The sequence below is a fragment of the Fundulus heteroclitus genome, unplaced genomic scaffold, assembly GCF_011125445.2.
Source record: "Fundulus heteroclitus isolate FHET01 unplaced genomic scaffold, MU-UCD_Fhet_4.1 scaffold_105, whole genome shotgun sequence".
Lineage (NCBI taxonomy): Eukaryota > Metazoa > Chordata > Actinopteri > Cyprinodontiformes > Fundulidae > Fundulus > Fundulus heteroclitus.
In genome coordinates, this window is record NW_023396518.1 from 490063 (window position 1) to 612914 (window position 122852).

Sequence of the window (122852 nt, forward strand, 5' to 3'; positions counted from 1 at the left end):
AGCTGGACTCTCAACGCAACTGATCAAATTTTCCCAATGAGAAAACTGGGCGAAGGAGAGCCCTTGTCCCCCGGTGGAACATTTGCAGCTGGACACGCGGTGGACTCCTGGAAGGAAGATTTTGTGTCTGTCCCTTATGTCAGTCGAGGATGTTGAAAAATCGTTCAAAATTGAATTTATGATGTAACAAGATTTCTTTTCCTATGTAAGTTTTCCCTCTGTGATGATTTTCTGTCCATGTAAAGCACTTTGAATTGTCTTGTTACTGAAACGTGCTATATAAAATAAAATGCATTATTATTATTATCCATCCATCCGTTTTTTGACTCACTTGTCCCTCATGGGGTCGCCAGGGGTGCTGGTGCCTATCTCCAGGCGTTCAATGGGCAAGAGGTGGGGCACACCCTGGACAGGTCGCTAGTCTGTCGAAGGGCAACACATTATTATTATTATTATTATTATTATTATTATTATTATTATTATTATTATTATTATTATTATGTGAAGTTTGTACCGAATATGATAAATCTGGTTAACGATATCTTACATTATGAAGTTATTTTATTTAATGCTTAACACTATAGTTGGTAATCCTGTTCAGATACACTTTTTGTGAAGTGGTGCTTCCATCCTGACAGTAGTCAGTACATTATGTATTCAGAAAAAGGAGGTTATAAAATTTGGTCTCTGTGAGAGCTGCAGGACTGTAAAAACTCTGACCAATCCCTTCCATTCTTGGTCAGAGGATTGGTCACTTTTGTCGTAATCCACTCCCTCCAGTTACCCATTATTCTGGGAGCTTCATGGCTAAAGAAGCACTGCCCCAGGATTATCCCCTTTTGAAGCTTATCTTGTGTATCTACCATCCCTCATCCCATCTTCTTTTCCAGATGCAGTTGTCCACCCTGTCAAGGCCCACATCAAAGTGTGCCGTTGCATTTGGTATCAGACCAAAGCTGCCTTAAACTGCACGTCTGCAAAAAAATAAAAAATAAAAAATTGCAGACCTCAAATTGCAGACCTCAAATGCATTTGATTTTCCTGGTGACTTTCCCCTGAAAGGGTTCTCCCGAAAAATATCACCCGGGTTTTTAGGTCCCTTTACTATACTATTGGTCACACCACGATTCGCTTGAAACTTCCTTCCCACCTTTGGGTCCAATCCATTTTCCATGTGTCCCAAGTTAAACCAGTCTCTTCCAGTCCTTTGTGCCCTCCATCCAGACCCACTCCACCTGCCCGAAACATTGGCGGCCATCCCGCCTTCGCTTTGTGCCGCATAGTGAATGTCTGTCCCCAGGGTCGGAGTCATCAATATCTAGTGGACTCGCAGTTTGGTTGCCTCCAAGTCGGTACTCCGTGCTGTCCTCCTGGGTCCATCCTCGAATGCTCATCTGCCTTTCCACCCTCCGACACTAGTTCTGGATCAGACAAGAGATAAACTGTTCCTCCCAAGCCTCTCACTCCCACTCAGTCAAACTAAATTCCTGTGGAGTCATCTACCTCTTCCCTGTCTGCTTGCAACCTTGCAACTCAAACCATCAAGACCTCGATCCTCCTGGTAACATTTTACCTCATCTCTCTTCCTGTGCAATTCCAGTCCAAGCCTCCTCCCGTTTCCAACCCCACGCCGACCTGATCTTTCACGTCCTTAAGGTAAAATAAAACTCCAAACTCAACTCTGTCTGCTTTGTAATAATGTCTGCATCAGAGTCAGTCCTTGCAGTATGACAAAGAGTGTTTGATTGTTCTACATCAAGGAGCTTCAAATTTGTTTCTGCTGCGGCCATTTAGCTAATACCGTCATAATCAAGAGTTGAATGCAAGATATTGATTAATATTTGGCAAACATTTTTCTATTTGCTCCCCAATCCCTTCCTGCTAAACAATGTAATAAATCATTTTTATTTTGACTTTACTTTATCAATATGATGTTTCCATGTGAGCTTCTCATCAAAATGCATGCCCAAAAATCTAATCATTTTTGAACAGTTTAAGATTTTTACCATACAGTTTTAAGTATATAGATTTTTGTTTTCTTAGAAAAATACATATTATGAGATTTTGTATCTGAGAATTTAAAAACCCCATTAATTGACCCTAGATTCAACATCATGAATTTCCTTCTGCATTTTATTTTTAATGAATTCCATATTCTAACCTCAAATCCATAAGGCTCCATCATCAGCATAAAATAACCTGCCAATTTCAAGTTCTTCTTTATCAAAGATATTATTAAACAGATACCCTCCAAAATCCTTTCAGATAGAGTACCACAGTTCATCTCTAGAGTTTGGCATGACCTTTGCACCTCTCTTGGGGCTAAGGTTCAGTTCTCTTCTGGCTTTCACCTGTACACCAATGGCCAGTGTGAGCAGATGAACCAGGAGCTTGAGAACACCCTTTGTTGTCTCTGCACTGAAAATCAAACTTAGAGTCAACAATTAGCTTGGATGGGATATGCCCATAATAGCCACATCTCCATCACCACCGACTTCTCTTTGTTTGAGGCATCCTTGAGTTACCAACCATTTTTTCCATCAGTCAAGAGTCACTTAAAGGTATACTATGCAACCGGGGTTGATTTTCCCGCGAGGCTCCCCCCAGAGGGCGAAAGTAAAAGTGCACTGTCGTAAAGATGCTCAGCTGTTCTGGTTTCTCCGTCAAGCTAGGCGCGGTTGTTTTGAGCTTAGCAGACAGGCAAACGCAACGAAAAGTGGAAAAAACGGCAGTACAAGCAATGACTAACACAGTGAAGGTATGAACATCAAGCTTCCCGCAGCCGCCGCCGCCTCGCCAGTTTTATTATTATTATTATTTTTTTTTTATGTTGGCGAGAAGCTACCGCCTCGCCAAGCCGCGGCCGCCGCCGCCGCGGTGGTAGCGTCTGGCCAACATAAAATAAAAAAAAATAATAATAAAACTCAATATGCTTGCATGTTTATTTGACGTTAACACGCGGTTCTTTGTTGTTGCTTTCGCGCGTGCATATAGTGGATGGCAGGGCAAAAACACATGGAGTTCTCGCCGTAAAGCGAGACTTCTGTGTGTGCGGGCCGTGAGCTCTTGCAATTGCAAGTGCGGTATTTCCCCCACAGACCCTCATCATCAGTAGTCACTTAAGAAATTGCAAAAGGATCTGGGAACAGACCAAGACAGTGCCTCAACAAACTTCTACTTATAACAAGAAGTACGCTGACAAGGGGAGAATTCCAGCGCCATCGGATCAACCAGGCCAGGAGATGTAGCCATCTACAAAAATCTTTCCACTCAAGCCATACACCAAGAAGTTAGCACCCAGGTTTCTTGGTCCTTTCAAACTAGACTCTATCATCAAACCTTCTTCTGTTCGTCTGGAATTTCCTGACCATCTTTGAGTCCACCTTGTATTCCTCGTATTCCAGATAAAGCATGTCCTGTCTAGTTCCTTGTCCTGTCTACTTACTTGTATAGTTATGTATTCATGGTCTTTTGCAATATTAATTATATTATAGCATATGTGGGCACATATGGTTTGCGGATCTGAAATGAAATGTTTAAAATGTTGTCCTTTAGAGATAAGACATATAGAATACCATTGAAAAATTCTTATGACCATGCAGAGATATCAACTTCTGACTGTATTGGTGTTCCTCCTTTACCTATTATACCTCCAACGCCTACCCATCCAAGATCTTTCACATCAAGATATTTATCTGATGCCCTGACTATTATTTAGATTTTTTTTTTCCATTTTCTTTACAGTCTGAGCTAAACAGTTAATTACTTTAACCATAAATAGCATAAAATGGATATTATTTACTATGAATGAGTCCTCGGCTAGGGCTGCACAGTGTCGGATTTCACCAACCCATCACCATTTGATTGTGCTTCATTAAAAATATCTTCCACTGAGCTGTGTTTTTCTGCTTCCTATTCTTTGATGATATTACACTCCAGTCATCTTCCTCTCCAGTATCGTCATCTTCATTCTCACCAAAACCCTTTCCTGTGTTGTCATTACCCTCGCCGATTCAGCCTCTCAGCAACAACAAAAGCAGTAACACAACAATACAAGCCGCAAGACGACAAAAACAAAACAACCCCTCCCAGAGTGGAAGAAAGGACTGAGCGCATTAGAGTTTTTGCAAGTTTGAGAGGAGAAAAAAATCAGGCACATTTTTGAAGAGGTATTTTAAAGGAGTGAAGTCAGATAAGGTTTAGTTTCTGAAAGCTGATATAATAGCACTCTATGGTCCCTATGTCATCAACTAAACGCCACAGTTTGGTGATGTCATCACCCAAACGCCACAGTTTGGTGATGCCATCACCCAAACGCCACAGTTTGGTGATGCCATCACCCAAACGCCACAGTTTAGTGATATCATCACCCAAATACCACAGCTTCAGTGATGACATCACTCTGCACAGTGAAAAACATTTGTTACTTAACAACAGCACATGTAGATATTTCTAAATATTATCTAACATATTTCATTTAGCTACCTGAAAATTCACCCGGACATGTGATACATGCAAGTAGTGTGCGTCTGTGAACAAAGCACTTTTTAAGGAAAAATATAAATGTACTTTTTTGTTTGTTTGTTTCAAAATACTTTCATAGAGAAACATACTACAGGCAATGACATTTTCTACAAAAACGTATTTACTCAAACAGTGGCTGCATAATGGTTGTGATCAGACTTGCTTTGATAATTACTTATACACAAGACATTCACAAGCTGTTGATGTTTGTCAAATTCTTACTTGAATGTAACCATGTACTGCTGAAAGATGAAACATCCCTTTGTAGAGAGACCCAGTAAAAAACAGGAAAATAAAAACATGTAAAGTCTGTCCCCATTAACCATGTCTGTTCTTTGCAAAAATAGACAGTTCAGAAGAGTACATTCATTCTTCTGAAGGCCAAAGGCTGCTGGGCTCTTTGGTTGTCTCTTTCCATCTCTAAGTGGACATCGGAAAGAAAAAGAAAAAAAAAACACTCAAAGTAGAGCACTCTACCAAGGCCAAATAACCTAGCAAGGCCCACTACATTCAGCATCACGCAATCAAGATTTATCTCCAGCCAACTGTACTGCCACATTTAGATTTTCAAAACAGCTTTCTACCAAATGATAAATAAGAGAAGTAAAACATGTATTCAGGTTACTCAATATTTCCAGTAAATGCAGAGAAATACCATATTGTGAAAAATAAATTACTGGTGCACTAGTTACCCACAGGTTGAACAGATTTTTTTTAACTTAATGAGCCTGTTGTGCAATTACACGTGTCTTTAAGTTATTTAATGTTTATCAGATAACTTTGCAATTCTTTTTTATCTCTCTCTCTCTCTGCAAGTAGAAGCAGACTCGAGGATGTTATCTTGTACAGTGGTTTTCCTCTATTCTTGTCACCTTTTTACCCTTTTAGCATTTTGTCTAATATTTTTCTCTTCTTTTTGTTTCTTTTTACCCCTCTGTTGATGTGTCCATTGAACATGAAATAATCCCAAAGAAATATCTAATAATGTTTTTTGCATATATCAAGCGGAAAACTATGGCGAAAACAGTAATGTTCCACTTGTGAAAGTAAAACTGTTGGACTCTCTTTGGCATTAGGACAACAAATTGAAATGCTATACTGCCAGACAGGATTTGTTAAAAAAAAGAAGACAAAAAAAAAAAAAATAATACAAAAAAATAAATAAATATAATCAATATAAATAGTACTGGGTTCAAGTCCTACCCCTTGCTCTGGGTCTTTCTCCATGGACTTTGCATGTTCTCCCTGTGCATACGTGGGGTCTCTCCGGGTACTCCGGCTTCCTCCCACAGTCCAAAAACATGACTGTTAGGGTAATTGGCCTCTCTAAATTCTCCTTAGGTGTGAGTGCTTGCTTGAGTGGTTGTTTGTCTTGTTTGTCTCTGTGTTGCCCTGCGATAGCCTGGCAACGTGTCCAGGGTGTACTCCGCCTCTCGCCCATTGACACCTGGAGATAGGCACCAGCACCCCTCGCGAGCCCAATAGAGATAAGCGTGCTATAAAATGGATGGATGAATACAAATACACACTAAAGTTTTTAAAAATAAATTAATTAAAAAGTATTTTGTCTACTTCACAAGTTTAGGCATGTGAGCAAATTCCTTCACATATGCCATGTGGTGCAGGACAAAACACCAATGGAGCGCAAACTTTACTCAAACAATACAGTTTTAGATTTTTTTTTCTCCTAGATTCATCATGTTGAACCTCAAAAAATGTTCATGTTGTTATGGTTAGGGTTTTTTCAGATGAGAAAAATAAGTATTGTAAGGTTACACACTTTAAAGGCATGTCAACATTTATAAAGTCTACCTCCCACATGAAGACTGATGTGAAGAATATTTTGAAGAGAAAAAAATGCAGAATAGTCTAAAACAACTAAGTTACTTTTCCATGAAAAACCTTGTAGTAATAACAAAATTAACTCAAAAGTGCAACCTTTGCCTTATGGAAAAAAAGAGTGTTATTTAGAGTTGTAGAAAATTGAGATGTGCCACTTTTCATGTGCAAAAGGACACAATTATACCTTCACTGTAAGCCAACAAAGGACTGTCATCAAGCCATTATGTTACACATGAATAGAGCGGCATAATTGCAATAGAGATTTGACTTTAACAATGACGCCTCCTCACTTAAGACTGCTGCTTAATTAAAATGCAGTGTTGCCCACAATTGGTCTCATTTATCACTGTGCTCACATGTTATTAGTATATTCCATGAGTGGAAGTCATTTTAAAATCGCACTTCATTACCATTAACTTTGCAGACACGAGGAAATGCTTGTTTTCCTGCTATGCCCTTGATTAATTTTTCAAGTGAGTAATAGGATGCTCTTACACAAAGTTTAATTAGCAAGCCTTGCCAATATGATACAGTAACTTTTCATATTTAGAAAGATTGTATACTTCACTGTGTTTTGCAAATAATTTACCAGGACTAATAAACACTAAATAACTTGCAAAAGTTCACTTAAGAAAAAAAAAATCTTTATTTTTAATAAATCAGTCAAATTGTAATAACATCGTGAATTGAAACAATGACTGGCCAAAAAAAAGAGGATAAAAAAGAGCTGGATATAACTATACTATATAACTTTACAATTAAAAATGATACAACCTTCCTGAAATGGTATTTAAAGATAAAGGTGAAGTACTCACCTTTTTGTACTGCGTCTCAGTGAGTAGTCATCTTGCAATCGTAAGATTTTCGGTTTGATTACAGCTTCTTTCGCCATGTGCCGATGTGCCCATTGGCAAGGCACTTAACCCCAAGTTGTGTGTCAATCTGTGTATTGGTGGATGAATGTGTGTGCGTCAGTGAATGCGATTGGAGCAATGTAGTGTAAAGGACCATGAGTCGTCAGTATGATTAGAAAACCGCTAAATAAATTCAGTCTATTTACCAATTTACCAGCATAGCTAAAGTTCATTAACCATACCCTCGCCAGATGGATTTTCTTCCACTTAACTCCACACATCCATCGGGGATTGCTCCATTGTAGATGTATTTTAAAAAATAGGGACTTTAACAAAAAATCTTTATGTGTCAAATTTTGATTGATTGACACCCACTTAACTCCTGACTTTAACTCCTGACTTTTGACATTCATTAACCCCTGACCCCATCACCTGTCTTTCATTGGCCCTCTGACCCCAACTGTCTGTCATTCATCTGACCTGTCCCCACCGTTAGTCATCCATAAATCCCCTGACCCCACTATCTGTCTTTCATCGATTAATCCCCTGACCCCCATGTAGTGTAAAGGACCATGAGTCGTCAGTATGATTAAAAAACCGCTATTAGACAAAATTGTTGTGTCTAAAACGCTGGTCAATATTGCATACATGTTAATTATTTATGTGTCAAATTTTGATTGATTGACACCCACTTAACTCCTGACTTTAACTCCTGACTTTTGACATTCATTAACCCCTGACCCCATCACCTGTCTTTCATTGGCCCTCTGACCCCAACTGTCTGTCATTCATCTGACCTGTCCCCACCGTTAGTCATCCATAAATCCCCTGACCCCACTATCTGTCTTTCATCGATTAATCCCCTGACCCCCATGTAGTGTAAAGGACCATGAGTCGTCAGTATGATTAGAAAACCGCTAAATAAATTCAGTCTATTTACCAATTTACCAGCATAGCTAAAGTTCATTAACCATACCCTCGCCAGATGGATTTTCTTCCACTTAACTCCACACATCCATCGGGGATTGCTCCATTGTAGATGTATTTTAAAAAATAGGGACTTTAACAAAAAATCTTGCATATGAAGGGATAAACCACTTGCCCACTTGACTTTTGATTATAATTTAAAATTTGTATTCATTATTAAACAATCAGAATTGTACAACAGTAGTCCACACAAACCAGAGGCCACAAGGATATTAAAAGTCTACTGTCCGAAAACTAAATTATGTCAATCATATTAGGAGGCTTTGAGTATAATCACTGAAGGTAAATATTTTGTTGGTGCCAATTTTTTTGTTCATGATGTTTTGCTGTCAGATATGAGGGGAATACAAAAGAAAACCTGAAGAGAGTGGCGTGAATTTTTATGGGGTTATGCCTGATTTGATTGAATATCACATGTACAGAACAAGGTAACTCTCATTGGAACAAGTGAATTTAGCTTAGTTTAAGGAGCTTAGTATGAGTAATAGTTTGCCTAACAAAGCAAGCGATAAGAACTTAATGCTGTGCTGCTCATATCATCACTAATCAGATGAGCTGTATTTCACAGGCAGTGTGCAAATTACCAGTGGGATTGTGGTATTAATCTTAATGTTTGTGTTGTCAAACAGTACTTAGTTTAATGCTGGATAGTTTTAGGTTCTCTCAAGCTTGAAATGATGATATGAAAAGGCAGTCAAACAAGAACAGCTTGTGCAAATCTTAGGTGAATGCTAGCATGATTCTGATGGGTAAAATAAATTCTTTATTTATACAGGATTGGAGTAGTATGAAACTACTTACTTGTCATTGCTGTTATTCACTGTATTTGAACAACACCATAATATGTCCAGCTGTGTCTGATAGTTATTGGATGGAAGGACATTTAGAAAATACAAACTCAAATACAAAATTGTTGTGTCTAAAACGCTGGTCAATATTGCATACATGTTAATTATTTATGTGTCAAATTTTGATTGATTGACACCCACTTAACTCCTGACTTTAACTCCTGACTTTTGACATTCATTAACCCCTGACCCCATCACCTGTCTTTCATTGGCCCTCTGACCCCAACTGTCTGTCATTCATCTGACCTGTCCCCACCGTTAGTCATCCATAAATCCCCTGACCCCACTATCTGTCTTTCATCGATTAATCCCCTGACCCCCATCACCTATTACTCATCCAATAACCCTGACCCTCACAATTTGTCACTAATCCATTAACCCCTAGACCAAAACATTCAACCCCAACACCCTCAGTAACTATATATATATATATATATATATATATATATATATATATATATCTCATGATATTTGTCTAGGATGAACCCGGACACAGGAGGCGTGTGGAGTGACTGACCGGGAGGAACTCTGGAGCCGAAGACTAGCGACCAGGACAGAGCATCTGAGCTGAGGTCGTGGAGAGCAGAACCTCTGAGGCGTGGACTTGAAGGCAGAACCTCTGAGCCGTGGACTTGAGCGCAGAACCTCTGAGCCGTGGACTTGAGCGCAAAACCTCTGAGCCGTGGACTTGAGCGCAAAACCTCTGAGCCGAGCACTGGAGAGCAGAACATCTGAGCCGAGCAGTGGAGAGCAGAACATCTGAGCCGAGCACTGGAGAGCAGAACATCTGAGCCGAGCACTGGAGAGCAGAACATCTGAGCCGTGCACTGGAGAGCAGAACCTCTGAGGCGTGGACTTGAGAGCAGAACCCCTGAGCCGAGCACTTGAGAGCAGAACCTCTGAGGCGTGGACTTGAGCGCAGAACCTCTGAGCCGTGGACTTGAGCGCAGAACCTCTGAGCCGTGGACTTGAGCGCAGAACCTCTGAGCCGTGGACTTGAGCGCAGAACCTCTGAGCCGTGGACTTGAGCGCAGAACCTCTGAGCCGAGCACTGGAGAGCAGAACATCTGAGCCGAGCACTGGAGAGCAGAACATCTGAGCCGTGCACTGGAGAGCAGATCATCTGAGCCGTGCACTGGAGAGCAGATCATCTGAGCCGTGCACTGGAGAGCAGATCATCTGAGCCGTGCACTGGAGAGCAGAACAGCTCACCAGGAGATGAGAACAGGAGTGTGAACAGAGCTGAGCTGGATCTAGGCTGAGACTGGAACAAAACAAAGCTGAAGGAAAGTCTATTGGCTGACTGTAACAAAAAAAAAAAAAACAAGTTGAAGGGAGTCTTCAGGCTGACTGTAACAAAAAACTGAGCTGACAAGGATTCTGGCAGAGACTGAGCGGGAGTGAACGCTATGGACCGGCGACGAGAACAGAATGAGGTGAGTCTTATAAAGAGGTGAACACAGGTGGCAAGAGATCAGGGGTAATTGCAGCCTAACAGGTGACGGGAATGAAGAGTCAAAGAACAGAACACAGGGGAACCAAAAGCCTAGGAGAAACACTGGGGAACCAACAAAACTAGAGAAAACGGGAAACCAAAAGGTCACGAACACGGAGGACCAAAGGCTAGAGAACACAAGGAACCAAAGGGGCTAGAGAACACTAGGGAACCAAAGGGGCTAGAGACCACAGGGAAACCAGGGGTCAAAAGCACGGAGGAACCAAAGAGGCTAGAAAACTCTGGGGAACCGAAAGTCCAGAGAACTCTGGGAAACAGGCGAAAGGAAACACCAGGGAGACAAGACAGGCGTGCACAAACGCCAGGGGGGAAGAACAGGTGTATGGAAATGCCAGAGGGAAAGACGGGCGTACGGAAACGCCAGAGGGAAGGACGGGCGTACGGAAACGCCAGAGGGAAGGACGGGCGTAAGGAAACGCCAGAGGGAAGAACAGGCGCACGACAGCGCCAAAGGGAAGGTACGGGCGTACTTAACGCCAAAGGGAAGGAACGGGCGTACTTAACACCAAAGGGAAGGAACGGGCGTACTTAACGCCAGAGGGAAGGACGGGCGTACTTAACGCCAGAGGGAAGAACAGGCGTACGGAAACGCCAGAGGGAAGGACGGGCGTAAGGAAACGCCAAAGGGAAGGACAGGTGCACGACAGCGCGAAAGGGAACGTACGGGCGTACTTAATGCCAATGGGAAGGAACGGGCGTACTTAACGCCAAAGGAAAGGAACGGGCGTACTTAACGCCAAAGGGAAGGAACGGGCGTACTTAACGCCAGAGGGAAGGACAGGCGTACGACAACGCCAGAGGGAAGAACAGTCGTACGACAACGCCAGAGGGAAGAACAGGCGTACGAAAACACCAAGGCCCAACAACACATGCTGGAACACGACTGGTGTACAGAAACGCCAGGGGAAACCCGCCGAGGCGTGAGGGAAACACCGGGGCTTGGGGAAGAGAACGCCGGGGCGTGGGGAGAACGCCGGGGCGCGAGGAAAGAGAACACCGGGACGCGAGGAAAACGCCGGGGCACGAGGAAGGAGATCACCGGGGCGCAAGGGGAACGCCGGGGCACAAGGGAAACAGGAACTTCTAAAACGCCAGGGAACAATAAATCTAAACGCCAGGAATCTAAACACCAGGAAACCAAGACCTAAACACCAGGGAACTGAGGACGTTCTAACATGCCGGAGAACCGAGAACAGAGGGCGTCTAAACACGCCGGGGATCCGAGAACAGAGGACGTCTAAACACGCCGGGGAACCAAGAAAAATGCAAACACCAAGAACTAGAGGGTGAGCTAGGCAGCAACAGGCCAGGCGCGCTAGAGGGCACAGACAGCGACTTCTAAGCACCGGAGGGCTCTGGCGGCGACCTGCTTGTGCAGGGCAGCGACAGTCTGGCGCACCAGAGGGCTCAGCCGGCGACATGGGAGCGCCGGAGGGCTCTGGCGGCGACTTGCATGCGCTGGGCAGCGACAGGCCGGGCGCGCCAGAGGGCTCAGCCGGCGACTTAGGAACGCTGGAGGGCTCTGGCGGCGGCTAAACAGGAAAACAACAAGAACTAAGAGGGCTAGGTGAACAGAGACACTAGGGGAAATCAGAACAAAATAAAAACTACTGAAGGCTAGAGGGAACAATACTAACCTAAACAGGGCAAAAATAAAACAAAGAAAAACAGGTAAAGTAAAGCGTAGGGACCTCGAAAGCGCAGGGACCTTAGAGAGCGCAGGGACCTTTAAGAGCGCAGGGACCCAGACGGCGCAAAAACCCAGACACATAGATACTAAGGGGGAAAAATAAAGACAAACAAAACTTAATAAAAAAAACAAATACAGAACAAGACTAGAACTACATGGCTAGGACAGAAACTACAGGGGCTAGACAGGGACTACAGGGCTGACGAAACTACAGGGCTAAAACTAGAACTAGGACAGGAACTACAGGGTCTAAAGCCGGATCTACGGGTCTAAAACTGAAAAATCAAAACAAGACTGGTAAACTAGGAAAGGAACCAAACGCTAAAGCAAAACTATGAAACAAAGCAGAACCGGGAGATGAGGGCAAGTACAGCTAAACTGATGAAAAATTAGATAACTAGAGCTAGAAATAACACAAACCAAAACAGGAAATCTAAGGTAAAAACTGGAACTCAAAAACAAAACTCAGAAAACTAACCTAAAAAACAGAACCGAGCTGAATAAACAAAAGCTAAATAAAACTCAAATACTCAAAAGCAACATAAATCCCAAAAAATCCTAAGTAAACCAAAAACTAAGGTTGAGCCAAAACAAAAGAACAGAAGGTGGAAATAATTCTTCTAAAACAGTAAAATATAAGCAGAACTAGATCACAACAAACCAAACCTAAAAAACTCTAAGAAATAAAAAAAAAAACACTGAAGAACTAAGGAACGTTTAGTAACTCAAAACACAAGGACCCAAAAAATAACTCAAAACAAAAACAGAAACCAGAAGGCGCTGGGCAGCAGAGTCTTAATATGCTGGGCAGCAGCAAAAGTTAATGCTGGGCAGCGACGACGAGGAGCGCCATCTTTTAATTGCTGCGCAGCGTGGGAGACGGACTTCGCGGAAGGCGATCCAGGAAACAGAGTCAGAGGCGGGGCGTCGCGGATGCGACCCCGGCAGATGAACCGGAAGCGTGACGTCGCAACTCTGCGACCATGGCAAGACGAAAACAGAGGCGAGGCGTCGCCGTACGGCGACCCAGGCTAGATGAACCGGAGGCGAGGCAGATCCTACCAGCTTCTGCACCAGGCTCTGTGCGTGATCGGGTTCATCCCTTGGCCGGTCCATAATGTCATGATATTTGTCTAGGATGAACCCGGACACAGCACGCACACACAGAGCTAGTTCTTAAGAGTGAGTTTATTGAAAAGTGTGGAAGATGGATGATGATGGGATCAGAGTCATTTAACAGATGGAGGTGTAGGGTGCAGAAGCTGGCCGGCAGGAGGCGTGTGGAGTGACTGACCGGGAGGAACTCTGGAGGCGAAGACTAGCGACCAGGACAGAGCATCTGAGCTGAGGTCGTGGAGAGCAGAACCTCTGAGGCGTGGACTTGAAAGCAGAACGTCTGAGCCGTGGACTTGAGCGCAGAACCTCTGAGCTGTGGACTTGAGCGCAGAACCTCTGAGCCGAGCACTGGAGAGCAAAACCTCTGAGCCGTGGACTTGAGCGCAAAACCTCTGAGCCGAGCACTGGAGAGCAGAACATCTGAGCCGAGCAGTGGAGAGCAGAACATCTGAGCCGAGCACTGGAGAGCAGAACATCTGAGCCGTGCACTGGAGAGCAGAACATCTGAGCCGTGCACTGGAGAGCAGAACATCTGAGCCGTGCACTGGAGGGCAGAACATCTGAGCCGTGCACTGGAGAGCAGAACATCTGAGCCGTGCACTGGAGGGCAGAACATCTGAGCCGTGCACTGGAGAGCAGAACATCTGAGCCGTGCACTGGAGAGCAGAACATCTGAGCCGTGCACTGGAGAGCAGAACATCTGAGCCGTGCACTGGAGAGCAGATCATCTGAGCCGTGCACTGGAGAGCAGAACAGCTCACCAGGAGATGAAAACAGGAGTGTGAACAGAGCTGAGCTGGATCTAGGCTGAGACTGGAACAAAACAAAGCTGAAGGAAAGTCTATTGGCTGACTTTAACAAAAAAACAAGTTGAAGGGAGTCTTCAGGCTGACTGTAACAAAAAACTGAGCTGACAAGGATTCTGGCAGAGACTGAGCGGGAGTGAACGGTATGGACCGGCGACGAGAACAGAATGAGGTGAGTCTTATAAAGAGGTGAACACAGGTGGCAAGAGATCAGGGGTAATTGCAGCCTGACAGGTGACGGGAATGAAAACTAATTAGTGTCCAGAGGAGTGACTAAAGCTGAGCAAGGGAGAGCTAAGTGAACTACAAAATAACAAAGAAGCCAGACAAAACTTAAACCATGACAATATATATATATATATATATATATATATATATATATATATATAATATTGTGATGTATTGTTCAGATCAGACCCACCACTAGGGGGCGAACAAGTGTTGCATTGCACAGCAAGCCAGAGATGAATCTCAGGTAGTGTTCATGCATGGGATGTGTTGAAAAAAAGACTAGCACCATTGAGCTAGGACATAGAGATGGACTCTCTTTTGTAGGAAGAATCCACACTTAAACATGGTAACAGTGCATGTGGAGTTTTTTCCCCAGGCAAGGCTTGTGTGGTTTGCTGTGGACCCATCTAAGATGGCTGGGAATGTTCAGCAAAGATTAGCATTAAAGTTAACACTGACAGCATGGATGGACTGAGAACTCCATAGACATTGTGTCTGCAGTATAATAACATGTCGAAAACACGAAAATCATGGAGAGAAAAGTTTGTACTGTAAATCTGATTAACCGTGGCTGAGAATGATGAGAAGAAGAAAGTCAGGCTCCTCAGTTATTTACGAGAGTGGCAGAGAGCTACTGGATATACTAATGGAAGACTCAGTGACGCAGTAGGTAGTGCTGTTGACTTGCAGCAAGACGTTCTGAATTCAAATCCAACCCTGGGTCTTTCTGCATGGAGTTTGCATGTTCTCCCTCTGCATGCGTGGGTTATCTCTGGGTACTCCAGCTTCCTCCCACAGTCCAAAAACAGGCCATTCTCTAAATTCTTCTTAGGTGTGAGTGTGTGCGTGAATGGTTGTTTGTCCTGTTTGTCTCTGTGTTGGCATGCGATAGACTGGCGACCTGTCCAGGGTGCACCCCGCCTCTCACCCAGTGAATGCTGGAAATAGATAGGCACCCGCGACCCCATGAGGGATTAAGTGGGTCACAAGATGGATGGATAGTTACTGCAGCCCTACAGTGAATGAGACAGTGGAGCAATAAAAGTCCTTCACAAGAAATCAGGGTACCAGTGAATCCATTGATGGCTATGTTCGGAGCTCAAGCTACTAGTGAAAATGTGGAATTCTGAGAGACTCGCTCAATTATGACAGAATTGTATGTGGGATCATATGAGAGAGGTTGTTGCTGGAGAGTCATGGCATTGGACACTTGCATTCAACTTTGCACAGCTGTTGAGCGGTTGTGGGAAAACTGCAAGGTAGTGGAAGAAGTACCTGCAGTTCAAGGAGCTGTGTGCCTTAAGCAGAAGGATAACAATGTGTTTTGCAAATTCTGCGACAAAACACACAAGAGGAGTAAACAAAAATGTCCAGGATTTGGAACAAAAATGCAAAAAGTCCGGTAAAGAAAATCCCTTTGCAGGTAAGGGTAGAGCCCACACTGTACCAAAGAAAAAACCTGTGCACAATATTATTGAATGCAAAAGTGAAAATAAGGACATACTTATTGTTGGAGGTTAAACAGAGGGAAAATGTAAATGCTGTTGACTCTGACAAAGGTGAAGACACTTAACTGTTTGCAGGCATGCTCCAAGGGAAAGCTTTTATAAAGTTTCAGATGGATTGTGGGGCCTCATGCAATGTTTTGCCAATTAACATGCTAAATGCAGATGTTGAGCGTGAGGACACAAGGACTGTGTTAGTTATGTATAATGGAGCCAAAGTGAAGTCACTGAGTAAATGTAAAGTGAAACTACAAAACCAATTGTACCAGTTAGAGTTGAAAATGGTAGACAGAGATTGCACAGTACCACTGGTTAGTAAGGGAAAAAAAACACTATAGGTATTGACTATATTGTAACAACAGAGAGTGACAAAAAAGGACAATGAACACTAGAACAAACTGCAGATGATGTGCTCATTACAGGACAGGGTGAGGCGGAAAATGAAGAAGGAGAGGAAGAAGAAGAAGAAGAAGAAGAAGAAGAAGAAGAAGAGGAAGACTGTAATAAAAAGCTTAAACTGTTTCTAGAATGATGCAGACAAAACTGAGACAATAAACTGAGCCCAGACAAGTTCAAACTGAGACAGAGTGAGTTCACGCATATAGGACATCGTCTGCCACATCGTTCACCTTCCAGAAAATAAAACAAGGCTTGTGTCATCAAACATATGCCAAGACCCACAGATGTGAAAGCAGTGCAGAGCCTGTTAGGTATGGGGAACTATTTATTTTGCCAACACCTGTGTTGTGACAGTTGACACCAAAAGACGTAGACTGGGACTGGATAGAGCAGCATGATAGAGCTTTTAGGACACTAAAAAAGTATATTGCAGATTATCCTGTCCTGAAGTACTACTGCTCAGAGGAGGACATGGTTGTGCAGTGTGATGAGTCTGACACAGGTTTGGGAGCAACAATCACGCAGAAGGGTAAGTCTATTGCTTATGTGGGTAGAGCACTCACACAGACTGAGTGGGGTTATGCCCAGAGTTTTTAGCTAAGCTGTTTAGTGTGGAGAAAAGCAAACAGGTTTAAATCGGAGGCAACCAGACTTTCGCTCAGTTCTTTCTGAAAACGTTTCGACACCTATCCAGGAGTCTTTGTCAATTCTGGTGGCTTGCACTTGAGCAACATGCAGTTAGTGCACTGCCTTTTTTTAAAGGACATGGTGGCCCATCGTCCTAGGCAAATTCTAAGTCAAATGTGAATCAATTACCCTCCCGTTGCTGTCCTGGGTCATACAAGTTATTGCTTGGTGTGAGTGGAGGAATAGGTCACCTGAATGAGGACGAGACTGCTGATGTAACCTCTTTGGAATGTGTTGGAGGACCGGGCTGTAAACACTGGGGAGTTGGAAACACAATCCTCCCTCTCTGATTAGTGATGGCTTTTCTCTTTTGATTAACTTTGCTTCTTTTACCCCTTTTTTCAAACCATCTGTTTTAAAAAAAAAATCTGGACATTATTATCATCAAACTAGTGCCCTTTGTTCTTGAGGTGCAAGTGGACTACTGAATCTGGCCCTCCTGTGCATTGGACCACATACACAACACCACTCAGCTGTGGTTTGGGTGTGCTGTCTTTGGGGTGAACCAGTTTTTGTCTGAGAGTGTAATTAGCTTTGAAATTTACTGGAATGTTCTGTTTGCAGAAAATTTCTCAGAAACTCCTGACACATATGGAATCACAATGTGTTTGCATCTCTCTATCTTCTCCTCTGTTTGATGCTTTTGTTTTTGGGTAACCACAAGCTTGCAGTGATATCCTGATATGCTTGTGTTCTTTTTTTTCTACTCTGTGGCAGAGCTAATATTGTCAACCTGAAAACTCAGAGTTCTGATGACAGAGAGTTTGTGCTCCAGCGGGTGATGATAGGCTTAGATAGGCTTTATTGATCTCACATTGGAGAAATTCACATTCAAATACAGATATTGGTTTGTGTATGTGGGCTTCTGGTTTTGGGACTCCCATCTTCCTCAATGTGTACCACACAGTCCAAAAAAGGCAACGTGTTGTTCTTTGCATCCTCTCTGATAAACCTTATATTGGTGTCCACTCAGTTGATGTGTTTGGTTAAAGCCTCAACTTCTTTGGTTTGGATTTTGACCCAAGTGTCATGTGTCATCCATATATCTAAACCACTGAGTTGGTGGTGTTCCCTTGTAAACACTCAGTGCTCTGCTCACAACTTCCTCCATGTACAAATTGGCCACAATGGGTGACACCGGGGAGCTCATGGCACACTCATGTTTCTGTTGGTAAAGGTTTTCTTTGTACTCAAAGTATGTGGTTGAGACACAGATGTCCAACAAGTCACAAATCTGGTTTGGTGTTAAATTGGTTCTGTCTTATAGTGATGCATCACAGTTCTTGAGGAAGCATGGGTTGTAGTGTATGTGTTTGCTGCGGAATTCTACATATATTCTTTATGTCAGTTGTGAAGAGTGAAATCTATTTTGCCATCATCTTTTGAGAAGGCAGCATTAGAACCAGTGACGTACAAAAGCTCTACAAGCTAATAAAAAGGGTAGCTTTGTTCTGGGGAATCCTCCAGACATCTGGAAGATGATTTGACAAAGAAGGATTCTTCATAAAATGAGTATCCTCTTCATCAGAGTATCATACAACAACAAAGTCTTCAGTCAGCAGCTTCTTAGATCCACCATAGGACAGGCCATTAAAGTTGATCCTTCTAGCCCATTGCCATCAGCATCTACATCAACTCTTTGGTGAAACTTACATAATACGAGCTACCTTTATAAAGTATTTTTGAATTTAATTTAGAGTTAACCCAAACATGCATTTTTAAGATAATGTACATATTTTTGCACAGTGGGAGGAAGCTTGAGTACCCAGTCAGGACCGATGCATGCAGGAGAGAATACAAACTCCACATAGAAAAGAACCGGCCGTGCTTCTTTCTCACCCCACATTTACTTTAGTATTCTGACAGTCACTCAATTAACCCCAAAATCTGTTGAACTTCAGCAATGTGATCCTAAGTTGACACACAACTTGGGGTTGGTACATTAAAGTAATGTAAACTTTATATAGCACCCTTCACAGGATAAAAGCACAACGTGCTTAACAATAAAAACAACCATAAAACAACACAAAATAAAAAGATAAAACAGAATAAATGAAACATCATAGCACACAACTAGTTAAAACTAGTTAAAAGTAAGTCGGAACAAGTGGGTCTTCAACTGCTTCTTAAAAGAATGAAAAGAGTAAAGACAGCGTAAAGATAAAGGCAACCACAGTCTGAGGGCCACAGCTTAAAACATACCAGTCAACAACGCAACCTTGTACTAAGTTTGTTTAAGATTTTAGCAACAACTCTGTCAGGATCAACTTTTTATGTGCCCAGTAAAAAAAAAAAAAAGTTAGAGTGTAACTCACCCCCATGTAAAAGCACATTTCCACCCCTGACAAATTTTAAAAACTCCATCAATGTGGGCGGGATACACAGAAACGGGATGGGAGAGGACTGTGTTCAGCATGGCGGGGTAGCAGCCGCAAGCTTGATTTGCCATACTGAATCATGGAGAGTGATCAGAATTATGCTTATAGTTACGCTATGGTAATGGAGGACAAGGATCGGTCCAGTTATATATTATATTTGTAATCCAGGCAGGATCACCGGCAGTTTTTTACATCATGATTCCTTTGTAATGTGACACAAAGCGTGGTTGACTTCCTGACTGCAGCAGGCAGGTTTCAATACAAGGGAAGGCAGAGAGGGAAGTACACAAAAACCGTGGTGAAGTTATTTATAGGTTGGACAGTGGACATTCCAGCTTTGCGGCTTCAGTGGCGTCTGCCTCCTGTTCGAGCCGATACAGGGAAGCTGATCTGGGGCTGCCACTCTCTGTCTTCTGGCTGACTGTAGGATCCGAGTGTGAATATCCAACCTAAAACCAACTTCACCATAGTCTCACAACAGCCCCTTCCTGGCTGACTCAAGACAGTAACGGCAGACCAATTGGTTGTTTTCACGTAAATTTGCCAATAACCCATACAAAGTTGGTCGATTTGTTTCTAGTCACTTTGTTGAAGAAAAAAAAAGTCGCAAGAGGGTTTGAAAAGTGCAACAGTGCTTGCTACGAAGGCCCATGATGGAGCTGTGTTTTTTTTTTTTTAGACAGATCTGCTTTTATACCCCACAGCGGCAGAGATACCTACGTCACTTGATACAAATTACGTCACATTAACTGAAAGCAATGTTAATTCAAAAAATTCAATGCAAGACCACCATTTAACACTAGGAGGGCACCACACTGACAGTTTTAGCCGGATTTGAACAAATATGCACTAATTTTCAAAATATTGTCCAGGATATGTAGATAATACCGTGTTGACAGTTTATTGGCAAAAAAGCTGATTTGGGGCTGAGTTACCCTTTAAGTAAAAATCTGCCTGGATTAACATTTTGGTTTCCTACATTTTGTGTTGTATGGTGTTTCGTATACGTGTGAGTGAGTGTGTTGTTTATTTTTTTGTTAGGCAACCGTGCCCTCCTAAGAAAGATGGCCTGTGTGGAGAATCCAATATGCTGGTTATAATGAAAGCTCTCGAGGGGATCACAACACCGCTTAGTAGGCTTTGTGCAGTCCATTCAATCAAAGACTTCCAACATGCAGGGATTTAGAAGCTGCTACCCTCAGCAGTGACTTTCTGAGAGGAAGAGATAACATTGGTGAAACTATGAAAACAACAGAAACAAGTTATAGAGTTTTGCAGCTGTTTTTCTACACCATTAAACTGCTATGATTGCATCAATTAATGTGTTTTGCCAGAAATTGACCACATGCTGAAAAGTGACAACATTAGCTGTTAATATGTCAACCAGATGAATCACTGCTGGATGAAGCTCCACAGCTCAGGTTCAGTGACAGCTCATATACTTCCATTGTCATGAAAAATAATTTCCTCCTTAAAGATTTCTTCTTTTTTTTCTTTCCTAAAAAACAAAAAATAATGAAAAGTGGTAAACCTTCCCAGGTTGGCCTACCAGGTTGATACAGGAGCACATCGGTGATTCTTTCTGGAAATACCACACACATACAAACAAACAAACAAACAAACAAACCTGTAACAATATCTAAAGATGTGCAGGCCACAGTGTTTCAGTTTTTCAGCAGCAAATGTCCAAGTCTGGACTTAGATCCAATTGAAATATTGCAGCATAACTAACCTTAAATGGATGTTTTCTGTTTGAAAACCCACCAATGTGGCTGAATTAAAAATAATTCAGCATATATGAGAGAGCCAAAATTCATCTGCAGAAATGTAAAAAGAGTGCCAGTAAAAAAAAAAAAAAAAAAAGTAGAAACTCTTGATGGCAGTGGCAATTAAAATTATATGCAATTACCTTTTCACATAGGGTGAGACAGGTTTCGTTAGCTTTTTCCCCTCACTAAATGAAATCTCCATTTGAAAACTGCATTTTGTATCTATACAAATTATATTTACCTTATGTTAAAACTAGTTTGGTGATTTAACACGTTCAATTTTGGAAAAAAAAGTAAAAGCAGTAGAAGGGGGATCAATCCATTTTTCCAGCAGTGCAAGATAAAATCTGTTGCAATCAAAATATTGGACTCTTATTGGGAAAGGCTTCTTAGGCCAACAAGCAAGGCATCAGTTTTAATACCTTATCAGTTCCTAAGTTTTATATGTCAACGCATTTACATAAACCTATTTTTAAATGACTTTACAATGAATGATCAGACAGTAAAACACAGTTGTGAAAAATTGTATTCTGTCAAACTGAGCTCTCACTTCTACTTGCTGAGGGGCATCAATCGATTCACATAAAGACATCTGAGATAATTTATACTCAGCTGCTCTGATCATTGCTCATATCAGATGAAAATCAGTACACTTTGTCAGGGGACCTGTCATGTGAAATTGAGAGGACAGGCAATGACAGATTGTTTCAATCACACTCTATTACCATCTTAAGGCAGGTGATCTGACTTTTCATAGGGCGAAGGCTCCGAGATGCTAATCTTGTTATTGGATTTCTGATGATAATGCCATAAAATGTCATCAGCTCAAAAGGAGAAGCATCTATCATTCAGAAATAAGTGTCAGAGTGGTGACACTTTTTATTGCTGGACTCACGTGAGTTTATGACAAGCGCACAAGTTTGTTAACATGTTTGTGAGACGAAGAGAAAACTACTTTAAATGTCTGGCGGGATGTATGGCAGCTTCATAAGGCTAGAATGAAGATAACATCCTGTGACTACAGGAAACACCACACTCCAACTTGTCTGGGTAAAACCCTTGAGTATGAACTGACATTTTAAGGGAGGCGATGTATAGGGTACTCAAAACTACAGGGCTGAATTGGTAATATTACACAGACATAAGAACAGTTAGGAAGTGCCCCCAAGTCATTAACTGACCTGAATTAAATAAACAAGATCACAATTAGTAAGGCCCCAAGGTGAGATATTATATTGTTATATTGTTGCAGTTTATAATTAGAGGAAAAGAAGCTAACCCTATATATATAAAAAAAAAACAGAAACAAAAAGTAATAGTAATAAAAGTCACAGTTAAATGCTCATACAGATGGCAATAGTAACCTCTTGTGATAAATAATGCTTGTTTTCCTAATCATGCAAAGATTTGTAATTTGTCTATTTTGCATGAATGTAGCAAAACAAGGACTAACACAAACTTCTAGGACAAAGAAATTCCCATAAAAATTACAGGGCCTTGTAAAATATTCAAAACCCTTGAACCTTTCTAGTTTTGTCATATTACAACCACAGTTTTCAATACAAAGTAATGCATAAAGTTTTCTGTTTTTATTACAAATATGAAGTTGAAAAGTGAAACGGGTATTTGCTTTTGCCATCCGCAAAATGTATATTTTATAGAACCACCTTTCACTGCAGCTACAACTGCAAGTGTTTCAGGATTTGTCATTTTGGCCAGTTCTTCCTTGCAGAATAGTCATATTTAATGGAAAGTATCTGTGAATACCAATTTTCCAATCTTACCATAGATACTTTGATTGAGCCATTCTAACACACATGCTTTGATACAAATCATTATATTGTAGCTCTGGCTGCATGTTTAGTGTTTTATTTTCTGGAAGGTGAATGATGTGGCAGTCTCTGGTGTTTTTGCAATTTTCAACGGGTTTAACTATGACTGGTCAGTATTTAGCTTCATCCACTTTACCATCAACTCTGACCAGCTACCTTGTCCTTATGAAAGAAAGCACCTCCACAGCATGATGCTACTACCACCATGTTTTATGTTGGGGATGGAGTGTTTAGGGCAGGGGTTTTTAACCCTGGTTTTTAACCCCCTGTCCTGCATGTTTTAGATGGGTCTCTGTTCGACCACACCTGAATCAAATGATGGTATGACATCCTCAACAGCCTTAAAGGGCTGCAGAGGCTTGTTATTCACCCTTTATTTAGGTCAAGTTTGTGGAGACAGGGAAACTCTTAGTTTAGGGAGTCGGTTTTCCACTACACATGGCTTCTGCACACAGCTCTTCCTCAGCTGACGAGAACGTCTTTTACATGTTTGCTCTGGTCCCCACATGACTTGTGGCAAGCAGATTAAGCTACTTAAGATTTCAACAATGTTGCAAACCTATTATAATGGCAGCAAATGGGCTTAAATCAGAGGAAACCTGACTTTCATTCAGTTCTTTCTGAAAATGTTTTGCCACATATCCAGGAGTCTTTGTCAATTCTGGTGGCTCACACTTGAGCAGTCTGCAGATGGTGCACTGCTGTTGTTAAAGGACATGGATGCCCATCCTCCTAAGCGCATTCTAGATCAGATGCAAATCAATGACCTACCCGTCACTGACTTGGGTCGTTAGAAGCTATTGCTTGTTATGAGTGAAGTACTTGGTCACCTGAATCATGAAGAGGCTGCTGGTGTAACCTCTTTAGAATGTGTTGCAGGACCGAGCTGTAAACACTGGGGAGTTGGAAGTGCAAACTGACCCCTCTGTTTAGTGATAGCTTTTCTGTTTGAGCAAGATGGCTTCTTTCACTCCTCTTTCAAACCATCTGTTCTCCCTGTCCAAAATCTGGACATTATTGTCGTCAAAAGACTGCCCTTTGTTCTTGAGGTGCAAGTGGACTGCTGAGTCTTGCCCCAAGCTGCTGGCCTTCCTGTGCTGGGCCATGCGTTTATGTAGCTGCTGTTTAGTTTCTCCAATGTAGGAGTCTGAGCAGTCCTCACTGCACTGGACCATAAACACAACACCACTCAGCTGTGGTTTGGGTGTTCTGTCTTTGGGATGAACCAGTTTTTGTCTGAGTGTTATTAGGTTTGAGATTTACTGGAATTTTGTGTTTGGAGAAAATTATTTTCTCAGAAACTCCTGATACATGGAATGAAAATGTTTTTACGTCTCTCTGTTCTCTACTCTGTGTTTGACGCTGAGTAGTTTTTTTTCTGGCAGCTTTATTGGCTGATTTGACAAAGGCCCATTTTGGGTAACCACAAGCTTGCAGTGATTTTGTGATGTGCTTGAGTTATTTTTGTTTCTCCTCTGTGGCTGAGGGAATGTTGTCAGTCCAGTTACTCAGAGCTCTGATAACAGTGTTTGTGCTCCAGTGGTTGATTTGGATCAAAATGTAGGTATTGGTTTCTGTATGTGGGCTTCTAGTAAACCTCAGTGTCACCCATCCAGGACAGTTTGTACATGGAGGAGGTGGAGAGCAGGGCACCCTTAAATTTATATGACCATTTTACCTTCCTTCCACTTCACATTTCTTTGTTACTTTATGTTGGTCTATAACATTAAATCCCTCAAAAATACAAAATTAGCATTCTGCTTGTAATATGAGAAAATGTAGGAAAGTCAATGGAATATGAAGGCATTTATAAATTAATAAATATTAAATATAATTAATATTTCCTCCATTGGGTCAATGCTAAAGAACATATCAGAACATACCAAAAAGTGTATACATTCAAAAGTTGGGTCATTACTGTTGATCCTCAAATTCAAGGATTCCATTTCCATTATACAATTGCGGACACTGTGACCAGTAGAATAGTCCTTTGAACTACATATTTTTTTATTTGTTTGGTGCAGTGTACTTTCACATTGTACTTTTTGCAAATTAACTATAACTTTATAACCTGTAACAGAGCCTCATGTGCGACAGTTGTTGCTCCCATTAGACTGAAATGACAGGGGCAGGACGTAGCACATACCCAGAAAAATGGAAAAAAAAAAATATTACAGAAATTTTGCGTGCAGCACCTATGTTTTGCATATTTGTACTGTTAATGCAGCTACTAAATCATTGTGAGTATCAAGAGAAACACAGGTTGAGATATTTTATTTCTAATTTCGGATCGGCGTCAGAGAATATATCCTGCAAGCAAAATTAGTCCTATAACATGCTGGAAGCAGTGTTGCTAAGCAACATTTATGATTTCAGTAATTGTTCGGTCTGCTTTGGTGACTTAAGGCCAAAGAGACATATGTTTACTGAAGTTGGTTTGAATCAAGGCCGTTTTGTATTCACATTATAAGCGCACCGCACCAGTAACTGTTTGGAAGCAGACTCAGACAACTTAAAAAAGTGGGTCTGGATCTGGTTGTTTGGTCCAGACCAGGGTTTGCTTGAGTGCGTTCACACCTGCACCGAAGGTCCGGACCAAGGGGGGAAACAAACTCTGTTCCATTTAAATTGGACCAAATATGGCAACCTTTAAGAGGAAAACCCAAAAAATGAACACTATGTTTAAATATTGACTGATCTTTATTCATATTGAATTAAAAATATACTTTTGACAGAATCATGTAACAAAACACAGGGAATATGTATTTAAATGTTCTAGCTGGGGAGCATAGGTCAATTAAAAGTATTACACAAAATGTTAAGATGACAAAGTACACCCTATAAAACTTAGCTCTCCATCAACCTAATGAGTAAATACAAAGGATTTATGACTAATGATAGAAAGTTATTCCTTACAAAGCTAATCATTGAACAGATTAAGCAAGATCTTTAGATCTCAAGGAGCTTTCTCACCCCTGCATACACAGGTAAACACTGAAAAATTATATAGTTGCCACCAAAATCACCGCGTGCAAATACTGTGTGCTTTCTAATCCTACCTGTACAAAAAGCTTGAAGCATTTGACAGGAATGATTTAAATATGAAAAATAACATGATAAATATTAACAGAAACAAACATTTACAAAGTCTGATATCCTGACCTCTAACAGAAAATAAAATATCAATATTTAATATTCATAAATCAAAAAATGTGACCAGAAAAACACCACAAACTGCGTAAATAAAACAAATTGTATTTAAGTGGATTCTAGTTCATACTTGTAATATCATTACATTTATTTTCTATTCCAGACATAAATATCTGCTCTGCAATCAATTTATATCACAAACTTAACAGACCACATAGTATCTTGTAAAAAAAAAAAAAAAAAAAAAAAAAAAAAGGAAGTGGTATAAGACTTCACTTCTAACACGTGATTGTTGAAAACAAAATGCACTTGCTACAATGTTCCAATGAAAATAGTCTGTCATGATGATTTTGGTGGCAGTTTTCCATTCAGATAATAGACATGGTTGAATATGGACCCCAAATACGCCGAAAATACAATTTCCATATAAAAGAGGGAGTTCAGAAAAAGAGAAAAGTTCTGATGAAGTCAAAATTGTACTTCAAGGAACAATCAGCCATGCAAAAAATTTTTCCTCATTGTTTTCAGTTTCAGTAATAAACCACTCATAGGGCCACAGTTTGATATTGCTACACCATTCAATCAGTATTGCCCTCTTAGTTAAGAATAAGAAAAACAAATGACAAAGGTAAGTAAACATGGAAAGTACTTGAGAAGATACTTAACTATGTTTTAGGTCCTCAACATTTATAATGTAAAGTGACACTGGTGGATTAATAACATTTGTTACAAATACCATATATGAATATCCCTAGCCTTGTAACAGTATTATGTGTACAAAATAAATTCAAAAAAAAAAAAAAAAAAAAAAGATCTCCATAGGTTAAGTTACTGGGGAAAGAAGTCCACTTAGTTGTGCTGAAAACACAATCACATAATCACAGGGGCATTGATGGCTGGTGGGTGACAAGCTGACCCTTAGTAGCTTCAGAGTTTACTCTTAAAATTGCATTTACAGAATATATATATATATATTTACTGTATGTATATATAGCTATGTACATACAAAATTAAATGAAGGTTAGAACAAATCAGTGAAACTAAAAATGCAATGGTGCAAGGAAAATAAGTTATCTAGTGAAAAGTATGAGTAAAGCAATGCTATATTTACAGATACACCTGATCATCCTTTTCTCTCTTAGAAAAATACTTTCTTTTTAGTAACAGTTTTTTTTTATTAAAATCTTTATGCAACCCTTTTTTCAGAAAGACAATTGTTATTTCCAATATTAAAATTGTTTCAACAGCAGATTATGATTAGACTGCATACTGTGCTTACCTAACCACTCACTTTTATTCCAGTTATCATGGCACTTGGCAACCTACAGATGTAGTTAAGCACTGCCATAACCACACCATGAACTATAATTGCAGAGTTTATCAGCTGCTTTATCTTGAAATAACATTTTTCAATGCAGACAACAATAATGTTTCTGTTCATTTGACTGTGTTATTTGTAATAATGTGTGTCAGCCACCACTAAAAATAAGTATGTATAAAGGTATTTATGATATCACAACCAAATAATGCAAATATGTAGAGGAACGTAGAACTCACTGTATAAATACCAGAGTCCTAAAGGTCAGATGAAGGGTGCCCCAAATGAAACAAATTGTGACACAAACGAGCAAGACAACATTTGTGCTGGGTAACAGAGCAAGCCCAACATCATATGGGGGACCTAGGGTGGACTGGTATTTGGGGACCCTTTCAATAATGCTGAACACAGCTTCACTATTGTTTAGACTTAGACAGCTTTATTTGTCATTTTGTATGTTTCCATTATACTGTCAAGATTTGAATGTTTGTGTATTATGCGTCTAAAATGATGAACATTGTAATTATAAAAAAAGGTAACTAAAGAAAAAACTTAGATTGCACAACTGTATCCATCCATCCATCCACTGACTAGACTCACTCAGGGTCACAATCTAGTATCTAGAGGTCAACAAGCTACACCCGGGATAGGTTGCCAGTCCATCACAGGGAAAACGCCAATGTACACACATTCACAGGGGTAATTTAACGTTACCAATTACTCTAATTGTCATGTTTTTCATGATGGGAGGAAGCCAAAGAAACCAGAGAACATGCACAACGTTTTGAACCCAGAACCTTCTTGCTGTAAGGTAACAGTGTTACCAACTGTGCCAACAAGCAGCCCAAAACTGAACCGTTGTTGTGTAAACCTTAAGTTATTTGAATGTAACGTACAGTGGCTTTTATATAGCATGTTATTTGAACATGCTTAAAGAATAAATTAAAATACATGTTTGTGTTGCTATTTGCAGAGAAATTTGGCTTTGGCTTTAACCATTGACAAGTTAACACTGGTGAAGCCAAGGATGAAAATTATAAACAGAATGGTCATTTTGTTTAACTGACACTGATCTGACGTCTTGGGTAATTCTATGAGCTCTTGGGATCCCCATGCTGGTGTTGAGGCCCAAAGTAGGTGCTTATTTTGCTTGTGTACTTGTCTGGGTGTAACAATACATCCAATACATGGATCCATATCGATATATCAATTCACCATTTAACGATCCAATTAAATCAATGCTAAATGAAAGTATCAATCGATATTGTTTTTAAGATACCCCTTTATTTTGAAATGCAGGCTTGAGACTATAGTGTACAGTTGATGTATTATTGTTATTTTAAAATTAGAGGATTTTTTTAATTTAAATGTCTGATACCTGTAAGAGCTTAGAAATAAAATGGTCAAATCATATTTGTTTGTTTATTTGAGTTAACATCAATGCGAGGGGAAGATAATATTGCATCAAATTGATCGTATCAACTGGAAATTGTAACAGACTTTGTTATATCGGGAAATATCGTGTCGTCATCCAAACAAGTCAACATAACGTTAACATATCGTGACAGATCTGGTGATTTACACCCATAGTGGATATTTTAACAACTTTATCATTCCGAGTCCCTAATATAGTCAGCTGTGGCACAATCACTTTTAAACCTAAATGATTACAAAAACTGTACACATCAACTACAGCAAAGAAAAAATTACTGCCAGGTTTGAAAGGTTGCCAATATGAGAAGTAGCATTAAGATCTAATCAACTATGCTATGCATAAATGCTCTGATAAAATTAAAATACATTGGCTGAGAAAAGTTAAGTTATTTGAAATTTTAAACAGGCCCAGTTAACTCTGGTTTATATGCGTGCCAGGTGTCAAACCTGTGCACACAAGAAAATTGGAAACAAAACTATGGAATTTGGATGATTTGGATGTTGTGAAGACCTTTTTTTCTTTTGTCTAAAGGCAACCTTTTGGCAATATAAAGTTAAATGTTTCTGAGGCACACCTAAACACATCTACTACAATGTTTGTTAGTTTTAATTCAGGAATGACCTCAAAGTTATGTGAGGACTTGAGCTACCATGAACAACAAAACATGTTAACTACACAGCTAGTATTTCCAACAAAAAATTATACACAAACAGGACTAACAGAACAGACGAACACACACACACACACACCAATAAATTTAATAAAATGTTCACCATACACTTAATGTGCGCAATGAGAAGTCAGTATTATTAGCCACTTACAGATGTAGAAGTGGCCTTTTAATCAATTTGTCTACTGCACCTATGCACCAATTTATCTCACGTTCATTTCTGCTTTACAGTAGTTTCTGTATCTGCTGCTGCTGCTGCTGCTGCTCAGTATCTGCTACATACATTTCAACAGTTACTTCTGAAGAGACATAAACAGTGGCATTTTAACTCAGCCAGTTAGAGTGCAGTCACACCGCCTACCCTCCTGGCTTTTGTAACATTGATGCATTGGTTGGATAACATTTCTTGAATGCCAATGCCATAGTTTTAACCTCGCTGCAAGATTACAACCAATTGCCTGTTGTGCAGGGCTTCTCAGCTTGTGCGCTGAGCGAGTTGTTGGGTAACATGATTTCCCCATAGAACAACAAGGAGAAGGTAGATGAATTAGTATTCAAAAAGCTAAAAGCCCCTGTGATGGCTGCCAGCTGAGAGCGCCAGCCGCTTTTCGCTTTCACAGATTGGCTTTATTTTCCCCCAGAGATCCATTTCAATCCCTAATGGTGAGTCTTTACTGCTCTTATTGCTCTTAGATGCATGGTAATACAGTGGTCCACAAGCACCCTGACTAATGATAAGCTTAAAACATAAAATCTTCAACACAGAGAGGATATTCCTTCACTACACATTTACACAAATAATTTGGGCAAAAGTGTGTGATTATTCATACAAAACTCAGCAGAAGAATCCCAATCTTACAAAAATATCAATAGATTTAGAACAGATCAAGGCATTAGTAACAGTGAAGAGGGGTGATACTGTAATTAACACTTAGAAATTCACTATGAAACTCACATTCTCATTGCTTTGTGCAACTCAACAGAAATGTGTTCATCTACTGTGGTATTATGGCACCAATCTATCTTCCAATGTACTTTTATTTTATTAGGTTTAATATCCCTTTATGATCTGGCAACGCAAGCCTCAGCTGGAGTTCAAATGGATGATTATTATTCCCCATAAAACCTGAGAGGCAAAGAAAACACTCTGCCAGGGCAACATCTGTGCTTGGTACAGTAGTAACTCATCATTGTTGCTTATCTGAATCTTCAATATAGAGGCACAAGATTGTGTAACAGTGCTTGTACATTGGTGTATAGCAATAAAAAGTCCATCAGGCTAATCTGGATGGTTACACATATCTTCTCTCTAAATGGAGCAAACAATTCAGCAAACTATACTCACTCTTCCAAAACCCCCGATGGAAACTTGTCAACTTGCAGCAGCCATTTCAAAATCTCAGGGTTTGATGGTTTTAATGTAATGTAAGTACACCCAGTGAGCAGCAAAAACATCAGTGTTGGCAAACTATATCCTTAACATTTCGCCCCTTCATAGTCCCATTTACACCCTGAAAATTTGTCCCTTACTACTTCAGTTTCATTGTTGAGTTACACACCATAACGTATTGGTTTATTTTTTCTTGTAGGTGTTTTCATCAGTCATTGAGAAAAAAGTATAAAATATTGAAATGTTGAAATGTATATATATATATATATATATATATATATATGTGTGTGTGTGTGTGTGTGTGTGTGTGTTTGTGTCGAAGCAGGTGCAAAACCTGCCCTTGGCTGGTACAAATTGCCGCATGGCCAGTATAAAACTTATATTGGAAGGAAAAAGTGGATCACCATTTCATACTCAAAAAGTCAAGTACAAAATTATCAAAGTTGCCATGGTCCAAAATGTCAAAAGGCCAAAATGTCTAGCAATGACACTCCACAATTAGCTTAGAAACAAGCAAACAAAAAAAACTCCAATACAATTATTTACTATTTTTTTTATTCAAACTGTTCAATGAACATAAATCTATTTGTCTCACAAAAGTGGTCACATTCATGGATTCAGCAATATATATTTACAATTTAGACTAGTTTTCTCCTGGGATGCCCTGATCTGGAAGGAACCCCTTGTATTGGCTCTGATCCAAATCACAGCGTTTTATATTAATTATTATTGGGTGACCTGCAAACAAACTCAAACTGTTGGTGGTCTGTATTTGATTACAACCGCTGCACCCTCAGCAAGATTCACAGCCATGTTTTTGAGACCACTTTTCATTTTTGAATGATGGACTTTGTGCATCTGCACAGCTTTCAAAATTGTAAGAGATTTATTTAGTACAGTATATCATTTTGTTGATCATTTCTGCTCTTTCCACATAGAATTCAATCCTTTTTATCCTTTCCAACAACGTCCACTGTGAAAAAAAAAAAAAGGTGCTGTAGGGGCTTGTCTTGGGCCTGCCTTTCTGTGTCATGCAACCTGCCCTTCACGCTGTGCTCATATATCCATAGACAACTCTTGTGTAGGAGAGAAAAATACTGGTCATGAACTTTTTACGACTTCAAAATATATTATTTTAATTTTTTTTGAAGCACAAGAATAACGTTTTATGTACATTTTGTTCCCAATGAACTGGGACCAGACAAACGTATGTAACAAGCCAGATTATCAAGTCAAAACAGAGAGAAACGTGTTAAAGTTGGCCTGGAACAAGGAAACGGCACTGCATGAACACAGCAAGAGCAAGACAAATCAAATGAAAACTGTAGATATGTCATGTTAGATTTATGTTAAGAAAAGAATGATAAAGCCATGCTCAATTTAGTTGATGTATTGTCAGAACATTTCAGTATCTTTTTTAACCAAGTTTGTCACCATTGCAAAGCAACAGTATTGAAGCTCAAGTGCAGAATTCCGAGAAAAAAACAAACAAACGTCAATGACAAGAAAAGGAATAAGAATGGGAGACACTAAAACATTCAGAGTCCATGATTTGTGAGTGGCTTAAGAGTAATACTAATGAATTATTCCCTGATTCCTATTAATATGTCATAATACTTAAACTCTCCTAAATAATTATTTATGACTGAATGATGAAATATTATATGGGGCAACTAAAGAACAATAATTTTGCTTAGGCTCTTAATAAAATGTCAATTTGCTAATGTCTCTTAGGCGTCATGATTGTGAGGTCTTTGAGTTGTTTCTTTTTTTTTTCTATTTGTTTGGATTTCTTCCTCTGCGATAGACTGGCGACCTGTGTACCCCGCCTCTCGCCCAGTGGTAGCTTGAGATAGGCACCAGCACCTCTCGCAACCCCACAAGGGATAGACGAGTTAGAAAATGGATGGATGGATGAAAGGACGTTTTCCTTGCCGTTTATTGTGCTTGTTAAGTCTTGACTTCTTTAGTTCACCTTTCAGTGTTCATTATTTGTTTGGAGTTTTTTTTTTTATTAAGCTAAATCAGTTAATTTCCTGTCAACTCATTATCACTCATGCCACTCATCTGTGTCCTTCTTGCCACGCCTGTCCAAGTCTATGTCTGTTTTCGGGTTTTTTTTGGTTTTTTTTGCCCATTCCTCATTCTCCTCATCTTTGCATTGTAAGTTTTTCTTTTATTTTTCTTTATTTGGATTACAATTTTCCATTCACCCTGCTGCTTCTGCCTGTTTCTCTGCATTGAAGGTCCAACTCTGGAATCAAAACCTGACATTAGATGTCAAGTTGGGGGTAGGAATGTGCTGTTAATATCCTCATACCAAAGTGGATTAAGAAGTAAGCAAATCAAAGATAAAATAAAGCTGAAATACTACATAATAAAATATATTTAATGAAGAACTATTCTTTTGAGAGAATGGGCTTCTGTTCTGGTAGGGTGGACTTATACTACCTACATAGATCTAAGGAATCTCAGCCTTTGATACTTTCACCCATATTACAAAAACTGCAGTGTTAGAAAAGAAATAACTTATTTGATCCAGTGAATTAAATTATTATTCAAGACGTTTTCCTGAAATTGAAATTGTGTCACTTAGCTTCATATAATATTATCAGACCTCTAAAGGGATGAGTGATGATTTATAAAATGAAATCAAAATAATAGTTATACAAGGTTAAACTTGCATCATGTGAAAAAGATACAGTATGCATGAATTGTGTTTAGAGCGAAATTATCAGCAGTTATTTAGCTGTCCAAAAACATTAAGTGTAATTTAATTATCAACTGTGCTTGTGTAAGCCTTCATTGTCTATTTGATGATAGATGGTAGTGGTCTTTATGAGGGTTTATGTGGCATCCTGCAGTATTGTCAGTTTACAGAAAGACTGTCATAAGTAAAAAAAAAAAAAAAAAAAGTGATAAACTGAAATCTTTAACCAATAATGTAAAAATAAAAATGAAAAGAAATTATGTTTTTACTTGATATTTAATACTTAAATAAAGAAATTGTCTCTTTTGGACAGGCTCCCCAGACAGTGATGCCAAGATAGTTTTGTATTTCTGAAAACAAGGTATTGCAAAAATCTTTTTGGTTGCCTTTGATGTACTTTTGCTTCTTCTTAGACACTGATTGGTCCATACAGTCTTTTTTCCTGCAACTGTGTCTGGTAATGACATATAATTGGCTCATTATTACTCCTATTATGGACCATATTCAGAATCTGTTTTTGGTGGTTGCCTGTGCAGTTTTCCCCCGACCATGGTCATTTAAACACAAAAAAAGTGGTTTAACAAAGAAACCCTCTGTAAAACTTTTACAGATAAAAAACTTACCCCAAAATCAGTTTCTTGTGCAGTTTTAAAAATAATAATCTGTACTTTGGCACAAAATCCACTGAAATGTTAAACATTGATCTGGCTTTCTTCAAGCTCTATTTGCTAGATTTATGTGTCTAGTAGAGTGGAAATGTAATTCAAAATAAAAGTTTGAATTCATGGGTATTTTCTACAACAGATCCCTGCTAAGCAATTATGGACACATCAAGATATGTGACAGATATGTTTTTCAAAGTTTTTTTTAACAAAATTCATGTCCAGGCAATCTGTGAGATTCCAGTCAATTTTACTGATATTTGCTGCCCATATTTGAATCCATAAGCCTCATTTTGTCTCTCACAATAAACACGACAATGTATGAGTTTTCTTTCTTTTTTTTTGTCACTGTGTCTCGCTGCAGCTTCTTATGCAATACAGTGTGACGTCAGTGCTAACGCCCTGTTACATCTTGTGCTTTTTCTAACACTCAATACTCCTTTCTCCTTGCTATTAACTTCATGAGCTTACATTAAAATTTGAATTGAATCAAAATCAGGACAAATTAAGACAGATTTGAGGGGGAAAAACAACATAAAAAACAGCTCCACTATGTTGTAGAGAAATAAAAAAACTTTAGACATTCCTACTTTGGAAAGTGTTCATGAAGAATTCTAAAATAAATATCCGTGTTAGTGTGGATGGTAGTAAAACCACAGAACTGTGCTACTGGCCATTTTAAAAAAAAATCTTCTCTTCTTCTCTGCACAACCTTCTACATCTTCTAGGAAAATAAAAAAAACTGTGTTTCCGTGTCAGAACATACTCAAAGTGCTAGAATGTATGTATGTATGAATTAGTGTGTTGTTACTGTGGGTGTGTGGAGCCTTTAGTTTGTTTTGAGAACGTCAAAGAAGTGCGTGAGCAGGAATGGAAACTACTCTAGGCATTCTCAGCATGACGTCAGTTTTGTTGGTAAATGAAGATTCTAATCGAATGCACATTTCACATTATAGGCTGAACCCATGGAAAATAAATATTTTCAAATAAAACAGCTGGTTTCCACAGACACAGCTAGTTTGATTAGAAAAATGCATAAAACAAAGAATAATAATTCATGGGTTCATTAACTTAATCTTACAGTGTCAATGAAAATAATCATTGTTCTTCTTTTTGAATAACACTTTTTTGTTCTTCTTCGATTGTTTTTGTTCTGTTGTTACAGATGCAAAAACCCTTTTCTCCAAGCCAGACCCGACCCCTCTGTGAAGGAGATGCTTCTAGTTTGGGAGCCATGTTAAAAAAGATTGCTTAAGTCTTAGATGAAGCTGTCTGCGACAGTTATTGTAGGTCTATTATCGAAAGGCAGATTCAAACAATGAGAATAGAAGACCTCCAATCAGACATGATTATGAGAAGTTTTCAGAAAAGGTGCAAGGAGGACCCAGGAGGCCAAGTACGGCATTGAAAAGACATGATTTCTCATCTCCAGATGCTACAGGTGGGTCACTACACCACAGTGTTCCTCTGCCTGTATGGAGGGGGTGGCAATACATTGCCAGCCTTCATAGCAGCCTCAGACAAGTATTCCTGGTTTTCCGCCACAGCAGGGCGAATGCGTCCATTCTGCCGGTAGAAGAACCGTGTGCTGCAGTCCTGCAGGTACTCGGGGTTGTGCAATGTGGACTTTGGAGGGAGACTGTGCTGCCAATACTCAGGATTGTCAAAAGTTGCTTTCTTGGCTTTCTTATCAAACGCCATTGTGCTACTGCTGATGCCTGAGTGCAGAGCGTGTCCTGTATGCCCTGGATGCAAGGTATGTGATGGATACGTTGGGTGGGGGAGTAGGCCAGGAGTTACCACATATCCAGTGGAGGAAACAATGTGGCTTGACGTGGATGGGTTTGCTGTCTGCAGAACTGATTGTGCAGTGAAGGGCGTGGAACCAGAGATGGAAATTGCACCAGCTAATCCATTCTTGTCCCCAGGATTAAGGAATGTATTCAGGTAGAGTGGCTCATTGATATATTCATCATCACCATGGGCAGACTGGTTTTTCGGTGCTTCTGTAGCCCCAGCTATATGCAAGGTGTGGCAACTTGCTCCATCTATAACTACGTGGGCATCGCCATTTCTACGACGTGTGACAAATGGGTTTTCCTCAACAGGATGGAGATGATCTGGAAATAAAACATACTTTATTTGGATTGCTCAGTGCTAAAATTGCATAAAGCTATTTACATAAATTATTAGATTAATTCAGTAATATAATTTGATCCATAAAACATTTTGTGATTAAATGATGCATTAGATTTCTTTTAAAGCTGTTGTTTTAACCTGCAGAGTTCTTGTTTCTCATGGAGACCATGTAGCTGTCCTTGTCTTCCTTTTCTCCTCGTTCACTTAAAAGACCAGTGGGATCTGCACTGTAGCGCTGTCCGCCACTGTCCTCTACTCCGCCTTGGGAAGCAAACAAGAGAAAAAGGGCAAGATATTTATATTACAGCCAAGACAGTATCGCCGATAGGGAGGAGGATTATTGTTGTATATTAGTAACAGTTTCATATAATTTACTTGTCAACAAAAACAACAAAAATCTTTTTAAACAAGGTGCATTGTGGTACATGGCAGTTTTTTTAAAACTCTTTTTCTAGCTTTACTGGCAAGGTACCCAATTGTATTACTTTATTTCACATTGTAAAATTAGGAATGTAACATAGCTGAACTTACATCATGAATTAAAGATCAGGGATATTGGCAAATTGAGCTAATTGAGCAAATATATTCACAATATTCAAATGATTTTAGCAAGGGTTAGATTTATTTTTTTTACATATCCCTTTTCTAAGTTTGTTGAAATCATGAATGATCTTGCAGCTATATGAATATAAGAAAACTGATTACATTAATGACTATTTTATATTTACAGCTATCAAAAACAAAGAAATTTAAATGTTATACTGTATCAACTTTGAGGTGGTTTACTTGATTTCATGATCTGGAAAAGCTAATCCATGCATTTATTTTTAGTCAAATTGATTACTGCAATGGTGTTTTCACAGGTCTGCCTAAAAAGTGGATCAGACAGCTGCAGCTGATCCAGAATGCTGCTGCCCGCGTCCTCACTAAGACCAAGAAAGTAGAGCACATCACCCCAGTTCTAAAGTCCTTCCACTGGCTCCCTGTATCTCAGAGGATAGACTTTAAAATCCTTCTGTTAGTCTAGAAATCACTGAATGGGTTAGCACCTAAATACATCACAGACTTGTTATCAGTGTATCAACTCTCCAGACCACTCAGGTCTTCTGGCTAAAGTCTACTCTGCATACCTAGAACCAGAACTAAACATGGAGAAGCAGCATTTAGTTCCTATGCCCCACTAATCTGGAACAAACTTCCAGAAAACTGTAAAAATGCTGAAAGCCTAAGTTCCTTTAAATCAAGACTAAAAACACATTTGTTTAGGACTGGATTCGACTGCGCTAGTTAAACAGTCAAATGCATTTTTTTAATATATAAAGTCCAACTGCTTTTTCCTACTTGGTTTGTTTCTGCTTTATTTCCTGTATTTTAATCATGTAAAGCACTTTGCATTGTCTGTGTACTGAATTGTGCTATATAAATAAATTTGCCTTGCCTTGGTGCGCACAAGGAAGTTTATTTCCCCCTGCAATGTCCCTTTGGGGGCTCAGTTGGTTCCTTTAATCATGTTGCATTGCTAAGTTTTTAGAATAAGTCCAAATTTCCAAACAAAATACTGGAACATGGATACGTTTTCCAGATTTTTTTTGGCATTGCTGTTTATGAAAAGTGACTGTTGTTGAACTGGCTACTCTATGAGCAGCTAGATAAATTACCCACTAAACATTTAAGTTACCCAAACAAGTATCTAATAGCAATATGCCTGTACTCATTTCTGTACAAAGTGCTCAAAGGAGCAATAAGCGATATTTCACCACTAGGTGGACCTTTGAGCACCGTCTGTAGACCAAAATAAGATGTGTAACAAGCCACACCTCTCTCTACCTTTGCTCCAGCTTCAAACCGGCACCCCTTCCACCTCCCCTTCTCACCCATCACCTCGTATAAAAACACAGCGGTATATCATCATCCTTTCATATCAACATGTCTAGTGAAGAAGTAAAGCCGGGCGTACACTGTACGAGTTTTTCAGTCGTGGTACTTATATACATCTCAAACTGTGCGACGGAACCGCGGGGTTTAAAAAGTTCACCGCTCACGATCTGTGCGGTGCGACGCTCGGACGAGACCGGACTGCTCACACTGTACGTCGTGTCCCCTCTGGGACCGCTCGCTGTGGTGGCAGAGGCAGGCGAGCGACGGTAGGTGACAGGGACCCAGAGCAGGGGTTCGAGCCCAGCTCTGGCGAGGCCCGCAGGAGGCACCGGGCGTCGGGGGAATGGAGGGAAGAGAGAGGAGAGACGAGACGCATCGGCGGCCGCACGGCACGGCAGGTCGCCTGGCCCGCAACCACCACCACCCCCCCCCCCCCAGCAAGCGGAGGAGTGCCGAAACAGGCGGCCAGCGTGTTTTTTCGCGGAACGCGGAGGAGTGCCGAAACGCGCGGACCGCGGAGGAGTGCCGAAACAGGCGGCCAGCGCGTTGCGCGGACCTGACGGCTCGCCCTCCCCAACACCGGCCGGAGGTTGCTTCAGGGACGCCCGCTTCCCTCCCTCCGCTGGCGGGGACGGAGAGGAGGGGAGGGCGCCCCCTCGTAGCTCTGCTTGAACAGCAGGATGCACTCACGAAAACCTCACGACAGCCGACTGAATTTCAAACATGTTTGATTTTCACGATCGTCCGATTCCTGATCGGGAGGTAGTCGTGAGAAGCCAGTCCCCCCTCCTCCCCCCCTCTACGATCAAGCTGAAATTCGGCCCGATTCAAAAAATGCTCACACGACTGAAGAATCGGCCCGAAAAGGGGAAAAACTCGTACAGTGTACGCCCGGCTTAAGTAACTCATTCCTTTATAATGCTGTTAGCAAGAGAACAATTTGATCTGCTGTGCATGTTGTCCATCATTTTGTGCCTGGTGGTGGTATTTTACGGGCAGGGATGAGCTAAGCCCTGAGTGGCAGCTGTTCACATGCACGTACATGCACGCCCATAAACAGGCTTGCCCGGCTGAAACAAGAGACTGAATAGCAACATGGAGAGATGGTGTGTGATGTCATACCATTATCCATCTACAAAGATACATTCAGTTCTTCACAAAACTATGTTTTAGATCTTTCTATTTGAAATAATGAATTTTTACTTATTGCTCCTTTAAGTCACTAATTAAAAAAAGTTCTAAACATTGTGCTGTTTGGAAATAATGGTATGGCAGCTGCTTTTCTCTCAGCTTTACCTTGTCCTGCAGTGTGAGCTGAACCAAGGTTGCTTGACCTTGGGGAGGCCTGCTTCCTCAGTGTGCCATTGCAGCGAGGGTCATCCTGGTTGCCACGGCCAAATCCACCACTAATCTGGGCCCCTGCAGCGAGTTCCTGTGAAGGGAGGCTGCCTCCAGACATGGTTTTACCCACTCTGGGTAGAGTCGCCAGCATGTCACCCATGGTGAAAGTTGGATCCTGGTAAACAAATTGATTCTGAATAGAGATCAATTTGAAACAATTTTTTGTTGGGATACTGGTAAAGCAATGTGGAAAAGAAATATACAAATATCACTTTCAAAGGAACCAAGGTTTGTGAGATAAATGCCCTTACACCTTACACCTGACTGTATTATTAAAGGTTTTACATATTCCCAACTGGTATAAAAATGTTAAAGTAGTTTTTTTACAAATGCAAATAAATTAAAGATAAAATATATAAAATATAACTTTAAGATTGAGTCTGAATAAAAAAGGGTATTCCACCAAGGGTTCTTTTTCATATTTAATATTTAAACATGAGAGGCACAGGAGAAAAATACCTGTGCATAACAATGATATGGAAGCCTGACTACCATGGAAAATTTAATTAAAAAGAATTTTAATTAAAAAGCTTAAAGTAGCCATATCAGCTAAGCCCTGCTGTGTGCATTTGTAGCTGTGCTTATAACAAAAAGGTTATTTTCAAAACCTTTACTAAAGCTTCACATATATTTATCGCTTTTCCTTCATTTTCATCGAATGTAGTATTTGTTCAGTTTTACTTTCATCCTTATTTTTTAAAGCAATTTGTGTATGAGGTTATAATCACAAGGAAATATGTGAAGTTATTTGCACACACAGACTAGAAAACAGTGGCAAAATTGGATTTTCAATTCAGGAATATATTCAACTAATTAGGGTGTTGAAATTTATTCAACTGATCAACATTTCTTAGCTAGTTCGCTAAGGTAAGTAAGCATATTATAGCATTTGCCACGTAAAATATTATTCATTGATGGCTCCTTTTTTTAGGGGGTTCAAAGTTGCAAAATTTAAGACAATTTTACTGTTCATACTGACCATTCATAGAGACCGCTATGACAGTAAGAACTTTGGTCACTTCAAACATGCTTAAAGTGTGCCATTATCTGTTTTATGTAATTCACATATATCTCTACTCTTTCTTTTATCAGGACTTTCAATTTTCCACATAACATTTAAAGCAATTTCTCTTCGTGATTTGCTATTGTGTCATACACGCTCAAAAGATTATTTCAAATTAAAGATCAAAACGTGAACATCAGCTTCTTCCAAATTATGCATACATACATACAAACATACTGTACATATGTTCAGTAAATACATGTAAATAAATACATACAATACATCAGAATCAATATTTCTTAAGGACTTACAACAACAACAATGAATAACAAAGAACATTGCAGTCATACTCTTTGTTTATGGAGACTGAAATACAAATCTGAAATTAATCATATGCATCTAAACAAAATCTCACTAAACAGGCAAATTATGAAAGTAATATGCAAATAAACAACATTTCAACTCCACTAGCAAGAGTTAAATTTGGAAGACACAAATTCAGAAGAAACATACCATCTTGCAAAAGCATTTATACCATTTCCTTTTTATCACTTGAACTTCCATTTTATCACTTCACCACCACAAAGCCTGATAAAGATCACGCAACATCGCATCAGCTTGGGGTTAAATTTGTGAGGCGGTTTTAAGCAGGGTAGAATTATGAAACATTATCCAAGTTTCAAACATCTCACAGAGCAGATTTTCGTCCATTTTCTGAAAATTAGTATAGTATCACTCCAAGCCTACAAAGACATAGCTGTCTATCTAAACGGACAGGCTGGACTAGGAGAGCGTTGATCACCAAGCAGCCATAAGGCCCATGGTATCACTGGAGTTTCACATCTTGGGTGGGAGAATCTCTTGACAGAACAACCATGCACTATGTGACTGTGCACTTTTTATGTGTCCGTCACTATGCAGGAGTAATAGGAAGAAAGCCATTATTGAAAGAAGTATAAAAGAAGTGCTGTTTGCAGATTGCTGCAATCCATGTAAAACACACAGCAAACATATTGAAGGTGGTGTTCTGGTTCAAATGAGACTTGAACTGAAATTTCCAGCCTACAAGAAATACTCTATGTGTGTTTAAAAAGTAACAATGTGCATCACCCTTAACACATCACCCCCACTGTAGTAGCAGAATGATGCTGTGGTTGCCTGCCCTGAGAAGAGGCATGGAAGCTGGATGTTGATGGGAAGATGGATTGAGTTAAATAAAAGGCTATCCTGTTAGAGACATATGAAACACCAATGGAGCCATCATGGAAACTAGATAAAAGAGCAATAAGAGTGATTAACAATGCTGGCTACTGAAAATACAAATATACTATTTTACAGGCAAAATGCCTGGCAGTTTGCTGAGCTAGGCAAATACAAAACTGCACAAATGGTGTACAAAGTCCTGCCTATAAATATAAAGACAATGTTTTCAGATGGAGATGGAGGCAATGATTTCAGAAGAAAACCTAAACTTCAGATTGTTAGATAACAACATGTTATGTTTCTCCCATCGAAACCATTTGGCGAAAGGAAGGACATTCAGCAGAAATCTCCGAGTTGATTAGGCGAAGTGACACCTTGTGCCTGCCTACCACAGGTTGGTTTTAGCCTATCACTGTCTGTATCAAATGAAAATGAGTATCACCTTACAATAAGGCTCCCTTTATAGAGGCTTATTCATATTTATAGATCTGTTATTAATTAATCTGTAAACAATCATTATTAGAATGATTCATAAAGTGAACATATAATTATGTTATGGTACAGAATTATGTTCACAGATGCTCATTGAGCTTACAAGGTTGTACTTTATACAAAAAATATTTAGTATAACAACACTAGATGAAATATATAGACATTGTGTTCAAATTAACCACAAAACTAAATAAAGAAAATTGTAACATGTGAAACTGGAAAAGCTCAAGAGTATGAGTACTTTTGAGACATTCTGTGTTTGTATTTTGGCACAATCACACAAGAGAGTATGACTGAATTAATGTGATCAGTCGGAAATTTTAGAAAAGATAAAAATTTTAATTGTAAAAAAAAAAAAAAAAAAAAAAAAATCTAAACAACTATAGGAAATCCAACACAGGCAGTGGAAATGTAAAGCCTATAAATGCCTTTCAATAGAGTAATTGTCTTGTTCTAAAGAAACCATTTTGATAATGTTTCATGAAATGCGCAGAGCCTTTTTACATGGAGGAATAATTTACCTTGTTGGAGTCCATGCGTGTGCGTGGAGTGTATGCCAGTGGAGGAATGTTAAAGGAGTGAGGAACCAAGTACTCCTCAGCATCCATCAGGTCCTCCAGCTCGTCCTCTTCTAGCAGGCTCTGGAAAAACTTGCTATCATTGGGGCTGGGCAGCTTCATGCGGTCATCTCCCTGATGAAATGTGAGGGTTGATGTGTGTGTTTCTCAGGTTAATCAGAACCTTATGTTACAACCACTGGGTATATAAGACAAAATGAATATGGTGAATAATAATATGATGCGTTACTTAACCAGCAAAGTTTCTTATTTATGCAGTTCTCTTCCCATAAGAGTTCACTAGACTACTAAATTACAAGGTAATATTTCACATGCCCTTACTTCCTGATGAAATACAAATTTTAAGCATATAAAATGCACGAATAAGCCAAACAGTGCATGGTCAAGCTTTTACTATGAATATTTCTTTCAATTGTTTTACTGAGATTTTTCTGAGAATACCTACCTGGATGACCAGGTATCGCTGGGGATCACGAGCCATCCGAGTGAACTCTGCAGCTAGCTCCTTGAACTTGGGTCGACTGTCTGCATCAATCATCCAGCCTGAAAACAATGTGTGTGTATTACGTACTGACACACTGGAATTATATATACATATACAATGAAGATATTCATATTTAATCTTTAGTAGCATAATATATCCTTTAGCCCCTGACTTCTGGTTTGACCCCAGTACTTGGTGTGCTTATTCCATGTCTTTTTCAGTGGCACCTTGCAAAACACATGAAGATTAATTCATTATAAGTCCAACTAGTAAAACAGTTCATATGTTCTGCTGTATTTAATATGAACAGCAGATTTCCTGTTACAGTGCTGTACAAATGTTTTAGTACCCCTCTAAGCATTTTAACCGTTTGTCCAGTTTTGACCAAAGTCAGTGTATTAGGATTTTATGTGCTGGACCAGCATATAGTTGTGCATTATTGAAAGGTGGGAGGAAGATATAGAAAGGAAGATATATTTTTCATGTTTTACAAATGAAAATCCAAAAAGTGCATTTCTATTAGTGAACAGAGTCCACCAGTTTATAATTTGTACGCGCAGTTTCTCTTTAAAGGCCTCTGAGGTTAGTTGGAAAAGCACTGGTGAATAACATGAAGACCAGAAAACACACTAGACAGGTCAGGGATAAAGATTTTGAGAACTTTAAAGTTGGGTTAGGTGATAAATAACTCTGAGGGAGTTGCAGAGATCTGCATCTCAGGTGGGAGAATCTGTCAAAAGAACAACCATCAGTCATGCACTCCATGTATTTGGCCTTTATGGCAGAGCTGCAAAAAATGTTGCCATTGTTTAGAAAAAAAATTACAATTCAAAATTCTGTATAATACATAGCATAAGCTATGTATTGAAATATGTCTTTCCAATACCAATCTGAATTGGGCCATTGTCTAAAACCGTATGTGGTGGAAAACTATTGCTGATTGCCACTTTAAACACACCTTTCCCATTTTAAAACATTGTAGTTAGAGAATCATCATGCAGGGATGCTTTTCTTTAGCTGGTTTGGGTTTAAAATGAGCTAAAAAAAGGGGGGGGGATTCAGGTGAGAGGCTGCAAAAGAGACTGACAAAATGTGGAAATGTTGAAGAAAAATGGATACTTTTGAAAAGCATTTTAACTATAATTTTACTTTATTTTTTACCTAGAATGCAATGATTTATTAAATTGATAGAATTTGTCTATGTATAGCTTCACTGTTTATACAGTGCTCATTTCACTTGCTTAAGTAACAGACAAGAAGAGAGTATTTTAACCATTTTCCTTTAAATGCAATATTCTGAGTTGTGTGAAAAAAACACTAACATGTTTCCTGCTTAAAGGTGTTTTTAGTAAAATTTTCAGCCTAAATATAAATACTGTTTCATCACTAGAATGGCCATATGGAGAAATGCGCTCTTCTGCCAGTTTTATTGGTGGACACATGGATACAACACCAAAGCAATTGTGTGATCCGACCTCTTCTGTGCACCAAGGGAAATAAAGACGAAATGAGGACAGAGGTAATACAGATTGGGCAGGAAGTGGTTAAAACTAACTAGATAGAAAGGAAACATCTCATTACTTCTATTTTGGTTCAAGTAACATTATTAACATCTATAAATTTTGCACATAATGTTGGGTAAAAAGAAAGCAAGCAACATTGCAGTGGCATGCATTTTTTTCTTTCCTCTCTACTGCTTGCCAGGTTGGCGCAGGATCAGGGTGGCAGAAAAAGTCAAGGTGGCAATGACAGCCAGAGGCTTCATGTCACTGAGCTGTGGGCAAGGCCAGTCTGTAACTGGCAGCAAGTCTTTTTTCCTGGCAACAGGAACCAGATGTTATAGTGCTGCCTGATGGCACTCCACAAGAGGCTGACAAATAATGCCAACAAGCCACTGGTACAGTTCATTGTTGGTGTGAAATTGCTCCTCCCTAAGTGTCAATAAACTTTACTTTTTTATGTGTTTTTCTTAATAGCAATAAATGAACGAAAACTGTAAAAATAAGAGGTTATTGATTCAAAATAACAAAGACCTTCATGTAATGTGTGTCCTTCCCGTTAATGGGTGGTTTTTCTTCCCACTGTCGCTTCATGCTTGCTCAGTATGAGGGATTGCAGCAAAGCCATGTACAATGCAGATGACTCTTCCTGTGGCTCTACGCTTCCCCAGGAGTGAATGCTGCTTGTCGGGACTTTGATGCAATCAACTGGTTTCCTTATATAGGACATTTTTGACCAATCTGTATAATCTGACCCAATCTGTATAATATGATTGAACTTGACTTTGTAAAGTGCCTTGAGATGACATGTTTCATGATTTGGCGCTATATAAATAAAATTGAATTGAATTGAATTGAATTAATAAAGTAAAGGAACCTGTATGAATTTAAATACACCAATTAAAATACCTGCTGGCAAATTATTTAAAACATTCAAAGTTGTAGTACTTGCTCTATTGCTTGTACACATAAGGTGACAGAAAATACAAACAGTACATGAAAAAAAATTCAGGATTTGTGCAACCTTGTTAGAGTCCTACTTCCTGAGGAATAGGCTCAGAGATTTTAAGTATGGTGCAATAGTATCAGATTTACAAAATATACTTTATAATCTGAGGCACTAGTTTGTGTTGTTTCATGTACAGTAAAGTTGAGTTTCTGTTGCTTTGCTTGCACATACATTTGACCATGACCATATAGACATCGATGGTACAGATGGGTGGCTGAGGAAGACGTTCTCCTTTCTCCAGCAGATCTGGAATATCTCTGGTAGGAATTCCATCATATGGTTTCCCTCCAAAAGTCATAAGTTCCCATATGGTTACACCTTTTAAGACAACAATGGGTGGAAAAGAAATGTTAGAGTGTCTTGATCAGCACAAAGGTTATACACATGATGTCATTGTCAATGTACTGGAGGTAACCACCAAGTCGGTAAAATAATCCTCACAATGACTGCAGACCGTAAAGGTGGCTCACCATAACTCCAAACGTCACTCTGGTGGGTAAACTTTCTGTAATGAATACACTCCAGGGCCATCCATTTGATTGGCATCTGCAATGTAGAAGGATATGGCATTAATGTGTGCATTTACACATTACCAATGAAATCTGTTACCAAAAAATAAACCTTATGTATGCAAGAAAACATTTTTGCGATGTAGATGTGAGTCGTGTTGCATTTGACTTTTTCAGCCACGTTGCGGAGTAAAAAGTGATAACAGATTAAAGGGAAACACGGTTTGGGAAGACCAACATCAAAATGTTCCCTTACACAATAGCCACCCAACTACCCACAGACTGAGACAGACAAGCGCACACACTAAGTGTATAAGATGCACTGAAATAGGACAAGACATAAAGAAGGGCGGTTTGGGATCAAGCTTAACACGGTGATTAGATTTGAAGGCCAATTCCATTGATTGCAGTGATAGAGGTTTAGAGGAGAGGGGATGTCGAAGGTTAGTGTGCCTTTCTTTAACCGCTATGGGGATAACACCGCAGCACTCAGCGCTGACAGAAACCACAGTGGAGGTAAAGAGGATGAGGAGCGAGAGAGCAGAAATATGCTTGCTTGTGAAAAGATGGTTTCAAAACAAATCATAAGTCAAGCAAAGGATAAACAGAGATTAGAAAAGGTCAGAGACCTGTGCTCACACAGCCCCAAGGACAGATTTATTCACTACGTTTATGGGGTTTTGAGATCTCTTCTCCCGGAAGGTAAATAAAACGGTTCAGTAGAGCAGAAGAGTATTTTACTTTGAGAAAAAGCATCCTTTGTGATTGGTAATGCTCCTCCCTGAGGCTATGAAACCCTCATTAATGTTAATGCCTATTGTTTCATTTCATAACTTGTCAATGCTACAGTCTGAATAAATACTTTAATATTGTCTCTCCAAAAGCAAACACATATAACTACAAATAATAAAATGTGATAACACGCTCTGATTGCAGAACATAGATGGATTCTAATGTATGATGTTAAATCATACCCTTCTTTGATATTCAGTACAAGGAATCAGTGGCAGCCGTGAAGAACCTCACACAGATCCAAAGCTTTGGTAGAACACTTACAGCTTTTAGAGTCATGACCACCTGAGAAAACCTTTGTATTCTCTTTACACAAATAAATAAATAAAAATAATGTATTGATCGAAGAAAAAATAACAAAAGAAGGTGTTGCATTTGTAACAGCCTAAAAGTTAATTGCAACAATTAAAAATACTTAATAACAGCAAACATTATGGTTTCATTACTTGTTGAATTAATTGTGATGTAGTGCAAATGTTGTTTAAGAAGATGATGAACTTTACCTTTCCTCCATCAGCATTATATTCTTTTTCATTGACATCCAGCAGCCGAGACAAGCCAAAGTCTGTGATCTTGATGTGGTTCGGCGATTTGACGAGGACGTTCCGAGCCGCTAGATCTCTGTGGACCAGTCTACGCTCCTCCAGATACATCATTCCCTGGAAAGCAGACATTCAAGCAAAGAGTGCATATCTAAATAATATTTTTCTATAGAATGTAATCGCTTAAAAGACAACGTATCAGCACTCTGAAGGTATAAAATTTGCTTGCTATGGTCTAAACCCCAATCCTCCTGCACTCCTAAAACGTTTAGATGCATCTCTTGTCCAATACAGCCACACCAAAGGAATGAATAGCCTCTTCAGTATGCAGTCTAATTTTACAGAGTCATGGTAAGGATTTAAATATTTGATTAAGTTGTGTTGAAAGTAAAGGTTGCCAGACACGGGCACAGAGATTTAATATTGTCATCTGTAGTCTTAATCGCTGTATTCTAACTTTGGCTGTAATATTAGGGTTTACCCCTCTGGAAGGGGTCAACGTTCGCAATGGTCTCAAGTTTAATGCAGCCTGTTAGAGTTTTGTTAGTGTTTTATTTATCTTGTTTTAGAATTGCCCCATATTTAGCTCGAAAACAAATCCTTATCCTTTGACTACCTTGTCTTGTGGTGGGGATGGTGTGTTGTGAAGAGTTTGAGTTTGTATGTTGGTCAAAATGTTGCTTTCGTCTTCGTCTCATCTGAGCACAGCACCTTCTTTCATATGTTTGCTGCATGGTTTGTTGAAAACTACTTCTGATGGATTTCTTGTAACAATGACATTATTTTAACATTGCCTCCATAAAAACTGGCTAACAGATTATCCCTTCCGAGCTACTGATTTCTGTAGCTCCTCCAGAGTTATAATTTTAGCTGCTTCTCTGATTTATGCTCTCCTTGTCCAGGCTGTCAGTTTAAGTAGACAAACATTAAAAAAAAACATTAAAAAAAGTTTTGATACTTAATGTCATTATCCTTACAGCCATATTGTTATTTTACGGTGATAAATCTCAGCAACAACTGCAATAAAACACCTTCAAACTGCCAAAGGCCTGGCTATATGATAAGCTATCATCCACAAGCATCAAGAGATCCATGAAGAGTTAAAAGTGTTTGCACTCTTAACAAAAGTAGGTCTACAGTAAATAGCAACATACTCGTTCGTGCCAAGTGAATAGAAGTGTTAACATGGCAAGCCAGATTGATGATGTGTTCTGCATGTCATCAACCTGGGACTGCTCCTGTCGAATGTGTTTGGAAAAAGGAGAGACATTCAGCAGAACTTTCCGAGCTGATTGGGCAAAATGACAGTGCACACCTATCAAATGTTGGTTTTAGCCAACCACAGTATCACATCAAAATGTAAGCAGTAGGCACCATGAGAAACCACAACATGTTACGCTGGTCAAGGCACTTCTTGCTGTTCTTCTTTCAAAGAAGGAATTATGGATTCTGACAAATCAGATGTGATAACAGCAGCTACGCCTGCATCCTCCTGCTCTGCCATGTTTATGTTGATTCAGCTGTGGGCTCGGTAGCTCTTGCTTTCCAGCCTTAAACCATAGTACTGCAACACGATTGGTCCAAACCGGTTTTGGTTAGGGCCCAAACGATTGAGGCGGGAGCAAGACAAGATGGATTCTCAACTTCCAGTCTCTTTATAGTTCTTCCCTCACCCCTTGGTATTTCGTTTTTCCTGATGTTTCCATCACTTGGAATGGCCAAATTCATCACAACGGCTGTCCTCTGCTGCTTCTCAATGATCAGTTCTGCATATTATATTATATTATATATATATATATATATATATATATATATATATATATATATATATATATATATATATATATATATATATATATATATATATATATATATTAGGGCTGGGCAAGTTAACGCGTTAATTTCGCGTTAATTCATTAGACTATTAAAGCCGATATTTATTTTATCGCGCATTAACGCATGTTGCTCACATGCTTTCAGTCAGTGTCAGTCAGCACGCGCGCTGACTGCAGCGCGCTGTCATGGCAGCACTCTCCCGCTCCCCCTCCCCTCTCGTACATGGCTCAGCGGCGCCAGCCAATCAGCACGCAGGCTCAGCCTGGCCCGCCCACTCAGCTCTCACACAAACTCATCACACAAACAGCTGAGAGAGACCGCAGCAGCGAAAAAACATGAACAGGGGAAGTAGCACCGTTTGGCTTTATTTTAATACCGTAAATGAAATCAAGCTGTATGTTTTGTAAAAAGCCGGTTCATTTCAGTGGAAACACAACAAATTTATCTAAGCACGTGAAAAAACATGAAAACGTCGAGCCACAGAAACGGAGAGAGGAGACGAAACTTCTGTCATTGACCCGACAGACCCACAGACGTCACTGACTGAGGCGTTTCAGTCCTCCATGGAACATCCAGGTAGATCAGTGTTCATCTTCAGCAGCAGTTCATGTTAACTTTGAAAGTAGATATTATCTATCATATGTTACTGGAGCCCACACACAACATGTAATTAAGACCTTGAAAGAACCCAGTACATACATTAAAAAGTGTTATTTAAGATAAGATAACATTAGCTAATCCTTTTTTTATCCCACGACAGGGAAATTTATAGGTTTAAAGCAACAGGCAGGTGCACACAACACAGACAAAATTACATAAGGATTGAAATATATAAGAGGTGGATTAGTGAAAAAAACACTGAACATAACATTATTGTTATTATTATTATTTAATTGTAATAATAAAATAAAAACCACAAAACCCAAAAGGTCAACAGTTTCATGATACATCAAGCTTAGGGACTGGCTAATATACAGCAGGTCAAAAAAGGCCATATTTTGGCTGCAGTGCTTGCTGTTCTCTTATGAAGAAAAGATCAACTAGTGCACTAAATTCAATAGATGGGTTGAAAATATCCAGTATAAAATAAGTGCTACAAATGTTACAACACTTTTGTTCATATGGCAGCAGAACATTAAAATAAAAGTGCTCTTTACACTACTTTTGAATTCATTCTTGGAGTTTGCGCATACAATGCGATTAATCATGATTAATCGGGCAAATTATGCGATTAATCGTGATTAAAAATTTTAATCGTTGCCCAGCCCTAATATATATATATATATATATATATATATATATATATATATATATATATATATATATATATTACATCAGTAAAATAAATTAGCTTTGCATATTCATATACCATGAATCTAGCTTGAGTTGACACAAATCCCGTCTGCTGAAAGCTGCTGGGTTTTCTGCCACAACAAAGAAAGAAAACATGCTGGAAATGCAACAGAAGGCAGAATTCGTCTAGCGAAGTATGCCTGATGGTTTTGCATATATATTTTTCAATCAAATGCTATCAGAATGTTGTTTCAAATCATGTTGCCTTCTTAGCTTCAGAATACTAATGCAATGACTGTGTAGAATTATAGCTTCTGCATGTGAAGCATGCAGTGTACATTTAGGGATTGCTGTCCTACTCAGTTGCACTAAAGGTTGAAATGAGGGACAGCAGGGCAACAGGTTGGGTATGAGCACAGCCCACATCATATGACAGAAGCCAACAATGATTGTCTTATTTCAGTGAAATTAACAAGATGTGGTCACACACATACACGTGTTTTTTTTTTTTTTATTATTCTTATTTAACTATTATGTTTATGGAGACCGGTCTCGAGGCCACAACCGGTCTCAAGCCATCCATCCCTGCTATATAAACATCATTACTGTACATTCCTTAAAAAGTTTGAATTTTGCAGTACATCTTGTGCCACACATTTTAAGTATTTACTGCCAATTGTAGATCACTGCAAGAGTGGACCTGAAGAAAATGAGAGATGGGTGGTTTATGGGAGAGGTGGAAACAATTTCAAATTGGACAAGCTATAACAGGAGGTACTTTGGTTGAAGTGGCAAAGAGACTGAAAACCTAGGCCTTATTTGGAACCATAACAAATTGCATTTAGCAAGAATGGGATGAAATGAAAAGAGGAGTGGATGGGGAGGTAGAGAGTAGCTGAGCTGTCAAAGGTGGGGTTGAGCTAGAGCCCTCTAAAATGTGAGATTACATTGGTGGGGCTGTAATCACCCTGCCTCATTTGGCTCCCTCTCGAAGAGGAGTGGGTAGTTGTGGCACACACCTGCACATTTACATACAAACTGAAATGCAATGACAGATCTGTCTCACACAGTGATGCCCCACATGTTGCAGGTGCCTGGCAATTTATCATTAGATTGATGTAAGAGATCACCAACATATTAAGTCTGTGCAACCATACAAAAGCAATGAATGTGTAATTTCAAGTTACTGGGTCATAGAAATGTATGTGACTCAGTTTTTACAACATACATTACGACTCATTGGTTTGATCCTAGGACTTGCTATAGGTGAGCTTTAAAGCCCTATATTTTGTCACTGATTTAGGCAGATAACACACCAGTGTGTTTGTATCAATTTATTTCAGCCTTTTGCTTACCAGTTACCAGTGTATTGCCTAAAGTTCTGCAGTAGTATAAACACAGAATAGGATGGTGTATGTTTAAAGGTATCAATGCAGGTCATTACCTACAGTTCCTAAATCATCAACACTGTAGCTGTTTCTTTTGCCATAGAGTATGCTGCCAGATTTTTTGACAGATTCTTATTTATACATAAATCGCACCCTGTAATCCCCTCAATTTTCAAGACAATTAAGCAGTGGAGGGAGAATGGATTGCTTGGCAACCCATGGATTTTAATTTACCAGCACAATGAGACTGAGAAACGGGAGTTGATGGTGTGTGCAGACTGAAAAGTAGCTGTAGACGTGCATTAGAAACATACTTTTTTTTTTGCTTGGTTGCTTTAATTTACAACCCTCCCATGTGGGGGTGATGGGAACAACTCAATACACAAAGTTTGAACTTGCAGTAAACCTGGATGTATCACCCACACTGGTGCCAGCAGGAGCACACGTATTTCAGGTGAGCCTGACACCAAGATGAAATTCCTGGGTTTCAGGTAGACTTTGTTATAATCACATCTTCAGAAAAGTGCTAGCTACCAATTCACAGGGATCCCGCTTATGCCCCAAACCCAGCACACCTTCATTTTTTGACTCGAAGAAAGCAAAGGAAGAACAGCAAACAGGCAGAAATTCTAAGCCACTGCATTTAACGGCAGCAAAATTTCTTCTTAGAAAAATCCAAGTACAGTTTAGTTTGATACATAAGGTAAGGCATCAAACACTAAAAAAAAAACAAAACATATATTTAGTTGTTAAAGCAATCCCTTTCCTGTGGCAAACAATATGTCCTTATTTTACAGAATTTGCTCCAAGTACAGAAGCCTAGGGAACTTCTGAACTAACTCTGGTGTGGGAGGAAGATGTGAGCTGCCCTCAAGTGGTAAACAGTTTGGTAAAACCCTGGTCGGATTAAAAGATATTGCATCTATAAAACAAGGGGTTATCTAATAATAAATGGAAACTTATTGGCCCTCCAAAACTATGATAATACAGGGTCCAGACCTGGAGGCATATTTGTAATCTTTCACACCTCTCTGCTGCTCCCTTGCTGCTACCACTTTCCTAAAAACAAATACACAGTGCTTGACCTCGCAAAAAAAAAAAAAAAAAAAAAAATCAAACAAAACAAATCCACAGCAATAACTCATTAAAATGTTGTGAAATGACACTAATACTAAAACAAATTAACATGGATTGTTATCTCAGAGGGCTCCACAGTGCCGTAGATGGTAGCCCTTTCCCTTGCAGCAAGAAGGTCCTGGGTGTGAATCCTGGCCTAGCGTCTTTCTGCACAGATTTTCCATGTTCTCCCACGACCGCGTATGCGGTTTCACACTATAAACTTCTCGGTGGCAAGAAGTCTTTACATAAAACTGTTTTATATGTGACAAGGAGCTTGGTACACTGAGCAGCTCCAAGCAGGCGGTCGCAAGGACCAGCAAGGCCCGTGACCGGAGTATGCACTAGCAACAATAAACCTATTAAGTTAATTCAATATAAAAGTTACATTTATTTTCACCTTATATCAGAAACAGGGCAGTGTAGTCTAACTACTCTGTCTTCACGACAGAGACGGATAGCTCTCTCTCTCAGGATAGAGCTTTGTACATGATGGGGCGGGGTGATATTACACACTTGGGAAGAATATGTAATTCGCCTTATAATCCGGTATGCCATATCTGTGGAAAAAGACAAAGTTAGGCTAATTCACTGTGCGCTTTGTAATCTGATGCGCGTTATGGTCCAAAAAATATGGTAAACTGTCCATGGCGTACCCTGACTCTCACCCAATGAGCAGGTATAGACATGTGTTGTGTTGATAACCAATGATCATGTTGACTTATTTTAGAATGTATGACCACTAGAAAATATTTATCATATTATTGTTATTGAATTATCTTAAAGCTCAGACAGAAAAGGGGAATTGAAAGGGGTATTGGAGCCATCTACAACTCCAATTCACTGATCTATTGTGTTATTAATAAAGTGAGTCTTATGTGAACAATTATTCAGCATGGCAAATACTACAGCAACATCCCCCACCACTCACAATTTCCATAAATCTTGAAGAATAAGCTATATATAATTAGATTATATTTCTGGTATTTCAGTATAAACAAATCAGCCCTGAATTATTGTCATGGTCTCTCAGAATAATGTCATGGCATCAATGGATCAGCGTAATTCTCCTTTTTTCATACAAGTGTGGCAATTGAGAACTATTTCTCTCAGCTGCTGGCTTGATCCAGGCCACCACACAGACTGCCTTGCTTGTTCTTTCATTTCACCACTTTCTGGTGTCCTTCATGCAGGTTCATGAGCACATCATCTCTCATAGTTAAAGGGATAATAAGTCTATTTCCTTTGAACTAAGGTCCATCATTTTCTGTAACAACGGCTATTTTCAGACAGGTACAGTGTGTATTGGTTCACTGTTGTAGTGTGAGGGCCATACGTCCCGACTCAACTGTGTAAAAGTTCAAGAAGTTCCTGCTGAAAAGGAATGTCGTTTTCTGATGTCTATGTCTTCTTCAAAACACAGATATTACAAGAAGAAGAAGATTTAAAAAAGAAGTGCTTGCAAGTAAGTTTTACATTATGGAATCCACATACATGTTAGTGTCCTCCAACATCTCCTTGTCCAACAGTTTTTTTGTTTGTTTTTACAAATTGTTTGTGTGACGGGGCATCTGCTGTCCACAGATGCTTCCTTGGCACATATCAGGTGGAATTGGAGTATCTCAAATTCTGAATCAGTGAACAAGTAAGTGGTAAAAATGGACTGAACTTATAAAGCGCTTTTCCAATCATGCTGACCACCCAACGCACTGTACACTATAGCCATATTCACTCAGTCGCTCTCACTAATGCACACACATTTATACACCGAGATGCAGCTTGGTAGGCAACTTGGAGTTACGTGCCTTGCCCAGGGGCACATTGACATGTGGCAAGGGGTAGGTGGAATTGAACCCACACTGTTTGTAGCAGCTCTCTATTATTTATTCAACATTTAGTCAGTCGTACAGGCGCTACGTTTCAGTGTTCGTCAGACCGGATGTTTCAGCTCTGTTTATTTGCCCAAAATACCGCCTAGAACAGCGTTATTGTCATTGCCATTGTTTTACCAACATTGCGAGCATTCATGTTTTTTCCTACTGTCCGACGGAGGAAAACTGGAATGCAAAAAAGCGGAGATTATGTAATCTGCGACTCATGGGTGCCCACCTCTGAGGCAAACGGAGTGCACCATAGAACTTTGGTTGACTTAGTCACAACTTGCTTGAAATTACATGCACTAGTAACCATGATCAGTGCCCTACAGCCACTCCCAACTGTGAGAGGTTTCAAATGTGGGACATGCATTTGCAGCCACAAGACGTCAACCTCCACTTACATTGAGTCTTAAATTACCTCTCTCATTTTGACATGTATGTGTTGTAAATAAATAGCAACTCATCCACCATACAAATTTCTATCCCTTCTAAATAAATTGTAACCCTGGATATAACTCTGAACCTTCAAAAGTGGAAACAAGATGGGTCTAATATTGGTAAAATATCTATATTCACCAATAACCTGAAAAATAATGTTTATCCATATTTTTGAAAAGCTGCGGTAATCTGCGAGCTAAATGCCGTCATCGTTTCAAAAATGTGAGGTCACATGACCTCTGTGGTGTTGATGAATGGCCAGCTAACTGGTCTCTACTGTTGGCCGAGCCATGTGGCCTGCTAGGTGCCATTGAGCCCAGACACACAGATGGACAAATACACATTTATGTGTCACTTTTGCTTTGATTTTTCTCAGTTTGCCTATTATTTTATCCTTATGAACTGTTAACTGTTTAGTTAAGAAATTCCCACATATGTAAAGAACAGGTATGCTTATTTTGTGAAAGGTGACTTCTATCTGAAGGCTCATGTTCATATCATCCTTTTTTGGTTATTATACAGTTACGTCTATGATGATTTTTAGTCAATCATTATCAACTATTAATTAGGATTATTATTTGCCTGTGCAAATTCTCAGGATTATCAGGATTATCATTCACGATCAACCAATCCTTATTGCACAACACCTGTCTCTGTAAAATCTATTTGAACATGGTGTATGGCAGGACTGTGACATCAGCACTAGTGTCAGTCTTAAATAAAATGCCCTTATTTATTTCAATGACCATGCTGTACGGCTCTCCTTCAATGTTATGCTGCTTAAGAAAAGAGCATATTCATTTTTCTCCACTTCATGCACAGTTTTGAGCATTTTATACACTTTCTTGTAGTATTCCTTTCCCCTCACACAAATTACATTTTTCCTCCATTAGCAGGGCAATCACATTTGGGATGGGATGGAGATCTACAACATTTTTTGGCACCGAGAACTCTTTCCTGTATAGTGTTGTGTACTTGGCTTGGTGTTTGTTTTTTACTATGATTAATACAGATTTTATACGCCCTGTCAACGGATTTATCATTTTTTGTCTCTGGTCTGATGTCATCAGACAGAGAGGATTGCTGACGTTTCAACTGTTCACAGTCTTGCCATCATGGCTTTTTTGGCAGTGTTAAATTTGGGTCAACCTGCATGCATTCAAATAGTCTTCTATCTTACAGACCTACCATCAGTCTGTCACGAATCAGTTCATCAGATCATAGTGACATTATTCTGTTAGTTCACAAAGGAGATTAAAAAAGCATCTATTGATTTATGTCCTTCTCTGTGCATGGTGAACTTAGAACACACATAAATTACGTTTTTCTTGACAATGAAAAAGGCTTGGAAATCATTACATACGCCATGGTGTTTCTTTCCTCTTTTGGTTATTTTAGCCTATACACCACGTCAGCTGTTTCAATCCCAGTGCAATTAATTAGTGTTAAATTGGCTAAGTTCACACTGCAAGCAAATGTGACCCAAATCCAAACTTTTTGCCCATATGCAAGACATATCTGTCTTTTTCATGGCAGTGTAAACAGCCCAATTCTGATCTTTTCAAACCACCCTGCCCAAAAAAAAAGAAACAAAAATCTGATTTGGGCCAGTTCCATACGTGGTACTAAATGACCATTGTTTATGCTCTTTTGTGGTCTGTGCTGTCTTCTTTTTCTCTTCTTTTGGTTATGTTGTGGCCTTAATATTGCCAGCTCCCATTACTCAACAACTTCATACTAACACAGAGATGCCGGTGTCCGCTATTACGTCTCTTTTTCCCCTCCAAAGCTTTATTGAACACTTCAGTAACAATTACATCTGCCATTACTTGCGTAAACAGGATGCTGCTGTTTGATGTCTTCTTCTGTTATCAGCACATGCGGGTTGCTTTGGGGTATTGAACCGTTCAGACAGAAGTCTGATGGCGGACACAACAATAATAAGAAGAATTCCTTTATTGTCCCGCAATGGGGAAATTCAGGTGTGACAGCAGCAAACACACAGACCGTTACACACAATTATAGCAATGAGGGAAAAAAAAGAAAAGAAAAAAGAGCAAAAATTAGTAGTATGAAAGACTACAAAAAACAACTCTGGTTTCAGCAAAAAAAAAAAAATCTGAATTGAGCATCAAGACCTGCTGTGTGAACATAGTCCTTTATTCTCTTCTAGCAATAATTACAATTATTTTGCCGAACAAAAACCTACAAATCTTTGTATCCACTTGGCCCACTCTTGCGGCTTAGAGAGTTTGCAAGACTCTCATGGCTGGATGCTATACATTGCACTTGGCCCCAAGCGTTTTCATCAAACATGTCCTCTCTCTCCTTCTCTTGTTAGCCAGAGAGCCAAGAGTTGGAGCCTATCATAGTTCACTCCAATGTTCAAAATGACCTTGCACTACTGACATCATGTTGTTATTAATAAAGAGTGCATGAGTTGAATGAGTCTTAAGTTACCATTTATACAGCATGGAGATCACTTCAGTGAACATAGGCCAATTGCTTGATGCCCCCTGATGAATATTAAAAACTATAGAATCACCATACAGAGAAGAGAAAATGTCTTTTGAGAAGAATTCGATTTTTATTATTTCAGTGTGTTAAAAAAGTAAAGCTTCTGGACTTGCTTAACCAGATTTATTTAAATCTGCTGCCTTCATGAACTCAGCATGTGAAATCAGAAATTCTCAAACATTATTTCGTAGCAAGTCTTGCCTTAAACAAGAGTTAAATGAGGGCTTATGGTTATGCACTGTAGCTGTTCAAGTCAGTAAAAGGATACCATATCATATCTAAATGTCTTTGACATCTAGGGGACATCGTTTTAGGTATTTTAAAATGATACACTAATTTCCACAATGTGGAAATTTTCAGGCAAATAAACATTTGCACCGGCAATGTTGATAGCCAGAAAAGGAAAATGAAAGAAAAAGAAGAATCCCGTTCCACTAAGGCAATGTTGAAGTATAAGGGCTGTGACAGAGACAGAATCTCTAGGCAGACAATCCAACAGACTAATACGTGCGTCCATGGTTGAATACCAAGTAGGAGGCCGCTTCTGCAAGTCAGGCAAACAAAGACCTGCTTGGCCTTGACAAAATCTCTTTATGGGCAAATAAAAAAAAAAAAACAACAACTACTGGTCCTCTATTTTTGTTGAAAGATTTAAAAAATACATACATGAAATCTTTTGCAGCTCTGATCATTGATCGTAGCTGATCATATATTTTATTTGGTGGACATAAAGAAACACATTCAATCTCAGGAATTCCATACCCATGTACAAGCATAGTGGAAAGAACACAATTATTTGGGGGTGTTTTTCAGACAGTGGGACACAACATAATCAAAGTAACTGACACCATAAAACAACAAAGGCTACATCAAGAATCTAAGCAACATTTGGCAGTCATCAGGGAAACTTCTTTTTAACTCTAAACTAGATATTTGACTTGAAAGTTTCCTTACAGATTCACCAAAAACAGATTTTCTGATTAAGTATTATCTCCTGAGAATTATGAAGGGAAATAAATATTAGAGCGATAGTGGAGATGCCACTTAGCCTCATTTCTAAAAATTAATATTAAAATACCATTCCTGACATGTGAGAAGCTTGTAAACAGCTCTTAGAAGCTTTTCAGTTACTGTTACAGCAAAAGAGGCATTTTCCTTTGCTTATTGTGAAAGATAGAAAATATTATTTGTCCACAATGACATGCCATATAATATATATATATATATATATATATATATATATATATATATATATATATATATATATATATATATATATTAGGGCTGGGCAAGTTAACGCGTTAATTCATTAGACTATTAACTGTGATATTTACTTTAACGCGCATTAACGCATGTTGCTCACATGCTTTTATTTTGTGAAGGTCTGTTGCTGTGGTGTAGGGGTTTGAATCAGAACAGTAGGTGGCGATAATGCGCCAATAACCTCGCTGTCAGCCCAGCCTCGGATTCAAAGAGAAAGAAAGGTGCTGGCCGGAAAAAAACAAAGCCGACATGGGGATGGCGGTGTTTCCCGCAGGAATTTGCTTAGGCGAGGCGGTGAGTTGGCGAACGGAACAAGTTTTGTGCGGAGCAGAGCGGGGTCTGCATCGACGCCGTCGGTGAAGTCGCTTCGCGTTTCAAAGTATCCATGTGTTTATGCCTGTTTTTCCCCTGCCATTCACTATATGCACGCGAGAAAGCAACAACAAAAAAACGCGTGTTAACGTCAAATAAACATGCACGCATATCGAGTTAGCAAGCATTTCAGTTTAAAGTTCTTCCAGCAACGAATATGACAGAAACAAGTTAGTTGTAACCACTGCCAAGTTAAACTTTGGTATTGAACATAAAATGGTAATGCTGCTCCCTGCGGTTACCTCAGAAATTGCCTGTTTTTGGTAGATTTTTTTAAGTTGAGCTTTACACTAAATATGTGTTACTGATAAGTGCTACAAATGTTATAACACTTTTGTTCATATGGCAGCAGAACATTAAAATAAAAGTGCTCTTTACACTACTTTTGAATTCATTCTTGGAGTTTGTAAATACAATGCAATTAATCATGATTAATCAGGCAAATTATGCGATTAATCGTGATTAAATATTTTAATCGTTGCCCAGCCCTAATATATATATATATATATATATATATATATATATATATATATATATATATATATATATTTTAACCTAGAATATGAGACTACAGTAAGGAATCTGTGAAAATACTCCTTTTTGCACTTAGGGTTGCATGAAGGTCTAACAGTGATGGCATTATTCTAAAGACCTTCTGCCTCCTACCACCTGCTGCACTGGGTCAAGGGTACATCCTAGTACACTACTGGCCTACCTGATAAGCTTCTCTAAATGCTTCCTCTCAGCTGCATAGAAACACAAAGTGCAAGATGTCTGATGCCACCACAAAGTCAAAAAAGGTCCTCAGTAGAGTTCCCTACATTCCAAAAGACCACACACTCCTTACCAGGTACAGTCTGCTCTGACCTTTCCTGTAAAGACTGCCAGTGTTTTGACTCCAGTCCAGTTTGTTGTTCAGTGAACACCCAGGTACTTAAAAAGTACCATTATCTCAATCTCAATACCCTGATTGTTCAGAGGTGTGAATAGAGTTGGTCTGCCCCTGCAAAAATCAACCACCAGCTTCTTGGTTTTCTCTCCATTGAACAGGAGATGGTTCAGTTGACACTAGTCCGCAATCTCCTGAGTACATTGTCTGCACTCAGTCATCCATACATGTGATGATGCTGATTATGGTATAGTAATCTGAGAATTTCTGAAGATGGCTTGCTAGGGAGTTGATGGAGAAGCCTGCAGTGTGGAGGGTACCAGCACAGTTCCCCACAGGGTCCCTTACTGCAGACCAGCCTGTGAGAGACATAGCAGGCACACATACTGCAGGCGGCCAGTCAGATATTACAGTATCCACAGGGACAGGTAGTGGTCTGCTCCAGACAGCTCTATCGTGTCCCTGAGAAGTCCCGGCTGAATGATATTAAAAGCACTGTAGATATGAAAGAATGTGATCCTCACAATGCATCCATGCTACTACAGGTAGGTCAAAGCTCAGTGCAGGAGGTAGATGATGGCCTCATCCAAGCAAATAGCATCCTGGTAAGTGAAGTGCAGTCGAGCCAATTAAAACATCAATAGAGTATGGAGATGGTTGAACAGAAACTTCTTGGGGGTCTTCATCAGATGAGAGGTCAGTACAACCGTCCCCCCTTGGAACTGCTGAAGTCCTTAGGATGTGTGGTATTCAGCACTGGCACCATACAGGATGTCTTTAAGAATTGTGGAACCTTCTCCAGCCTCAGCTTTCATGTTCCCCAACATGTTCCCCATGTTGGCAAACAGTTGATCTTTGTAGCACTTCAGGACTCTGGAAATGATGCTATCTGGACCTGCAGCCTTCCACACCTAGATGTTTTGCAGCTTGTTCCTCAACTGAAGTGTTAAAAAGGACTTGATGGTGGTGGGAATGGGGCTCTGTTTTTTTAAGCAGAGGGTGAGGGTGATGGGTGAGTGCTGACAGGTGTGAAGTTCTAGAAAAAAAAAAAAAAAAAAAAAAAAAGGGGTCCACAAAGGTCAAGGAGGTTGCATCGAGGGAACTGGGCTGAGGAAGGGGAGGATGTCTGATTAAAACTACTAAAGAATAGGGCACCCTTAAACAATCCATGACATCCCTCATCATCGTGATTGTAAACACACTACACACTTGTGCTGAAAAGTCTAATAAATGGGCTGGTGGTGTTTTTGATTGCTAGGAGAGGTGTTTATGTGTGTATGTGGGCTTCAGTGTTCCTTGTCCACTTATCGTCACCTTCTTAAAAAAATGGTTTTGTCCATAATTATTGTTTTGCCTAAATCAATTAATTATTGACGTAATGTTTTTTGTGTTTTCTGAAAAACCTGAAAAAAATTACTAAGGGCCATTATTTTAGGAAGGTGCCGATTATATAAGTGACTTTGGACCTGTTTTTTTCTAAAGTCGCATGCAACTTTTGTCAGTTGCGGGTTGCAGTGTTTTGGGCTTGTTCTTGAATGTGAAGTTGCCTTCTTCGGCTTTGCCTTTTTCCAACACAACCACTTTTTTGGTTATTGCGCTGCACAACAAGAGCTCGTTGGCCTAATATCAACCCTTCACGTTTGATCTATTGTTTTACCTTTTTATCAATATTGCTTTCTTTCTACTCACTTTGAGGTATTACATTTCAACCAATGTGTAAGCGGTTCTATGCCGTGTTTCGCGAGTGCAGCATGTAGAAATGAAGCTCCCGGGACATTGTCATCTTCCAGAATGATTGGTATTGCAGATGTTGCAATTCAAGTTTGTAGTCTGCTTGTCTGAACTTCCAGGCAACTCGCGCTGTCTCCAGGCAAATGTGACGTCATTCATGGAAACCACCCTAAATCTCAGACAGCCTCGGAATTTAGTTTGTGACCTGAAATTGTTTAAATGCTCTTCCAAACCCAATCCAAACAATGTAAAATCCCAGGGAATGTAATGTGGCTTCATGTTAACTGCTCAATGTCCTTACTACAGAGCATTCCCTTGATTGTCCAGATTTACACCATCTATCCCGTGCGAACACGGGCAGACCCCCTCCTTTCATTTTACCACTCTCCTTGGTTCTGTCGGCATGGGATAAGTGAAAACCACCTGTGTAATTGTGTCAAAAATTAGCATGGTTAGTCACATCTCGGTTAACAAAGCCAAGCAGGTAGCCTCTCTGTAGCCAAGTTTGCTTCACCAATGTATTCACTTTTTTGGGAAAAGATCTCAGATTTTCGATCATGATTGATGGGATAACAGTCTGAACCTTCTCTTCCGGTTGCGATGTCCAATGGTGGCACATGACCCCCATCTCCTCCTAATATTCCTCAGCTCGTGGAGAAAATCTGGTTGCTTGGTGGGAGGCAACATGAGGAGCATCTGAGAGCTAAAGGGTTTTCACTGGTGTAAACAATTAGAGAGTGGCTGCTCGTGCGGTTTCCGAACACCAATGCCATAAAAATAGAAAATAAAAACAAGTAGTCCACAAAACAACTTAGTCATACAAGAAAGGACAGAGCAGACTTTACCTCCTGGGGAGGCTGAGATATTTTGTAGTGCAGGGGGCGCTGCAGAAGACCTTTGACTCTGGTGGCATCAGCCATCTTCTGTGGTGTTGTCTGTCAGAGCAGCAGCCTATCTCAAGCTGAGAGAAAGCAGCTGGATAAGCTCAACAGGAGGTCCAGCTCTGTCCTGGGATGCCCCCTGGACCCAGTGCAGGTGGTGGGAGACAGAAGGACTTCACATAAGGAAAATCACATCACTGAGGGACAATGTCTTCCAACCCATGCATAGTGCTGTTGCAGAGCTTGAGAGCTCTTTTAGTGACAGAGTGCTGCATACTAGATGCTCTAGGGAGCGCTTCCCCAAGTCGTTTCTCTCAACTGCAGTCAGACTTTATTATCTCTGCGGCTACAACAGACTCAATAACTGTTTACATCATGCTAATGGTTGCACAAGTTTTGATCCAAACATTAACCATTCACACTGTCCCCAGATGCTGAGGTAACTTGCACAGGCTTTAGCTACTTCATGATGCTGCTGCACTATCATGCACATTTCAAATAGTGATATTGTGTTATATAAATAGGCTGGAGTCTTTTTCACAGTTAAAATTTTTTTTGTTTCACTATGCAATATTTATCTACTATGGAATTTACTTTTTATATTCTACTCTTAGTGTTTCTTTAGAGCTTACTTTAGATTAGACTAGTTTGTTATTTTTTCTTCTTTCATTGCTAATAATTGTCAGAATCAGAAATACTTTAATAATCCCAAAGGGAAATTACTTTTGTTACATGCTCCAGATATACACACACACACACACATATATATATATATATATATATATATATATATATATATATATATATATATATATATATATATATAAATCCAAGTAAAGTGATAGTGAATTGTGTGTCACTGTCTGTGTGTTTGCCCCACTGTGAGACAATAAAGGAATTCTTATCTTTTCTTAAAACAGTAACCTCCATAGTGTGTAAACTCATAAATGTGCAGCACATTTAAAAATATATTTAAAGAAGAAAAAACTCTGAATAGGCAGCTGCTGAAACAGGCTACCTGCTCACATGACACCAGAAGTTGTACTTAAGCTGCACATCGGACTTACCTAAAAACATCCTTAAAGTATGTTTTTAAAACCAAGAACAGCAGGTGGTATTGCACAACAACCACCTTCTTTGATATGCATTGATGCTTTTTTACTTGTTCAGTGTATTTTCACTGGCAAAAACTTCTCTTGCACTGAAATACTGGTGCTTACTTAGAGAAAAGAGCCACATTTATTGGGAACTAGAGATTGGCCCATGATTACCACTCCTGAGTTTAGTTTTGTTTTTGATCTGTCAAATTTAGAACCGAAAACTTTAAAGACACTAGGCTCAAACAATAATGAATTATTGGATTATCACCCTAAGAACATTCTCTCATCTTTCCTGAAGTTCATTTAGAAATCAACCATAACCAAGTTTAAGTTGCTTTACACACCACATACAGCTGTGCTCACAGCTGAATATTTTTCCAATTAATTCACAAGCATTGGTATCAGGGGCACTCAGGTTACACGTATTTACCCAACAGTCATGTTTAGGACCAAGGAAGAAAGTCAGAGAACCTTAAGAATCTAGGTATGCACAGGGAAGACATATTTAAGCAAATTTAATACAGAAATATCCCATGCCAAGATTTGAACCGAGGACCTACTTTCTGTAGTACTGCTTACATTTGTTAATTTTCTGATGAAGTCATAATCATGAGCTGAAGGTGAATAAGACGTGTGCAACAAGTATTATGCACAGTTTAGAAATTACTTGTGGTGTAAAAATAATTTAACATCCAGAAAACATATAAACCCCACATTGCTTATTTATGCCTAACCACAGCATCAATTCTTTAGCAAGTAAGTAGACTTGTCTTCAAATCTGTTTTGTGAAGACAAATTTGGCAGCAAGTTACAAAGGATGGGAGATAAAAAAATCAATAAGAAGTGTGAGAAGAAGGGGTGGCCATTGCTCACTGACACACACTTCTCTGAGTTGTTTATTATCACAACACACTGAGATGCTCACATAGGAAGCTGTCAGCATGCAAACATATTGCATAAAGAAACATCTTGAATCAAGTGAATCATTCTGAATATTTCCCGTTTTTTGAAAATGTATTATGAGAGTTGTTCATCCAGGACATCCTGTGCCCATTTCTTGTAATTCCTCTAATCTGCCAAATAATTGTGATGATATATTTAAGCTGGGGACACATTACACAGCTTTCACAGTCTTCAAATATTCTAAAAGGAGTAGGATGTCAGACTAACAGACTGGTTTCATCAGATTTTATTATTATGACTGAAACACTGGAGATCACCCTTAACAACTGTGCCTGCTGAGGGTTCACACACTAAAGAACAGAAGAACATGTCAAAGCTATCCTCATAAACTTAAAGCAATGGAGTTTAAAGTGGTTAAAGACTCATGTTGATAGTTTGGGATATTTCTTTTGTTTTTACATCAGGTTGTTAGTGGGTGTTGAAATGACTTTCAGTGTTGGCCTTATTCTCGAATATATATATATATATATATATATATATATATATATATATATATTTAAAAAAGCAAAAACAACAATATAATGTTTAAACTGGACTTAGTACTTAGTTTGAATGAGACATAACTGGAAATAATTTGCTTTATGTTCAACTTATTAAGTCTAAATGGAAAATATTTTATCTAGAAATGTTAATTCTTTAGATCAATCCCCAATTACAACATTTAATTTACATTACTAAGATGTTTGAATATCACATCCGTTTCTCTAAATTTTTAAAGTGCTCCTGAACATGTTTCAAAATGTTTTTTGCAGTTTTTGATTGTTGTGTATTATGTTTGAATCAAGAGTCTGTTTTACTAACGTTTATTTCAGTCCTTATGCTAAAACATTTGCAGAGGAAATACGTCTTAAAAAAACTGCGGTGCGTTCGTGGCGTAGCGGGTAGCGCGACCCATGTTTGGAGGCCTTTAGTCCTCGACGTGGACAACCCGGGTTTGAGTCTGACCTGCGTTCCTTTGCCGCATGTCTCTCCCTTTCTTCCGGCCCTTTCCTGTCAGTCTACTGTCAATAAAAAGCAAGCCACTAGTAGCAGAAAAAAACCCCTCAAAAACTGAATAGACAAACCGGTGTGAACAGAATTTAATGAGAGAAAGGTCATTATTTTAGGTACTTTAAAGAACACCTGGCTATTTCTGGTTTGCATTCTACACAGTGACACAAGAAGTGTGAGAACATAGTACTCACATCTTGTTTTAAAGAATACCAGAAAAAAATGGAAACCATGCAGTTATATTAAGAAATGCATTATTTTTTAATGCTGAAAAATAAGCAGCATGGAAGAATGACACATCAGCGTTGCCTTTCTTCCAGTTCATATATTTCTTCTTTGGCTGATTTCACATAAAGTATTTGGTGTGTCTATATTTTGTGTAGAGTTCTTTTGACAAGGGCACTTTTTAATTTCTTTTCATAAGCTCTGTTTTGTGCCAGCTAAATGCAATTTATATTTAATGTATATTGATGGATATTAGTAGAGCCTTGTAAGCAAAGCAGTAGATGAATCACTGTTTAAAGAATGAGGTGAGACAAATCAAAGGAATCTGAAAGAAAACCTGAGGGAAAGGAAGGATGTGATATGTTTTTATGTCATATTGAGCTCAAGGAATTTCCTAAGAACCAGCCTGAATTGTTATCCTTTGTCCGTGGTATTTGTAATCAGATAACATTTTGTGAGGGAAAACTTTGTGTATCCACATTTATTCATATGGAACATAAGTTTAGTTGGATTTATTTGGATTTATATACATCTAGCTTGAAATGTCAGTCAGAAGTTTAACATTCATTTATTAACTTACTACACAATATCTTGTTTATTTTATTTAATGTGTACATTACTCTGAAAATCCTTACTAATTGTAGCAAACTGTCCAGGGTGTACCCTACCTTTCACCCAGTGAGCGCTGGAGATAGGTATGAGCCCCCTTGCGACCCTGCATGGATAAGCAGGTATAGATAATGGGTAGATGGATGGTTTTCCAATAATATTAAAAATTCTACAACTCGGCGTGAGGAAAAAAAAAACTAGCCAAGCCACATTTAGTGCAAGAAGTGGAACATATGAAGACAGGAATAAAAATTACTCAGTCATTATGAAGAAAAAACAGATACTTTAATGAAATCAGAAATGTAATATCTAATGGGAGCATATCTTACATTTTATCCATTTTAAAAATAATATAAACCTTTGGCAGATTTTTGAATGGTAAATTAATTGCTAAATTCAGAAAAGATAACGGTTGATAAATTTCAAAACATTGAAAGATAATTATCTAGTATTGAGGTGGTAATTTAGGCCAAAGGACAAAGTAAAATTTTCAAATCCTAACCTACTGCTCTGCAGGGTTAAAGGTTCACTAGATGTTGTGGATTGGATGAGAAAATGTTTATTTCAGTCGTTAGAGACCGAAGACTTGACTCTGAATTTGGGCAAAAGGTGAAACGGGGGAATAAATGGGTTAGTTCTACAGTTTTAAGAAAAGAAGAATGGTCAAACATTGTGTCAGAATCATGGAGATGGTTACAATGTGTAAGTTCTCTGCAATTCAATTTAAAACATTAGTGGGGCTGTATGTTTCTTTTTCTTAACTTGCAGACATCATGTTCAACCAGTGTGGGTTAGATAAAGTCCAATAAATTCAAACTTGTGCAATACTATTTTTAAAATGATTATAAAATTAATATAATGCATGTTTTCACGACCAACTGTTTAAATATGATAAAATCCCAAAGAAATAGCAAAGATAGTCATGACAAGAGTATGCAAACTTTTAATCAGCATTGTTGCCAACAACCATTCATATCACAAATAAATGACAAATTGACGATTAAACAAAGGATTTAGGATGTTTATCATATTTAAAAAAGCTAGTTCTTACATAAAAGATTAGAATTACATTATAGATCATACCTAATTTTCTAAACCAAATATTTGACCAATACACAATCTATTCACTGTCACATACACATTTTCAGTGTTTCTCAGTGCAGTCAGATATTACTTATTAAACATTCTGTATGCAAATATGATGTGGAGGCACAGAGAGCAGAGCATTTCACTTCCAGCTTTCAGCTGTTATGGTTGTAGAATTATTGGACATAATCAAGTGCGGTGGTACGCCTAGACAATCTTCAATTTTGCATTATGTAATCACTGATGCCTCAGAGCAAGAAGATGGCCCGATTTTGTTTTTCTTTTTGAGGTGTTTAGTGGAATTAAGTTTTCCATCTCTCTCTATTGTTGCTTTCTCAGCTTCAGCATTAATAAAAGGGGTAGGAGAAGCCGTTCAAATGCCAGCTTAGGTGAAGTAAAGCACTTTACTCTCCAGGTCGCCTATTATATCTATTTTTTGACCCATACTTTAACTGAGGCAGAGAAAGATTGCCATGATAATACATAATAAAGGGTTCAAGAGTTAAATCCATTGCAAACAGGTCTTGTATTAATAATTAAAACTTGGATGCAATAATTGTGACACTTGTGATTCTGGACATTTCTTCTCAATGAATGAATGTACTAAAATTAAACCTTTTTATCATATTCAGAGTAAGAGCATGCTACTAAACAAAAGCTCTTCACCTTGTTCAAAATTGTGGAGAGTGCTGTAACCATATAAATTATATAAATATATAAATTACTGAAGATTCTGTTTTAGTTGTGAAGGGTTCTCCAAATGACTATAGATAGATACAGAGTAACTGTAAAGTCAAGCCTTCACATGATTACAAGCATTATGCGATAGCCTCTTTATCCAACAGACCACCATTATTAGCTGAAATACTAATTATCTTTCACCTCTTGAAATATTGTGTCGGAAATACATTCAACTTGGTGATATCAGTACACAGAACGTTTTCCTTTTGCCCACGCATGATTCACTAGCACCGTCAACTTAGCTTGTGCTTACCAACCAAGGAGATTGAGGTTTAGTTATCTGATAGAAACACAAGATTAGCTTTATTGGCAGCATTGCAGGCAGCAATGACAATTTGGAGGCACAATAACGTTGTGATTTTAGATGCATAAGTGACAAATCTTTAGTTCTGAGGGAGAAATGGAGGATACTTGTTGCTGTGAAGCTTTCTAGCAGTAATCACTCCAAATAAGATTCAACCTCTTTTCAGCTGAGCAGGCAATGACCTTACTTGTGCATGCTGGTGGATTTATTTTGTGCCAACAACCCCACTGTCATGGAAATAATTACAGCCTTGGAGCAATGGGAGCTCATGAATGTTATTAAATGGTTTAGAATTTGACAAATATAAATTGCTTGTTATAACAGTTTTCCATAACAATTTTGGTGACCTCTTGATCCCACTGTGAGTAGGAAGAGAATGGCAAGGTTACATGTCATTGTTTTTTTAAGGTGGAATGAATAGATAGTTGCCTTCATCTGTTTGATCAGAAGTTTGATTTCTTGCCCCATGCCTAAGTTCCCACAGTTGAAACAGTGTTTTCTCCATTGTTACCAAAGTACTTCCTGGTGTATTAACTTAAATCATGTTTACAAAAAGTTTGTACAATATAATTTAACATCTTTAGTCTAAATTTCTGTTTTTTTAAACACACTAATCAGAATTTCTAATTTTGGTGAACAGAATGAATGCACACATAAACATCAGTTTGCAGTTATTTATCAATAAAACAATGCAAGAGCAAGAGCTCTGTTAATGAGAAAATTGCAAAAGCTTAACTGATACTTTTGAAGTCCTTCATGCAGCACGTTCTTATGACTGAATGTATGAAGGGTATATCTTGACCTTACCACCCACTGAGGGAGTGGCAGACAATAATGCTCAGGCAGTGAAAGATGAATAAAAATTATTGGTGTGATCATGCAAGCAGAGTACTAATTTTAAGCTTTTGGAAAATGGTGCGTATGAGAAAGATAAATATTCTGGCTTACATTTGATCAATTAATGAAAAAGCTATTGCAACAATTCATTTTAGAATCACCTCGCGTCCCCAACAGGGATACGCATGACTGAAAATGGATGGATGGATGGATGGATGGATGGATGGATGGATGGATGGATGGATGGATGGATGGATGGATGGATGGATGGATGGATGGATGGATGGATGGATGGATGGATGGATGGATGGATGGATGGATGGATGGATGGATGGATGGAATTTTAGAATCAAAGTACTTCTGATATTAACAATAAAAACAAACTATTAGAATTTCCATGTATTGAGTCAATCTTTATAGCAATATTTATCAACTCATCAGTAAGGTATCTTTAGATCAAAAGGTTTTGATGTCTACTCTTATACAGCTATTAAATTATGACCTTGTATAAACTTTATATAAAGTTGTACTACTTGCGTAGCAATAGGGAAGGGCATTTCAAGATCATAACTTCCAAAATTTCTTAGACTGAACATGTATATCAATAAATAAATGTCTTGCTCTAAAAGGAACAAAAACGACAACCTGATTCCAGGTTAAAATCTACTTAGGCAAAAATAGGCCATGTAAAAACACGTAGGTTGTGATCCTCATAAGGTTTGCATGTATTAAAACATTTACAAATTAATTAACATGTGCAAAGCTGATCTTCATACCATGTGCAAAGCTATTTGCATGTGTAAAATGAGCGGAGCAGTGGGCACAAACTATTTTTGGATGTGTGCCTACATGAATATGCAAAAACTAATTGCAGGCACAGTTTTTGCATCTGTATTTTGCAAGTTTAAAAGTCATGTGAAGACTTGCATGCAAACATTTATGTAGTCTTAAGGCCCTTTTTCATTAGACCTCTCTTTTGAAAAGCTTCCCGCTTTCAAAAGCCTACCTAACGTTTCCACTTGTGGGATTTCACTTTCCCTGGGCTTCTCTTTTGAGGGAGAAAGAGAAAGGGGTAAAACCTGGTAAAAAGCAAGGGACTTTCCTTCCACAACAGGGGCTAAATGGGGGTGGGGTTGTGGGGGTGCATGCATCAAGAAAAACTGTCTACCACAGGGGGCGAGCAAGGACCCGCTGGACTTGAGTGATACTGCAGTTTTTTTCCTAACAATGTCCCATACGTCATAGGGGCTGTTTTATATAAATGGCCCCTAAGTTAGTTGTGTGGAAGCACAACTAACCTAAAAGCCCCAGCCATTGGTTTATCCTGGGAAACCAAAGCCTGGGGCTTGTAATGGAATAGGGGCTATTGTGGCCACATAGGAGGCATTGGTAAGGCAAGGCAAGTTTATTTATAAAGCACTTTTCAGTAGCAAGACAATTCAAAGCACTGTATGTGACAAAAAAGTAAAAAACCAAAAATAAATACAACATTGGTACAGTGTTGTTATTATGGAGCTACCTTGGTTTGGAATATTTTGGGTAGGTAAGGCATTGTTGGAGGTAAAACAGGCTGATTAGAGATTAATCTCGCTATAGGTCTGACCGTACGGCTCCCTCTCCATTACTAAACCGGCAGTTTAGATTGTTATTTAATATTTTAAATGTAACATTAATTTCTATCTTTTACATTTTTATCTTTTTACTTTGTGTACAGTCCTTAAATGTGCTATAAATAATATTCATGATTATTACTGATGTTAGTTATGTAAAAAAAAAAAATGTTAGTAGCACACACAATTTACTAATTTAAATGGGGCAGACCAATTGGTTTTGCAAGTCTTATCCATTGTGGACCCATTCTTTGTAGATCGCATGCAACACGTCCACTGATTGCATGCACGTTATTATTTTTTTTTTTGCCCATCTAATTTAGCTCACCTTATTTTGAATCTTGGAAGATCAGGTCCATACAGCATTATAGATTAGGCACATTGGCACATACACAAAATCTTACACACAAAAAATCTAATACACAAAAACATAAGTTGGTCTCAGGTGCATTAAAATGTAAACCAAAACCAGAAAGATGTGAAAGAAAACAGACAACTGCTAATGTACTGAAAAATTGGCACAATAGGAAAGAGTACCTGTGAGTACTATAAAAATCAGGGGAGGCCTATGTGAATACAAGCTTTAGGCAACAAGACTCTGCAAAGGACCGTTTCAGAACATCAGCTGAAAAGGTTCCATTTTGCTAAACACACTGACTTACATAAAGAAGAATGGTGCAAAATGTTGTGCATTGATGAAAGCAAGCTTAGTCTTTTGAGATATTGGGGCTGCCAACTTTTTTTAGATGACCCCTAAATGCTCAGTTGAAGCCCTAATACAAAGTGAAGGCAATGAAACTTGGAGGTTGAGACGTCATCATATAGAGATGATTCTCATGGCATATTAAGGGATCATGGATCAATTTGGGTACATAAAAAACTGACAGGTCACAATTATCTATGTGAAAGACAAAATCACCAAAACAACCGCCCTAAACATAAAGATAAAATAATATAGTGGTTCCAGACCAACAACATTAACATTACAGACCTCAATCCAATAGAATACATTTTGGGTGTGAAGCAACTCTTGGTGGATAAAAACTAAATATCAGTTCAGTGTAAAATTGCTAAGTCTATAATGTGAATGTCTGAATTACTGCAGAGCAGACACTATGTTTTTCCTTCATTTCTATAAAATTATGGTTATTTTTTTCCTCACGTTTTGCTTTTCAATGGAGTTCAGAGTGTTCTTAAAGCATTAGCATGCATGGCAATAAAAGCCATTAAAATAAATTTGAACTTCACTCTTTTTAAAAGCACTGCTATTATTTCAAACACAACTGTAGATTAATTAGTTTTCTTACCATCTATCTCAGTTTTTTTGTTTGGTTAAGTCATTCCCTGTATGCATAATGGGCCAAATACAACTAGTTAAAAAGATTTGAAAATGGTGCGTATGGAAAATGGTCTGTCTGATTTAAAATTCTGCATTGAAAGTTTCTGATGCATATTAGAAGGAGATATTATATTTTTCTGTTTTGGCTATCTATAAAATTACAAATACAATTTAAAATAGGCTTTTAATTTAAATTAGGCTTTTAAGTGAAGGTGCAACTACCACTTATTTAGAATTATTCAAGTGAATGTAATTGTTTTACAATTTAGTGGACAGTAATTTGTTTGTGACCCTTAATTAACTAAAATTTTATGTAAGGTTGTATATTTTCCCAGACGTCTTTCCTAATGGAAGGTAATATTCTTTCAAAATTATTGGGTATCTTTTGTTGAAAATGTGAGCTTATTTGATCAATTGTATCTCTTCAAGCAGATTTAGAAATGAATGGAGCTTTTTCTGCAGACTGCTTTTCATCTTCCACTTTTCGACTACATTTTTGTTGAGATGGCATGCAAAAACCCACCTTTTTTGAGTCTTTTCAACAAAATTTTGCTTGGGGAGATAGGTTGGCAGAGTGATGAAACTTTATCATCAGCATCAATGAGCATGCTTTAGGCGTTAAATAGAACTGAGGAAAATAGAGTGCAGAGTTACACCAGTAAAAGCCAAGAGACCAAAAATACATATCTATATAAGAGGGGACACTTAGTGGAACTATGTTATGCTGAGCTTTGTTGTGACTCAGAATGTAAAGGTGATAGTTTCACTTACTTCTACACTATTTATTATTTAATGCTTGATTTGTACTTTCAATATGAATTTACAACAGACAGAATGGACTGGAGGGAAAGAAGAATAAACTGAAACTAATTAGACTCGGAATTTCACCCGTTGTTTTCTGGTGCATTTGTTTTTGTGTTTTGTAAGCATTGCAGTATGTAAACGTAATTTTCTAATAGTCACCCAAAATATGACACTTTCTCTTTCTGTCTCCATCTGTGATACGTAAGGTACACACCGGAGTCACTTGGATCCACATATAATGTGACAATGAGAGTGCAGGGACTATCATTGCTTGAAGCAAACCCATTTTAAAATAACATTGCATGTCTCATGTTTTACCATTAAAAGTTGATTTCATAGTGATGAAGCAAGACAAGAACAAACAGGAAGACCAGTTACACTGACAAAAGAAGAGGGGGAAATGAAAGGTGTTACTTTGTGTGTTTGACCCAGATTGCACCATCCACTATTTCATCCTGGTGGTTTACCTTCACAGAATCACTACTGCCACCCTGCCAGCATGTTGTGTGTGCCAGGTCCCTACAGGCATCTTTGGGATCAGGTGGCAGATTCATAACATACGCCAACAACATGACCTTGTCCTGGCTGCACCCACTGAAGACCAGCAATAGGGGCAACAGGGGCCAACGGGGTGAGTGAGAATAAGAGAAGAATGAGACACCAGATGGATATGTTAATGTATTTGGCATGCTTTAATCTGCTTCTGTCTGTTTCTGTCATGCTTCTCCTCTTTGTCAATGAGGGCAAACAGAAGGAAATGTCGTTCTCAAAGCTCTACAAGAGGCTGGTCAGGTTTTATTGGGAAACACAGAGCTGCTGCAGCTCAAAATAGTCATGTTTGTTGCAAAGAACAGCTTAATTTGTGTCCTCTTATTAAAACAGGCTTTCTTTGCAGAAATAGTCAATTTAAAAAAAGATGAGGTTAGCAGAAATCCAATCAAACGTCTGGCAGTGCTATCATAATAACTTCTATAATGTAATAATTAAAGGCAATACACGTTTTGCTCTGAATCAATGTGTGAACACAAATCCCAACATTTGAATAATTAAGAACTGTTCATGTTACTAAATCCTCTTACAAGCAGAAGTGAAGTGTGTGCTTTTCCAGGTGTCCTGCATCTGTGACTTATAAGCATGACTACTTATACTGGTCCTTTTGCTTCATGCATAAACCAGCTGATTTTCACATCCTACCGTTTCTGCTCTCGTACTGTTTGTTTGTCGCCCTGACAGTTTCATTACCTGCTGACACTTCCAGAATAGGGGCTCTGTTTCTGTGGTAACATCAGATCTATGAAACATTACATGTTGCACAACAATCTGACCACTGATAAGTGAAGTGACTAACACAGATCATCATATTAGCTATTAGAGAGTTGCATAGATATTAACAAACAAGTGAACACTCTTCTTCAAGTTGATGTGTTAGAAGCAGGAAAAAATTGGCAAATGTAAGGGTTTGAGTGAGTTTGGCAGGACCAAATTGTGATGCCATATAACGGTTTCAGAGGGGTTCCAAAACTACAGCTATTGTGGGGTGTTTCCAAAATATATTAATCTTTCATTCATTATCCTGAGATTCATTATGTCAAGCATAAACTGAACCATGTGGATCAATGCAACAGTAAAGCATATTACTGAAACGGTAAAGCTGGGTCTGAGAAACATGCGTCCAAAATACACAGTGCTGCGCAGATGCAAATCGATTGGGGTGCGTATTCTGAAAATGGGTTCACCGTTTGTTTCCTTCCACAACAGATCCATGGGTGGCTGTGTGGGCATCTGGGACTGGTTAAACACTTGGTATAAGGATGCACCATAGTAAGAAGGCTAGAGGCAGTGTCATACAAGGGGCAACGCTCTGTGGGAAAACCTTGGGTCTTGCTATCTGTGTAAATGTTTTTTTTCACATGTATCACTCATATAATCATCATCTACCTAATCATAGAAGATCATGTACATCATTATGGAAAGAGTATGGCCTGACAGCTATTGCCTACTTTCTGTCACCATAAAAATGCATCAGGAATGATTTGAGGAGCGCAACATTAGCCTGGCCAGCCAGACTGATTTACACCATATACATGGCGTATCAGTCATGCAAACTCTGCAGTGAACAATTGTTTTGCCGCTTTTGGCTAACGAAACCCCAGAGGATACATGGTATACTCACACGCACTTTCTTAATCTTCCAAGGCACAAAGCAACAAAACTTCTCGTATGTTTCTTGACTGCTATGGTAGCAGAAAAGCGCTGCTGCCTTATGGGTAATTCTGCCACATCGTAAAGTCCTTCCTCCCGCGCTGTGATTGGGCTGGAGGGAATGGAGCCTTGCCAGACTGATTTACACTCCGTGTAATTCAGTCTGGCTGGCCAGGCTAGGACAACATGGGCTTTAATTGTTGAGTTATCCTTGTAATTCCTCAGATCTTAAACCAATCAATCATCTGTGAAATGTGCTGGACAGACAAGTATGACCTACTTTGCAACTGAGTTGGTCAACTGAGCAGAAATGCCTTTTCTAGTTTTTTTGATGGGTACAGTTTGTAATTTGGCTTATTTACTTTAAATAAGATAGCACATTTTTAAAAACTTTAACTTTGTTTGTCTAACCTGCAGCAATGTACCTCCTGTGTAGTACTTTAAACAGAGAACAACATTTGCAAATACTTCCCTGATAAAACTTAAACAATATATTCATGGCTGCTTGAGGTTTGAGGAAGATAGATATGTCTTTGGCTCCTCAAGATAGCCCATTACAAGGAAACCTAGACCTTAACTGGGTAATAGCTTGAGGCATTTTTACAAAACAAGTAACAAAAAATGTAAAATTTTTGAACATTTTAGAAGTTACAGACGTGGATGCGGGCATCTAAATCTTCAATTAAAAACCATTAAAATACTTTACTGGAAACAATATGTTATTCCATAGTCAACATAGAAGTCATAATCGTGAATTAAAGTAAGTAATATAATTAATCCTGATGGTACATGATGTGGCGGTGGAACGGGCACCCCGTGTCTTGAGGCAATCAGTCATTCATGTAGTCATCTGGGGTTTGCTTGTTTATTGCAACTAGATTAGGAATGGGGGGGAACAAGTTTATGCATGCATTTTTTTTTTCCGTAAAGCATGTTTTTGAAAAACAAACTATCAAGAATTAAAAACTTAAAAAAAAAAACACTTCCCTTTAGCAATGTGGTCTAGTATACCTGATTTGCTTGCCTCGATAAAATTTGGACATTTCTGGTGACTGAAACCTTAATGTGGTGCTGCTTTTACTCCTCAATCACACAGACGCAAAGGATTTTTAATAAATGTAAGTGAGAGAGCAGCTTTTTTGCACCTATATTTACTGTAAATTCCTCATTTGATCACACACAGGAGAAACTTCTTCTCATCTAGTGAGTCTGTGTTTAACTATAAGTGACCCGGTATGTTTGTGCTTTTCATTGAGGGAGCACATTTAGACTGTAGCCTCAGGTTGTTTGCAAAGAGATGAGAGTATTGAACCACACTGGTGAACCACCTCATGTGTATTTTATGTAAATGCCACCAGTGCCTAATTTGAACACCACTGCTGACTACAGAAAATGCTCTCTCTAAAACTGACAATACAAAAAGAAATTTACTAAATGATTTATATTTGACAATTACACCACTGAACGTTTAGCTTCATGCGGGTTAAAGCTGGGGTAGTTTTTTTTATATATTAAAAGATGCATAAATAATTGATTTCCTAAGTTAACTGACTCCATCTAAGTTGAGTGTTTGCTGTAACATTGTGTTCTTATATACAGTAAGCACATAAGATTAGTTGATATCATTATCCCTGAATTTTTCAGCAAGATAATAAAAAAACATGCCTTAGCATTGCTTTCTTTCATTGTGGTAGGTCTTAAAGGCTTCACAAATAATACATGTTTCTATTCTAGTAAATATCAGGAAAAACAAAATTCTATTAGTCCGATAGGAGTGAGGTATTCCTTTCACTCTCTGTTCTTCATTAAGTTCTAAAGCAGTTTAAACCCCAATCGACCAAGCTTGCTCATATCTGGTCAAGCTGCCTGTGAGCCTATTCAACACCAAAACAACTTTAGAGAGAGGAGAAAACAGACTGTTACTACACTCCTGCCAGTCAATAAATAGAATAACTGACACTTCTTCCATTATACCATCCCTTTCCGGCTCTGAAGTAATGAACTGTAATAGAGAAATGATAATAATGATGATAGTCATAATTAGTGGGATAATAACAGGGCAATCACAGTGTGCCGTAACGGGAGACATTAACTGTGATCTATGATTGATCTGTTGCAAGGGTTGTAGCTTGGTAATCGAGCAGGAAATCCCTGCAATGGGGGGGGATGCAAAAAACGTTCAAGGGTTCAAGGATTTGTTGATTATTAAATAGTTCATAATATTTTTCTTGCATTAATACTAATGCATCCAATGTTTAATACATTACAACTTCTGTAGGAAAATAAATCCTATTTTATTAGTCATGTCTTTTAATGTCCAGTTGTTTTCTGCAAATTTTCTACACCCCATGTATTTCTAGCTTAAGATAAGGTAAATCAAAACTTTAACCCTGGTGGTTGTAAACACATTATTCAAATAAAAACTAACTCAAAAAACATTACCATTACAAATATACATTTACACATGCATTCAAAATTTGTCAACCGATTTTACTTGTGTTTCTCAATTAAAATTCCATTCATAATGAAGAAGTGCAGGAATGGTACCCCACGCTCATCTGCCTAACTCTAAGGCCACCTCTACATCAAGACAAGTTTTTTTGTAAAGCACATTTCAGTAACAAGACAATTCAAAGTGTTGTACATGAACAGTAGAAAATAAAACATCCATCCATCCATCCATCCATTTCCAAACCGCTTATTCCCTCATGGGGTCGTGGGGGTTGCTGGTGCCTATCTCCAGCGTTCACTGGGCGAGAGGCAGGGTACACCCTGGACAGGTCGCCAGTCTGTCGCAGGGCAACACAGAGAGACAAACAGGACAAACAACCATTCACACACACACTCACACCTAAGGACAATTTTGGAGAAGCCAATTAACCTAACAGTCATGTTTTTGGACTGTGGGAGGAAGCCGGAGTACCCGGAGATAATCCACGCATGCACAGGGAGAACATGCAAACTCCATGCAGAAAGACCCAGGGGTGTACTTGAACCCAGGACCTTCTTGCTGCAAGGCAACAGCGCTACCCACTGCGCCACTGTGCACTGTGTAGTGTGAAAATAAAACACTACAGAGGAAAACATATTGCAGTGGAATAGTAGCAGCAGGTTAAGATATAAGACAAATTGGACAACAAACTTCTCTTTAACATTCAAAGGCAACTCTAAAAAATAGGTTATTAACCTTGATTTAAAGTGGGGTTTTTTTTGCACTTTTACAGTCTTTTGGGAGTTTGTTCCAGATAAGAGGAGCTTAAGAACTAAATGCTGCTTCTCTGTGTTTGGTTCTTGGAATGCAGAGTAGATTCAAGCCCTGAGACCTGATTTGTCTGGAGGGATAGACTGATAGCAAATCTGTGAACGATTTTGGTGCCAAGCCATTCAGTGATTTATAGACTAAAATAATTAATTTAAAATATATTTTCTGATATTCAGGAAGCCAGTGTAAGAACTTTAGAACTGGGCTGATGTACTCTACTTTCTTAATTTTAGTGAAGACACAGGTAGTAGCACTCTGGATCAAGTTGTCTGATCGACTTGGCAGACCTGTGAAGACACCGTTGAAGTAATCAATTCCATGAAAGATAAATGCATGGAATGGTTTTGTGAGATCCTGCTGAGACATTATCTTCAGGTGATAGGAGGCATAATTTGTAACAGTCTTAAGATGCCTCTGAAGGTTCAGGTCTGAGTCCATCACTACACCCAGATTTCTGGCCTGATCACTGGTTACAAGCAGAAACAGCTGAAGCTGTGTGGTAACTCTTGATCACACCTCTATTGTTCCAAATCATATTACTTGAGTTTGTTTTTTATTCAACTAGAACATGTTTGGCACATCCATGCATTGATTCCTTCTAAGCATTTACTCAGCGCCTGAATGGGTTCATATTCACCTGGTGACATGGTGATGTGTGTCGTCTGCATAGCTAAGGTAACTTATTTTGTTGTTTTTGATTATCTGAGCTAGAGGGAGCATGTAGATATTGAATAGGAGGGGACCCAATATGGACCCTTGGGGAATCCCGCATGGGATTTTTGGGGTCTCTGGTGTAAGTTACCTACTGACACAAAAAAGTCCCTGTCCTTTAAGTAACATTTAAACTGTGTGCTGTACCAGAGAGGCTGACCTAGTTTCCCAGGCAGTCTGACAGAATGGAGTGATCATCTGTGTCAAATGTTGTATCAATGTCCAATAATACCAGCATTGTGGTTCCTCTAATTGCTGCATTTACATATGTGTCATTAACAACACTGATGAGGGCAGTCTCTGTACAGTGGTGAGCATGACAACCTGACTAGAAAACATCAAAGAAGTTGGCAAATTCTAACTTAAACATCCACTTAAGATCACCCTATGGTGTCCATGACCTATTTGAGCATGCCTGAGTGGCAGGAAGTGTGGTATACTTCCTCAGTATTAGGGCAATGATGAGGATGTTATGTTCTTGTTTAGTTTTTCTCCTGGTATCCTACCACAGTACCATGTCTGCACTATGGGGTTTCCTCACAATCCCTAGAAGGTTTTGCACCTCCATTACCTTTGGAAGAGGAAACACCACTGGTATTTTACACTGCTTATCAGCTGCATTAAATAATTCAGATGAAAAAACCTTTCTGTATAGAGCACTGTACAGCATTGAACATGCCATTCCTGTTCAATATGTTTTACCATTGCAAGGTTTATTGCAAATATACCAAGATTGGGTACATTCCAAATGTACGTATAATCCAAAATGTTTGTTTTTAATTGATTACTGTGAGACATATATAAGGTTCTAAAGCCTGAAGTTTTTTTTTTTTATTAGCCACTCTATAAAAAACCAAACTACCAGAGTTTGGAGGAATTTGCTTTTCTCACTAGCTGGGAGCCCTACACCAGTGTGAATCCCAGTGCACAGGGATTTCAGAATCAGATTCATATCAGTACACATAGGAATTTGACTCTGGATTGTACAATGTTCACAAAGTGCTTACTTACATTATTACAATAATACAATAATGCCTACCTACATTTCTGGAAAAATCGTCCAATATTAACTCAAACAAGCTCTCCATTCAATGGGTTCGATATTCCGTAGTCTGCTAGTATAACCCTGAACAGAGTTCTCAGACAATTTATTTGAGCTGATGCCAAGGAATATTCGTCTAGCTTCTCACAGTCTATTTCCTTGTGTCACATCCGGGTTGTAAAATAGTCACAGATTAGCCTAAGCAGCAACTATCCTTCACAACCTATACTCATTAACAGCTGCTATTCCTCTGTTTTATAACGTGCACTTGGTATCTGAGCTAGAAACGTTTTCAGAAAATAATAATACAATCTCAATTGTGTTGTTTTAAAATATTTGGGCCATGACAACAAATTTAAATGTTCTGAGGTTTTGGGGGTATAATATGATCTGTTGTGCATTGATGAGGATGTGTGAATGTCAAAAGTGAATACCAAAGGACCTACTCAGAGGCAGTTAGATTTGCTGCTTTACTCAACAACAGCCAGATCAGAAAATGGGTTATCTTGCTATGTAGGTTGTCTTTCTACGTAATTCATATTCTACAATCAGAGCATACTATCAAGCAAACAGCCTTACCGCCTCCCCTTTCCCATATTTTGGGACATTTTTTGTGGTTTGTTGTTGGTCTGATCCAAAGTCAGATCAAATTGCAGCTTCCATGCCTGCCCTGTGTGCTCTCATGTCTGTCAAACTGGTCCTGGATCCGCGCCAAACGTTTAGTAGAAGAAAAGCCTTCCCATGGAACTTGCAGCTCCTTTATCGTGCAATTTGATTTGTCGGATTACAAACTGTGCATTACTTCGGCCGCTGGCCAGGCACTAGCTACAAGCCACTGAGCAGGGTGAACAAAATGGATCACCTTATTATACCTACCTGCTCCACCATAACCTGACAATTAGTCAAAAGAACAAGAAGGCTGAAACATTTGTGCACACACGGCACTGCAGCTTCGCAACTATGCCCGGTCGTGCACAGGCTGGGATGTACTGCCAGTCCAGGACTGTCAGCCTGCCTCGTTCATTACTCGAAGTGGGCTACAATAAAGGGATGCAGCTCATTTCAGAACAGCTGCAGAGTCAAGTGGGGAGCCTGGTGGATGTGTGTGCACATAGCAAGAGGTGGCATAACTCTGGCTGAAGTTAGCAGTAAAACCTGAAAGCTGACAGAGAATGGACGGATTCTAAGTCACAGCTAATAACTTCTAAAATCTTAAACATGACATTGTGGTTACATAATGACAATAGAAACTCTTGATTCTTATATTCACCCAGCTGAGTTGGAGGTTTACTCTAATAAGCATCAGCTAGGTCTTCTGAGGAACGGAGAGCAGAGGGACTTTCACCTGCTATACAGGTAGACCTTAAAAGCTCTGCCGATGATTAAACCCCCCCCCCCCAAAAAAAAAACAATATAATCCCTCTTTGTGAGCTTCTAGATATATTTGCATTAAGATATGAAAATAATATGGTGCACGGTTCATTAAAAATCAAAGTATTTATTCCTGGAGTAGCTAAAAACATGAAAAGTCTTTTAGATCACCACCTTACTTTTCATTCCTGAAGCTGGTCCAATTCTCTGCTGAGAGAAAAAGGTTTTGCACAATAGACTGAGAAAATATAACATATCTGCACATACTGCAGTAAGTTCAAAAGTGAGCCTCCCTCTTCTCTGCTATATTATTGGTGCCAATCCAATCAGGTTGTTTTAAAGGAATTGAACCATAGCAAATGATCACTAGTGCAAAGAACTATTACAAATTAATTATTAATAAAAAAATTTGGAACAATACGTGCACAATTATATAAACTAATTAACCAAAAATTTGATTTATTCAAAATAAAACATACTATACTATGTATATGGTATTAGTAACTGAAATATTAATACTGATAAGACAAAAGATGGGTGTCCAAAGAAGGTCCAGGATGATGCAATATTATCCTCTCTAATAGACCAGTTCATTGTTATTGTTTTGATGCGGGTTTTTCGCGCATGCGCGCCGGACTGGTTGGCAAAAGACGAACACAATGGCGGACGCAAACAGCGAAACTGACGAGTTCTCCACGTATTTTTCTTCTTTAGATAACGTATCACAAGATCATTTTAAGAATAAGTTGATAGTTGATGGTATCAGATTGCCAGATCCACACAGCAAAAGCCTGAAGGGACGGAGCGAGTCTGTGAAAAGCTGGCCAAGGGTTCCGTACCGCGACACAGCTGCTTTATAAACACGCAGGCCAGTACAGACGAGAGAGCACGAAAGCCCCTGAAACCACTGGACGGCTACAGTTATTGTATATCGGGGGAAAAAGGCTTCAGCAACGCCCGCGATTCCATGAGGGATTAAGCGGTCAGAAAATGGATGGATGGATGGATGTTGTTCACACGTTTGTGCAAAAGCACAAAGCGAAGTCGAACACAGGCCGCATCTCAGCAGAGGAAGACCCGCCCGGTAGGATAAAAAAAACATTGTTCACTACGGATTATTTTGGTGTTTTTGTCTTGTTAAAATGGGTGGGGGTGTCGGCGACGTTGCAGCGTAAACACAGAAGTACTAGCGCCCGTGAACGGGGGCGTAATGGAGCAGCAGCAGCCGCCGCCGTTGTCTGCTGCTTCAGACAGCGGCGGCTGCTGTAGCGATTGCTACACAGGCCACTTCTCCTGCCCGTGTAGCGATCGCTACCTCCCCTCCGCCGCTATTTAAGTAGAACAATGACTAGAGCAGAATTAAGTTGTATTTACCGGAGATGAAGTGTACACTGCAAATTCTGTCGTAGTATGATGGCTCCCCAGTCCATTGGGAGTGTCTGCCTGCGCTCTTTTCATTGAAAATATCCATTTCTTTCTTCGTCCTTCCTCCTTCGGTAAACGACAGAAACGTACATCCAACAATTTGGATTGCCTCTGTGTGCAACCGGGAGCACAACAAGTCGTAGGCATTGTTTAGATTCCAAAAATAAACTAAAAGTACACTCTAAATCACCCGTTTTGTCATGCAGTAGACGAGAGCAGCTCTGTTTTTTGCCAACCACCGTGCCCGGATGTAGCGCTGACGTCACGCGTGAACTACCCTATAAAGAGGTTTTCTGTAGTTTACTTCAACTCAGTTTGAGCTTCTTGTTTGATTATTGTTGAATCATTAAAAACAGGTTAAAGCCTTTGGTCAGCTTGGCCTCACCTATCTGACATTTGGCCTGACAAAACAACAAGCTGATGTTATTATTTATGACATTATTTGGAGGGTTTACGTATGCAGCAATATAAACTATATGAAATCTTGCATACAGTGATGTTGTGCACCTTTAAAAACCTAATGATACATGAACTAAACACTAAGACAGTTTTGCTACCATCAAATAACTCAAGGATGAAAATTACTCTAATAATGTCCATACATTATTTAGAATTGTATATGCTTATTTAATTAGTAATGCTTCAGCAGTGTTAACAGCATGAATTCAGCAGTAAAAAAAATAATAAAATCATTAAATGCAAATTAATTGAATCAACTTAACTCTCCCTGATGATGATACTAAGGGACTCTAAATGGAGGCCTTATGGAGATAAACTTCCATAACCCATATGGATTGGCTCTTATGACAGATGACTTTGTAGACTTCTTGGATAGTGCATCACAGTTGGCCTCTCATGTCTATCAAACTAATAATGGAGGGTAGGATGATTAGCTAGTACTGATTAGTCAGTTTTTGCTGCAATGCCTTGGATTGGTCAGATTTCATTGCATTACATTGTTTGGATCTTCCGGGGACTGACAGCCCTGCTTATCTCGGTCAGAGTTCAATTCCCCATTGGTTCAGCTGGGATCATATCTGGGACATAGTTCACTGGGAGACCTACCTTTAGCTCTCCTGTCTAAATACCTTCTTGGAAACTATTCATTTTGGAGAAAACAGCACTATATTTCTCATAATTTTCTCTCTGAACTGCATTTCTGCTATTATTGAAAAATGATTTCATATTTAAGAAAAAAATGTCCATTTGGCCTTGGTTTCACAACAAAGTATTCCGTCTGTGTGGAGCCTTAGACAAAGGGTCACTCTTAGGCATGCTTTTGGGCATAGTGCCTCCACTTTCAATGGAGTCATCACCCTTATCTAATCTTAAACTTGTCTGTTTATATCACAACTTGATCCTACTGCAGAGTGGATCTTATACATCACGGGTGATGTATAAACTCACTACAGAGATTGTCAATATTACAGACATGCAAAATTGTTACAGATAAATGAAAATAATTTCATATTCCTAATCAATGCTTTTTGTAAATATGAATGGTTTACTTCTGCAATAGAAGAATAATTAATGCAGCAGAGTCACACAGACTTTTATTCAAGACTAACTTCAGATGAGTGAGAAATAAATTAATTTAGTGGTTAGCACAGGCTTTTATCTCAGGCATTCAAATGAATTTGGTTCTGGGCCTTAGATGATCTTACTGTAACTATCATTCTCTAATCCTTCATTTACTTTGACATGGATACATGGAATGATCTCACCTCTCTCAGGTCACTCACCAGAAGTTATAAAAAAAATCAATTAGTCTGCAGTATAGAGAACACATGAACACACTATAAACAAGTGGACTGATTGAGACAACATTGCAATGGTGCAATGAGCAGAGTGTAAAGATGTAGTAGTAAATATTATTACTATTATGTTTATGTCAAAGGTGGAAGTGATTTATAAGTCCACATACTACATGTACAGACACATGTCCACAGTGTGATGACTGAAGAGAATGAAAATTCTGGAATAAATTAGTATTATATGCGGTGTTATGTACACAAGGTAGGTGGATTTAGTATATTGTATTTACAATATGACAATATGAACAGAACGAATAGAACTCAGGGAATAATGAATACACATTTGGTAAGTGGTAGCCACTAAACAGGTGGATAGAGGCAGAATTACTGGGTTATTGCACAGCAGGTTTCTTTTACACTGTGAGTCAGATTTAGCGGTTTATCAGACTGATGGCTTGTGGGAAGAAACTGTTCCTAAGTCTTTTGGTTCTGGCATACAGTGCTCTGTATCGCCTACCAGTGGAGAGAAGTTGGAACATGTTTTGACCAGCGTGAGATGGATCAGCAGTGATGTTTCTTGGCCGTTTCCTGATTTTGGAAAAGAACAGGTCCTGAGTGTATGGAGGGTTGGGGGTGACAGTGCAGCAGGAGATACAGAGTTTGTCCTGTATTGTCGACTTGTCAGTTCAAACCCCTGCATTGACCACCTCAGTTCTGCTTTGCCTGCTGCAAGTGGTCAACAGTTGCATTAATTGTATGGTAGCCTTGCTTCTTTCAGTCTTCCCCAGGGCAGCTGTGGCACAGTGACAGTGTCTCAGTCATGTCCTTCTTTATAATGGTGAAAATGTTGGGCTTCCACTGTAGGTTATGGTATATCTGTAGGCCTAAATACCTCATGTTTCCTGGATATAGCGGTTCTTCGAAACAAGAAAGTTTCCACAGTATACAAAGAGCTGTTGAGTATGATGATGGGAGCAGTGTGTGTGTGTTTGTGTGTCGGTAGGTGGGGGTGGGGCTCCACTTGAAGTCCATGATTATCTCCAAAGTTTTGAGCATGTTAAGCTTCATTCATGAAGTGCTTTGCAATGGCCATTTATGGTTGAATCTGGGCGTGTAAAAGGCAGAAGCTAAGGAAGAATCTGGTATTCAAACATTCAGGTACAGCTGTGATCTATAAAGAGAAATTGCATACTGGTATACTTCATGTACGTATGGTTTTATAAATCGGAATAATTTTTAGGTACACTGTTTTCTTTTTTTGGCGTTACGTACACATTTGGTATGGATTTCACACAGTGTTTTATAAATGAGACCCCTGGTTGATCCTGCTGCACCAGAGATCCAGCAGATCAACCTCTCATTTCAGTGACCTACAGAAGATCAGGCAAGATGGTCACACACCGTCGTGCCCAGGAACCTTCCTAATCTTTTCCCTTTGGAAGAGCTGACACATATCCTCTTCACACATTGCTTGTGGGTGCATGTGGGTGGCCGGAAAGGTGAGGGGGGGGGGGGGGGGGGGGGTGAAAGCGTAGCAGTCAGGGGAGGTGACTGAAGATGATGTTGGAACAATGGGGAGGTGTGAAAATGGGCTTTTCAAACCTACAAAAAAAAAACCATTCAGCTTGTCAGCCAGTCATTACATACCAGCAGAGTTGGGGGATGGTCTCCTGTAGTTAGTAAGTGTGTGCAGGCCTCTCCACATTATCACAGGGTTGCTGGCTGATTTTCCTAGCTTTTCAACATAGCACCTCTTTGTGACTTTGATCTCTGTAATCAGCGTGTGCCTGGCCTTGTTGTACAGGAAGGCCAGACCAAAGCTAGACCGGAAGAACGGAATACTTGAAAAGTAGCGCTTAGCGTCAGACACGCTTACTAGCAGGCAGCAGAAGCTAAGTCCAACAAAAGTGGTTAAACTAACTTCCAAGTAGCTTTATGAAAAAAAACAGAGCTAACCAGCAGCAGCTAGCTAGCCTGATTCACAGAGGTGTTCTTAGCAAGGTGAAGAACTAAGTAATGACAGTGATGACAGACGGATATATGGTGTGGGCGGAGCCTGCCAGTCTTTGTCATCACATCTTTTGCCTGGGAGGCATGATTAGTAGTGTCTTCAGCCAGTACACGCAGGGCGTGATATCCCATACTCGTGTTGTACCGATTGAATCGACTGAAAGGGGACAGACAATTCATGTGAACCGCTTTGGTTGAGGACTGTGAGTGTTGCAACCTCTAACGTTAGTCTTCCATATAGAAGTAAATTTGAAATATCTAAATAGCATGTATACTGTGTAAAGATTTGTACATCCAAAAGAATATTTGTGTATATATTTATCCTTCTGAAAGGAAGAGTGAAATGTTCTGAGAACAGTAGCAGTGTGACCATCCATCCAATCTATATACCTGCTTATCTGTGGGTCACGGCAGGGCTGATGCCTATTTCCAGCTGTCACTGGGGGAGAGGCAGGGTACACCCTGGACAGGTCAAGTCAGAACATTATAATTAATTTTTTTTTTTTTTCAATATCTTCGTTTACTTTTTGTAAGGCCTCGGCCAACTTGTGTAAAGTTATGCATTTAATATGTTTAATAAAATTTTAAGCCATGCACTACTGTGATGGTTGCATTTTCAGGTTTTGATACCTCTACAAGGGTTACTTTACCAGTGTGAAAGTGTGTGTGTCTAGCAGTCACTCATTAGTGTCGACCTGTCTCCCTGAACCGCCAGTCTCATCCATTGTGTGAGCTGCCTGCAGTCATCCACCCCCCCCCCCCCCCACTCCCCATCAGCCTACTTGGCCACATCCATCTCTGCTCCATCAGACACTTCTCAAACTGTGTCACTTCTGTAGGTGTGTGTGTGTGTGTGTGTGTGTGTGTGTGTGTGTGTGTGTGTGTGTGTGTGTGTGTGTGTGTGTGTGTGTGAGTGTGAGAGAGAGAGAGAGAGAGAGAGAGAGAGAGAGAGAGAGAGAGAGAGGGAGAGAGGAAGACTAGATGTGTTGTAGTAAAAGACAAAGACAGAAAAATAGGAAAGGAAAAGGGAGTGTCTTCCTTTTGGCTTGATAGGAGGCTTTATAGACAAAACGGCAAACGGCAAGTAAGTGTAGGTCAAATCCTCTTTCTCTATCTGACTGTCTTGACTGCTTTTCATTTGACTGCTGCCAGAGGGATTGTGCTTTTGCATTAAGAGGCCATTCTAGTTGACCAAGTTTCATTCCAAGCATTGTTTATATGTTTTGCAGATTAAGGCAAAAACAATCCTTGTATGCCTCAAAGACAACATGGCAATCCATCTGTATATTTCCCATCTGTACTCGTTATCTCCATTGGGCCTTGCTGACAGCTGACTGAGCAAGGTGGCCCATATTTTGTTCATCCTCCTTTTTATTCAAGTCCTTTAAATTCCAAATATTTACCAAGCCAGGTTGGGTATTTGAACAAATTGTGTGTTATGGGCTCACTTTCTCTATCCAGTTGAACTTTTCAAATAACGTTTACAAAGCAAGAGTTACCATGAAATGCTGGTGTATCCTCGTAAATCAGAAAACCATTGAAAAGTTATTCTGCTTCAATAACTCATTTAAAAAAAGTGAAACTCCTGAAAGGATTTACAACACACATATTTCTACTTTTAAAAATGTATTTTGTATTTTGTATGTCATTTTTATAACTATGATTTGCATCTATTGATAATTAGAATATTCCATGAAACCAACAACCAAGGGTTTTTAATAAAGACATGTTAGCCAAGTAAAAAGTACGTCCTTTTGGGATCAGGCAATAAGCATGTGGCATTGCTGAGTAGGTAGGGTATCCCATTGTTGGGTCCGGTGTCTCTCATCTTTCTCTGCATAATGCCCCCTAGAATCTCTATCTGTTGGGGCAAGGCAAAGGCCGGTTAATGGTTTCACGTTATACTGCAATATAAAAAATTCACGATTTCCAAACCGCTAAAAATCTCAGTCATAACCTTCCTGCAGTATAAGCATTTTCTATGTTTCGTCAGAGTGAAAGTAGAGGTCATATCCCTTAGGTCGTGTGCAACCACATAATCACAACCCCTCTCACACTGCACGTTTGTTTAGCGGCTCAGGTTCTATGATAGCTGAAAAAGGTGAGCATCCCAAACTTTTTTCCCTGTCTAAAAGGATACTTTGGCTGCTCTGACAACAACTCCTTGGCAGGGATGAAAGTAGTAGTAGTGCGGCACGTTACAGTGCAAAGTTGTGAAATTCTGTGAAAAATGGATGCAACACAGGAGCGGTGTGTCACAAAGTGATGATAATCAAGGCCACAGAGGCAATTCTAGCGATGCAAAACATGTAATTTTGGCGATAAAAGTCAAGCCAGAGTGACACGTGACCTGCAAGGGATGCAAAGCAACAGTTGGTGGAGATGAAAAACCTGAACTTGTGTGTCTTGTCGCGCCACAATTGCTGTCTGAGGTAGAGTGGATGAACACAAAAAAATCCTGGAAAAATGAACCGGGACGTAATACATGTCTGTGGACAGGTGAACTAACTAAGGTGATTGAACTAATACCAACCATTAGCCAGAACATCATCAATGAACCATCTATCCTTGAATCTATGATATGTTGGGGTAATAAGCATTATTAAAACTCAAAAACACAGACAGCTTTGTAGTGTCATGTTCCAACTGATCATAGTTATCAAACAGCAGATAAGCTTAGCTGTGTTTCAAACAAACCATTACATTTTGTTTAATAGGAGAGTGTAAAATCCGTATCAATGTAAAGGAGAGGAGAAGTAATTTCTTAAAGGGAAACCCACTTAGCTATCTAAATGACACTGGGTCTTAGTCATAGGAATTGCTAAGTCATTATATAATTCACTGAAAAAAAAAAATTATATAACTAAACTGTAGGGAGAGTAAAATATTTAATAAACTGTATGATACTTTTAGATAAGTATGACTTCTTTTGTCATTACTGATTCCCCTGCAATATCCACAATATTCTGGCATATAAAACTACAGTGTGGTTCCAGAGCTCGATACATAAGAAAAATACATTTATTTAATCAACCAATTCAACTAATCAGCTATTGGAATTCCTGCATAAAACCACTCCTACATTAAACTAAATATTTAACCAAAGGGAATGAAGCATTCTGGTCGCTAACACAGAATATACTTATACTTACTAATGCTGTCATGAAAGACCCCGACAGAAATGTTTCAGAATTAATTAGTACAGACATGAAAGAAAGGCAGACAGCAAGAGCCAGAGATGGAATGAGGAGAAGGAAGATAGGCGGACACTTGTTGACATTACTGAGGGTTGGTATAATCAAAGGCTTGATTCCTGTGATCTGCTTCATGCTCAGTGTCTTAATATCCAGTCTCAGAGCAGGGATGTTATCTGCCATGGATGGTTGGAATCAAACATATGAAAGCTATTTAGATGTTTTCTCTAAGAGTCTATAAAAATGGAAATATTGGCACAAGCTTGAAAAATATGTTGACATTGTTTGGTAATATTTATAATATTAGAATAAGGACAGATATATTAGCAAACACTTCACACTTTGGGGTCTGTATCTGAGGACACATGCAAGTACATCTTAATCATTATGATAAGTGGTGTATCTATTTTTTTTTATTTTGTCATTGTCTTAAGCTTTAGCTGCCCTTGTAGTTTGTGTGACTCTCGGATCATCAAAAAAGGAAGCAATTGAACAAAAAAAAAAAATACGAGAAAGTTTATATTTTACATTTTTAGTTCAACAAAAAGTAAATACACCAATGGGGCTGGCTACATACATCTTGAGGGAAACACAACTTTAATAAAGTTATAAAGACAAACAAAAAAACTGTACATATATAGCATCACTCATATGTCATAATCAACAGTGTCGATATATTTGCTATACTTAAACTTCAACTTCTTCACGTTTTGCCATGTGAGAACCATAAATCTCAATTTATTTCACAGGATTTTAGTCAAAGACCAACACAAGGCAAGGCATAACTTAGAAGTGGAACAAAAAACAGTACAAGGTTTTCAAAAGTTGTTGATTTTGATGCGTTTATGTGCATTTTAAAATGTGGCATTTGGCTCTCTATACTTAATATTGAGTGCAACCAACTCTTGGAGCAGTTTCAATTGCAAAAGTCAAGTGCAGGTCCAGAATATGTCCTTTGGAGTGAGTTAGGAATTCAACATGATGTTGAAGCCCAAAGCAGTCTAAACAAGATAGAAAACTATCTGAAACAGTATGCTTTATATTGTCAACATGTTTATATAAATCATGTGAGAAAAGTGGAAAGGTCATTAAAAATTCTTATTAGGTTTAAATAGTGGCTTAAAGAGTTTGAATACTATCCAAATTTAGTCAACGAGTCACCGCTTCAAATGATGAAACCACTGGTACTGGTACCAGTACAGAACAGTCCAGATTAGCAAAAACCTCACAAACAGTTTGTATAGCCACATGATAGCAGTTCAAATACAAAGAGGACAACATTAAATGGCGGCAACAAAACAGCAGCAGCAGAACATGTCAGCGGTAACTCTGAAAAGCCAGAAACACTTAGCTAGAGTGTGGCTTTACCTGAGTTTAAACGACAATCTTGCCATTTAAATCACATCTAGTTGTTTCTCGAAAACTACGTTCAAACGTTTTGGAGGATGTACAAAAAAAACTGTTCTGCTGACAAGTAAACTTCCACCCAGTCTCAAGTCCTTTGAAGGCTCTGACAGACTTTCTTTTGTTGTTCTTTTGTTTGGTTACACCTTATTCTTCATGTTTACTGTATCCCTTAAATGGCCTGTGGTCAGATCCATCTCTATAGCTTTATATCAAATGGCTGTGTCTTTTGCCAGTCCTCTGTGAAGGCCATATTTGTGGAGTGTATAATTAACAGTTGTTCTTGGAAGAAATTTCCCACTTGACTCGTGGCTATCTGCCACAAGACTACCTCCTTTTACTTCACAAGAATGCACTACTCCGAGTTGGTCAGATAAATAAAATCCTAACAAAATACACAAAAGTTTGTCATTATAATTTGACCAAATGAGAAAAAAGTTCCATAGGTAAAAACACCCTTGCACAACGCTGTGGGTGTGCAGACACTCCTGCAGTGATATGGATTTTTTAGGGCAATCGCATAGTCAATACAAGCTCTTGACCTCCCGTTACCAGAATGTGCATTTGGAAAACTGAATCATGACTTATGAAGATGTAAAATAATTAAAAATTACTTCCCAAAATATGCTATTCTTTTCATGACTGGTAACCAAAACTAAATATTGTCTGCTTTTAGACAAATTGGGAAAACTCCTCACAAAAATTAAATAAATAATATGTACCGCTGACCTTTCCCAGCATTATTATGCAAGCACTAGTTTAGACTGCCCACAGAAACACGTAATAGAAAGGGAAAAAAACAACAACAGTTGGTCAGTGGGTAGATTAACTGAAATATTTATGTACACGAAAATGAAATCAGCTCTGAAAGCAGCATGGTGATAGTACAGCATGTACATAAACAAAGGAACAAGACATAAAAATAAGTGTCATTGTGAGGCTATGGTGTATTCCTCGTGCTTTAATGTTCACAGAAGTGGAAAAAATACAGGATTCACAAGATAAAATAAAAATAAAAATAGAGCAGAGACGAAAGTGGAAACAGAGACTGAGTGGAATGGGAATTGACGTGGAGTGAGTTTTCATGGGAACCCTAGGGATGTCTGTAATGAGCTGGAGGGAGGCATGTTTGCCTTGCTTGGTTTACAGAGAGATATGACCCTGTGATATACACAGTAGGGCTTTTAACCACTCCCACACACACCCACATAATACTGGACTCAAAGGAAACTGAAGGCAGTCATCTTGATGAAGACAGAGTAACCACAAATGAGATTTTGCAACAGTATGATGGAGGTTGCTTAAATGTATGGCATTGAAACCAAACAATTCAGGAATGCCACCATGAATTTAATCCCATAGGTAGCAGTACACCAGCTTACCCTTCAAAGACACAATAAAAAGGGTTCTGCGTCTATTTAACAGCCGTGTAATGTCACTCCTATCATTCTGTGTCTTTTGATGTATGTGTGTAATTCACCCAAAGTATCCTGTTATAGTTTTGGTTGCAGTTCCATTTTAACTTTAAAGTGAAAATCATAACCTGTTCAAATCAACATTAGAAAACAAAAGAATGGGATTTTGTTTCAGACTTTCTTCTTATTCTGTAAGTAATATTTTGTATATACTTTAATCTCAATGATTTGTGTTAAATCGTTGTGATATCCTTTCAAATCTTCCCATGACAGTTGTTGTTACTGCGGCTAATTCTTCCTTAACTGGTATAACTGAGTCACGTTTGTAGGCTGCTTAGCCTTTGACACACAAGGTTTGTGTGATTTTTTTGTTTTTGGTTAAACATAAAACTTCAGAGCACAGAAGATGCTTCTAAAAATGATGGTCTAATTCCCTATGTGCATTTACAACCTGTGATCTAGCACTTTATATCTGAAATATATAAACATGACCCACTTATATGTGAATAATGACATTTTCTTACCAGGTTCAGCCATTATCTTCAGAAGGTCTTTCTATTTTGTTAGGTAGTTGATTAAAACATTTTGCAGCAAGGTAATACTATTTCAAATCCTTAATGGTCTAATGGCTGGAAATTTCCACGCAATTTATACTTGCACATAATTGTTTAAATAAATGATTTGGCAGCTTATGGTATATGGACATTATATATATAATATATATATATAATAAATTATATTATAATTAATAATATAATAATTAATAATATAATTATTATTAATAATAATAAATTATATAATAATTAATAAAAAATGTTAATGTTTTCACAGTAAAATACAACAAATTAAGCTGTGTTTATGCAAGGACATACATTTACCAGTCTCCCTTTCCAGTAACATGGAACAAATTTCAGTGCAAAGAACAACTTGTGTTTGGTTTTCACATCAAGTAAAAATATTTTCAACCCATTAATCTCTGATGGATATTTTCATCACCAGGGGTTGCCACAAATCAATTAGGATGGTAAACAATATATGTGTAGTGTATAATGTTCATAGAGGGATTTAAGTAACCAGGTCCATAAAATTTACATCTTTCCTCAATTCAGCGTTGAAAGTTGTCCAGCATGGCAAGTCTGATTGCCAGATGGGATTGCCTTTGGTAACAATAAAAAAATAACATTATGTGTAGGATGATAAGTGTGTCCCATATTTAGATGATGATTTCATATTTCCCGTGGAATCTCACTGGAGAACAGCCAGCTTCTGTTTTAGCAAAAAATGTCAACATCAGTATTTGTATAAGATATTAAATCTGAGGTTGCCTCTGTTCCTAAGTAATTCTCTTTCTCCATTCTCATTCTTTCATTCTCATTACAATATTCTCTCTTTAAGACAGTGTATACAGTGAATCATAAAATGCACCATGCTTTAGTATGTTGAATAATTATAACAGTATATGTAGTGGGTTATACAAACTTCTATTCAATACAAATGCAATGATTTTTATTTTTTGTAAAATGGTGCGGAATAAAAATAATGTTGTGATGTTAAGAATTATTATTGGATATTTTAGTAGTCCTTGGTTTGGTTAAATGCTTTCTGTAATTTGTATTGCCTGTGAGTTTGCAGGACAGAGAGCTAACAATCCTGGAAGCATCTTTCACAAATCACTTCAAATAGCAACACTATATCTAATTATAATGACTTCCTGCATTCGCAGTCCCCAGACCGACATTCACTCTACTGGAGCCAAGCAGGGCTATGAATTATTAAACTCAGTTCTTAAGAGGTATTGGGAACCAAAAAGAAACAGCCTAATAAACTCTAAGCCTAATAATCTATAGCCTTTAAGCTGACTTACAATTTGTCAGTCTCAAAAACATGTACTATTTTACTTGATCTCTATTAGTACAAACAGAGTAACACAGTTCAGAATTCATCTGACCTATTATCCAAAGCAAACACTTGTAGTTAACCAAATTATACTTACATAGTTTTTTCAAGTACCAAATTATATGTCCATCAGGACATCCAACTACAAATCAATCAAACAGCAGCGCAGCCACTTGACCAAAATGTATGTATTTCTTCTTACCTTGGCAATCTGGACACACCAGTTGAGCAGCAGCTGTGATCCAATGTTGTCCTTGTGCTCGTGGACATAGTCAAGCAGGCAGCCATGAGGCATCAGTTGGGTCACCAGCTGGATAGTGGGACTCAGGCAGACACCCAGCAGCCGGACAAGGTGAGGGTGCTCCATGCTGGCCATTATCAAAGCCTCCTGAAAAAACACAGATTAACACTAAGGCATATATGGTAATGTGGGCATGGCTAGTCAAAGGTTACTCTAAATTGCATAGAAATAAAAAGACTGAAGTATATCTGTTCAACAGTTGATCATGTATTTACTCCTCTAGTGATCTGAATCAAACGGGGGAAAAAAAGGTTGGCATACATTTAGTAGGAACAATTTATAAATGTGCCTCTTGAAATCAAGCTGGAGTTGAAATGTACTCCAGATTTTCTGGAAACCCCATCATAAAGAACTATTTATATATCAAAAGGGGGAAAATACAATTACAATTATTGTTGTCACTTCAGACAATGCAAATTAGAAAAAAATTATATATTTATTAGTTTTATATGATCATATATGATTATGTATTCAAAAAGGCTAAAATATGGAATCTAAAGAACAATTCAATCATTTTACCACGTTTTTTTTTTTTTAAACAACCTTATTCCTACTAATAAATCGCCTTAGAAAAATATACTGCCCCCTCATTCATTTCACCTCTTTTTATACAGGTAAATTTAATTGAGACACAAGGTCTCATTTTCAAGAGCAAACTGTTTTGAATAGACACACAAAAACAACAAAAAAAAAACTATAGTCAGTACTATTCATACAATAAATTGAAAGAAACAACTAAAAATAAAATCAAAACATTAGCCAAGGAACATAGATAACAGGAACAGCCATCCAATGATGTTTTCTTCATTATCCTTAACGTGTTTTTAAATCCCTTCAGTTCAATTAGGCAGCAGAGCTGCCAGTCCTGTTGCAGCTTATTCCTAGTAGTAGGATTGAAAGAAAATACTGTTTTTCTCAGGCTCTGTATGTATTGAAGCACATAGGTTATGAGTAACAAATATTATACAGATTTTAAGTTGCACAAGAGCATCTGATCCCACACATGTTCAAATGTATTTGTGTGTTTACTTCTGAAAAGAAATTAGAAATATATAAAAAAGCTTAAATGTTTCTTGGACATTTTTACATCACAGACCATCACAAGAGAAGGGTGTATTTACTAAATGTTTGGAATATTATTATAACAAAGATGAACAAGAATACTATAAATTATTGTACTTAAAAGTAAAATTGCCTTATTTCCATTCTCCAGTCACAGCAAACTGATAAGATTCCACCACTTTGGAATGACTACCTTTATGTTTAATTTCATTGTTCTTATAGTGGAGAGAAACATTAAAATAGTTACACATTATTTCAAAGGAGGAAAATATTAAGTTATCTGAAATATTTATAGGTATTTTCCAAGCAGAAAAAAAACCTACAGTACTTGCTCTTGAAATGTCATATTGGGCAGAGATAGTTTTCTTGCTAATGTCAAAGGACAAACGCTCAATCATTCTCACACTCCTGAGCCATCCACCATGTCTAGTATTGTAAACTGTACTGCTGGAGATCACAGGACCCCTTATTCTCTTTAAGGCTGAAGTTCCTCTTGAAGTGAGCGGCAACGATCCACTCAGTCAGAAACAGTTGAATTCTATTCAACACAAAGATCAAAGTGACTCGCTACTTCAAGACATTTGGTGTTCTTCATACTAAAATAAAAATGTGGTAAATACGGCAAGGGATGATTGCAGTAAATCCTTAATACCTGCCAGGGAAATTTAGCAAAAAAAAAAAAATAATGTTTATTTCTAGTTGTTTACTTAATACTGTAGATGTTTTGCTTAAATGTGAGAAATACAAAAATCTAATTTTTTAATCTCTAGTGTACCACATAGCATATGATTGGGAAAGCATATACTCCTTTATTTAATTTTTCTTATTTAGATAAAAGTGTTCCAAAAGCAAAACATAAATACAATCTATGGATTTAAAGAGTAGAGGATCAGGAGAATATGATCTTTCCCTGCTTGTTTTCCTCCCCTCTTTTTAAGATAAGTAAACTATAAAACAGATATATCTTGTTACAAGTGATCCCAACCAGAAATAGTTAAAATTTGCTATTTCATTAACTCTTTGAATAATTATCTGACCAGACACACAAGCCATCTGAGACCACTACCTGCACTAGTGATCCACAATTACATGCAGTTCAAACCAGATAGTTGCATTCCCTGTTGGAATATACTGCATGATTTTCTTTTACTCACTGACAGAAGCAAAATAGAAGAAAATAATAATTTAAAAAATGTGTTAGATTCCCTCCACTGAAGAAATAACACAAACAAATGTTAGACTAAATATCTTTAACAGAAACGTTATATTTTCTTGACCTTACCTAGCTTTAGTTGCAGTCTAACATTCCACATCCATGTTATGATTGACTGCAGTTTCTTTTTTTATATTTGTAATCCTCTGTTTTATGTAACAAATGGACATGTAAACTAAATGAAAAGAACTAAGCAGCTTAATAATTTTTCAAGGGAAACAAAACAGAATAAAACTTTGAAGGACAGACCACAGGTTATCATGTAGATTTATCCTGCTGCAGGGAAGATGAGTCCTCGAGCAGAAATTTGGCTTCAAAAGGAATAACACTTAATGTTGGCCTTCTCCTCCTGTAGCAATATTTGCTATTGCAAAGCATATATTTATATCCATATCATTAATTCATAAATGTCAAAATCTGAATACACTACTAACACCCAGCTATATTTTATTTTAAACATGGCTGCACAACACAGTTTTAAGGAATCAAATGAAGCTTATTTTCTTCACGCTGGTAGTATACCAAGGTCCAAAATGGAGTAAACATACACATCCAATAAAAAAGATTAAATAAAAAAAAATAATCTGAAATTCTATGAACCATTGGTGTAAAATTGGTTTATGGTCTCCAACTGAGTCATAATGGATAAATAAAAAAAAAAAAAGTTAGTTTCAGCTTCGCTTTAATCAATCCGGATTAAAACCCCAAATTGCCATATTGATGAGAATATAACTGAGATAAATCAAAAGTTATTTTAGGCAACACAAATTGTGAGTTAGCTGCTAACATTAAACCCAAACCCCCTAAACATAGCATTAAACAAAAAGCAACTAAAATTATTTAATTTTAAAATGCACAAATTGAACTTTAAAAACGCTCAACTAACTATAACATTATGACTTCCTGCATAAATGTGTGGTGGTCCTCATTTTGCTGCCAAAACAGCCCTGTCCCATTGAAGAGCGGCCTCGACTAGATTTGTGAAGGTGTGCTGTGGTATCTGACTTCCAGATACTTCAAATCCTGTAAGTCAAGAAGTGGAGCATCCATGGATCTGTTTTGTGTGTCCAGGCTATATCACAAATGCTCAATTAGATTGAAAGCTGGGAAATATGATGGCCAAGAAAACATCTCAAACTCCCCATTACGCTTTTCAAAGTAAGCAATAATCCCCCTTTGCATTGCAGCAAGGATCATTACCCTGCTAAAAGAGGCCACAGTCATCAGGGAAGGTTTACATGAAAGGATTTAAACAGTACTTTGGCAGGGTTAAGCACCAAAGCAATGGAGAAAAATTATAACTTAAAGTACTACTGAATGTCCCAAATTGCTGTTTAAAGAAGTAAATGATGTCACTATATTAGTACTGTAACGATAACATGCTAAAACACACTGAAATATAATCACTAAACCATGGATTCTCACAGCTTCTTGGTGTCATAATTCAACTTTGACCAGAGTTTAAATTTTCTGTGCCCTTCAAACTCAGCACATTTGGCATGCAAGTGATGCACAGGGTTTTATTTGACCAATCAATGACCACAAATGTAATGTTATTAGTGCTTACAAACTAGTAGATGTTTTTTCTTGTTTGTTTTTTTTGCGAATATATCTTGTGTGGAATTTAAGATTAATTTCAATCCCTTACCTTTTGAGTTTTACTTTTTTGCCTTGATTTTCACATTTTGGAGCTCTGGAAAACATTTATAGCTGTAGATATAAATAATGAATAGAAATAATGAATTGATGTCAGGACCCAAGGTGTTTGGGGGAGCATTGTCCAAAGCATCCCACTGCCTCTGCCAGTTTGCCTTTCAGGCAAGTGAAGCACAAGGCATCCACGTGACTTCGAAGAAGGTAGGATTCATCAGACAGGGCCACCTTCTTCTGTTGCTTAGAGGAAAATATATCCTCTTTCTAACTAGCATATGCCTTTCACTAGCAGGTGTCATGACAAAGTGCTAATTGTTACTTCAATTTTCACTAGTCATAATGTTATGCCTTGTTGCCGTATGTGTGTTTTGTTGACTATGCCCTGTTTTTTTTTTTTCCATGTACTCTAGTAAGAGAACGGTGTAATTCCCAAACACCATTTTACCAACAAGGTGACAAAATTTTCCTTATTCAATCACCTACTAGATAGATGTACCTATATATAACCTTCAGCTGTGTCAGGTATGCCACTCTGATTTTCTGGTTATCCGACAAGTCCCCAAAGAACGCAAAGCATAAAATTAAACACACATGGGAAATTCATCAAAGACATCATGACAAAAATAGAAATTCCAACACTCAAATAGTCTTCCTTTTTGACTGTCAAACTAAGTGCAAAACATGAGTGCAAGTGGGTCACTTTCAGTGTGTGCCTGTGTGTGTGTTGATGAGAGTTATTTCATCTGCATTGCATCATTGTAGTGTAATAATTTAGATTTTTTTTTACTCTTTTCTTTTCAGATGAGCCAAGTTCAGAATGTTTTATAAATGGGACCTTGGGCACTGTGCTGGGAGCCTCTTGTGTGAAGTGTGTGTGTGTGTGTGTGTGTGTGTGTGTGTGTGTGTGTGTGTGTGTGTGTGTGTGTGTGTGTGTGTGTGTGTGTGTGTGTGTGTGTCTGCAGGGGTGAGACTCTTAGGGGCCACAGACTGAGACTTATGTGGGTCCAGCATTTTGTCCTAATTAGCTTCAAAGCATTCTTTGACTTGTGTTTTGTATCATAAAACTCTTTTCTAGTGATTGCTTCTGTCATGGTAATTTTTTTGACACTAGCTAGATCCAATGGAATCAAGACTGTGTACTACATCTAAACTAATAGCGTCTGTTTATAATGCTTTAGGTAAAATTTATTTAATACATAATTTTTTTTTATGAAAAATAAATTGTTTGTTAGCATACATATTAACTGCGCCATGTTGTTTGATTTCTGGTGCCCAAATGAAAAGGAACAATTTGGTTTAATATAACACTAAAAGACTGAACCTTTTAACAGTAAAGACTGGATCAACTAGTGAAATAACATCATTGCGCAATTTCCTCAGTCAGACAGCATTCAATTTTGAAGGGAAAGGTAAAATAACTACATCTTAATCAGCTTGTTTAAGTGTTTTTAATAGCGCTGCTTCCTTCTTACTGACTGAAGACCTGACATGAAATGGTACTTAACTCAACTGTGGTCTATCATGCTAATCAGATGGAAACCACCAAATTATTTATGCGCTCATAACACAAGTCCTGAAATGTTGCACAGGCCGTAACAGTGCTTCACAAAGATACCCAAGTTTTTCACATTCTGACAGGTTACAGCCACAAACTTCTACCTATTTTACTGGAATTTTATGTGACAGTTTTTTCCAAAATAAAAATGTGAAAACTGAATAAGACTGATATACCTGAATGCTAAATATAAATGCAGATCACACCTCTAATATGATTGTTTATTAAAAAGTTTCAGAACCATTTTTTGGGATTTTATTTTTTTCACTTTACAATCATGCACAACTGGCGATTAAACAATGGCAACAAATCCAAATAAATACATGAAAGTTTCATTTATTAACAAGAACATATGAAAAAAAAAAATCCAAGGAATATGAATATTTCTGCCTGACACTTTAACTCTGCTTCGTTCAAACAGAAGAGATGCAAATCTGCAAAATATTTAGTGATTTCCATCTCTGCACATGTATCCAAGCCTGACTTGAAATACATAATACTATACTTGAGACTTGAGAGATCTTTATGTAAGATCAAATTAATTAAAATGAAAAAACAAATGTGTTTTTCTTTTTCTCCGGAACCCAGAAACAAATCATTTTAAGATACTCACGTCCATGAACTCCACATTTGCCTTGGGTCCAGTGGCCTCATTAAGAATTTTGATGGCCACAGGAATTTTCACAGTTTCACCCTCTGGGACCCAAATACCCTAAAGAAGAAAGACATGTACAAAGAAGTTTGACTCATTACACTGATTACAAACTCACATTACTGAGTGGAACTGAGTTAACGAAACATGCTATAGATCTTGGAGGAACAAGAGGAATCTCTATTAAAAATGTAGCGTTTCTCAGCCTTCCAACTGTTTCATATTCTCAATGGCAGAGTATGGAAATGTTCTGCCTGCTGCATTAATAAGGGAATTTTGCCCTTGGAAAACGCTGAAGTAAAATGACTGAATCTTGTTGAACAATCTAATTTTAAGTTGGATTAAAGTGACTTAGTAACCAAAGCATCTAAAGGGTGTGTGAAAACTGGAGCCTCTGAACTTTTGTCATAGTATTGATAAATGTTTCACCTTTGTTCTACAGTAATGTGACTGTATTTCTAAACTAGCTGATATCTCTGTCACACACAGTAAGGTTTAAGATTTAAGTTTATCACTGACTTTGTTTTATATATGTTACCCTATTTTCAGCAAAGTTACTTTTTATTATGTTATGTCTTATTGTCAAAATGCTCCTCCCATGGGCCAACTAAAGATAACAATAGAAATTTAACTGACACCTCTACAGTTGTTGACTCCTGTGACAAACGTGAACATTTCTAAGCTTGATAAATTAATGTCTTGCTGTTAGAACATCTCAAACTAAAACATTTTGAAAAGCAATTCAACCGTTGATTTAAGAGTATTAATTGAGTCAGAAAAACAGTTGTATATCAATAAATAATTGCTCCTTAAATCCCTGGTAGAACAATTAGAGCAAATTCTAACAATTCACCAACAAATAAATGACCATGAACCATTTTTCAAGCAGATACTTTGCTCTTTTTAAGTTATGTTTAAGTATCTGAAAATTATTCTTTTACTTCCTGTTTTCCTGGAACAAAATAATGAGATTTGGAAACAAGATGAGGCAGAAGTACAGAAAATCAGTTTCGGATAGATAATTTGGGTATTGTTCATTGTGTTTTGATGTGTTTGAGGCTAAACTGAAAAGCTAGCACTAACTGATTACACAGCAATGCAAATTATTTTAATTATTTCTTTAGGTTGTGTTTATAAAACAAACTTTATTTAAATGGGTATCAGCCAAGTAAATTAGAAGCTTTGTAGTTAGCCTGGTGACCAAGATGTGCTCACACATGTGCAACTTGCGTTTTTAAATTGTTTCCCTCTGCCATTTTAAGAGTTCATGACTCAATATATTATTCCCTGAAGAATAGTTACATAATATTAAGTATAAATCATTTAAAGGTCAATGATTTCCAATTTGGCAAATTATTATTTCAAATATTAATTTATGAAAATTATATTTGATTTACTTCTTTGACTTGCATTGTTATTTGGTTTAAACACATACCAATTGTTCTAATTGTTAGTTTTATAGCTAATTTAACCTTATTCCAATTTCCGTAAGATAAACTTTGGTTCTCAAACATCCAGTCTGAACTGTGACATCCTTGGATCACCCATCCATTCATTTTCTAACACGTCTATCCCTTGTGGGGTCACGAGAGGTGCTAGTGCCTATCTCCAGCTGTCAATGGGCTAGAGGAGGGATACACCCTGGACAGGTCACAGAGACAAACAGGACAAACAACCATTCTCGCACACACTCACACCTAAGGAGAATTTAGAGAGGCCAATTATCCTAACAGTCATGTTTTTGGACTGTGGGAGGAAGCCGGAGTATCTTTGGATCATTTTTCTTGGAATGGTTTTCAACTATTTTTACTTGTCCCTTTGTTCTTCAATAAATAGTTCATCAATAAATATTTCTTTAATCATATCAATTTTGATTTCACTAGCCTAGTTAAAGAGTTATGGACTATAGTATGTTTAACTTGGAGATTGAATATTTCTGCTAATAAATGTACTAGTTTGCTGTCAGAGAATGCCTGTACTTGAACCATTCTTTCATCTATTATTCTAAAGCTATCAACATATTGGGTTGCTGTTCACATGATAATACTTGATACCAAACCCTGTGATATCTGGAGTGAGAGTAATTATTTAAATGTTTAGAGACAATTGTATTTTGTGAAACAAGATTTAACAAGGAGCAAATATATTTTGCTGCCACAATTTACATATGGAAACACATTTTACAACGGGTTCAATAGTAGCAGATATATAAATATGCAGATATGTTGTCATGCTTGTAGTCTTAATATTTAAGTCACATTTCAAACTTGTTTTTTTTTTTGTAAAAAATTTCAATGGAAATTATATGAAACATAAATATTCATACCTTTTGCAGCAGAAAGAGACTCTCTTGCTGGTGACAGCACATTTTTCCTACATTAAAAACCTATTTGTCCTTGGCTACAGCCTCGGTTATAGTAAGACAAAACACTTTTCGTCAACTTTAGAAAGTCTTAGACATTTTCTGGTAATTTGCAAGTTTGAAATGCATATAAATCTAAACATAAGGGTATGTAATCTCACACTACATACTGTATTATGCAATTTTTTATTAAAGCATCTTAAACCAAATAAAAACCTAAATGTTCAAAACCATAGACATTGAAGGAAATGCACTTTGTTTTAAACATGATTGTAACTTCTGTTATAAGTGCTGTTTTTGAGGGATCATGAAAGTGTTATTTTATATAAATATGTAAATTGCCTTATCAGTAAAATATTAATAAAGCTGAGGCAGTTCTGGAATAGTTATGTTCTTATTTCTCTGTTCGAGTATGTCTCCATTTGGCAAGCAAGATCCTGGTATCAAACAGTCAACTGTGGGGTCCCTCAGTGCTTCGTCATTTGGCCCACTATATTTAGCCTTTACATTCTCCCTCTCTGAAATATCATCACTCACCACAGGATTTCATGTCATTGTTATGCAAATGACATGCAGCTTTACATCGAAAAAGACCCTTACCTCTCTCCATGTTCATCACTATCACTCTCCACTCTGTCATGAGGAAGTAAACGCCTGAATGTCAATCTTTTCTAACTAAACACATCAAAAACAGAAGCTACTGTAGTTTGCACCCAACATCAAATCCACTTATCAATTTTTTCCATAATCCTCTCTGACCACAACATTTCCATTCCGACTACAGTCACTAATCTTGGTGTAAGATTTGGCCCTCTTTTTATATTTGAAAGTCATATCAAAGACCACTTCCTTTCATCTCAAGGACATCTATAAACACTGTCCATTACTCTCCTTTTCCAATGTTGAAAAACTTGCTCCTGCTTTCATCTCATCAAGACTTGACTACTGCAACTCACTTTTTTTCCACAAATTCTATCCAAACATGTACAGAACTTCAATAGGTACAAAACGGTACAGCACGGATCCTGATGATGCTAAGGAAACAGTACCACATGACCATCAACCCAATCCCTAAATCCCTCCACTGGCTTCCCATCTTTCTCCGCATTGAATACAAGGTTTCACTACTCACCAACCAATCCACCTATGACAATGTGCCATACTACCTTAAAGAACTGCTCACTGCTCAGACATAGACACTATCTCTCCACTCAGCTAACCCCCCCAACCCTCTCCCACCCAGAAAATACTGTGCACCATGGGAGACAGGGCCTTCTGCTCTAATGTACCTCATTCTGTGTAACACCCTCACAAACCATCTGAGGATAACACAGACTGGTGAAATCATATGACTGTAGATTTTCCTCTGTAAACGATTTTATAGTAATTAATTTTTGTAAGTATTTAAATGTATTTTAAAGTATTTTAATTTGTTTTCTTTTTTTAGTTCGCGCTCTGTTTTATAGTTGTTTTATTGTAGCACTGAGATGCAAAAGTGCATCACAGTCACTTCATATTTTTTTTCAAATACTTTCCTTCCGACAAATATGAGAAACAAAGTTAATTGCTTTGCAATTAATTAAAGTTAGTCCTATATTGTAAATGTGTAAAGAAATTTCAAAGATGGTTAAATGCAGTAGGTTATGATATATAATCCGATGAATATAATCAGGACTTTCTCATTTTAGCTGTGTTTTTCATTCGCTTCTCTCAACCAGTATTGCACTGGCAATAGCCTCAGCTTGCTCTTATTTCATTGTCGCCCAAGGGTTCTCAGTGTCAGCTATTACTTATTCTTTTTACTTTACACCCCCAAGCTTTTCATCACGTATTCTGTCATTAATGATTCTGAAATCCATCTCTTCCGCTCATCATAATGTGTGACTGTCTGATATCACATGAGTTACATGTGCTACATGACCTCACAGTTACATGAGCCATTACATAGCCTGAAATCCTCAGGCAAAGCACTATTTATTGTTTTCAAGGGCTCTATTAAATAACAAAGGGAACAAAGCATTTGCAGTGTAATCCCCAAAGGAATGAAATTAACTGCACAGAGAAATCAGGTCAGCAGAGTGAAGGACTTTTTACACAACTGAATCAACACAGACACGGCTCTTACTTTGTAAAATCTCTAAATACTGTTAAGAATGTCAAAGCAATAAATAGAGACAATAACTTTACCATTTTCTTAGATGGTTTGTAGCAAATACATAGAAATCTAATTCTGGATTTTTCAGGACTGCATCACATAATGTCAAAATCCCAGTTCAACGCAGGAATATGTTTTTTGAAATTCAACCTATGACTTTTGAGAGCCAAAAAAACTAACAAAAATTATTTAATAAAATGAATTGAAAGAAAAACACCTTATATAAAATTATCTTAATCAGCATGACATATTTTTGAACTTATTTGTTTAGACAAACACTCATAATCTTAACAAATTTTCTAATTGTGGAATTTGCTTGATCTGTCTTTATTTACCTGACTTTAAAATGTGTTTGTTTCTAATTTATTCAAGGATTCACAATATGTGTTTATACCATTACCTAACTATATACAATTACTTTCAAAACCCCAATTTAGAAGTATGTGAGTATTTTAAAAGGCCCCCAAAGGTCATGTTTTACCTTGTAAACAGTTCCAAAGGCTCCAGAACCAAGGATCTTGACTCTTTTAAGTTCTGTTTCTTTAAGAATCCGAAGCTGGGCTTGATTAGGAGCTGTTCCACTGGGAGTCAGAGGTTCCACCAACTATAAACACATAGCACAAAAATGCAAGACATTAGGTAATTACTGTGATTTTGATTTAAATCCATCCATACTTTGGGTCTAGAAATGTGTAACCTTGCACACAATACGAAAATAAAACTATTACTAAAAAACCTAAGTATGTTTTTTTCAGATGTATGCCCTATTTCAAAATAAATTATAATATATTCTGTGGATAAATGAAAACACTATTTTGTATTTTATACCATACAAAAAAGCATTTAACACAATAATATTACAATGAAATTAAACTTACTTGACTAACCTCGAAAATGGTAATTATTATAAATTATGTTTTGTGGTTATACACAGTGTTATCAACTTCAAAGCTTTTCTTCATGTTACCAGGATGTCACAAAAGGTGTTCCTCAGGGTTCTGCACCTTATACAATTTACATTCATAATGGGGGAAATAGTATTTCTGATGTGTCTCTCCATTTCTAAGCTGATGACACAATTGTGTTTTTCATACTTATACAATTGCCCTGCTGTTCACCTGCAAATGAATTTGAGACAACTGACTTTCACTTTTTCCACTTCAGCTTAAAACTAAATAAAAAGTAAAATCAATATATTGTTTTCAAAATAAAATTGAATCCCAATTTTTGATGGTGTTTTGTCAAAATATGGATCCACACCTTACTAATTTGTGACTTATTATCACAATAATGTTATTTTAAATGACAACAAAACATTTCTTTAAGTTTTTATACTGAGAATCATTTAAAGATCTTAAATTGACATGATACATATTTTGCAAGGATAAGGGGTTTTCATTAAGAGGAAACATTACTGGGTGCTTCTGTTTTAGATGGTTTACTGCTAGAGTCATCTGCTTTTATTTGATATTTCCAGGTATTTTGTCTTAAAAACTGCATTGACTATATTCTGTTTGAACATATTATAATCTTGTGTGCTTAAAAAGTCTTCAAAATGAGATGCATCTTCGTGAGGTTTACCTTTATACAAACAGGAAAAATATGAACAAATAAAATGCACATCTAACAGAAATAATGTTCATATATAAAGATTCTTTTGAAAATATAATTACAATGTGATTCATACTATAAAGGTTGTATTTTACTTATTGTCTTTGTATATTTACTACCACAAACAATTCACTTCTAGTAAAAAAAAGCACATTCACTAAAAGTCATAATCAATGTGATAAAATCCAATTATAACTCACAACGCCAAGGGTGAAACGAAACATTCAATATTGGGAAAAAAAGGGGGCAGTAATGCTGCAGTTGGTCAATAAAATCTTGGAAAGTTGTAGGTGGATAACTTGTTCTGGTAAATAAACTGAAGGAATGAATAGATGAAACAATGAAAATGGAAAAAAGCTACATCTGGAAAGGATGGAGAAGAATTAAGTGAAGTGGGATAAACAATGGCAGAAACAACAACAGAACATTGACATGAGAAGCGAGGAGCTAGAATAGTCAGGGGGTGCAGAATCACATTTGAGGGAGCAATATGCAGAATATTACAGAACGTTTTGGGAGATAAGAAAGGGAGGCCCAGCATACGGAGGAAGTATAAATCAGCCTGGCTGTGGTCCAAAGCTACTGACCCTCTGACTCATTGGTTACCATATGATTAAAAACAATAGCCATTTCTCATTTAAATGTAACAACATATCAGCTTTAACTGTGTTAAAACAAGAGTGGTTGTACACCAGAAATACAGGAAACACAACACAAATGTCTTTAAAGTGTTCGAGTCCAACACAGATGGAATTCTATTTCACAGTGCTGGGAGCTGTCCAGCAGTAGAGGTGCTGAAAATGCTGAGCCTGTGCGTTTCCCACAAAATAGAGTCCACCTTCTGCAACACATAACTGAAAATAAAGCAAAACTGCATTGTAACACAATACACTATTTGACTGTCTACTAGCCACAGGAGACAGCTTGAAATATAATGTCCATCTGCTTTACCAGGTTTCACCAAGTTTAAGAAAAAAGTGTATATGGAAAATAATTTTAAAAGCCCCTTTAGCTACATTTAGATTTTTAATAGTCACTACTTTTACCAATGTTTGGGCTAATCACATAATGTTTTCCAGCAGCTTATGGCTGAGATCAAGGTTAAAAATGGCCAACTCTTTTCTCATCAGTTTGCATGCACTGCACCAGAGGATCGCAAAATGTAATATCTGAGGCTCATTTTAAAACCTGTACCTCTGATTTAAAATCATGATTCTCTAAAAACGTTTAATCAAATTTCCTGTCCAACCACTAGTTGGAAACAGAGCATGTGTGGGGGTATAGATTGCTATTTCATCATATTTGTCTTGTACCTGCGTTTGAATCAACAATTATCTTGTGTGTAAAAATGAGTGAAGTGCATTGAACCAACTTCAAAATCACTATATCTTTAAAAATATAACTTTCAGTCAAAACATGTACAAAATTCTAGCAGCTTTACCTTAAATGTAATTTGTTTGCCAGCTTATTACAACTACAGGCTACAACCTGCACAATGTAACTAATCATTTGCTGTTACATTTAAATTTTAAAAAAAATATCCCCTTTATACGGGTAATTTCCTTTCCTACTGCCACAAACTACTTACTAGCAATTCCTCTGGATTGGTTTTCTGCTGCAACAAGTGTATATATATATATATATATATATATATATATATATATATATATATATATATATATATATATATATATATATATATATATATATATATAAATCTAAGGATGTAACTTGTTTAAGTTAAGTATGACTCGTATATGATGACAGTACAACATTACAACTGAGGTACAATACCACCTTGCAAAAGCTTTTTTGAGACACTTTACAAATACTTGTCAAACCAGAAGAGATAAAAAGCAGTGAGATAAGACCCAATTCACAGTGTGGACACATGAGTGCATTTTATGATGATATATCATTTTTGTTTTAAAAAAGTCTGAGTGCTTTATCTTATTTTAATGGTATGGTCCCCTATCTCCTCCTAAAAGAAGTGTCCTCTCCAACATACTGTGCCAAAGTCAAGAGCTGACCAGACTTTCTGAAACTTTATTAACTTTGACAATTCCCATTAGGAAAAAAAAGTCACTTTTTCTCTGCGTTTTATCAAGCCTGTTCCTATGTTCTACATCGATGGTCAGTGTTTGTACATTTAGGATAGTTTGAAACACAAATAAGATAAAATAAGGTATTTCACCCCTGTAATCATTTTGTTTTTCTTAAAAACTAATGAAACATTTGTGCATAAGGCTAAACCTTAATTGTGAAATTATGAATTTTAAAACAATTGGGTTGCAGGGGTTTGTGGAGTTACTGTACAGACTTACTTTAAGTCATGTCCAGTTTATTTGTATTTCATTTCAGCAGCAAGGTGGTTCAAATCGCTTTACAGCATGAAAACATAAAAACATTATGAACACATTGAAACGGTCACTGGTTTTGAGACCAGAAAAAAACATTAAACTGTATCAAGCGAAAACATCAATACACATCAAATATATTGGTTAATGGTTCTGTTATTATGGATTGAAAGCAACTCTAAACAGGTGGGTTAAATGCTGCTTCTCCATTTTTGGTTCTGTTTCTGGATATGCAGAGTATAACAGAACCAGAACATTTGAGTGGTCTGGAGGGTTGATACAGCAACAACAGGTCTTTAATGCATTTTGGTGCTAAGCCGTTCAGTGATTTATAAATTAACAGAAGTATTTTGAAGTCTATTGTCTGAGATACAGGAAGCCAGTGGAAGGACTTTAAAAATGGTGTAATGTGCTCTATCTTGCTGGTTTTAGTAAGAAGCAGCATTCGGATTCAGCTGCAGTTGTCTGATTGAGTTGTATTGGGCAGACCTGTAAATACACCATTTCAATAATCAATGGGAGTAAAGATAAATACATGGATGAGTCTCTCTAGATCTCGTTGGGACATCAGTCCATCAATCCTGGAAATGTTATTCAGGTGGTAGAAGGCTGACTTTGTGACTGCCTTTATGTGCCCTTGAAAGTTCACATCTGAGTCCATCATTACACCCAGATTTTGGGCCTGATCACTAGTTTGCAGCTGTAATAACTGAAGGTGCGTGGTGACTCTACTTCGTTCCTCTTTAGGTCCAAGGATAATAACTTAATAATAATAAGTTATTTTTTTTCTGTTCAGCTGGAGAAAGTTTTGGCACATCCATGAGTCACATGATGACATCTTAATGTAGAGCTGTGTATCATCTGCATATTTGTGGTAACTAATCTTGTTTCTTGTTATAACCTCAGCTAGTGGGAGCATATAGATATTGAATAGAAGGGGTACCAAGATTGCACCTTGGGGTACTCCACGTGTGACCTTTGTCTGCTCTGATGAGAAGTTACCCATTGACAAAAAGAAGTCCCTGTTCTCTAGGTAGGATTTGTACCAATTGAGTGCTGTACGAGAAAGTCCGACCCAGCTCTTCAGTCACTTTAATAATATATCATGGTCACCAGTGTTAAGTGCTGCACTGAGGTCTAACAGAACTAGCACTGTGGTTCTTCCACAGTCTGTATTTATGTGGATATCATTAAACACAGCAAAAAATGTTTCTCTTGCATGTTTTAGTGATGAGTGACAGCTTTGCAGCCTCTCTTTGTAGATTTCATAATAAACAAGAAGTTGAGTATTACGTCATTGCAACAGGGTTGTTCAGCCCTATGACAAAATTTTCTTTCACATCTCACTAATGGGACATTTCTCATTGGAACATACTTCATCCAATTACTCTACAAACTTTAGTTAATTTTTGCCACTTTTAGCTTCATCTACTGTCTTTTTTACCTCGGTCTCCAGAAATCTGCGAAGTGCCCTCTTCTTCTTAATGTTCTTTCGGCGCACAGACACCGCTACACTCAACACCATGATCACCACCATGAAGAGGCTGCCAATCACTCCTGCAGCAATCAGAGGTGTTCTGTTCACAAGAAGATAGAATGGGAAAGGAGAAAATTAATAGACTAAGAGCAGGAAGTAAGCAATCGTAATGAGTGGAACTGCTGATTAGCAGTAACATGGTGTTTAAGGACACAAACATTACATTAATTTAGGATTTACACAAACAAATAAAATCAAGCAACATAACATCTATAATGTTTATAAGGAAAAACGACCGACCAGTTTTTCTGTTGAGCTTCAAAATGATAACTATAACTATAAAAATTTTATCTTTTGATGGGTTTAAATGTCAAGGTGTTGTTTTATTTTATTTTATTTTATTACACATTTTGAAGGATCACCTGTCCCTCTGGGGATGAAAGTCCAATGCTCTAGACACAGTCTTTGGGAGGTTCCATGTGGTTTGGACTAACTTGATTCTGGAACCTTTTTAGGAATTCAACATGCTGAGATGACAGAATCTTTAGTGGAACAGACACTATGTCTGCAAAACAGTACTTGTGATTAATAATAATACAATGTATTTGTATAGCACACTTTAAAATCTTGTGACTTCTCAAGTTCTTCACAGTTCTAGAATAAATAAATAAATATGACCACCAATTACAGTTAAGAACAAGGAAATCATAGGGGAAGTCTTAATTGTTGAAGGCAGCATGAAACAAATGAGTTTTCAGGCTGCTTTTGAAAGACACAGCTGATTCCACAGCCAAGGCCCCAGGGAGGAGAAAGCACAGTCACCCATGGTTGATAGCCTAGTACAAGGGACAGTGAGGAGATTCTGGGTTCCAGATCTGCGTGACCGAGATGTAGACTGAGGAAAAAGAAGGTCCTGGAGGTAGGTTGGGCCAGTGTGGTTGACAGTCTCTTAGACCAGCAGGAGTAACGTAAAGGTTATCTGGTGGTTGACAAGGAGCCAGTGGAGGGAAGAGAGGACTGGGGTGATGTAGACGGATTTTCAGATTTTGGTGAGGACGCAGGCAGCACTACTCTGGAGATGCTGTAGCTTCTGAATGGATTTGGAGGGGAGACCTGAGAGTTACAGTAGTCAAGGTGAGATGTGATGAAAGAGTGGACTAGTCTTTCAGCGTGCGGTCGGGAGAGTGAGGGTTGGAGTTTAGCAATGTTCCTCTGATGGTTAGTAAGAGGTATGGCAAACTGACTTAATATGAGCAGTAAAGGAGAGGGAGGAATCAAACTTGATACCAAGACTGGTGACAACTGAGGAGAGAGGGATGGAGGGATTGTTGAAGTTAATGGAAGTTATTGGGCCATTGCTGAGACAGGCATCTATTTGTTTATTACAGATATATACATTTCTTTTGGTATGAGTTAAATATATAAAAAGTGTCATACCTGTAGGTAAAATAAGATGCACATTTTCGGCAGTATCTGTCCTGCTAACTATTATTAGTGTTTAATACTGTAAATTATATGGGTTTTTTTGCATTGGAGGGCATGCATGAAGTAATTTTTTTACCAAATTACAGAATTTCATAAACCGAAATTATTAAATATTATTGATTATTTAAAATTAACATTTTGAATATTTTTTAAACTTGCAAATACATTACAATAGCAACCTAAATTGTAGTTTGACATAATGTGGATCAAGTTTGGATTCTAATCAGAGGAGAGCAGCCCACTTTACCCTCCTATTGTTAATCACTCATTTTATTGTCAAACTATACTAATCAAGACGTTTTATTCAAATTTTCTTCTATGCTGTTTAGTACTTTCATCTTAAGATGACAGTTTAAACTTTTCACACGATTTTCCCAAGTTTCCGATGGATTTACAGCATATCTAAAAACTTGTTTAGACATGGAAACAGGTCCCACATAAAGTAAATTGAAAAATGCATTCAGACACCTTGACCCTTTCTTTTACATATCTTAATGCTACAATTACAAACCTCGGTGGTTTTGTAATTAGATTGTATGTGCTATAGCAACACAAGGTAGAACATAATAGAAGGATAGAAGCACAATGATTCATGTTTTCAGAGGTTCTAATTCCAATAAAAATTTCAAAGTATGATATAATATGACTAAATACTTTCATCTAAACATTTCCAATGAAGTACAGGCTATATTTAGGGTTGTCTTGCTAGAAGGTGAATTGCCATTAAAATCTCACATTGTTGCCAATTGCTTACGGGGTGCAGGCTCCCTACCTCTTCCCAACAACTCTGACCTGGTTCCCTGAACTTGCTGGAAAAAACAAAAACTCCCCAAACATATATGCCAAAATGTTCTATCAGACTTGAGCACTGTTAGCTATGTCCCCCATGTGGCTTTCTTCTTGTCCAATACAAAGGAACAACCTGGGGAGTGGATGAATATCAGTTGTACTGTTAACAGATTATCCCACAGCAGCTGAGAATGTATGCAGGTCCAACAGTTACCACAAACTTCTAATTGTGTCATACTTAAACAGGACTCCAAGATTTACAACCTAACCTTCCTTACAACCTCTAAAATCTACATAACTATATCTAACCTACCAGGTGTGTTTCTTGATGGTGTTTGTTCCCTAATGTTATCCAACAAATCCATGAGACATTTGCATTTGGGTGTTTTTCTTATAGTATAATTTAGAATTGTAAGGGTAAAATTATTTATTTATCTTTTGTGGTTTTTTTTTCTTTTTAGAAAACACATCATTTTGTCACTACCCTCCAAACATTAATGTTGGATGGTCTATCACATAAAATCCGATTCTTGTTATCACCATCTTAAAATGGGGACATTTTTCAGGAATATGAAAACATTTGCAAGGCACTGTACCTTTTTATTAACATGCCCCATGAAAGAGAACATGAAACCCTGTTCTACAATAAATTGTAGCACAACTCATCTCTTCCCATAAAGAGATTCCATTGAGCATATATTTCTATATATTTGCACTGTAACATCTAGTTTTTTTGTGTGTTAATGCATAAATAAATACATAAATAAGCACAGAAATAGATAATTTTGAGTTGAGCCATTACTACAAGAGGTTTCTCAAACTAAATTTACATGACTAAGTTATTTGAAGCGATTAATCCATCCTAAGCAGACAGGCACACAATCCCCATACAAGAGTTAATGCTAGGATGAACAACGGCCTTAGAAATGCTTTGCGTAATCACATATTTCTGATAAGCCACCTTTGGCTTTGCTGTAAACCTTGCAACAGGTAGCAGATTTGTGTAACAGCTCACTCTAAATGCCATGGCAAAGATACAGCTGCATGTTAACAGGAGCTCTGATAAGAGCTGATCAGTTCATTAGGTAAGTAGATAGTTACATTCCCATTGCAGCTATAACGTTCTTCCATACTGTTGGCAGTGTCTCTAATGATTAAATATAGTGCCTTGCAAATGCAGTCATAACCATGGACTATTTTACTTTTTTTACAATCCTATCATTACTTCAATACAGCTATTCTGGGGACGCTTCTGAGGTTTGTTAGAGAACATTAATGTACAAATCAACAAACATAATCATGGAGAATAACAAAGGCATCAGACAAGCCAATGTTAAAGCTATGGAGAAGTTGAAAGCAGGATTAGGTTATGAACCAGTATCCAAAGCTTCAAACATATCATGGAAGACAGTTAGGTCCATCATCATAAAAATGGAAAGACAAGAGGTTCATGGCAACTCTGGAGATGCCACAGAGATCCACTGCTCAGCTATAAGTGCCTGTTGACAGTAAAACTACCCCACAAATCTGATCTTAATGGAGGAATGTGAAGATGAAAGAAATCATTAAAAAAGACCCATAAGAAGTATATGGCGGACTGTAAAGTCCCAACAGACTTTACAGATTAGAAAAAAAGTAAATGCAAACTAATCATACAGAAAGATTTCAAGTCAAGGACATGCATTCCAATTGATCCTAGTTATCAATGCAATCAAGTTCAGGTTATTCTTCAAATGGGTTAAAATTTAATTTCAATCAAAGGGAACCCAGCGGTTTGCATCGAGTCATTGAGTCACAGCATTCACTCCTCCTGGATGAACGTGTAGCAACAGTGGACAGTCGTTTGCATTGTGTCACTGACAGCAAAACCTCATACTGAGCATCTGAGTAGCAACATCAAAAAGGAAAGCTCCCATTTAACAGAATGGAACCTCCAGCAGAGCCAGGCTCAGTGTGAACGGCCATCTGGCAGGACCATCTTGGGGTTTTTGTATTTTTTAAAAAAATGTATTTCTTTCTTCACAACACAGAACAAACAATACAACTTAAAACATCGGAATGAAAAGGGGCACAACAAAGAAAATCTCAAGAGTTTGAGAAGACAGAGCATACAGACACAAAAAGACACAGAAGAACAAATCCTGGAGTACTTTGTACATCAAAGAAAAGTAAAAAGTGAATGGCAGTACTAGCTCCTGTCACTTCAACTATACTGCTAAGCAGATAAGCTCTGAGCCAGTTTTTTTTTTAAGTCTAGATGATTAAAGAGAGCACATACAGTTAGTTGGGGTAAAGGTCCAGCCAATGGCTAAGTTTAAAGGGGAGACAAGGTTAAACACTGAAGTATATCATCTATAGCGGTGTAGCAAATGTGCTGAAGAAGATGATCCCTGTCAAAGGAGGTTAAAACGCCATGTTTTTCCTACATGCTAAATGCTGTGTGGTGGAAAAACCTCACTGCAGATCACCCTTAACACCGCCATCAGCAAAATACTGAGTACGGTTTTATTCAGCAGATCATGAAAGTTGGTAAGTATTGATGGGAAGATGGATGGAGCTATATAAACAGGGCCATGCTGCATGAAAAATTGTTAGAGGTTCACAATGTCTAAAGCTGGCAGAGAAAAACCTCAAAAGAGTGCTGTGATTAGTGAATAAATGGCCAACACACATTTCATATTTTTCTTTGGTGCAAATGTTTTATAATTTTTAATACAACTTTACAATCATGTGCTACTTTGCTTTGGTCTGTCACAACACATCCCAACAATTGAGTTTGTGATCATAATGTGACAAAACACAAGTTCAGGGAGCTCATACACTTTTGCAAGAAGTTCTAACCATGCTAATTTTGATCAATAATCCAATGCACTTTATTTGTCGTAAAAGGTGGAGAACGCTAAACATCCATCTATATTTTGAATAAAAATATAATTTGCTGTAGTTGAAATCTTTGGATCACTCCTGATTTGGTGAAGTGTTGATTACCCATCAGTAGTTTTTTTCTTTTATTTAATCTTTCCCTAATTGCCACAGCTTGATGCCAGCAGTTCCGTTTATAGTCTCAAATCCATTTGTAGTAATCTGGGAGGAGCGTTTGCTTCCCTCTTTCTCCCCCATAGCCTCAAAACAAATGCTAAACCATGATCAATTCATCAAGAACTGGGCAAAATCACAAGGACACACACACACACACACAGGCCAGCCTGCACAGAGAGGCATTAAGGATACTCGCAGGGACTGTGTGGCTTAGAGCAATCCATTAATCAGAGACTTTGCTTACTGTTATTATTTTGTGTCTGTGTGTGCTGCTGTGTGTTATGTTTTAATATTAGAATGTAAAAACACTCTTTTGAAATTAACTTCACCTGTCCATCCAGCCGATGCAGTCTTGTAGTCTTGGTCCAATGCACCTTTACAGGACACAGAAAAGGTAATCAGTGCTCAAACATATAACAAGCGCATACAAATAGATGAATAAGTGTTAGCTATAGTGAGAAGAATTTTGGATTGACGTTTTCTTTCAGGATAGCTTGCTTGGCTGCCTGTCAAGCACATGTTAAGACTGATGATACACCCATGTATCCTGTGGGAATATTTAGGATAAAATAATTTCAGAAGCTTATTTCTTGCTTGGTTTAATTTTCCCTAACTGTGGAAGGATTCAAGACAAACAATCCAATGCTTGCCCATGTACTAATCAGGAATTGTAACAATTTATTCAGCTTTTTTGCATTAACCTATTGAAATTCCAAAATATATACCAGCTATGGTTGGTGTTCGGATTGTTTAAAACATGTCTCTTCCCCTCTCAGTGCATCTCAGTTCTTTCATTTTCCCTCCCATCAGCTTGTTTTTTTATGAGACACCTACCTGCTTGTGAGGTTGTACCTGTGACAAAGAGTCAACCTAGTGTTTTCCATTTACAACTAAATTGTTATGCTCAAGCAAGCTGGAGGCTGTCACTCAGGAGAGGAAAAATAACAGAGAGAGTCTGTGACATAAAGCCCCTGTGGAGTTAAATACAAAATGATGTCTTTCCAAACCTGGTTGAATATTACATTGAGCAGTAAGTGGCTTGAGAGCAGTGGAGAGTGGCAGGTTACTACACTGAATCCCCTCACTATGATGTGTTTTTGCTTCTTGCTTATTTTCCGCTTCTTGCCTTTATTTTATTTCATTTTTGCAAACTGATGTATGGCTATAAAGGTATATTTGTCCAATTTGGGCTGTTTGGGCTTTGTGAGTGTATATCTGAGAAGATCTAGCATGTAGAAGTCTAGAAATGGATAGATGCAAAACTAAAAATATTATTCCTCAAGAAAATCATGATTTAGTGTCTCACAATTTAGTTCATTAGTTGCTGTTATGTCATAAAATCACAATTCTATTTTCTTTAAAATTTTTGCATTCAACATTTGTACAGCTATTTTATTGATGTTAAAAGTGAGACTTTTATACCCAATTTCAATACTTAATCATATACATATGACACAAAACCTGTTCAATCCATGTCAGAATAAAAGAAAACATAAAAACTAACAAATTTCATATACCTCTGTTGCTGATGTGCACACTCGTAAACTAATTAACTAACTTTTTGATTTAGTTTGACCATTTTTTGTCCTTAATTTCACACCTGCTATCAATGATTCTTGTTCAAATAAAACACCTTTCAGGTATTGTAATACGATTTTCCTTATATCTGATCATTTCCATCCTTTGGCAGAAGCCATAGTTTATAGAAAAGTTACAAAGGATCAAAATAATAGCATTGTACAAAGATAAAAGTCAGGAATAGGGCAGGATAAGAAAATGTTGAGTTATATATACACACCGCAGAAGCACAGTAATAGGAGAGTAAGTGGGACAAGAAGGACATAAAAAAAACTGTAGATTTCTCAAAAAAAATATAAAAATATGAGACTAAAACTGGTCATTTAGGCTGATAAGATGCAAACAGCAACACTGAGGGAGTTGCAGGAATTGCTAACAAGTGCTGGCCATGTTCTATGTAACAGCTGTGTCATTGTATTCTCTATGTGTCTGAACTAAGGAGTAGGACTGAAAGACAGAATCCTTTTCTTGCATAGGAAACATCCCAACATGGCTAAAATGTCACAAACCCTTATAGGAGAAAGTGTTATGCTCTTATGACACCAATTGAGTAGCTGAGTTGAATGCCACCACAATTGAATAATCGTGGTGACAGCATGACATTTTGAGGTAAGGTTTTTCTCAAGGTGGATAAAGTTTGGAATATTTCCTAACAGCAATCAACACTGGCACAAAAACCCTCAGCTGTTTGCTAGAAAGCTGAAGCTAAAAAGAGGCTTTCATTTTCACCATGACTGTCAAACTACGCATACATACAAAGCAAGGAAAGACGGACTCCATGAGAGGAGAATTAAAGTTTTTAAATGAGCTAGCCAGGATTTCAAATGTACAGAAAATTTGTAAGGCCACTAAAAGAGGTGTTAAGGACATGCCCTCACAGTTTAAAAACATTTGGGGTAGGGTGGGCAAATATTTCCAAGTCAAAGTGTGGAATGCTGATACAGTACAAGGATGACTGAATGATAAATTATCAAAAAAAAAAGATTATTCCAAATGTTGTAGCAATGGGTTCACTAAAGTAGATTGTAAAGTGCTGTGTGCGTGAGACTTAAGACATAAATTGTAAGACGTAAAAATAAACTATTTATTATTGTGTCTTTTACTAAGTTTTATATGCAGGCAACAGAAAAACAATCCTCCCACCTGGAACTATGCCTTCTAAAGACCTTTCTGGTAATTATTTCTAAATACGAAAAGAAACACCTTTAACTTCAGAGGAAATTGAATGCATACTTAAATCACATCCTTCAAGGAATCAAGCCTTACAACATAACACAACAAAACGAAAAGATAAAGTCTTGTAACACTGTTTTAAAAGGTCAGCCAAGATGTGGCGCTTAAAACACTTACTCACTGATATTTACTCAAGAGGTCAATGTAAGAAGTTTGAAAACAATTTTACTGGATTCTACCACAAAAACAGAAAAAAAAGAAGCCTCTCTGTTTTTGCTTTTATTTCTTGTTTACAAATGGAGAAAAAAGTGAGATGTATTAGAAGCAGCTGGGGTGCCTAGTTTACTGCAGTGAACAGGTCAGACTGCTCTTACCCTTGGGTGCAGTTGGCATGGCAGGGATGGCATTCGTTGTTAACTTCGGCATACTTGAAGATGAAGCTGTTGGCACCTTGCAGGCCATCGGGACACTTTTCCACACAGTTCGGTCCGTCCTTGAAATGAAGGCATTTCACACAATGTTCTGGGCCCTGTGGGTAACACCGAAAAGAAAAGGGAAAAACAGTCATCTTTTAGATGCTTATTTCAGAAAACAATCATCTTTCTAATAGTTCAAGCAGTACATTTTCCAGCACAGTCCTAGTAGTAATTTAACTGTAAAAAACAATTGTTTTTCTATTTGGTTGTTTTGAGGTTTGTAGCTGGAGGCAGCCATTAAAACTACTTCCAATAATATTGAACTTAATTTGCTGAAAACCAATGGATGTATATACAAAATACGTTTGCAGGTAAGCCTGCTGACAAATTCAAATGGAAAGGAAAATATTTTCCCCTTTGTTGTTAGAAATCTTCTTTCAATGTTTGTTTGCTTGCAGAAACCTAGATTAGCAATAAGATGTGTATTTAGAGACGTTTTTTTCATCACTGGGATGTGATAAAAAACACTAGCAAACTTTTTTTTTCTCGCAAGAAGTACCAAATAATACAATGTTACATTTTGTATCAAAATACTTTCTGCATCTCAATCTCGTCTACTGAAGCTTATTTTGTTGGCAGCAGCCTCCTTGTCAAATGTTTTATGTAAATCTTGATTAAAGACAGTAACCCTGGTTTCCCTGCAGCTTCCAGTTCATAGCTGAACTATTTTCTGGTTCCTGCAATATTTCCAACTATATTCAATCATTTTTTTTTATGTTTATGGGTAACAGTTCTTCTTTTTGCAGATTTTAGTGGGTGTAGCTAAATCAATCATCCTCGATGGTATCGTTGTTTGAAGCAATCTCAAAATAGACTCCGCTGAAAATGCCAGGACTCTTTTTACAGCTCTGCACTGAGCTTGATGAACTTCTCAAATATACTGTGTGTGGCTCATTTTAATGAGGACTAGCGTTTTCATGCTGGCATGGTAGAGACACCTGTAGGCACTTTCAATAGTGAGAAGTGAGAAAGCTTAAAATTGAATACAATTTTGACCACAAGAGTCACTGAAGCAACCGTGTTGATGTAAAATAATTACAACTTTAAAGGTATAGTGGACGATGTTTTTCGGCTTTGCGTTCCGGGGGGAATCATCTCATTTATGGGTTGTCCCACATGCCAATCATTGTGACATGCTCACCTAACGCCAATGTGCATGGTCGTTTTGCTAGTTCCTTGCTACGCACGCACACTTCTAGTCTTTAGCTTCAGTTTCAGCCGTTCATTGTTGCTCCACTGCTCTCCCCGTATAGTGAGAGTCGCAAGAAGCATACTGCGTGCAAGTTTATCAGAAGAGGAAGGCCTCCAAAGAAAGAAATAAGACCAGTGTTTTTGGGGGTTTCTTTCACACAAGAAAGCTAAAGTGTGAGAGAGAGATAACTAAGGTAAAACAAATAATTGTGTGTTGAGGTTAGAAAAAAAAGCATACAAAAGAAAGAAAAAAAGGTAGTGCACACTAATAAGTGAAAGGAAGCGGAGAGGGTGGAAATGGATGTATTACAACGAAGCAGAGGAGAGAGACAGTCTGAGAAGTCTAATAAGAAACGAAGAGAAAATGAGAGGAAAAAATGGAGAAAACAGGCAAGACCATAAAGCAGCACGAGCAGAGCAGGCAGATAATAACCATCGCTCACAGCACACACAATGACCATAACAATTCGACTAGAATAGGATTTATGGAGCTAATATAGGCGCGTGAGGGGATTGGAGAGGAAAGGAAGATCAGTGACGAGCTCTCTCAGACAGGCCTCGTAACATCGGCAAGGCCTAAATAATGTCTTCTGACAAACACACACACGCAAAAACACACACACACACACACACACACACACACACACACACACACACACACACACATATGGTCAGAGAACGGGAATCCAAACAGTAACCGTACCTTTGAAACTAAAAATTACTTTTCACATACATTGACAGTGTGGCAAGCTTCGTCATAATGCATTGATTAGCACCTACTACATGTGTGAAAAATATATTTGAGAAATAAACAAACACTTGTATTAGTCTCTCAAAGCTTCCATAGATGATGAATGTTACTTGGAAGAAAAATCTGTTTGTATTAATGCATGCTCACAAAAAGCTCAAGCAGTATTTTCTAAGAGTCTGTTTGGATGTGTGAATGAGTTTCTCAGAAAAATGTGCCTCTTTACGACTTG

The 122852-nt window shown here is 38.1% G+C and overlaps 1 protein-coding gene across 3 annotated transcripts; it reads right to left on the bottom strand.

Annotated features, from left to right (window-relative positions):
- Window positions 1-32949: 32949 nt before the first annotated feature.
- On the bottom strand, window positions 32950-120829 carry LOC105937088 (receptor tyrosine-protein kinase erbB-4). 3 transcript variants are annotated; one of them, XM_036128629.1, is made up of 14 exons: window positions 120580-120829; window positions 117784-117828; window positions 112109-112241; window positions 107178-107300; window positions 102141-102239; window positions 95946-96128; window positions 47810-47965; window positions 46476-46551; window positions 46177-46323; window positions 43459-43556; window positions 42957-43127; window positions 39633-39870; window positions 36597-36719; window positions 32950-36439 (listed from the first exon to the last, which is right to left on the bottom strand). In XM_036128629.1, the coding sequence occupies exons 1-14, from the start codon at window positions 120771-120773 to the stop codon at window positions 35769-35771; spliced, it is 2457 nt and encodes an 818-aa protein (XP_035984522.1). In that variant the 5' UTR covers window positions 120774-120829; the 3' UTR covers window positions 32950-35768. The 3 variants fall into 3 exon arrangements, with proteins under 3 accessions (XP_035984522.1, XP_035984521.1, XP_035984523.1); XM_036128628.1 differs by having other exon boundaries at window positions 95946-96131; XM_036128630.1 differs by having other exon boundaries at window positions 39633-39852; window positions 95946-96131; window positions 120580-120828.
- Between the last annotated feature and the right edge of the window lie 2023 nt (window positions 120830-122852).

What these genes read in the sequence shown, in the direction of transcription:
- LOC105937088 (XM_036128628.1), bottom strand. Translation starts at nt 120,773, where the DNA reads ATGACTGTTTTTCCCTTTTCTTTTCGGTGTTACCCACAGGGCCCAGAA. An exon ending in GCAGATTTCTGGAGACCGAG is followed by an intron (nt 107,301 to 112,108) that starts GTAAAAAAGACA and finishes ATGTGTTTATAG; the next exon opens with TTGGTGGAACCTCTGACTCC. An exon ending in AGCTCACACTGCAGGACAAG is followed by an intron (nt 36,720 to 39,632) that starts GTAAAGCTGAGA and finishes TTGCTTCCCAAG; the next exon opens with GCGGAGTAGAGGACAGTGGC.